Raw genomic sequence first — 144,179 nt, 5'->3', positions numbered from 1 at the left:
GGCGAGACTGCGGCTAGAGGCATAACAGGAATCGCTTCTCTGAAAGAACATCTCTATCCCTAAGTACTATCCACAGAACTGTTCAGTGCCATCAATTTTCGGAAATGTAACTGTACACGATTAAGAAACATACTTGCGCAAACTATTTATTAAATGAGGCATGAGAAAAGATTTTGCCTGCTGGAGATAAAAAGGGAACAGTTAAGGAACTTGATAGTCAAACAGACCGGATTTCTTGCTTCTAGTAAAAAAAATAGTTTTACACGACAAATGTAAAACTGGAGATTTCAATTAGGATGGGTGGTACCAAAAACTTCATTTCATAAACTCGCCTGTCCAAATCAGATCGGATATTTGAAATCACAAGTTTTCCTGCTTCACCAAAGTGCTCAGACAGAGCGCTCTCAGAGAAGCTCGTAAGTAAATTATAGAAAATGAGGTCTGAATTGAACACTGAAGTCAAACTCGTGAGTCACTCACCGCTGTGCTGGTCTCTGGGTCCAGCTGCACCGAGGGGGACCCCAAAGTCAGAGAAGTGGGGTGGGCACAAACACATAGGAGCAGCCTTGAAGAGTACAGCAGCCCTTACACTTACACAATATGAGTCATTCCCCATCAAGTCCACCCAGCTGCTACCCAGGACCCCTTGATAGTGCACACACTTGAAACCAGTTCCTGTCCAAAAAGAATTCCCTCCATGGTCCTGAAATACTGCAATTTACTAATGTGGTCACAATATTGAAACGCACCACAAATTCTCCTCGGCATTCTAGTTGGTTAGAATAGCCACGTTAGAGCGATCAGGGAGGCATCCAGTCGCGGCTTGCTGACCTCTAAAGTGGCTGGTGCGGCACGCATGGGGTGAACATTTAATAATAAAAAAAATAAAACATTCCTCCTCCGTTGCCGCCGTGCTGCTCCTCTGCCCCTCGACCTCCAGGCAAAGGCTCCCAGCCTGCCCTGCGGCCAATCCTAACGCTGTTCAAAGCAGCGTAGGGATTGGCTGGGAGCCCCTAGTCAGGGCATTCCCAGGTAGGCTGGGAGCCTGTACATGCTCTCTCCAGCCCGCCAACTGTGTTGCTGAGCTGAGAGAGCCCTGTGCGCATGTGTGTTTGGCTGCCCAAGACCGTCAGCCAAACACTCATGCGCTCTGAGGAGAGTGCTCGTCACCCCCAACGCCACGCCCCTTTTCAAGAAAACGAAAATAAACAAAGTTTACTATCATTTTCTTGAAAAGGTTTTGTGCTGCTGGTGGGGGGTTGGGGGGCGACACTCCTCCACCCTAATGGAGGAGCCGCCGCTGAAGACATCACAGACCATAGTAGACATGGGCATCCGCAGAATTTTTTTCAGGGACGGGCACCCTGGACTGTATTTGGCAGGGGCCGCGGCCATACTAGTGGAGGCAGTGTAACACTACGGCGGCCATAGTGTTACACAGCACTGCGAGCATGTACACCAGGCTGTACTTAAATAAAAGGAAGGGCAAGCACCTCCCCCTTGCAGTCCCACCACGGATGCCCATGGTAGCAGACCTCATTCATGCCACAAGCAGGGTCCAAAGGGCAAGCGGTTCTGCTGATATCTAACCAAATAGTCTTGAGGAGAACAGCAGGGGGAACAAGCTTTACAACACGGCCGTCCCACGCAACACCTTCTCCACACACATTTTTTACCAGGGATATGCCTTTACCACACATGCCATTACAACAAAAATGTCAGTATATCACTGATAAGTAAAACTGCTTTATAAGGGTGGGTAAGGGTATTTGGGGGGCAAGGGTATTTTCAGGGTTTAGGATGGGTGAGTGTATTTGGACTGCAAAGGTGTTTTAGGGCTACTAGGGTGAGTGAGGGTGTTTGGATGGTAAGGGTATATGTGTATACATATATATATATATCTATATTTATATATATATATCTATATATATATATATATATATATATATAATTTGGCTGACACGTTTCAACCCTTTCGATCTTACTCATAGCCTAGAATTCTATAACAAAGCCCCACCGCCTTTAGAACATATATCCTGCAATTTAATAGACATGAAAAAAATACCATCCGCATTTCCTCCTGTCAACTAATCAAATATATTGTTTTGCCATGCTAAAACTGTATATATTTGATTTGATTTATTTGTGGCCCATAACCGTAACTTGCCAAAGGAAAACTGAAAACTTGGCAACACTTTACACTACAAAATTAAGACAACTTTTGCCCTATGACAGGCAAGGGGGCCCCCTACCCAAGGCTTTGATTTCTGCCGGTCGGCTTCAAGCTGCTGCTTAAAGCTGCCCCTGAGGGGCTACACCAACACCAGCTCTGCTTCCAGGCCTCCCTCCTTTCACTGTCCTCAGCAGCCCGGGAGCCGGGGGCAGAGGTAGGCAGAGCCAGGCCGTTGGCAACGGGGACCCTGGGCCCAGACAGCATTCAGACCCTTGTCTCAGTGTCTCTGTTATGTGCTCACGGGGGGGCACTGGGCCTGGACATTATTTGCTTATGAGGGGGATGTGTGCGTGGAGAAAAGGAAACTTGCAGTCAGAGCTCCACGGAAAAGAACCCGTCTCCCCAGAGCCCCTGGGAAAGGAAGTGGTGATATAGGGATTGGTGCTGATGCCCATAGGGCAGCACCTGTGCCTTGCAGTAGTACAGCCAGCCAGTTGAGTAGTGGGAAACTGTACTCTAATCAGCTGGTAGCAAGGAGAGTGTGTTACCTACGTTTAGTGTACAGAGCTCCGGGGACGTGGGGCATTGTGTGACATGCATGTTTACATATGATTTGATCGCAACCAGAGAAAGTCACGTTGGGGGTGATTGTGGAATTATTGTGCAACGGTCCAGGCGATCCTTGTGGCGCACGAGAACACGTGATTTACACTAGGACCTGGTGGCATTCTGCCGCACGCGGAACCCTGTAGAGTTTCACTGACTTTTTAGATAACTGAGAGGAATTCCACGGAGTAGAACTCCGCGAGCTTTGCCCATCCTTAGGCGTAGCTTGCTATCCACACGGGTCAGCACTTCAGTACCCCTTATCAGGATAGTAAGTGCTATACAAATGCTACAATAACATGCAATACAGTTTGATCCAAAATCATTTAACATCATAACCAAAAAGATGCTTCTCATCTTTCATTACTTCCTGCCGCCAGCAGGCCTTTTGTTCTCATTTGTTGAGAGCACTTCACACCTCCTTGCACGAGGGCAGCAGATTGTCTCAAGTAACAGGGGACAATTGCTGTAGTTGATCTGAAATGGCTTCTAGAGTTTTGGGGTTAAAAAGTAGTGAGTTTCTAAAGTTAGCTTGATATTATAAGTTACCTTAAATATGACTTCAGTAATAAGCCGGGTTTGATGTAACAATTAGTTGGAACCTTGAAGTACAATATTTGGTGGACCCACATGGAAGGTAGGACTTAGCGGCCGGTCTAATGTGACCCGTGTTAGCCTATAGCACCACCAGCCTTGCTACAGTGAACGACAATGGTGAGTGTTCACTGCTAGGACATGCACAACATAAAAGGAACATCTCCTTCTTTTTAATGTCCTGCACCCTGCCTTATGGGCTTCCAAGGCCTTCCGTGTGGGTGATGTACAAATATTAAAAAGGAAGCTTTGGACTTTGCAGAAAGGTTTACTTTGCCGTGTCGGGTTGGTAGTTTAAAAGCTGGCAGACTAGGCTGCAGTGACAGACCCAAAGCACTGACTCTGCTATAGTGCACTAATGACCTTCATTACCACGCATGACCAGCCTTGGGTATCCTCTGCACCTCATCCCAGGGTCTTGCAGGTAAGTTAAATATGCCAACCGGGTATTAGCCTATTACACATACATTTCGAGGGGTCCGAGCAGGTGCGCTGGGGTTCAGTCAGCAGGGCCCAGTGCACTTAAAAGTTGAAAAATCAACAGCATCAGTCCAAAAAGTTGGGGGTGATCATACAAAAAGAGGCGTGTCCATACGTTCTATCTGTGTATGTTTATTTCCTCTTTCCTTCAAACATGGATATTTTTCGTGTTATTTTATACGCTGAAATATTCTTCCACCTGGCCAAGAATTCAAAATGGACTTAATTCAGTTCCGTTTGTTATTTTTTTTCTTATTCTTTTTTTTGTTGCTGTAGTCAGGTAGGCCAAGTGCTATTAATGACTGACATACTGTTTCCAAACATTCTTTAATTATTTTAAATATGACCCTTGGCAGAAACACTTTTAATGTTGGCCTTTAATTCACTAGAGTTCAATTGAGTTCATACAGTAAGGTTTATCTCATTACAGCTTACAACCTTATTTCTTATTCTCTAAAATCAGTGTTATATAAGCTTGAGGAACTCACACTTTATTCAGTGATGCTGTGTTTGCATATAAATGAACTTACTACCGATACCAATGGGGTCACCTCAAACATTTTGAAGTGATTTCCTTTCTGTTGCTTTTACTTGCATTGCTGGCAGAGTTGGCTCAATGTCAGTGCCAGTGAATTTACTGTAACTAGCAAAAGATGATGGAGCATCATTGCTAATTAATGTTGTTCCCAACCTATTAGGATGTTAGCAGGGCTGGAACTGGAAACAATTACTGCAGGCACTCTTTAATTGGGGGTCAAGGTATGGCAGAGGAAAGTGGGTGGATTCACGAGGGGCGGAGCTTTGAAAGCAGAGCCTGACAATCAATATTTGTTGCAAAGAAATTGGCAAAAAGGACAAATGTGAGAGTAAATCTTCTCTAGCTTACTCAAATGGTCAAAAGAAACTGTTTTTAAACTATCTTGCAGGGTTAAGACACTCGCTGCCGAGGTGTTTGTGTGTCGAGCAATACTCAGAGGATTACAGTAATGGTGAGATAACTCTGGTGCTCAATGCAGTTTTGGGAGTGTTCTGTGTTTTGTTCAGTCACAGTTTTGACTTGTAAAGTAGCACAGAGGGTTAAAATGCCTGCTGCAAAATGCCTCTAGTGTAATTATGCATAATTAACACAAAATTAATTGTAATTACTCTTAATTATGTGAGGGGCCTATTCCAACATTTAGTATTATCTTCTTAATATAAAATGCACCCTTGAGTTCAAAATGGACCCAGAATGTATTTTGCGCTGAGACAACAGCTCTTAATGCAAAATGACGCAAAGATGAACAGCCAGCAGCTGCTTGTGTGCTCTAAGTTTGTTGTTTCTTGTCCTCCTGTAGTAGAATTGTTGCCCCAAATTACTCTTAATTACTCCAGCAGGTGTAATAGCATAGTTTTGGTAATTCTGCATCAAAAGAGTTATCAAAATTACTCAAATTATTCAAGTGTAATTACAATTTCTCCCAGGCCTACTTGTAAGATGCAGATCACAGAGTTATATTTTATGCAGACAGGTAGGTGGGCTACTGTATTTGACACTGGTACCATTTTGTGACTTCCGGTTCATACATTGCAGTCCTCCTAATATAGCCCAGTGATGTATTTAGCGGCATCAAAGCGCTGCTTGTAAATAGAAAGACATTGGGTTAGACCTTTCTTTTTATTTTTCTCAATCTGTGGTTATTCTAAGATTGCAAAGAAGAGTTCCTTTGAGAAATAATAAAGTCTTGTTAGTACAGACAACCAAAGTCACTATGTTACGTTTTATATCCCGATTTTGTGTTTTTCCTGACTATTAATCTTAACATGTATGTTCTATGAGTATTATCTGTGATTCCTACATATTATGAACATCACTGTGCCCACTATCAAATAAAGTCTGGACATACTGCTGCTCCCAAACAAAACTTATATCTATTAATCATTTAACATAAAGAGCTCCATTTAAAATTTCTACACCGGGCCTACACCACCCCCAACTCTTGGCTCGCCTCGACCCTCCATGCTCGTCCCAGTATCCCAGATGCCATAGTCCGGAGGCCAACTTTATACACTTAACATGGATCTGCCCATACATAGGACAATATTGGACCGCATTTCTCCCTCCTCACCACGATAAACGGAGACATGATTGTACCCATCCCCCTTGTTGCACGACTGGGATATGCCTGTGACTTTCCCCAATCCGTACACAGGACCGCCATTGCATTAGTGCTTGCAAAGCGAGAACTGGCACTACACGGGGGCAACAGCCAACGCACCACAAAAGAGGCCTGGTTGAAAAGCATGATACATTGTGAAAAAATCCCTGATGATTACACGCAGCTACGGCCACTTACATCTAAACCCAGGGATATCTGGCTACCACCAAGAGACTACTTACTTACCTTAGAAGCGGACACATCGGACTGATGTTATCTCCCTACCCCCTCTTACATCATAACCTCCCCACCACTCTCCATCTGAATATTGATCTGTGGGGATAGCCCATGATAATGCTGTAACCACACTTGGACTACCCCACAACTCTATCAATCATTGCTTGAAGAGCCTTTTTACTGCTCTGATGAAGCTGCTCTTGTTTCCTTCTTTGAGCGCAATGTATTATGTGATGTCAATTCCTCTGATTAAAATGGGCAATATGTATTATTTTTTGTTGCTACTTCCTGAAAGCTCAATAAATACAGTCTTTAAAACACATCATTGTCTTATGTAGCATTTCTTTTCCATTGATTTAGACATTTGTATGGTTAGTTGTTTTGATGTGTGTGATTTAAAGCATTCTGACACCCTACACTTGCATTAGTAGCGAGTAAAAAAAGAATGACTAGAAAATAAATTAGTGAGGGTCATTTAAATAATGATTTATGTAATGACTCCTACCCACAGATAACTCTTGCATTCTTACAGTGCATGCACATCCCTTACAGAGGGAAGTTGAGCAAAGTCAAAAAGTCTACCTCCTATTCATATTTTCTCTGAAGATCTTGTGAAATGATAAGAGGCTAGGTGCCTTTTTTGACTCCCACTTTATTGGTCTCTAGGTGTTAGGCTCCAGATGGTGATCAGCTAGGTGATACTTGAACAATGCAAGGGCTGAGGGGCCTATAAATCAGGCTTTTGTGTTGGGCCAAGCTGGAATTGAAAATAAGAAAGCCCCTTTAATGCCTTGCAGGTTACTTCTCCGAATGGAATGCAGACAATGCCTGGGCACTGCTGAATTGTGTCCCAGTGTCGGAAAATGACACTAGGACAAATTTAGCATGTTTCCCATGGTCAGCCGAATCCCAGATCCAGCCCTGAAATAACTGCGGGAATCGGAATCCAGCGGGATCCCCTACCTTCCACCACTGGATTTTCAACATCTTGTCCCTATTGCTTCTGATTTCATAATTGCAGGGAAGTTGGCATCAAAAGGTAAACCTCTGCCATCCTGACTTCTCTTTTGCTCAGTTTAGATCACCAGCGCATCATGTTTTGGGAGTTGAGTGCCAAAGCTGAACACGCGCTTCAACCAGAAAACAACAGATCTTTATGGTCTCAACTGGAAAAGTTGTTTTATTTAGATTAACCACTTTCATTAGGCCTTTATAATAGTCCTTGTGTTCATCTTAAAGTCACTTTGCTGAATTCCAAAAAATAATAATGCAATTAAATTTAATTTGCATCACCCTGATTTCCAGACATAAGCTGCTTTAGTGTCTTCAGTTTAGGGTTCGATCCCCGGTCCCTCCATGTCCAGACCATGTCACTTTTTCCTTTTGTCTAGTCTCACTGATGAGTTCAAGGCATGTCAAGATTTTGTGTGTCCTCCATCTTGGGTCCTTAGTTATAATTAGAGCTCTCGGTTTTATGATATTTACTTTTTTAACATTTCCGTCTGTATTTATCCATATTTATTTTTGGGCCATTTATTCGTATTTATCTATATTTATTTTATGTTTTGAGAATAAATGGAGTCTTAAAATGGTATATTTCCACATTTATTTAACTGATAAACATGCACTCATACTTTACCTGTCTCATTTTAGAAAATTAAGAAGCAAATAACTGGAAACTAGAATTACTGGAATTCATGAAGGACAACAAGGAGAGTCACTGAAAACTGGAAGCCCTAGTTATAATGCAAGTACCCTTGTTTCCAAAAGTCCACTCAGTCCAAAATGCCCATTATTAGGGATATCTTCGTTCAATATTAATAATACCAGTTGTATAGAATCACTTAGGTATTGCTTTCATTATAAAGCCTCTCCATCTGTATATGGTGTAAACTACTGCAATGCCTCATTGGATTTTTAGATCATAGATATATGTGAAATACCCGACCCAAGATTAATCCTATTGTCACAGTCTTCAGAAAATCCATCAAATAGTTCCTTTTTCCTTAATATTTCTAAGCGGGCATAGTCAGTCTTGGCAATTCTGTTCCATTAACATCTCATAATGGCAGTCATATAAAGGAGGACTGTAGCTCAGTCTGTCCACGCAGAACATTGATTCCACCACCCATCTCTCTATATGCCACTTACCTCTTGCGGATCCATAAACTGAGAGAGTGGACAACCTCCTGCCACAGCCAGCGAGATCAGACTGAGAACATGAAAGACGTCTTATTGAAAGAAGAAACTGGACTGAACAGCTAATCAGACCTGCCAGCATAAAACAAATTACACCAAGCATTGGGCGAGCCAACCGGTCTCACCTTTGGGACTTATTGGCTGTGCCAATGCCTTTTGGTAATGATGTATAGCATTGGCTAAAATATTTTTTGCCAATGCTGTGGTGCATCGGTAAAAAGGAAAAAAGGCATGTTGGTGCAGTTGATACTGGCAGCTGCATCATCTCTTGGCACGTGCATGTATGATGACGCATGCTCTTGCATGCATCATCATGAAAGCACCCACATTTGCGTCCCTTGAAAAAAGACATGGATGACATTTTTTTTAATTTGCCAATCTGGATGGATCTGTAAATATAAATAAAAAATTAGAGTGGAGCAAATGCACTTTTTTAAGATGGAGGGTCCAGCAACAATTTGCTGCCTGACATTAAAAAACATACATATATAAAGAAAGGACTTCAAGGGCAATGTGCAGTGGAGGAGCAGTTAAGAGAGCAATATATTTAAATAAAGCTGGGTAGGGGGCAGCACACTAGTGAAAGAGCAACACAGGGTAGAGAAGCATAGAGGGAAAGAGCACATCGAAAGTAGGGGCGGAGGCTCACAAGGGAGAGAGCACCACAGGGTACAGCAGCACATAGGAAAAGAGCACATGGGGAGGAAGGGCAGAGGCGCACAAGGGAGAGAGCACCACAGGGTACAGAAGCACATAGGAAAAGAGCACATGGGGAGGAAGGTCAGAGGCGCACAAGGGAGAGAGCACCACAGGGTAAAGAAGCACATAGGAAAAGAGCACATGGGGAAGAAGGGCAGAGGCGCACAAGGGAGAGAGCACCACAGGGCAGAGAAGCACATAGGAAAAGAGCACATGGGGAGGAAGGTCAGAGGCGCACAAGGGAGAGAGCACCACAGGGCAAAGAAGCACATAGGAAAAGAGCACATGGGGAGGAAGGTCAGAGGCGCACAAGGGAGAGAGCACCACAGGGCAAAGAAGCACATAGGAAAATAGCACATGGGGAAGAAGGGCAGAGGTGCACAAGGGAGAGAGCACCACAGGACAGAGAAGCACATAGGAAAAGGGCACATGGGGTGGAAGGGCAGAGGAGCACAAGGGAGAGAGTACCACAGGGTTAAGAAGCACATAGGAAAAGAGCACATGGGGAAGAAGGACAGAGGTGCACATGGGAGAGAGCACCACAAACGAGACAGTGGGTGGCTTTTGCGAGGGAAGTGTGTATGATAGAGAGAGTGAGCAGTGAAGGAGAGATGGAGCAAATGTAGCACATGGGTGGCGAGGCACAGGAGGGAGGGAGCTGGAAAACACATGCACTCTCTTAGAGTGCTTGACTAAAATGAAAACTGTACACAAGATTAGGAGATAACCAAATGAGAGCGACAGTAAAGCCAACCAGTGGAAGGCGATGGGTGGATAGTAGACACACTGTAACTTCTGGGTTGCCCACAATAGGTCTTTCATAACCAGACAGATTGAGCTGTCTGATAGGTGTGGCCCAAAAAAATGCACCCTGCCTCTCACGCGCAGTCATGGCACCGCTAAGTGCTGCATCCCCTAACATGATCTCGGTTCTCATCAGACGTCCATCTGAAGACAAGCAGTCTTCGAACCACAGACGCAAATGTTGTTGCGTGCTACAAGCGTAGGCAAGTGCCTCAGCAATAGTAAGCGCTAGACAAATACCATAATACAACATTATACATTTGTTCCATGTTTAGAAACTGCAATACAATTTAAACACATTGGAAAAATATCTGGCCAATCACATGACGAAATATGGAACTTTATCCAGGATAATATAAAAAATTAATTAAATGCATGGTAATTATGATAACTGTGATACATGATACTCCTTGGTTTGAAAATGCAATACAATTTAACAGATGCAAACAAAATTATTATAATTTTATTATACAATTATCCTGGTGAATACCACACGATATAATGGAAAAATAAAATTCATTGAATGAGGATTACCATACCAAGAGACACAGGTTTACTTGTTTTGAAATGCAGTGGAATTTAACTATGTGAAAAAAATAAACTAATATTGTGCATTTAAACCAGAGGACCAGGCTATTGGTCCAGACCGGCCAGCCAACCGCGTCCACGCCCACCAGGGTGACATGGGATTGCCTGGCATGCTGGAGGTTTGGGTGGCTGCTCTCGGTTCTGGGGTGCCCACCTGAGATCCGCCATGCATTACTGGGTCTTGTGGGCCTTCCCCAGGTTACCACTACTACACCGTGGATGAAGGGCCTAAACTGGCCAGGACTGGATTGATAATAATACATTGGCACGACAATGTAAAGGGTAAATTCATGACTAGGACGAAGAGGTAAAAAAAACAGTCTTTCAATCTATTTTTCAAATATTTTCAACTTAGTATTTTTTACTCTAATGTATCATAAATGTTAAAAGTTTTTAGTTAACTGTTTCTCACTAAAGTTTTCCGAAGAAGTGCATTTATAATTCTATTCAAGGTGTATATATCTCTGTAAAAGAACCACCGGGAGAAGCAAACAGCTTCTTGACAACTATCACTGCAACCACAACAAAAATACCATGGTACTACACAACCAATAAATCGGGCTCTGAAAGAAGGAGCGACTTAAGCACCCATAAAATACGCCTGTTATCAAGCCTTTTAGTACCTTCAGTAAATTAAAGAATCCTGAGTAATCCAGAAGGTATCACAGAGTTGTATTACATTTCCTTATTGTCTGGTTTATTATTTTATGTTCACCAGACGCCTACTTCCTTCATTGGGGTTATTGATCTGACTTCCCATAAAGCTCTTGACCCTGAAAGTTGTGAAAGATGTAAAACGTGGCTGATGATAGGTGTAAGTGCAGGTCTAGGCTTCTGGTCAAGGCCCCCTCTGTGCTGTCTCTGCTGAAGGACACCTGCAAACCAGAAGTGACCTGAGGACACATTTGATATTATTTCACCCATCGTGGTCCAGGAAAGAACTGGCTGTGCTGCACTGCGTGAAAGGGAGAGAGCAGAAAATCTCCACATTTACAAACATTTGGAGCACTTCTGCTGGCTCCTTGCCCGGTTACACTGTGCCCAGTGCCAACGCAGGTACCCTTGGAAGGGTGTCTGCGTTATGGGCATAATTGCTTTTTTGCAGAAAAGGGAATCTTCCTGCAGAAAAACAGTCAAAGTACATCCCAGCTAGAATTGTAATGTAACGCGACACAAGCAGCAGGTGCTTCGAAGAACTTCTTGGAGGCAACAGGTGATCATTCATCCAGGCGGTGCAAGGAACCTTTACAACAGTGTGTATCCAGACATCTCCTTTGGATCGTAAGGTTCAAAGCAATCAGAGTTTGTAAGATATAAGCCAACTTTAGTTACTTACAGGTGTTTGTCTCACTGGACAGATCTGCAATACCTAGTGCTTAATTTGTGCTGGTGTTTGCAGGTGCTCAGAACCCGCAGTGGAGGATGAGTATCTTCTGATCAGGAGCGTCTTCATGGTCAGTAGTCTGGGCTAATCTAGGCTTACTAATAAGAATCCCGGCTACACGAGTGGACATCCCAAATCAATAAATACAAATACCGTGAGCCTTCAGCCTAGATTATTGCATGGCTGCCTTGCGACAGACTTACCCAGACATCATTCCATAGAATACTACACAACTTGGATTGACATCCTTGGACCAAGCTTCATCAATTCGTTGTTTTAGAGTGAATTACTGACCATGAAGACGCCCCTGATCAGAAGATAGTAATCCTCCACTGTATTCCCTCGGTGCTACCGACCAGACATCATCCCCAGTCCTGATGATGACTCACTATTGATTTATGTCTACATATGGGGTCGAAACGTCAACATGATTTCGAATGTGGATTAAAATTGTAAAGAAATTATATGTGACTACAGGGCTTCCTGGGTTGATGGCGCCGCTAGAAGTCCATATTATTCTTAAACCACTTTCTGTATATATTGTATATATCACCTTCACATCCTTTCACAATATTCACTTTCACTGTGTGTTTTGAATTAGGAGCACCTACCAACATAAGTACAATCTTCTCTTATGCTAAAAATGTAAAAAGAAGCAGAAAGCAATAACACACTACTTATGCTACATAGATTGTATATTTGTAATTGCTCAATCAATAGATTACCGTGGAAGTCTAGGAGTACTTCCCGCTTGCTTTGACCATGTATTTACTTCCATTCATTACCTTGGTCAAAAGGGTTAGAGGGTATCGCCTCATTGTCGTAGCTCTCTCTCTAGGGCAGTCGCAAACTTGGAGGTTTCAGACCTGTGGCAGTGAGAGCCCCTCACTGCCCAATCTGAACCGGCATCGCCTGCGACGGTGCTCACTGCACAGACGGGCACAAAATGCCTTATTGCTGTAAAACACCACTTCAGGCATATTACAGGGAGTTCGGAGCAGAGTACAAGCCAAAAGGCTGCCTCTCTTGAAGCACTTGGAGAAGATATTTCTGCTCAGTAAATAATAAAACACTGTAGTGACATGCTGTTCTGGAAGAACTCAGAGGAAACTTTCCTTACCTATGTCACTGCTCCGGGTCTCTCTCTGTGCCTCTGTACGCCTATTCATTCATAAGGTTGCCATTGTTATGTGTGTAACTACATCTGGGCGGTCACATTAGAGCTCTAGAGATTATTATTTTATTCAGTTTGCTAGAGTTGCATACTGCTGTATTCTGATTGGTTGAGCCCTGCAACACTCAGTTCATTTTATGTTGACTATGTGGCTTTTGTTGTGTATTTTATTATAAAAGGAGAGCAATTCGGGTGTGAGCCGTGAGTTGCTTCCTGATTCTTTAGGGAACAGACAGGGGGGATCCTCCTAAAGAGCGGAAGAGCGTTGCCCCACCTGCTCCAAGCGCAGCAGGCAAACACAAATAAATAAAATGGGCTAAAAATTAAATTCTATTTTGCCACCACAGCATGCGCGTGAGGGCAGGGGGCGGGGCTGAATCCTGCAATTGCAGTATGGCTGCCGCCCCTTTCAGTGCACGTCGGATTGGTCGGCAGTCTTGCTACGGCGAGCCTGACATGCTCAGTGTACACTCTGCAACCCCAGGGCTGTCAAACAGTGGGTGGCGGGGGGGGGTTGCTGTCACAAGCCCCCAGCCTCAAAATGAGCCCTATGTTATCCTGCTCTCACCAATCCTGGAGCTGCTCTCATGCTGAGAGTAGCATGAGAGCGAATGGTTGGATTCGCATTCCACTGAGCATGGAGGAAGTCCTTCCATTCCTGCTCGTGGACGCAGGGGGAAAGTGCTGTGCTGGGGGAGCCACATATATGGTGAGATTGGCGCTATCGCGCCCCACCATATTTTAGTCTCGCTAGCCGGCCCTGGAGCAGACCCTTGTCAGCCTGCCTCTGGGTTAGAACTTGTCAAGCCTTCGAAAGAATATTCTTTTATTTCACACCCCCTGATGCATTTGACTCATGGTAATTTCCTATGTTTTATTTATTAAGCATTTTGACTAAACATCATGTTTGCCTCCTGTACTGAACTTTAATTATTAATACACTTTTATGTTCCACATTTTACTCGTCTCAAGAAGGCTTACTTAGTTGACTGCTGATTAATTTGCTGTCAATATAATCTCTTTAGGGACACATTGCCTCATAGGACTCGGAGGCCGCCATAGGGGCCTCACCCCAACACCGGTCATACACCAACCGACAAGACAGTTTTGTTTGTTGGAAGAAGAATTTATTTTCAAATATACTTTTATAAACATTCATAAACACAATTTATGGAAGTCATCATATGCACTTTACTCAACTAAAAACATTTCACTGCAAACTTTAATATATATAAACTGTTATAGACGCTACTTTGTAACCATAGATTTTGACAGGATCCCTTCCTGTCCTGAACCTCCTTTGGACCACACAGGGACTGATCGTCACCTGTATCCTTAGGGGGGGCGGTATCCCTGCTTCCTCTGTTCCTTGACCCCTTGTTCAGGGTTCCGCCCCCTCTCCAACCACCACTCAACCAAGGGGTGTACCAGGGCGGCCCAGGGCATGAGCCCCGTGACCACCCCAGTGATCTGGGCTCCCTACCCCCAAACAGGTGTGTCCATCCGCAGGTTGGTCCAGGACTTCAGGATCCTATCTCTGTTGTTATACCGGGGCCCCACCCTTGGGGTCCCCTCTGTTGCTTCCGGTTACTTTATTCTCTCTTTCTGCGCCACGAGGGCGACCAGGGCCCCAGGGTCCTACGCCCTCCCCACCAGAAAACAAACACTTAGCGAAAAACCACATGTCTGCCATGAATTGGTCAGTACCTGCATCAGATAAATGAACCAAATCCCTATGAAACATTTCAGGTCCTTTCAATTGTCTATGTGGGATGTTCCACAAACGGCCTGGACCAGGGCAAAGCTTTGACATCTCCGCGTTAAGCCGCCTAACTGACACATTGATTGTTCTTGGTTTGATTCCTGGGCCCCATCTTTTCCATGGCACCATGTGAGACCAGGCGATGGCTGCATTAGGAAATTGTTTAGCAAGCTTTGTTATTTCTAGGAATATTGCCTCTCTGAGGGCTTTTCGCCCCAGATGTACCAGGTCATTGCCCCCAAGGTGAATGATGATGAGGTCCGGGGATTGGAGCCCTGCACATCCGCGAGCCAAATCAACCAGCTGCTGTAGCTGTTTAATTCCTTTGCCGCCAACCCCGCACCACCTGAAGGCCACGTCTAAGTTTGTCGCCGGATTCGGTTTACGGAGCTGCTGCAACCGGTACGCCGCCCGACGAACGAATGAATGCCCCAGTACCCAAACCACACGCGGAGCCATCTACTGCAATAAAGGGAAAATTGTGTGAGGAATGATACCGCATGTTAAGATACACAAACACTCCAAATTAGACCAGCTCTGACCTAACGTAACGCTTATAACAGTTAGATGACCATCTGCCAATGGCCTTGACTTCAGAGATGGGCAAGCCTGCCCCCGCAGCTAACGTAGCCGCGCCAATCCTGAACGAGTGAGGAGAGTAACCTAAAGGCTCTATGCCTGCTGCCTTTAATGATATTTTCATTACCTCTGTAAATTGGTAGCGCGACAAACAATCCCCATTTGCGTGTATGAATAGCGCCGTTGATTTTTCTAAAGGGCGCACCTTTAGGTAAGCATCCAGGTTGGCAACCGGACAGATAAGAGACCCCTGCGCTGCCCGAAGAGCAATCCTCGCCCCTTTTCCTAATTGATCAGTCTTTGATTTGCGCAGTAGTATGGTGGCGGAGTTATTATTGATTATTACATCTGGCCATTGGAGACCCCCTGCATGGTCGTTCTTGGAAGTACCTAACATTTCCCCAATACGGAAGGCCCCATAGAAGGCCACTGAAAAAGCTGATGTGAATAAGGCAGTCTCAAAAGGGGAGGAAGAAACTACAGCAACTTCACCCAGCAATTTCTCTAATACCTGGGGGGTTATAGGTCGCCTGGAGTCTACTTTGGGGCCCTCCGCTCTTGACCACCCCACCAGAGCCTGCTTAATAATAAAGGCATTGAGTTTCGCATCTTGCCCTCCTAGTTTGGCGAAAAAACGGATGGCTGCCAAGTTGGCCTTGGCGCACGAGACCGGCTTTCTCTTGTTTTTTAAATGTTGCAAAAAGGCACAGATTGCTTCGGATGAAAACCAATCTGAGGAGTTCACTGATTTCAAAAACAGTCTATAATTCAAGAAGGCCCTTTCATATGCCCCCTTTGTTCGTGTCGCCAAAGAAGCCCCTACTAGGGCTGACAGCGCGGGACACCAATCTTCCACAGTGATGTTGGAAACTCTGTCATCCTCTCCGACGCCTGTGGGTGGAACCTCTGAAAACCCTGCATTAATGATCGAGACAAGGCATCAGCTGCATTGTTATTTACCCCAGGAACATGTTTCGCCCGGAAGGTGATGTTGAGTTTCAAACATTGCAGCACCAGATACTTAAGTAGTCTCAGCACCCATCTGCAGCTAGCTTTTTGTCTATTGATTGACTCCACGACTGCCATGTTATCTGACCAAAATACTACTGTCTTGTTTCTCAAAGTGTCCTCCCAAACAGAAACCGCTACAATGATGGGAAATAATTCCAAGAATGCAATATTTTTGGTGAGCCCCAACTCTACCCAACCAGTTGGCCAATCTGCCCGGCACCATGCAGGACCAAGTATAGCCCCAAAGCCCACACTGCCTGCCGCGTCTGTAAATAGGCCAAGAGAAGGGCTGTCGGCAGGGGGAAGAGGCCAGATCACCGCCCCGTTAAAGTCTTGAAGGAATGCTTCCCACACTCTCAAATCATCCCTTACTTCCGCAGACAGTCTGGTGTGATGGTGTTTCTCGGTCAACCCTGCCATAGACCTAGCTATGGATCTGGAAAAGGGGCGGGCCATGGGAATGATCCTCAGGGCGAAATTTAATTGACCCACCAGGACTTGCAATTGGTGCAGGGTGACCTTGGAATGGGATAAGACAGTTCTGATGGACCCCTTAAAAACTTGAAGCTTGTCCAGAGGAAGGCGACACTCCCCCGCTACGGTGTCAATTTCTATGCCCAGGAAAGTGATGCAAGTGGAGGGGCCTTCTGTTTTTTCTTGGGCTATTGGGACCCCGAATTCCCTGAACATGGTTGTCAGAGACTGCAGGGCCCAAAGGCATTTGTTTGACTCAGGAGGGCCCAACACTAGGAAATCATCTAAATAATGTATAACATTTGCATGACTTGTACGCCTGGTGAAAATCCATTGCAAAGCAGAACTGAACTGTTCGAAATAACTGCAGGACACACTGCATCCCATGGGCATACATTTGTCATAAAAATACTCCCCATCAAATTGGAATCCCAAAAAATGGTAATCTGCAGGGTGAACTGGCAAAAGCCGGAAAGCTGCTTCGATATCTGTTTTTGCTAGGAGCGCACCCCGCCCCAGACCCCTCAGCAACACTAGTGCCTGGTCTACGGTAGCGTAACGCACTGAACATAAAGTCGGGTCTATTGCCTCATTCACTGAGGCGCCGCGTGGGGCTGATAGATTATGGATCAGTCTGAACTGTTCCGGCTCTTTTTTGGGTACTACTCCTAATGGGGAACAGACAAAATTAGCTGTGGGTGGGGAAGTGAAGGGGCCAGCCAGTCTCCCTAGAGCGCATTCTTTTGCAATTTTTCTAGCCACCACGCCGGGGTTTTTTATGGCAGACATAAGATTTCTGCAGTGACCTAAGGGGGGGACCTGGGATGCTGGAATTCTAAAACCCTGTGAAAAACCTTTAATCAGTAGTTCAGCTGAAGCCTTGACTGGGTAAACCTTCAGCCAAGGCAACAAAAACTCTAAGTGAATGGGAGAAGGCAAGGAAGAACTAGGTACTGGATTTACTCCCTTCCTTAGCTCTGTCCTTTGCTTTTTTAAGGCATTTAAATTCGGGGTGAGAGGGGTGCCCACAAAATGCACAGGAGTGCCTGAATTTGCACGTCCCAGGGGGGCGTGAACATACTTTCTTGTTAAACGCCCAGCAGGACCCTTTTTTGTCGCTTGTATACTGTGCTCGAAAGGGCTGCTTGTTGGGTAATTTGTTGTTCACGCACTCCAGCCAAACATTTACTTCAGTCTGGTCCCAACCAATTGCTGGATCCTCTAACTTTGCCCACCTGAAATCACGGTCATACTCCAGCCAAGCGTTCCCACCGTACATATGGTGAGCTTTTAAAATTTTGTTTGCATAAAATATCATTGACAGACCAATGTCAGGCTTCTTTTCCAGCATGACTGACATAAACACATTAAAACCGAATAACCAATTTGTAATATTCTCTTCTATCTTTGGTTTTTTATCTGTATATGATGAAGCTTTAGTATCTTTATCCTTTGATTCTACTTCCCTTCTCTTAGCCCTTACCAGGCTAAAAATGTCCACAAAATCCCCTTTCCAAATTTTTTCCTTGATTTCAGAAGCCACATGTGCAGCTAACTTCCCCGGCCTAGATAGCAATGTGTCTGCACCCGTGACTTCAGCTGGTGTTACTATGGTGTTACCACCCTGTTCTATGACCTTACCATGTTCTTTTCCACCTGGAGGAGTCTGTGACAGCGGGCCCGGTGCCTGGCTGACACTGGGGCCTGAGGTCGCCACCTGCAATGAAGGAACATTACGCGCTGCTACCAATGCCTCCACCTGGCGCTTAAGTTCAAGTACCGAGTTCTGCAATGGGTCACTAGCCCATGGGGTCGTGGGGTGTGGTGTTGGCACTGGCACAGTGAGGTTGGCCAACATCTGTGATACTGACACCAATGTTTGGGTTGTCAGGTCCTGGGATGCCCCTGGATGGGCCCTAGCCGCCTGCCCCTGTTCTGTGACTGCGCTAGCTCCTGGTGCCACTCCCTGCGCAATGGGTAATGCTTGTGTGGGTACATCACTGGCTGGTGCTGCTAATGCTGCTACAGAACGCCGTATATCCGCCAGCATAGCTTCCACACCTCCCGCCACACCCGTGCTAGATGACCTTACCCCTGCGTGATGCCCAGCAATTTCTTCAGAAGGCGCAGCCGCTTCAATACTGGGGGCCACCACTGTGACTAACTTAATCACAGGGGGTGGGGGAGGGGTCAGAACTGCCTGAGGCGTAGGCTGTTGAACTACCGTCTCCCCAGTCTGTTTTTTATTCCTACGCTTAACTGGGGGAAAAGCTGCAGGTGGTGCTACGTTCGCGCGGCGCGGGCGGGAAGCCCCTACCTCACCGTCATCTCCATCTGAAGGAGCAGCCTCACCTTCTGAATCCCCGCCCCCTAACTTAGCTAAGACCAATTTTAATAGCTGGGCAAGATCAGGATCTGTGCCCTTCCTCTTACCTCCTCTCACCCTATTAGCTGCCATAATGCCAATATTAGGTAAACAAGTTGTAAGCAGTGGTAAGGCAACTATCTAAGTTATTAACCTAAAAGGAATAATCTGTTAGCCCAATGCCAACAACGCTTTTGCACAGTACAGTGGATATCAGTCCTAGGACACTGTCACGCAATGCGCAATCAAACACAATCAAATTAATGACAAAATTATATCACAATTATACCTGCAAATAAGCACCTTCAACAATTGAATATATGACCCCCTTTCGCTTTACCACACTGCTGAAGTGAAATGGGAGGAGAACAAATATCTGTTGGCACAAACACTTTTTTGCCACAGCCCTCTCCCACGTGCCACACAAAATGTTTCAACCATTAAAAGTAGGGAGAAACCCTTTAACTAACTGACCTGGGGTGAACACAAAATTTAAAAATATAGGGAGAAACCCTTTAACTAACTAACCTGGGGTGAAACCCCTAGCAGGTGAGAGCGCACACAGAACAACCTCCTAACAACGGAGTTAGCCTCCGTGCGCTCACTCACCTCGCTTTCCTTTACTTGCCCACACGAGACTGACGAGGTCGCTCCCCTGCGCCTGTAATTACGCGTCCGATTTGCTGCACCCGACACTACAAGGTCGCTCCCCTGCTATCCGATCCTCATGCACCCTCTGATTTCTTGACTACGCGAAGAACTCCGGTAATCCTGCTCCCCTTCTCGCAGGTCCGTCCTCAGGCGCCTCCCGGCGTGTGCTGGATTCGAACTCGCGATCAAGGATAGCCTGCTGCCTCCCAGGCACTCGCCCTCGCCGCCGTGCTGCAACTCTTTACAATCCTTCGAATCGCCGATGGGTCTGCCTGTCCCTGGGCCGCCGCGCACGAAGTAAGAAGGCCAAGCCTTCTGGGGGGGGCGCTTTTATGCCCCCCCCACCAGTGCGCGGCGGCCCAAACCGGTCCAGCGCTGCCCCGACCACCGACGCTCTCCCAGCGTCGAACTTCCGCCCGCGCGTCTCGCGAGACGCGCGAGCGGAAGCCCATGGCCGGCCTGCGCACAACTAGTGCGAGGCTTGGCCCCAGCGCCCCCGATCCCTAAGGGGCCGCGCTCCCCCCATGTTGGGGGGGCGCTCTTCCATACTCCTTGAGGACAACATCTATCCGCCTAGGCGCTTTATCGATGATTATCTGATAAAACAGCCTCAACACTTCCTCAATAATGAACCGAGTAAGTAAATGTTTCTCAAGTGACTATTACTGAAAGTTTTTAGGACCAGCTCAAAAATGTGAAATGGATTATTGAATGCTAACATACATACATATGTGTCTGCTTATCAGTATGTTTATGTGTCTCACAGAAATTTTAACTAAGAAACGCTCGTCTATGCACAACCTTTTTTTTCAGTAAAGCAAAGAACGCTTGAACTGTTTCTTCTCTTCAAATAATAGAAAAATGCACACATTGGGTTTGCATCGACCATCGTCCCATATTTCACCTTTAAAAAGTTGAAAATATGATTTTTTACGCCTTCCCAAAATGTAAACACAATATTAAAAACGTGAATAGGAGTGGACAAAGCTGGCCCTGGTGCATACACGATGTGCTCAGTTGTCCATCTCACAGGTTGCAATAATTGTGCAAAAGGGATTGCCCTTTTATTTTGCACCACTGCGAAGTCCTGGAAATAATGCAACCAAGGTTGCTCAATAATATGTTTTTGGCACCTCCACCCCACGACCATCTCCTCGTATTGACTCGCTGTCACCCGGCAAATGTGGCCCCTCATCTCTCCAGAGCTCCTCTTTCACAAACATTAATTTGTTTTAAAGCGCTTGTAAAGGGTGGCTTTGCTAATCCACTCAGCTACCCACATAAAATGCAGATCTGTTCTTTGCAGCAGGTGTGTTAACCCTCTGTGCTACTTTATATTTAGTCAAAGCTGCCACTAGGCATAACTCCCATCTCTCTTTGTAGCAGGAACATTAATCACAAGAGTACGCTTGATATTTTCATTGCTTCCCGGAGGCTGGACACACAAGGAACTTTTCAACAGATGCTTTTAAATCCGAAGTTTCGTACATAATTGCTAAACACAGCCCCCCCCCCTGACGTCAGCACCCCCAATCCAGGTCCGCACCCGGTGCGGCCGCACCGCTCGCACCGCCCTAAAGCCGGGAATGACTGGAGGAAAAGGAAAGGGTAAGATTAATTTGCACTGGGACCAATCCGTTTGCACAAGGACGCACGTGTCACAAGCCTTCTTCACATGATCTGTGCTGTGTGTAGGTGTTGAAAAGCCTTTCTTGCACCGGAGTGAGGAGGGTGAGACCTCCCTGCAGAGGCGTGGGCGGGAGCTCGAGCCGCCCTCACTGCACGTGCGCATCCCAGGGGGCCACGCGACCTGCGCACTGTACACGTCACAGGGCCCTCCTGTGTGCTCGAGCCAGACTACATAGAGAAGCCTCCGATGGACCGGGCTAACTTTGGGCGCAAACAGTGACGTCACTCGGGGGGGGGGCGCTAGTGACTGGGACGTGAGGGCACACACGCAGCCTGCGCGCGGGCAGCATTTTTGACATCCTAAGCGAAATGACCTCTTGTGAGTCCCCTTCTTCTAGCAACAAGGCCCATATGTTGGGGTGAGCCGTAATCCCACGGGCGGAACTAGATAAAGGTCTTCTTTGTAAGTACACGATGTCGTAAAGGTTTGAACAATTAATTATACGTGTGGCGACGATTTGTCATGATAAAGAATATATGCGTAGTCAATTTCTCTGTCCAAATGTAATTTTGCAAATATTTTTTTCAACAAAATAAATAAATACATTAAAATATTGTGTTTAATTTTCTTTGTTGAAACACAAGCCTGTGGATAATAAATGGGGGGGATGGAGGTTAGAGAGAAACACGTTTATTACTTTTTCCCCCTGTTACGATTAGTTAAAAATGCATTTCAACGTTCGTTAAGTGTCATCTTTGGAAAGCTACCTCCCTGGGCGGTCGATCTGGCGCCCCCTGCAGATCGCGCCTTATAGGGTGTTTTCGAATTGACACGTCACAACCGGCATCAGCGCGCCTCTGTGATTAGTGAGGCAAAAAGTGTAGTGTGTGTGACTTCAGCCTGCGTGACCTGCTGCCTGGTGTGTGACGTCAGTGTGTGTGAGTGATGCATGGGGTGTGTGACGTCAGCCTGCGTGACCTGCTGCCTGGAGTGTGTGACGTCAGTGTGAGAGGAAACAAACCCTCCATCGGAGACTCTTGGGAGCTGCATAAAGTGTGTGACGTCAGTGTGATGACCTGCTGCCTGGATTGTGTAACGTCATTATCGTAACTTGCTGCCTGGCGTGTGTGACGTCAGTGAGCTTGACCTGTTGCCTGGAGTGTGTGACGTCAGTGCGAGAGGAAACAATCCCTCCAGCGGAGACTCTTGGGTGCTGCATGGAGTGTGTGTGTGACGTCAGTGCGCGCGGGGACAATCCCTCGGCTGCTGCACAGCGTGTGTTCCGTCAGTGTGTGTGGGCTGCTGCTTGGGGTGTGTGACGTCAGTGAGAGCGGGTACAATCCCTTCACCAGTGACTCTGGGCTGCTACACAGGCTGGGACATCAGTGAGCGTGGACTGCTGCTTGGAGTGTGTGACTTCAGTGAGTAGAATATTTTCTCCACCAGTGACTTTAGGGTGATACGTAGTGTGTGACGTCAGAGAGCATAGCTTGTTGCCTGGAGTGTGTGACGTCAGTGCGCGGGGGGACAATCCCTCGGCTGCTGCACAGCGTGTGTTCCGTCAGTGTGTGTGTGGGCTGCTGCTTGGAGTGTGTGACGTCAGTGAGCGTGACCTGCTGCCTGGAATGTGTGACGTCATTATGCGTGACCTGCTGCCTGGCGTGTGTGACGTGGACAATGCCTTCAGCGGTGACTCGGGGCTGCTGCACAGAGTGTGACGTCACTGTGCGTGGGCTGCTGAATAGAGTGAGTGACGTCAGTGCGAGCGAGGACAATCCCTTTAACTGTGGGTCGGGGCTGCTGCACAGAATGTGTGACGTCAGTGAGCGTGAGCTGCTGCCTAGAGTGTATGACGTCAGTGCGAGCGGGGACAATCCCTTGGCTGCTGCACAGTGTGTTACGTCAGTGTGTGTGTGGGCTGCTGCTTGGAGTGTGTGACGTATGTGAGCATGGGCTACTTGGAGTATGTGACGTCAGTGTGCGTGGGCTACTGCCTGGAGTATGTGACGTCAGTGCGAGCAGGGGCAATGCCTTCACCTGTGACTCTTGGTTGTTGCACAGAGTGTGTTACGTCAGTGTGTGTGGGCTGCTGCTTGAAATATGTGACGTCAGTGAGCATGGGCTACTGCCTGGAGTATGTGACGTCAGTGAGCGTGGGCTACTGCCTAGAGTGTATGACGTCAGTGCGAGCGGGGACAATCCCTTGGCTGCTGCACAGTGTGTTACGTCAGTGTGTGTGTGGGCTGCTGCTTGGAGTGTGTGACGTATGTGAGCATGGGCTACTTGGAGTATGTGACGTTAGTGTGCGTGGGCTACTGCCTGGAGTATGTGACGTCAGTGCGAGCAGGGGCAATGCCTTCACCTGTGACTCTTGGTTGTTGCACAGAGTGTGTTACGTCAGTGTGTGTGGGCTGCTGCTTGAAATATGTGACGTCAGTGAGCACGGGCTACTGCCTGGAGTATGTGATGTCAGTGAGAGCGGGTACAATCCCTTCACCAGTGACTCTGGGCTGCTCCACAGAGTCTGTGACATCAGTGAGCGTGGACTGCTGCTTGGAGTGTGTGACGTCAGTGAGTAGAATATTTCCTCCACCAGTGACTTTAGGGTGATACGTAGTGTCTGACGTCAGTGAGCATAGCCTGGTGCACGGAATGTGTGATATCAGTGAGTAGAATATTACCTCCACCAGTGACTTTAGGGTGATGCGTAGTGTGTGAAGTCAGTGAGCATAGCTTGCTGCATGGAATGTGTGACGCCAGTGAGTGGAATATTACCTCCAGCAGTGACTTTAGAGTGCTGCGTAGTGTGTGACGTCAGTGAGCATGGTCTCCTGCATGGAATGTGTGACGTCAGTGAATGGTTCCTCGCCTTTATCAGTGTCTCTTCCATAAGGCAGCGAAGACCTGGGGGCAGCGTAAGGCATGCACTTCAAAGAAATTTATAAAAGCACTTTTGCGTAAGGGTAATAGTACTTCAGAGTGAGGTTTTTATGGTCCAGCGTCCTTTCCCTTGAGGCCCCTTTTTGTGAGGTTGCATCCCATCTGCTACCAGGTGTTTTTGTCCTAGTTTGCTATGGACCAGTTCTCATTGACTTTTCCACCATTCCTCTATCATTGTGCGTAATACGGGGGGCAGAGTTCCCAGTCTATCAATGATTTCCCTGCAGAAACAAAGATCAATGGTCTTGGGAATTGTCTTACAAGGATATGATATAGTTAATTTTGCATCAGATTCTTTCAGCTGTGCTGTAATACTGAGTTAAGAGTTACTTCCAGTGGGTCTTTTAAGGGTGGCTCATCTGGGTGATCTTCAAAGACTCCTGTTGTATTTCCAGAAGTGTCGAGCTAAGAGTTTCTGAGAAGTTTAAATCAAGTTTCATAAACTTTTGTTGATTTACAGCCCTCCACCGGGATCAGGTCTGCTGAGTTAGCTAAGGTTTTGGAGTTTAGGTGTTGCTCTGAACTCCCATGAACCTCTCTATGGATGCACCGTGCTAGTTGTTTTTCCCTTGGATTGATCATTGGTGCTTCCCGTAGTCGTTTTAGGATGCCCCCTCGCTTGCCGTACTGATTCGGAATCAGTAAGATTGGATTCCTTTTCTCCGGCTGCTGGGACATGGTTGGGCACTTGATTTACATGTGTTCTGAATTCGGCCTGGGTGACATTGTAATAATGCAGGAAAAATAGGAGTAATTTCAGTAATTACGCATTACGCTTGTGAATCGAAATTATTAAAATTACACAATTACGCCAGCATGAGTAATAAAGAGTAAATTGGGGCAAAATTCCTACAGCAGCTGCACAGGAACAATGAATTAAGAGAGAGGGAGTGGCTGATGGATACTGCTATTTGTATCGTGCAGCATTTAGTGCTATTTTCGTAGTGCAAAATACAATCTTGCACCCATTTTGGATGAAAATAGTACTAGGTGCTGGATTATGCGTCTCACACGATAATGATAAATTATGCTGTAATTACGAGTAATTAGGTGAGAGAGAATTACGCCAATTATGCCCACCCCATTCTAAAAACCTATCAACCTATCATTGGTATTGAGGCACAATCTATGTATATGTTGTTTCTATAATGCAAAGCTAGCCAAACGGCAGAGAAATGCTGTACATGGCCAACGGCAAGCTTAAAGTCAGTGAGACATGAGAGAGGATGCTGGGCCGTGGACAGTTAATGCCTTGTGATGTAGGGTTCTTTAAAGAGGTGGGCCTTCAACTCTTTCCTACATTGCAGTAACTTTGGTCCGGTCCTGATGGATACAGGAACATTCTTCCAGATTCAGGATGCATAGATGGAAAAGGCCTGTTCTTGTTTTTGTTTTTTGTGCTTCTTGGTCTACGTCCTAATGGTGTCCTGTCTGTAGGTGTGCTCGGAACCATCAAGGATGGTGAGCCTGTCTGGGAGATAATTGGGGGTGCTCATTGTGATGGCTTTGTAATTGATGTAGCTGGTTTTGAAGATGGTGAGAGCAGGCAAGGGGACCCTATGAGGTGCCACCAGAATGGGGGTGAAGTGCTCATAATTCTTCAGACCCTGGATGAGAGATGCTCTGGGGTGTAGGATGCCCCTTAGGGGTGCCCATGTGGAGTCTGGAAGGCCATGGAATAGGGCATTACCGCTATCCAGATGTGAGAGAGCAAGGCTACCTCGAGGAGGCATCCCAGCGATAGCGGAAAATATAACCCACAACGTCATAAGAGAAAACCGATATCAGGAGATGTTTGTAAAGGAATCAAAAATACGTTTTTTATACCATTCCTAAACATAGTTTCAGAAGGTCTGCTTCACATTCTAGTACTTGGAGGTTTTTCAACATTATAAAGTTCCAGAATGCAGACTAAAAACATGCATTGGCAATGCCAATAGGTCTTGCTTTAAAGGAATGTTGTATAGAATTGTGAATCAGTACAAGTAGATAGCATGAGAATACATATGCATTTGTGTGGAAGCACACAAATGTAGAAGGATATTGTTGTAGGTCAAAAGGTCAGGAGACAGTTTCATTGTCAAGCTGGACCTAAATATCCATGTAGGTTCATGACTTTCCATCTCACTAGTTGCTGCCAAAGAAAATCACTGTAAATTATCTACTTAGTTAAGACAATGTAATGCGGGAGCCCGGAAAGTTGAAGGTCAGGCAGATGGATAAATAAACAAAATGATCACAGCTGTGCGAAGGGCAGACACTTTTTTTGTGAAAGCACACATCTGCTCTCCAATCAAAACATGTACTCCTGGCTCCCAACATGTGGGCATGACTAGCCCCCCTCCCCTGGTGATGATTCTCACAGAACTATCTGGCAATAGCTGTGCTGTCAAACCAGACCATAACTTGGGGGCATATTTTCAAAGAGTTCACGCATGCGGGGCAGCAAGTGAAGTTGCTGTGCTGCATTGAGTGAACGAGAGAGTAAACGAGAGAGGCCTCAGGTGTGCCATACTTTCAAAGAAATGGCACAGTTCTGCTCGTTCCCTGCACTGGAGTACTTGGAGTTGCCTGGCACCAACACAGGCCCCCTCGTCCCGAAGTGCAATGCGTCAGAGTTTCTGTGCAGACAGAGCTACCTTCCTGCACAAAAACTATCCTCTGAGGCTTTTCATTTTTTATGTGTTCTGCAGAAGGAAATAGCAACGAAAAATAAAGACAGTTCTCCTCATGACGCCAACTTCAGGCAGGCACACCATTTTGGTGCAAACCCATGTCTTCCAGTCTATGTATTGTAATAGTATTTATATATCGTTTACTTCCCATGACAAGGCGTCAAAGTGCTCTTCGGCGAGTAGCACGCTACTCTGGAACCCTAAAGGATTAGTGGTGGATTAGTATAGGGAAGTAGGAGTACAGTATTGGTATAGGGAGGTATGAGTTAATTTGGGCGGAGGACATGTGAGCCTGTTAGCTGTTTTGAATAGAATAATGGAGGGAGGGATGGAAGCGGTAAGAGTCCAGAGGTGTTAATTGGGAGATCGTAGTAGTAAGATGAGGTTTGGGATGAGTAAAGGAGAGGTGGCGGATGCAAGATTCTGTAGAAAGGTATTAGGGAGATCATAGTAGAGAGATAATTGAATGAGAATTTAGTAGAAATTGGGTGAAAATTCTTAGGAGGATGCATAGGAACGCCCATGCACCACCCATGGAACGCCCACCTGATACACAGTAACGCAAGGCAACACAATACCCTGCCTTCTGTTACTTTTTTAACAAAGCAACACAAATAACAGCTTGCATTGCTTTGTAAATACCACTGGGGGGGTTTACATTAGGTCGGCGTCGCAAAAGTGACACAAACCCCATGGAAAATATATGAAAATCTGCCCCTAGATCTGGATGTATGAGGAAACCTGCCATCTGAGTGGCTATGGAGGTGAGAGCAGATAGGGTCATGAACAATGTTCTTCTTCGCCCATCGCGCAGGCCTCTCTGAAGAGCGCGCACGTCACTGCCTCATGTGATAGAGTGAAACGATACATTAGCGCTACGTTTTTAAAAAGAAACAGCGCGAAAACACAGTCACTCTCTTCGCGGCAGAGCAGGACGCAGCAAAGCAGGACAAGAAACGGCTCCCGGAGGAGAACCCCCTGCACCAAATGCAAGCAGGGAAGTGTGCTTTCTTGTAGATATCTGGGCCGACAATGTTCTCAACCCTGCTCTTTATGGGCGCAACCTTACAGGGAACATTGGCCAGCATATGTGGTGACGTATCTACAGCGTTCTGATATCACGGGCACACGTCTGTGCCAGCACGCCGTGGACAATGGCACCTCTGACTCTCCCTGGTGAAAGAGACAGAGTGGTGAGAGCCAGAGAAAACTAGGGTTAGGGAAAGTGAAGTGATGGAACGATGAATGCCTGGAAAGGGTGAGAGTGATAGGAGAGAAAGGGAATGGAGCTGGTTTGAACATTTTTACAAGGGCTGCTTTTGTTACCCAGTTTGGCACTAGGTGAATGCATGTATGAACTGTGGGAATGTATGCTCTTCTAGAGGAGCTGTCTCATGAGCGAAGCTCTTATCGCCAGTTTTGACCGGTTATCTGAGTGTGTGGGTGAGTGAATGCACCCAGCCAGTGAGACCAGCTAAGGAGTCATGTTAAAGATGAGACCTGATCCAATCCTTGTTACGTTCTCATAGCGTGTCTTACAGAATGGCTCGGGCATCTAAACTCTGCACTGACAGATGATGTAATTAATAACGTCAGCGGTCCACCTTTGATCGACCTCGGAAAGATGGAAGCTGCATTGTTTACGTCTAAGACGAGCCTGCCACCTGCAGGGTTCGCACAGATTTCTGCAGAGTAAGCGGCTATAAGTACAGCTATTTCCCTGAGACTTGGTGTTTGGTCACAGGTTTTAGATGACACCATTACCCAAAGCGAACCTGCTGTGATTAACACCGTTTCAGCCCGATAGGCCTATCCAGACTGTAGAGGACCGGCCTGCCCTGACTAACTCTGCCCCTAGCCATGCCCACTTTTTAGAGGAACGGCTTGGACTGACGAGCCTCCAGCCTGATCCACCTATTCGAGGGGTCACACCTAGTGACCCTGGCCCAGCCCTACCCCTCATGCAGCGACTTAGGTGACATGAGATGGACTTTCCCCGAGCATACCTGGCTTTCGTGGGCAGAAACTTGACCCTGTTGTAGCCCGATAGGTAACAGACTCTACCCCAGACATTTCTGCCTTTCAGTGCCACTGCTCTACCCTGCGACAGAGCATGCTGTAGCTAGGGTGACCAGATGTCCCGGATTTCCCCGGATAGTCCCGGTTTTTAGAGGACTGACCTGGTGTCCCAACGCTTCTCTTAATTTTAAACAAATGCACCGGTTTTTGGGCCAAAGTCATATCATTACATAAATGTCCTTTGGGACAAAGGTCAGGTTATCTAGGGAAGCATAAATTCAAGGTATGCTGTCCTTTAACAGACGCCTATAAAGTATGCAATAATTAAAGTAATTTATCTGTTACTGTCAGGCAACACAATCCCCTGTCTGCTCCCAGCAGAGAGACGAGTGGGGGGCAGAGAGAGGTGGGTGGGGGTGGGTTGGTGGTGCAGGGTGGGAGGTCAAGCCATAGATAATTTTATATGTGTAGTCTTCATGTGAGTTTGTGTGTTTGTGTGTGTGTGTATATATATATATATATGTAACACACATCTGTATAGGCACCAATGTTCACTGTAAAGTGTGCATGTTTATCATTTACTCTGAAAAGCTATTATGGGCAAACTGTGTACTATCTATTATATAACCTTATGAGCATATGGTGCTGTATAATGTAATACATTAATGTTTATTGAATATTAATTTTTACTCTTTTATTTGATGGCTCTTGCAATCTGAAATGTGCACACATGTTTAGAAAATATCAGGTGTACAGGTGCGCAGTGCTTTATTTGTAAAATAATAGGTGGTGATGCCCAATGCGCTGCTCAGACACCCCTGGCCAGCACTATAAAAATGTCAGCATGCTGAATACCAAAGGTACGTTGTCATGAATCCATTTCAGGTCGCTTTAATTCTCTGCCAGACAGCCCCGTATTCTCACACTAAACAGGGGTCTGTTTTCTACCTTGGTGATAGACTTTCTGTCTTTCTCTTCTTCCATCTATTTATGTTGTGTGTTATTCACTCATGGGAAACGTCTAATGAGGGTAAAAAAGTGCTGGTCCCACAAAATAAGTGCCAGCAGACCCCAACTGATATCAACCTGCTCAAATTAAGCAGTGGAGGTGCTTTCCTACTACACATTTGCCCCAGAATGGATAATCTTAGGCATCCAGAAGTTTGTAGAAAGCAAACATATTAAGGGACCATTAAGTGGCAATTGTTGGACCTGGCATCCTTAAAGTGGTGTTACCCCAGACCTTTTGCCTTTCACCTCCTGTTTTTGCTGTGTTTTTTTTATGGCCTTAGCACTCTGAGCACTTTACCGCTGCTAACTGCTAACCAGTGCTAAAGTGCATATGGTTCTTCCCTAAACATGGTAACCTTGGTGTATACACAATTAGAATATTTAATTTACCTGTAAGTCCTTTGTAAAGTGGTATACCATTTACCCAGTGCCTCCTACTAGTGGGCCAGCAGGACTTATTGTGCCAGCCATTCAAGTAGCCCTGTAAACATACCTCAGGCTTTCAACTGCACCTTCACTTGGCATTTAAAACCTCTTGCCAAGCCTTAAACTCCCCTTTTATTACACATAGGTCACACCTAACGCCCTAGGTAGCCCATAGGGCAGGGTGCTAAGTAAGTAAAAGGCAGGACTTGAACTATTAAGTTTTAAATGTCCTGGTAATGAAAATCTCCCAAAGTCGTTTTTCATTATTGTGCGGCCTACTGCTCTCATAGGCAATGTTCCCTGTAAGTTATTTCTTAGCCCACCCTTAAAAAATCCGATTAGTCATAGCGAGTGGGCGAGCAGATAACTTGAGGCATGTAAAGGTTGCATCATCAAAGGTCTAACGCATGACGTAGGTTTCTAAACGGATGATAATATGGAACCAGAGTTCGTCTAAACTGAAACCCCAGGTAACTATTCAATTGCTCTGGAACTGTCATACATAATGTTTTTGTAATTCCTAAAACCTATGCTGAATATCTTCTTTCCAACTACAGACGGTCAACATTTGGATTTGAACGGGCAGGCGTGAGTACCAAGGAAGACCAAGTAATTCTGTAGACGTTCCAGGTGGGATTAAGGTCTCTAGATAAATCACGTTCATGATCCACACCTTGGCTTCTATTACAGGTTTGTCAGACCGAGCAAGTTATAGATTTGAATGGGCCGACATGCGTAGAAGCATAAGGACCAGGTAATTATTTGGTCGGTACCCCATCTGGGTCACCTGGCACATTATAATATGACAACATGATGTAACCAACTGTCAACAATCTTTTCTTTTGTTGCAGACATCTCAGACAGTACTGGTCATAGAGGAGGACGGGCAGACCGGAGGAGCAGCAGAAAGAGCAGGTCATTATTTGCTCGTTTTTCCTTCTGGTGAATATGAGGCATTGAAACGATCAGGTGGTTTAATAAATTTTTCCTCTTTTACAGGCATCTTAGACCCTGCTACACATCAATTTGAACAAGCACATGTGAGTAGAAGGAGAAAGACAAGGTAATCATTTTGCAGATGTTCACTGTGGTGCACCTAGTACAGTGGAATCTAACAACCTATTTTAATCACCTTTTCTTCTCTTGCAGGCATCTCCGACAGCACTACTCATAGGTCACAAAAGGCACATGTGAGTAGAAGCAGAAAGACAAGGTAATTATTTGGTAGATTTCACTTGTGATGCACCCAGTACATTATCATATAACAACATTCTTCAACCCCTTTTTTGTTCTTTTTTAGGCCTCTTAGACAGTGCAAATCATAGATTAGAAAAGGCAGGAGTGACTACAAGCAGAAAGGCCAGGTGATTATTCAGTAGTTGTTCCTTGTAGTACATCTGAAACATTGGAACATAAGCATGTGCTGTAACCATTTTTTTCTTCTACTGCAGACATCGCAGACAGTGTTACATCTACAGGCAGGTGTAAGATCAAACAGAAAGGCCCATGTAATTACTTGCTACATTTTCCAACAGATAGCACCGACTTGTCTGGTAGACTGCATTCAATAGCATAAGAACCAACTTTAAATAATGTTCCTCACTTTAAAAAAGTTCCTCTTTTTTTTTGGAGGCTTTGCGGCATAGTGGCTCAGACTGATTGCCACAAAATTTGTACCCACAAAGCTGTGACTTCTGCAGAGAGCAGTGCTTCACCACAAAGGAAGAAATGCTGTCTTGTTTTCAAAGAAGAATGGCTGAAAGAAATTGTGGAGACTGAGACACAGGCGTCACGAAGCAAGGTTCGCGTACAACTGGGAGAGCTATTTCTATACAATCCAGAAGTAGGCCTGATTTGCAAAGTATGTGCAGAAGCAAAGATCGCAGGGGACTTTTCTACTGGGAAGAAATGGAGTGATGGCTGGAAGCTGGACCACTTGAAAATGCCATCTATGTAGCAAAGTTCACGAATCTGCTTTGGTGGCCCTAAGAAATAAAAGTGCAGCTGCCAGGCTGGGTTTTGGAGTTTCCACCATGCTGACGGAAACGGCCAGTGGCAGAGCAAACAGACTAGAAGTGGTTGAACGCCAAAGATCCCTGCCTGAGGAGCTAAAGATTCTCATCAACAATGTGTTGCTAGCAGTCAAAATGAACACTTCAATGTTATCTGTTCAAGACATCCATGACCACGTTGCATTGTATGTGAAGATACCAGACAGCTGGAGGAGCAAGAACTATGCCTTTGAGTTTTTGGAGGCCATCAACAGCGTAATACGCTCTGACCTCATGGCAGAACTTCGCAGTGCTCGGTATCACACATTGATAATTGATGAGAGCACAGATATTTCAGTTACAAAATTGTTCATCCTCTACTTCAAAGTCCAATCTGTAACATCAACAGAGCACAAAACAGTGTTTGGGGGAATTGTAACTCTGAGTGCATGCAATGCGGAGGCTATCACTACAGCTGTAAAAGAGTTCTACACTGCCAATAAGCTGGACCTTATGAAAATGGTCATGTTTACATCAGATGGTGCATCAGTGATGCTGGGAAAGAACAATGGTGTTGCTACCCGCCTCAAACAATCCATTCCCCATCTAGTTAAGCAGCACTGTGTTACGCACAGAGAAGATTTGGGAGTTGATGATGCCTGGAAAAAAGTGCTGATGATCAGGGAAATAGAAACATTACTGAGGACTGTCTACACTGTGTTCTCCCGCTCACCTGTAAGGAAGTCCAAGCTGAACGGAATTGCTTTGGTCACTGAATGTGAAGCGGTCTCCTTTCGGCCAATGATTGAAGTGCGGCGGCTTTCAAGGCATTTTGCTGTTGGTGCACTCTTGCGTAATTATGAGGTTGCTCTCAAAAACTTTGATCATAAAAGAGTTGAGGAGAATGACCCTATTGCTACATATTGCTACAAAAAACTATCTGATGCCAACTCCCATATTTCCTTTGCAGCACTGAATGAACTTGCATTTTTGCGCAAGTTGTTTCAGAAAAGCTCTTTGACCACCGTTGAAGCTGTACAAATGCAAGAGCAAACATTTGCCAAATAAAGGAACAGTACTTGGGCGACACCGTCTTTTGGAGCAACACAGTAAGAGATCTGAAGGCTTTGTGCAGGGAGGACCGAGAGGATGATAGTGAGCCGATGTTATCTTTCATTAAACTTCTTTGTGAGCACATGGAAAGAAGGTTCCCAGAAGATGAATTGAAGGAGTGGACAAGCTTTGATTTCCATACAGTAACAACACAATCACAGTTTGATTTTGGGACTGAGAATGTGCAAAGACTTGTTGAAAAGTATAAAAAGGTCTTGGTCCTGGGTGATGGTGACACCCCTGATGATGTTGTTCAGCAATACAGAGATTATAAATTTGTGGTGGCAGAACATATAAAAAGCGGATTGTTAAGGACTTTTCACGACATGGTGAATTTCACTCTGCGGAATGCTGCACAGTATAGTGTTGTATCTCAGCTTGTTTATGTTTGTGCAACTTTCCAGGCTTCAAGTGCAGACTGCGAACGAGGATTCAGCCTCATGAACTCAATCAAGTCCAAATTAAGAAACAGACTTGAGGAGAGTCACCTAGATATGCTGATGAGGACAAAGGCTTACCTCTCAAATGGGAAGGTTGACTTAGACCGAGTTTATCAGCACTGGAAGAATGGCAAGGACCGGCGAGAGAAACAAACATGTCACACATCTAATGTTGGCACCTGACTTGTCTAAACTCTGATGTGGCTCCTCCTACAGTCCATGTGTGGCTTGGGTAAGAACATTTCTCAGCCTGTCTCTTGGCAGGAGCCTGATGGCATTTATCAGTAGTGTGTTCATCAAACTGTAAATGTTAACTAATTGTACAACATGCTCTATTTGATGTGCAGGGCCCTCTGCAGCACTCTGAGAGTATTCATTAAAGTTTCATAATGGTTCAACCTCCTGATTTCTGTTTTCTGTAACTGGGGTGTAGGTGGCACTCAACAGGTCAGGTCCTTGGGGTGTGCCACCTATTACATGGAGCAATGTTTATACGAATGTCCCTTTTTTGCTTTAGTGGTAAAACAAAGCTATGGCGAGGCAAATGCCAAAGATCTTGGTAGTTATGCGCTGCGCTCGTGTGAATGGTCAATTTCTTGGCGTACGTACCCTTGGTTGCAGCGCACAGAGACCTTACACTGCTGCACACAGTGAAAACAAATTAGAGGGAACATTGGTCATGAATACGAATATTTGACTAATTCTGCCCAGGGACCTCGCTGGTCTGTCAAGGCTAGTTAAAGGGAACCTAAAAATCCTCCTTATTACAGACCTACAAGTGAATCAGAGCTGAAACCATCCCTATTCTGACAGATGTGAGGTTTCAGCCAAGCCACACACCTATCATAGCTACATAGGGGCCCATCAAGCTCCCAGAATTATGTGTTTTTGGAAAATTGGTGCTTGAAAGGGTGAGTCATGACTTTGAGAAAGGCCAGTTAATGTTACAGTATGTTAGAGGGACTAGGGGTGGTTGATAAAAAAACATGGGGAAGCAGTGAACTTATGAGCCTGACATCCCCATGATGCCTCAGCCACGATATGCCGTCCAGTCTGCTGTTTCAATAGAGAATATTATGGTTTGTTGTGAGTGGCCCTACTCTGAGGTGGGGACCGGGTTAAAGAACTGGATATGGTTATGTATTTACCACTTTTTACAGTAAATTCCAAGCTAAATGTGATTTTAAGTATGCAGACAAAGACTGCGTCAAGTTTTGTATTGTTGCTGTTGTGTATTTGGTTTACCTTCTCTATTTGATTCGTAAATTACCTTGCTTGTTAAACAAATCTGTATGAATAAATAAATGTTATTCCTTGGCTCATCAGGGGCGCTAGGCAGGGTCATGACTGTGGCACTTGGAGCCTTCTGAGCACCACTGCTCCTCTATGGTGACAAACCACCTACCTCTAACCCGGGGTGTTGCTTAGTCAGTGAGCCTCGGGGTTTTGAATCTTAATTTCCTACTAAAAACGCAATGGCCACAGGGTGAAAGGGTGAGGTGACCAAGGTTTGGGAAGGACTGTCACCACAAGGAGCAGGGTCCATACTGCATTGCATGAGGTGGGCCTCCGGGGCTGAATTAGAGCTCGGCACACAGGTATCCCATTGAAACAGTGACATAGTACTCTGTCCCCAGGCCAGGCCCCTGTGTACTTGACATGTTGATTTTTTTACTCATGCAATGCGAGTTGCTGTTTGTCCTCTATCCTGGACATAGACCAAGGTGCCAAGTACACAAGCGGCCTGGCCTGATATTAAAAGGTTCCTTTGCGTGTAATTTAATGAGACCCCACACATATGTTGTATATTTCCTTATGATGAACTACAGGTTCTCAAGACACATATCATGATACATAGGAAGTACATAATAAGAACGCCTGTTGGCTGTGTTGTGTTGCTGTAATGCTTGGATCTATAGGTCTACTGAACACACACGTGTGGGCCCTGAAAGTTTAAGCTCAGGCAGATGGATAAATAAACAAAATGATCACAGCTATGTAATGGGCAGTCATTTTTTTGTGAAAGCACACAACTTCTGTCCAATCAAAACATGTACTCCTGGCTCCGAACATGTGGGCATAACTAAAGCCCCTCTCCTGGTGATGATTCTCCCAAAACTGTCTGGCTACAGCTGTGCTGTCAAACCAGACCACAACTAGGGGGCATATTTTTAAAGAGTTCACGCATTTCAAGGCAGGAAGTGAAGTTGCTGCTCTGAGTGAACGAGAGAGGCCACAGGTGTGCCATATTTTCAAAGAAATGGCACAGTTCTGCTCCCTCCCTTCTCTGGAGCACATGCGACTGCTTAGTGCCAGCGCAGGTCCCATTGTGCCGAAGTGCAATGCGTTAGAGTTAGGATAGGTTTTGTGCAGACAGGACTACCTTCACGCACAAACACTATCCTTTGAGGCTATTTCATTTTTCAATGTGTTCTGCAGAAGGAAAGAGCAAATAAAAAATAAAGATATTTCTCCACTAACAGGACCCCATGCATATGTGGTATATGTCCATATGATGAACTACAGCTTCACAAGACACATATCATGGTACATTGGGTGTACAGAATAAGAACGCCTGTTGGCTGTGTTGTGTTGCTGTAATGCTTGGATCTATAGGTCTACCGAACACACATGCATGGGCCCTGAAAGTTTAAGCTCAGGCAGATGGATAAATAAACAAAATGATCACAGCTGTGTGAAGGGCACCCACTTTACAATAAAGATGATATGGAATATTCCACAGCTTGATTCGGACTCTTTCACAATATTATTTACTGTTGCTGCACCACGATATGTATTTTTCAAAACCTATTAGGACCTTATAAGGAATAACATGCAGAGTTTGCTGTTTAACTATAAAAATCTGCATGATATGATAAATACCGTATGTTTTACCTTGTTAAATTACGGCTGGATTGACCTGCTGCAATTTTACGAATGTTGGGTTATTTCACACATTTAATAGTTATTGGGTGTATTAAATATAACCAAACTCCTAATTCCGTCTGGGGCGTAAACAGGGCTTTATGCACAAGACGTTATTAACCACCCAACTTGTAATCAGGGCCACAGACATTTTCAGTTATTTTCAACACTAAACAATAACACACACTTTAATGTCAGTTTTCAAGTTTCTGAGTTCCCTGTGAAAATATTTCACCCAGGCAAGGTTTGTCTCTGCATTCTAAGATTAGTAGTGCTATTGATCTGATTATAAAATCAGTACTACACGTCCCAGAATGCAAAGCAACATTCTAGAAGAGATATGCTACTTAAGAAGGGAACTTGGGAATCTGGTCAGCTTTGTCAGTTGTGCACTCTTTCTTGACACGTGGAATTCTGAGGGCATCCTGTAACCACTTACCAAACTCCCTTTACTGCAACATACCACATACAATTTATAAATCCATCTATTTATATACAGCACACAGTTTTAACGTAAAACAGGAGGCACTCAGTGATTTTCAATAATTTTATTCAGAAACTAAAATATTTAGGATTCTACCACATGTATTTGTACATTTCCTCACTTTTGGCAGAGACAAGATTTATCTGGACCGGCCACAATATATATATAAATATACATATAAATGTATCGATTTATGTACAGTATTTACAGGTGTGTAGCAGATACTATAAATATATTGACAGCGACTGCGTTTGTATATGTTTATTTATATATAATCCCTGGGTTATGACGATGCCCCTTAGGCCCTGCCCTGGCGTGAAGGACATCAGACAAGGTCACCTCCCGATGCCTGTCCTTTATGGTTTGATTACGTACTGGTACCTTCAGTACTCCTGGGAACATCTCCCTCGGCCCATCCCTTACATCATGAGGTCGAGAAACGGGCAAGGTGCCTAGAAACCAGAAGGCACCTTTACATTGACGTGTGGTGCTCACACCATGATGGCGGGAGCACGCTACAACGCAAACCACAAGAATCCTGGCACTAATGTAGTAATTGCAACCAATCACGGTTAACATGAGTAAATACACCCATCTGTTCACCAGTGGGCAAGAGTAAAAAACTTCAGAGCTCACCACTGACTGACGAGGCCTCGTCATTGATTATTTGTAAAGAGCTATTGACCCGCCACCCACCCAACACTCACAGAAGAGGCACAATTCACCTGAAAATTCCAGTTGGCTGGTTGCAAATGGTTCCTACTGGTCCAGTTGCTGGCATGCGGGTTGCTGGCAATTCAATGACCTGCTATGAAATGAATTACAGTTGATTCTTGCAGTTGGTGCCATTGTCTATTATTTTGTTTCAGATGATATATTTTTGCAGTCTGCAGAATTTCTCTTTTTCCTGGTGGACACGAATAGCCTTGTGCCCCAAAAGACCTATGTACCAGAACAGCAACAATTAGAAACCATTTGCAAAGAGTCAACGGGAATATCCACCAGGGATATTTCAGAATTCACATCAAACTTATGCCTTTCACATGTGAGGATGTCGAACATTTTACAGTACATAGAAATTGGCACCTATAGAATAAATACCCCCCTTGTAGGTTTTGTTATTAGAGTTAAGTCGCTGCAAACTATGAAAGCTGCGAGCCGGGTTGCTTAAGATCACACTGAGATTCTGGAGCTGAGCTGGGACACTTTTAACGCCAGGCCATTTTCAGAATCCCTAGAAACAAATCTCGGGGCTCTCAAGGTCCAAGTGCCACTCAGTGCGACATCTGCTGGTTTGGTACAAAATAAATATTTGTATTGTGAGGCACTTTGAGGTTCTGTTGAAGTCTGTTGGGCTTGAAGGTGCATGTGTAAGGCTTTACAACCCCACACACCAAATTGCACATTGATCAGTGATCTGAAATCTAGCACTTTATGACATGACCGGTCTGTGGAGATTTTGTCTGTTTCCCATCATGCACTAGTGTTAAACTGGACGGACTGCACGTCCACTTCCTATCCAAGGAGCCATGTGATGACTAATCTTGTTTACAATCTCAGCAGAGAGTCCAAGAAACGTATGCCAAGTTGCCTCCCGGATTTCTCCCTGAAATATGAGTGCCTATGCCTCAACCTTCCCAGCCTCTCAGTGGCCTTCACCTATCACCGATTATCTCAGATCCCCTTAATTTCATCACACTTTTCACATAGTTGGGCAACTCTGGGCATTGGACAACTCTGTTTAGGAGAAACAGCCCCACCTACTGGCCATGGCATGAAATACAGTCAATTGTAGTCCCGGAAGTGGCCAAGAGCCTCATGGGTTGGAGGCTGCTGGTCGATTCATTAGAGTCTACATTATTAACTTAAAAAATAAAATATTACAGTTGGGGCTGTAGTGTTCAGCAGAGAGGTCACATTCTGCATGTGCAGGGAGCGCCAACACGAAAGTTTTACCCGAAGAGAGGGATTGACTGACGCCCATATCTTCATATCCACCACTCAGAATGAGTGTGGGCTTCCCAAGAGAGATCTCTGTTTCTGCCCCTGTATTCATGACCCCTGTGAGCAGGGGATAGCAAGGGCTGGCCAGATGTAGCTGTTCGCAGATTCCCATCCCCTCACATATATATGTCATAATAAATAACATTTCACAGTAACTTAGAACAAAAAACATATTACATACCAGCAAATGCTAAATACATTTAAAAAAAAGAACATTCAACAGAAGAAGTATTGGTCCTTGTTTTTGTTTTAAAAGTCACACAAGAATTATTTTAATCACATTTAGCTAAACGACTTTTGGGGCCCAACCATTTGCGAACAGGCCCAGAGTCCAGACTTCATTTCCGGTTCCCATTTCTCCTGGTGAATGAACAGAAGAGGTGCCCACTCTAAACAACAGGGGGCGCGCTGGGCCATGTTTTTGTAAGAGGCTCACCCACTGCCTGTGCATCCTCTCATGCAGAAGAATCTATTACGTCATCGCACGATCTTATTAAGTATGGCATGTGCATAACTGTTTTTAGCCCACTTTATTGGGCTTTGAAGACAGTAAACAGAGAGTAGAGACCACGCACACACACGCATCTCAGGTACCCATGCAACACACGTGCAGTTGTCCTGCATTGCACACAAGCTTCACAAATTCCACTTTACAAGCAGCACAGGAAAGGTATACAATATTGACCAATCAGGTGTCACTCTCTACCCTTCTTCCGACCTCCAGTAGAATGGAGGATTTTGGGAAGGCAAGGTCCTTCCCTATTCGTTATGGGATACAGGTTGATGATGTCGGTAAAAACACGGATGCTTACCCAGCTGAAATGCTTTCAAGTTTCTGTGTGTTTTTCATGCGTTAATGGGTTTGTAGTTTCACCCATCTTTCTCTATTGAAATGTAAGGTCTTGCAGGTGATAAAGGCTTTTCACGTTCAGAAAAGAAGTCTTGTTGCATATATTAAAATCCCCAAACTAGATGCCAACGCTAGTGAGATATAAAATAACACCTGTGAAAAATATACAAGAAAAATAAAACGCCACAATATTTTTAAATCTCAGCTTCATAATAGTTGATTATTACATGTAAACCTTAATTTTAAAATGGTAAAAAGAAAAAAAATCGTCATGAGGCATCTCTCCCTCAAGCTCCATTCAAAAAGTGTACCTGTTGATTTTTACAGTTTTAGCTATTAACCTAAATTTAGTTCCATTTATATTTGTTGTGGATTTAAACTGAAAACTGGAAAGTTTAAAAATGTCTGAATAAGGTTCTGTGCTGTGTAGGAATGTGCTGGTGCAGTTTGGTCAGACCCTTTCCGCGAGGTGCGCAACCCTGAAGGTGTCACATCTATGGAAGCTTTATGCAAAATGTATACTTGCCTCACACCTGTGTGGCCACAGAATAATATTAAAGACTTTCAGTATTGTTTCCTGATACTTAATTTTAATTTGCCTTTGCTTGTTCCATATCTGGCGCCCAATTCAGGGCAGCCATCTTTAATGGAACCATAGAAAACGCAAAAGCTACATCCCTGGATTAGCCAATCAGAGATCAGGGCTACCTGTCTTCATCTTGTGGTAAAGCTAGCCCACCAAACCAAACTGCTCTACCTTGTGCAGGAAGATGTGCTTCTGAGAGGGATTCCCATCAAATAAATGGCACTACAATGTGTTAAGGCCCTCTAGATCAGTGGTTCCCAACCGTTTGACTTCTGTGGACCCCCACTTTATCAGTACTGAAACCCAGGGACCCCCACTGAATCATTATTGGAATCCAGGGACCCTCAACTGAGTCATTACTGAAAGTTGGGGACCTAATCTGTTAATATTATTGATTTTTCTAAGTAGTCACGGACCCCCTGAGGAGGCTTTGTGGACCCCAGGGGTCCCTGGACCACAGGTTGGGAACTACTGCTTTAGATAATAGCATAGTCAAAGAGAAGTGACAGTCTTTTTGAGTGCTACAGATATTTCAGTATTAAAAGCATCAAAGCGTTTGGTGAACTATCTCATTTACGTAAATGGTACGTCAAAGAGTTTGATGAACATCTCATTTACGTAAATGGTACGTCAAAGAGTTTGATGAACATGTCATTTACGTAAATGGTACGTCAAAGAGTTTTGTGAGCAATCTAATTTATGTAAATGATCACCCATTGAACTTTCAAAAAGGAAACAGCTTCCTTGAGGGATAGGAGCTGGGGGCAGATGTATCATGGGCCAGGAGGCATCGTCCCACCACAAATGCATACAGCACTTGTACAAAGATCTCATTGGCTGCTCAACTGAATGGTTACTGGTCGATGGGGTAGTCAGTAACATTTCATTGTTAAGAAGCTGTTTCAATGGTTGCAAAGCACAAGATATGTTTCCATCTGAATTGCAAGTACTTGCAATGCGTTGATTGCGTGTCGCTATTAACGATGCCACATGTTAGACTGAATTGTGTGCAGCCTTTGCGCACAAAGTATATTGCATAGTGGTAATATTGCACATACAACATCCACCTACCGCGTGTTGACTCCACTCGAAGGTAAGTGTGGGAGGGAGTAAGAACTTTAACACATGACATTGTCACATCTTGTCATGTCTTGCAGACTGAACACTGTTGTGCTGCTAGGGACGATGCACACGTTTGCTGGCACACAAAGGTCTGGAGCACACACACACACAAACACACTCTTTCACCTCTGGTGACCAAACCAGCCATGCCATGGAAAAAAGCAAAAGGAAAAGCTGAGAAAGGAAGGAAAAGAGAGGTCAGAGGTCATTTCCTCCAATGTGTGTGTTCTGTCATTCTTGGCTTGCTGCTTTCAGCACTTGGCAATGGCCCTCCCTTTCCAGACCCTGTTGTTCGTGTTAACATGTGCCTCTTACAGGGAGAAGAGCAGCCAAAACAAGGGGAAAGTGCATAATGATCTGGAACACAGATTTGCAGCAATTTGGTCCTCCCACAAATCCCACAAACTATGGGATCCATTGAGCAGGATTTGAGGGGGGTTTGAAGATGTGGGATGGAAAGTCCTGGTCCGTACACAGGAAAGGATTAAATTCTGGTCTTGTGTCACATTCCGCCAAAATTTGAGTGACCATCTTTCTCTCTAAGGAAAATGTAATCGCTCATTTGCAATACATTGACTTTGCCAGGTTGTGGACTGCAATAGCAGTTCTAGTAGGGGGGCCCTTTCTCAGCCACCACTAGGGTAACCCCTATGTCACCCAGGTCCTTCATATCTGCCCGGTGCAAGGCAGCAGAGTCCTTTCACATCTCGGTTAGGTCAAATACAAGTTCAATTAACATCTAGAGCGCTTCAGTACCTAGCTTTCAAGATAAAACAAACAAGCGCTATCTTAACCACACCAGCCGGCAATCACCCGTGTATATACAATTCAACAGAGTTCGGTGGCAATCCGTGGGCACACCAGTCCATGTAAACAAGCCGCGTCATAAAAAAGTAGGTCTTCAGTGCCGGCTGGTGTGTTTTAGACCCTCACCTTCTATTGTTTTTTCCCTTAAATAAATTAAATACATGTAAAATAAAGCAAATCTTTTTACAAAAATAATTATTTTTTTTAAAAAGAAGCAAAAATTCGATTTTGTTTTGCTTAAAAGTGACAGATGTGCTGATAGCCACAGTCAAATTGGTAATTAATTTGAAGTTAAAGCTATTTCCACCTCTTATTTATAAAAAAAAAAGAGAAAAAAAAAAGTTGGCCCCCAAACCAGTCCGGGAACCATACTGCAGTACAAAAAATATTTTCGAAATCTCCAATTCATCAGTCATCTGTCTGTATTTTGGAAGCTGAGTTACTTCAGTAAACTTCACTTTTCACTGAGGTGAATTTTTTCCATTTTTCCATCTGTGCTGTATGCTGATCAGACTTTTTGTTGGCAATCACTGTATACTAGCCTGGAATCAACAACAATTAAGGGAAATTAGGGATTTAAGTGAAGTATCCGGGAACAAAATCCTTAGTTGATATCAGCAAAATCTCTGAAAACACATGGACAGTACAGTCTTCCTCCACTGAGCAGCTACTGAATTGAGAGCTTCCTAGAACAGGTTAAGTTACTATGAGCCAAATCCCACATTTCCAGAAGCTCATCTGGGAGAAGTTTATGAACCACCATCATGGCCCGGAAGAAACACGGTTCCTTGTTCATCTTGCTGTTCTTGTTTCGTACGATGCCAAATGTCTTAAAGCCATCATGGAAAATGGGATTCACCTTTAGAACCTCAAGGCACATCCCCAAAAACACATCATCAATCGGGTAAAGCTCAAGGCCCTCGGAAGCCTTATATAACCGTTTGGCCAAGGGCCCGTCCATCAAAAACCCGCCACCGCCTGCATACGGCGGATATAGGTTATTCTTGTAGAGGGCACTAGGGATGTAGTATTTGTTGTCCTTATTCCGAATGGGCCGGGCTTTATAGAGGACGTCACCAACAAAGAGGTCCCGGACCAAATTGCCATCCAAGTATTCCATGACGTTGGTGGGGCTGACATATACATCGTCATCTCCCTTGAAGATGTAGCGTACATCTTGGCAATAAATGGAGAGCCACTTCAGAAAGTGGACTTCCTTCAAGGTCAAGTTGAAGAAGGTGTCAAGGAAATCCCACTGAAGGATATCTCCGTAGATTAAATTTTCATAATGTAGGAGCTTTTGGTAATTGGCTTGCTCCTCCTCTTTTGAGGCCTTGCCCAAAAGGAAGAGCGTCCTCACTGTTTTCCCATTTATAACCCCATTCTTTCCCCAGGTCTTCCGGATGGCTTCCCTGCGGTCATGCTGCGTGATGATGGACTTCACCACAATCAGCAGATCGATTTTCCCGCTGCATTTCTCTGGATGGTTAATAATTATCGGGAAATACCTGCAGTGCCGATAAAGGATAAATTGCTGGAAATTCGGCTCTAGCGTTTTGAACCAGTCCAACTTTGTGAGGTTGGAGTTGGCAGTGCAGTTGTTTGTTGTCACATCCCAAGCCAGGACTTGCCGCTCTGTCACTGGTGCCAATGCAGTGCCTGTTGTATCCGTGTTGGGCTCCCAGAAGCTGTCCGCTGGTATGTTCCTCTTCTGGGCTTCCACGGCATCTTCGGGGAAGGTGGTCTTCTGTTCACTGGGCGAGGAACCCATCTGCAGGACTGTAATGGTAACCACCAGTACCAAGGAGGCAGCCACGGCCCTGTACATGGTCTTCTTCCTGTGAGTAAAGAAAGAAAATTTGGTGAGATTCCAAATATCCTAATGTTTGCGTGCCTTCAAGGAATCTGTAGCAGAGGCCAGTGACAGGAAAGAGCATAGCGTTATCCATTGTAAGATGGTTTTAAAAAGGATGGCCCAAAAAGTGATATAATCAAGCACAAACAGGTCTGCAATCCTGGAGTTTGACCTGAATGTTAGACTCTGACCTGTGACCAACCTTATCTGACTTTTGGTTACATTTGTTCACTTACCAGGGGTCTGACATTTCCGACTGCAGCCCAACACCCATACCGGTCTTTGTCGTAGGACTCTGGCTTAGTATGTGCTGCATATACTCTTTGTTATTACTCCTACCGCTCTGTGTATATAGTATGTCACCCAGGCCAACATCATATACGTTACAGTTGTCTAAAGTGGTCCTTTGGTGGCAAATCCAATTTAGAGTTTCTTGATATCTGCAGAATATACTTCACCTTCACTGCATCTCAAAGGGGCGAATTAACACAGTCAGTGGTTTGCTGGAAAATAGACTGTGGGTCATCATGGAGCAATCTTGGTGACCCCTGATCTAGAGTGTGGGGTTCAGCTCTGAATAGGGTACAATAGCGCAAATGTTTCAAATCGTACACACGATACCTGTAGCCGCTGTCCATGGACCAACATCTTATTCATGATTTTATGATGTAATAAGGCCCTTGTCGGGGGAGCCACCCGACAAGGGAGTCTGACAATAGCCTTGAGTCACAGCCAATCCATACAGCACATTGGTGATTCCCTTACGCCCAATCAATCAATGCAGTTTGTCCTTGAGATGCCCTATACCTCGGATGCTTGTGGTCTCATTGGCTTAATGGGCTGACACTCTTGTGAAAAGGGGAGTGCCGTCTTTAGAAACCAGGGACATATCTGAACTTCCCTTGTTTTCCCATCATACGTGCCTAGCCAGTGCTGGTCTCATGACCCATGCATGTTCAATAGATCAGAACTGCTGCTTGACTGTGAATTATCTTTCACGAGTGGAGAACTTTGTTTCGTGAATATATAAATGACAAATTATTCTGATTTTGAGTTTGGATCTTGGACAACTCAAAATATAACATGCAATTGGAAAAAATTGGTTCAGAGGTTAGCATTTAAACTGAAGAAAGATTTAATTAACATAGATTACTTCTTTATAGCTGGGATTACCTCATTAGCAAATTTTTATTTATTTCTGTAAATTTTCGATTGATTTTGGTTATCCCAGCCACCAACATATTTGTTGTATGTTAGATATAAACATATTTACCACTAAATTTGTATATTAGCTATATTTTACTAACTTACGGAGGATTGTTTCAATTTTCTATTTAATGCAGAAGTTATTCTTTTATTTATTTGCTTGTTTATGTCCTTAGGTCTTGTTTTCAAGGATGCATTTTGCCTTGAATCCTTGTCACATCTGCCAGGCGGCCACCTGACCAGGGAGTTCACATCTGTGGCTGATCAGCTATGGCAGTGACTCCCAACCTGTGGTCCGGGGACTGTTGGGGTGCACAAAGCCTCCTCAGGGGGTCCGCGACTGCTTAGAAAATTAAATAATATTAACAGCTTAGGTCCCCGGCTTTCAGTAATGACTCAGTGGTGGGGTCCCCGGTTTCCAATAGTAACTCTGTGGGGGTCCCCAGGTTCCAGTAATGATAAAATGGGGGTCCACAGAGGTCAAAAGGTTGGGAACCACTGAGCTATGGTAAATAATTCATCTGTCCATGCTTCTAACGTCATAGGTTAGAAGTACTTTCATGGTGAAGTGATGACTTTTATGGGCAATATAGTCATTAACGCTGCATACACATACAATTATCACTAAAGGCCATACGTACGAAGACTTTTTCCCATAGACACAGAATGGGTAAAAACCTTTGCTACATCTGGCCCTAAATAACTGGTGGCATATATATTTATACATCTTGCAGCTAGGTGTAGCTGTAATCAGGACTGCTCAGTCATTGTTAGTATGTTGCTAGTGTTATATTTTACATGTTAAATGCAGTTCGTACTGCTTAACCCATGCAGACATGCAGAGAAGAGCTGAAGCCACACCTATTTAAAGAACTCGACATCACAGTGCAGTAACAGTCCACATCCAACTGCGAACCTCAGCCACCCCTCAAGTCACTTGTATAGTTGCCTTTGACTGTGCTGCAATTTGCTGCTTTTCAGCTAGGTCCACATTCAGGAGTGTAACAAAGGCCCCTGCAGTGCAGGACTGAGGCCACCCAACCCTCCAAGGGGCCCCCACTGAGCCCAAGGCCAATGAATATCTGTGAGATCTGAGATACTTACAGGAAGGAAAGCCAGCACTTGTGTGGCCGGCGGTGGCCTACATACCATGCTGGTGCTAGCTCAAGAGGGCTTTCCTTCATATGCCCGGGGTCAATGACCCATGCAAATGAGGGAACCCCTTTACCTCTGCGGTGTATTATGGATGTGGGAGCTGAGGCAAGGAGGCTGTCAGAGGGTGCACTGACTGTGTCTGCAGGGAGATCGCTGTCCCACCTTAAAGTGCAGGTCCAGTGCGCCATCTGTCGTTCACCAATGTGCTGCCCCCAGGACAGAGCAAACTCGCATCACCCCTTGGGGAGCACATCTTGAGTAATAGGGTGCACTGTCCCTGTGTGCATCTGTGCACACATTTGAAGGTTCACCGTGGTGCAAACAAGAACAGGGCATCTATTTGTAATAGGTTTCTCAGCATCTTAACAGCGTCCTGAAATCGTTGTATAAGGTTCAATTATTAGAACAACACTTGTCATCATCAAGCGACCATCGCAATAACTGTGTCTTACCTGGCGATGCAGGCAGTTCTGTTTTTCCTTTCACAAGAGGGACATGCAGAATTGTACATACAAATTTAAACCACACACCCAGGCTAATGACACATTTGGCTTTGTAATGTCAGAATGATACTAAATAAATATGCTGAAGGACATTCCAAGAAGAACTGTTGTTTACTTGTCACACTTACAAATTCAACTTGTCAATTGGTGATTTTGTATTCTGAACTCAATTTAAAGGTCTCTGCAAGGGCTAGGCTGTTCCCTTATTACATGCCATGTCCATATTCTTCTAATACTGTATATAGCATTGTTTCAGCTAATTACTCAGTCACCGGCAGATCAAGAGGAATGCCTGCTGGGAATATTGGGCCAAATTTACAAGTCCCTAGTACCTCCTTGTGCCACATAAGCGCTTTCTTTTGCTTTTACGCTAATGTGGCGCTAGGTAGGCATTTCTGAAGTGGCATATTTACAAAGTAGCGCAATGCAAGCATTGTGACACTTTGTAACCCCTTGAGCCACATTATTACTGTGCTAGGCATAATGAATGCAAGGGGGGCCTTCTGGCACAGGGAGGCCACAAGAAATGGCGCTGTGAAATCTACAAGATTATTTTCTGTCATTTCTAATGGCGCTAATCCAGGAAGGCACCACAATAGCATCATAAATTATGATGCTAGTGTGCTAACGTGTACCATGGTGCGCTGTATTGTAAATATAGCACTACCATAGTGGCATAAGGGGGACTAAGGGTGGCGCAAGAAAAGTGGCAGATCAGGACTGATGCACCACTTTCCGGTAGATCTGTCCCATAGTCTGAAATTCGCAACTGCTACATTTACAACTTTTTAGTAATTCTCACAAAACCCCATGAATACTCCTGGATCTCTGCCCAATTGTAAACCATACTTATTCAAATCTATAAGTATTTGTGTATTCAGAAACACAACAGCTGCACAATTCAAAAAGTGCAAATATATAACAAAAGAGTGCATTTGCTCTTACTTTTCCCTTTTTCTCTCAACCTGTTTTCCATCCTGAAGAGCAGGACACTCCTTGGTGAATAATCCAGCAACTTTGCAGGCATTAACCAACTTTTACTGGTGGACCCACCCAGGATTTACCAGAAGTCCGCCCAAGCAACTAGACTTGCCCACATGTAAATTTGACAGAATTTGAGTTTGAGCAAATCCTACGCATGAGGGTACAAATGCACCATCCCCGATTATGGGCATCAAGGAAATTATGCAATTTGCCCTACAAGAAATTTGGTGCACAAAAAAAAGAAGGCGGTAACAAAACTGCCCCAAGGAGGGATAAACGTAAAGCATTTACCAATAATAACAAAGGATTTTTGAAAGGCAAGCCTATGAGCGATTGATAGTAATGGGTGTGCGGCGGGCGTGGTTAAAAGCTCACAGATAGATTACAACAGGCCAGGGCGCTTGAGCGCTCGCCCTAAAAATCGTGGCCCTTTGCCAGTGGATGGTCAGGCACGACTATCCTCCAGTGCTTTGACCGGGGCGTAGGTGCAGGGTGGGGGGTGTTTGGGGTGTTAAACCCCGCACCCCAATAAATATATTTTCTAGTAAATAGTTGGGTACAGGGACTATCAATTGGGTATGGTGAAGTGTCTGTCAGATTTCACCAGGAATCTTTACATACACACGGACAAAAATGCACACACTCTCTCCCTCTCTCTGTTTTAAAAGTCTTCAAAAAAGCTGGTAAGCTACAAAATACCGTGTTTTCCCTCATTTCGCACACCTACCAATCTGCCTTTCTCTCCCTTTCCACTGCCCCTAAGCCCGTCTCATGCGCTCTGCCTATGTATGATGTATTTTTACATTATATGTCTGCAAGATTGTTGGGAGATCTGAAGCTCACACCTCCTCCCACCCCCCCCCCCAATCCGACAGACCAAGCTACACCCCTGGTGACCACCATCATCCCCCCAAAACTACCCTCGCCACAGACTCCTCCGTCCTCCCCCACTGATTCAAATGACTGAATATCATTTCCACAAACAGCTATGATTCTGAGATCGTAACTTACCTTTCCGCCACTTGCTCTGGTATGTCTACCTCCAGTTCATTTTAGTTCTAAAAATGCTACACAACTAGTGTAACTTTATTGCGGAGCCAAAAGGGGCAAACATCTATTGCAGGGCAAGTGGGTGTTTGTAACCCATTTGTAACTCATTTTATTCTTGCAGTTGTTTGATGTTATCAACCCAGTGAGATGCACTATTCTGTCAGTGTGGCAACTACTGTACGTCACACAGGCAAGATCAAACAGGGCAAAGGTGCGACTGTCTTTAACAACAAATACCTCTCAATGTCCTTCCTATGTACCTCTTGCAAGCACACTTTAGCGCTGTTGCTCTGGCTGCCAGAGTCTGCAAGGACCCTTCTGGTGTGAGCCTGTATCCCAAAGACCCCTCAGTTGGCTCTCTGAATTCACAAGGCACTGCTCCTGGGTGTCTGTGCCCCCACGCTGCCCACCTGCCCCTCAGCTCAATTCCCTTATGGTGTTCAGGCAATGCAAGAGCTCATATTGCATTGTTCAGGTTATGGCTGTAACACAAATTGGCAACCCCATCTATCTATGGTCAGATGACTGCACTTGTCCCAAATCCAACACCTTTGGCGGGAAAGCAGGTTGCATGCCAGCAGCTGGTATTGTTCCTTACTCGCGGCATGGTACCCAATGGGCCCCGATTGTGCCACTGTGCTAATGGGAAGCTCCACTGAAACCTTTCTCACAATAGAGGTGTGAAGGGAATGATTTATTTCACCCATGCTGAAGGCCACGCTGGAAGGTGGCATGTGAAGCCTGGATACCCTGGGACAAAAGCTGGGCAAGGTATGCCAGGATACAGCAGGGAGCGCCATGACCGGCTTGGTGGTGAGAGAGCGTAGCTTACATAATCCATATTAACATGAAACGTATATATATATATTAATGTGTAATGATGCCGCCTAGAAACTATAATAATAGCGATTTTGCTTAAACGTGCACCTGAATTGTGACCACGATGAGTGGCCACCAATGTATACGCAAACTAATAATGATGAATAAAATGTTTATGTTATGTTCAATTAAGCTTATATTAACCTTTTTGCATTACTGAATCTGTATTGAAAATCTTTATAGGCCTTAAGTTAGCGTGAGCTGCGGGGTTTAGCTGCCCAGCTCTCATATTAAATGCATTCTTTTCTGTTTTTCCAGTGTGCTGACTCGCAAAGGGCCATGACCCTGCAAATGTTCTTTTTCTTCAACTTGGAAGACGAATGTAACCATACTGAATCCGTTCCCAAGCGCATATTCGGTGCCTTGGTCTAAAAGTTATGAATACATTGAAACAAATGTAGATTAATGAAATGTACAAGGTCACTTAGACCGATGGACAATAAATCTGCTGACCCGAAGGACGTACCAAAGAGTGACGTAACACCGGATGTGCCACCTCCGAAGACGTCAATTATGAAGACCAATCAAAGAACTATGAATTAATGTGGGGTGACAATTGGGATTACCAAATGCTAAATTTGATAGGTTAAAGATAGTGGGGTATAGTAAATGTCCAATAGAATTTGGGGGGAATGTACTATGAAAAAGGGCTAAAAACCCATGTCACAGAAGGGTCATTAGAATTAGGCAGGGAATGCTATTGATTTTATCCAGAAACTCTGTCACTCTCTTTGGTGACTTTGAGACTTATTAAAACCGTCCTCACCCATTGACTGCCCAATTGCATTTTTCCTCTTTACGAGGGAAGTGCCCCTATCCCTTTAGTTGAGCCTTGACTGATGGCATTCGACTGATGTCCTGAAGACGAAGACTGAACCTGTGCGCTGACCTAATCTTTGGAGGGTAATTATGACAATGCAATTTGTAATTTGTCTGTTTGCTTTTCCTTTCTAGGTACCAACCGCTTGCTTTTGACAGAGACTATAGTTAGATGTTTTCCAAATTGGTGTTCTAAATTGTTTTGCATGAAGCCCAACATGCCAATGCTAATTAGTGGTTAGGACAGGTGATCATCAAATTGACGCAAATAGACAAACGACTGGCATTACGCTATGTTGAACTGACGCGTATTTGACACTTTGTTATTTTTATCTATGTTTATGCGGTGCTATATTCTAATGTTTGTGATTCTCGCGTTAATGAAATCTTATCACAGCTGCCATATCGTGACTATACTCTTATGTTTCTTGGTTTTGAGATTAACTCATTTACTCGTAGAATGTAATCAATAGGAAATAAAACTCATAAAATTCTATTAACTGGTGTGGTTATTCATGGCTGGAAGGTCATGGTTGCGTCGTCAATTTGATTAACGACTTTGACTAAAGTGAAATGTATTGTTGTGGTAAATATTGATGACATTATTGATATATTGATTGACATATTGATTAGCTATCTCGTCCTACGGTGTCTCTCAACTGGGTCAAAAGATTCACTGGCCTAAAACGAGTCCTAATGTGTAATAAATTAACATAAAAGGACGCGTTAACAGTGGCGAGTGTGATATTTGTGTGGAGTGTGCATGCAGTGTGAGGAATGTGGTGGTGTGTCTTCATGCACGGTATCTGCACCGTGAAGGGGGGTTGCGTGTTTTACCTGGGTTCATGGTCGATTTGCGCATCGTGTGAGGATGCAGCGTCAGTGTGTGTGTGTGTGTGTGTATGTGTTTCTGTTCAGGATATGTATGTCTGCGGCTGTATGTGGGGGTAAGGAGGTGCTGGTGCTTCTTGGCGTAGGAAGTGTGTGCGTATCTGTTTGTGGTGTGTGTATATGTGTTGTGGTGCGTGTTTGTGAGAGAGAGACCGAGAAGAGATAAATTGGGATGAGGTGTGTTCATGGCAGGTGTCTACATGATGAGGTCTGCTTGTATCAGAGCTGTGCACGTTTGGAGTAGTGCTTTGAGATTTTGTGTGTGTATGCGTGTGTGTGTGTGGTTTGGAGATGATAAAGTGTTGATGTACATGTTCAAAGCAGGAGAGTGGCTGTTGCAGTGTGGATGAGTTAATGTGCTTTTATAGTGGCTCTTGTGTGCAAAGCAGCTTAGATAGTAGAGTCTTTGTGTTAATTGAAGGTGTGTTTGACCTTCAGGGAGGTGGGTGCGGCGGGTCACAGAGGGGTACATGAGTAGTAACGTAAACCCAAAGAGCGAAGTAGATAAATCCCCACCCTGGGGACACTCACAGACCCATCTCTCAGACACTAAAATACTAGGGCATGTGAGGGGAAATAAATTAAACTGAAAGTCATTTTTCCATCACAAGTAATAGCCCTAAACATTTGACTCTACATAGTGAGTAGAACTGTGCACACAAATGGTTCAGAAAACAGATGTATACTTTTTTTTTGTGAATACCATAAACCAATGCCTCCTTCCCAAACATGTGTAACATACACATTTTTATTGTTACCTGTGATAGATGGCAATCTTTGCAAGGTGGAATTTAAAAGATCTGTGCACAGCTTATATTTAACTGGGGTAACTTACACTGATACATAGGTGTAATTTACAGAGTATGTATTTTTTATGCGAATCGGGTGCTATGAAGCTAGATAAACAAATAAAACAATCTTTGCGTCCATATAGCGCACACATTGTCCTTTGGTGATCAAATAATAGATATTGGTGTTACCTAGGTCATGGCACTCATTCTAGTGTCTCGAAAGCCTAATATCTCAGCTATCTCAACCTGCAGCGGGCGCTCAGCCAACCGAGCTACCTTTCTTATCCCGCAATTAATAATTCCATGAAATAGAAGCCTTTACACTATTATTTCCTTTGAAGAGTTAGCCCATTCTAAGTTTCTGTGGAATCTGAAGAAAAACTGTCAAAAACTCAACAATTTAGAAAGTAACATAAAACAAACTGTAAAACACAACGAATGAGCAAAAAGCAAGAGCTCAGAATCTCAAAATCACCAAAGGTGACAGTTTCGACACAGAATTGATCTAGGTTGGCATTTCAAAGACTGACGACTCTGTCAAATGACACTTTTGCCACAGAAATCGGTGTGCAACCTGCAGGTCGCATGCATTGTGTAGGAGTAGGGATGACTCAGCCTTTCATGTTAGCGAGGTCAATATTATGAGCCTTGTAGAGTAAGGTTGCAGGTTGCAGTAATGGCTCAACATGTGTCACTTTCTAATTGTCTAATTCAGCATTAGATCCCACCCTGGCTAGGGATGTGTCTTTCCAGTCTGCCCTGGGGGTCACTGTCCCAATGTACGTTCCTTTCCAAGCTTCATCTCTTTGTTTCTATCAACATTGGTCTTTCCATCAGTTTTATACATTCAATGAGTAAGTGAAATACTGAAATAGGAAACACTGATGAAGGGTGTCATTACTTTGTGAAATTCTAGGAGTAACGTTATTGGAGCTTCCCGCACAGTGAGAAATTCCTCAGCCTAGTCCCTAAACATCTTGCAGTTGTTTGAAATACTTAACGCAGGTGTGAGAGTGAGACATCCTCAGTGTGAGCAAGAGATCTTTGCCCTCGTGGCATCCTGCTCGCCCCACTTTGTTTCTCTCTGTTTGTGCCTCGCCTTCATCTTGAGATGTGCCGCACGTGACTTCCTCCCTTTCCTTCTGTGTACATATGTCTCTCTCTCTCTCTCTACGTCGCTCTCTTTCTACTGTAGCCTTCAGGCGTTCGATCGGACCATTATCTTTAGGTAAAGTGTAGGATTTGCACAGATGCACATACTCACTATTTCATTCAACTGTATATGCATATTATTTCCCTCCAGCAACACCGAGTTGCATATATATCATTATATAAATATATAATGTTGACATAAGAGAACTTTAAAACTCAGCTGCCAGCTCAAAAGCAAGCTGTGACCAACACTGGCAAAAAGTGTCCATTAAGAATTTCCTCCTACAGTGCAACCTTTGTCTAAACACCGAAAGATGTGCACAATGTGTGAATTCAAATGGTTGCCAAGTAATGACTAGGCCCGGTGCCTAGGGCTGAGACATGCCAAATGATTCTGGAACGCAGAACTTGGCAGCAGTGTCATGGCTATTGGTGTGTCTCAGCCAGCATTAAGGTACACCTCATTTTAGACAGATTGTACCCCATATGCCCCAAGGGAGTCAAGAAGAAGCACAGATATTAGTCAAACTCTTCAGAGGGAGCCAGAGGAGGAACTCTCTAGAGCGTGGGATAAAACCATTCATATGCATGATAGGAATTTAAATACCATATTGAAGGTTTTAATAAATAAAGTACCTAATCTGAAAGTTAAAATGTTTAATACTGGGGACTACGACTATTTTAGAAAACTGAGTAGTCCAGGGTAGGGGTGTGCAAAATGCACACAGTTTGCTTTTGCATAACTGAGTGAAACTTTGGTAAATTATGCAAATTTATGTGTAATTACGTGAAATGCAAATTCATCAATTAGCACTATAACTTAGAGTAAAATGTGCCCTTGCATCAAATTTTGATACAAGGGACGCATCTCTAGATAAAATAAATTGCACAAAAAACACAAGTGCCATGAGTAACAGCCGCTCATACACCTGCTGTTTGTGTGATTCCTGCGTGCTTGTGGTAACATTTTGCTGCGAGCTGCATCTAAGTAAGCGATGTGGTGTATTCACGAAATTTCAGAAGTTTTACTTAGTAAGCATAACACTAAATTCTTGAACTTATGCAAATTATGAAGGCATCATTTACATTTCTAGTTACAATGAAAGCTGTCAAGAAGCAAGGTTCAGTTGGGAGGAGCATGAAACTATCTCAAGGCCTAATAACCTACAGATAGTGGGGTCCCCTGAGTGGTGAGAAAAAGGAAACCGTACAAATATCCTCATCTAAGGGAGTGAAGACAATAATACGTAACATATTAGAAACAGATTGAGGAATCCACACTTACAGCAGTTTCAAGCGAAAGCTCTGACTATTGCCGTGACGCAGAAGCAATGCCGTTTCAAACACAACTTTGATAGCCAAACACAGGCGACAAGGAAACACGTTCTCTTGCCAGAGGAAAGATCCTTGCCGGATACTGGCAGTCAGTATACGGGTAGAGCATGGAAAGGTCCTTGCAGATGCAGTCATACACTGAAAGTGTCATAGCAGATACTGGCAGTCAATGGAAGACTCCTTAGGTATCTGAGCAGCACCTGGAAAAGTCCCTACTTCTATGGGTAGAAAGTGGACACATGCTGGAGGCCGCTGGTGGAAGGAAAGTACTTTCAGATACAGGCAGCCAGTAGGAGGGTCTTTGGGGGCATGGACAGGCTGGAGATGGACAGGTTCAGAGACAGATAGTCCTTGCAGATATAGGCTGCTAGTGCAAGGGGACAAAGGCAGAGCTTGGGGTGGGATTGGTTGTTAGACTAATGTCCAGGAGTGTAGGTGCCATTTTTGGAACAGTGAGGTACTACTTCGAGAAGTTCACTCGCAAGGATGGTCAGGCTCATTTCCATAACCATGGTGTGAAGGATTTGTGGGTTCTACCGTCACTGCTCTGTGGTCATCAGTGTATAAAATTGTCCTACTTGGAAGTTATGTTAAGTTATCTAATGTTAGCAGAGATCTGCAAAGTGCCGTATTGTTGCTTATATGGGTCTTTGTACACTCTAGGGATTCAACTCACTCAGTAATGGCCTTTCACGTCAAATAATGTAAGAATTCAGTGATAACATAGAATGAATGAAAAAGAAAAACATGTCACAAAGCATAACCAATTTAAAGGACCTGAAGATATATTCAGTACTTAAACGATTGTAAGCAATGAATTGAATTTATTTCGGTACCAACGGAAACCAATGTTGTTCCAAATGATATGCACCTAGGTTTAATTCTGAAATACCCTGCAAGCTTCCAGGTATTCAAGCAGAATGTAGTTTACAATCTCTTCTCCAGCTTGACAATTACTACAATATTGGCGATCGGGTATATAACGAAGGAGAGGGCCTTTAACAACCGTAATAGCCCAAGGCGGAAGTGGTATAAGCACATTACAACATTCCCCTCACAAAGGGTAGATGTTCTAAATTCCAAAGGGAGAAACATGAAACAAATATTGGAATGTTGGCGCTCCGGGCTTCTACCCGCCATTATAGGCCCTGAGCTATTCCATTGCCTTCAATGGAGCCCCCCACAGTCCAATGCTCTGATATAGCATGCTTGAATTTGTGGTGCTGGAAACGGCTTTTCTACATCAACTTCAAAAAAAAAAAAAAAAAAAATCACCTCAGCTGTCCCTCCCCACCCCCATCAAAGCAGGTACAGGTATTTTAGTTTGACGAGCTGCGCTGTGTATTCATTCGTCATTCATTCATGACAGCTGTACAAGCGGTGTCTGTACACGTGAACACCGTGCAAGCCCTCCAAAAACTTTTATTTTTATTTTTTTTAAAGCGGCACACTCACTGGCCACTTCCCTTCTGTAGTTTCCTCATTGCAGGGCCTTTATCTCTCACGCATAATTTAATCGGTTGTCTGTAGGCCCCGTTGTGCCTCTGCTGGCCTATTAAAACGCACGTTACTGGTTAATAATTAGACACGTAATTTCCCTGTTTGTGTCCCACCGTATCCTCCGCTTGCCAATAATGCGATTAGTAAACCAATGAGAAACGTGCTTGGTTCCGTTGTGTACTTTCAACTTGGAAAGTGTATATTTTGAATAACTATGTATGTTTTTAGTCATTAATGGCAGCTGGAGTCCTGAAAAGTATAGTTTTACTTTTTACCCAAGGTGTGCGTAATAAAAAGCACTGCCTTGGTTTGCAGAGTACGCACAGTTACTTGCTTTAGGGCGTTAAATGTCACCATGCAGAAGTAGGAAACACGTGGCTCCCTGCCACGACCTGTTGGTGCGGATTACGGGAGATGTGTGGCATGTATGATGATGCATGGGGAAGGCTTGAGGCGTGAGAAGCGGGCTGTGATTGTGTGGCAGGTAGGCCCCTACCTCTTGCACCAGCCCCATCTGTGGTGCCAGGCTACTGCAGTGCTTAATTTGTGCTTGCTGTTTCTGGTGCGGCGCACCTGCACTTTTTTTTGTGGGCCGGCGCTTAGTTTTCTGTCTCCAGCATTTACTGTGAGCAAAAGACTCATGGTAAAGACCGAAGAAGAACAAAATGAAAAAGCGTCAGAAAGGGGAAAAGCAAGAATCTGCAAGAGTGAGCTGAAGGGGAGGGAGTGGCTGTAAATGGATTGAAGAGGCCAGAGGTGGCTTCAGGATTACGCTGCTTCAGTATTATGTGCTGGCACTTTTAATTGCAGCAGCCGCGTGTGGAGAGCTTTGAGCACCGGCACCTTTCTATTTACAAATTAAGCACTGGGCTACAGTCACGTGCATTCCAGAATCACTGGGCCTTATTTGAAAGTCAGGATAAATCATTCCCCGCCAGACCTGTTTCCTCCATTAAGGGTCTTGAGAGGCCAGTGCCTTCTGATGATGGAACCATGACTTTTCCAATGAAAGACCCAGGAGATCTGTATCATTCAATGAGGAGCCTGACAGAGTTGTATCGTCCAATAAGGGTTTCACAGGCCAGTGCCTTCTGATAATGGAACAATAAATTCTCCAATGAGAGACCCAGCAGATCTGTATCACTCAATAAAGAGCCTGACAAGATTGAATCATCCAATTAGGGTCTCACAGGCCAGTACTTTAGTATAATGGAATGGTGAATTCTCCAATGAGAGACCGAGCAGACTTGTATCCTTCAATAAAGAACCTGACAGGATTGTATCCTCCAATAAGGGACTTGACCGGTCGGTGCTTTCTAATAACGGAACCACGAATCCTCCAATGAGAGACCGAGCAGATCTGTATCCTCAATAAAGAACCTGACTGGCTTGTATTCCCCAATAAGGGATGCAAAAGCTCTGTGCACCTAATAATGCAACCCAGAAAAGTTATGGTTTAGTGGCCACCATGGGCCACGGCCACCATATTGGCCAATTGTCTCCTACCCCCATAACTCTACACTTGTTTTCGCTGATTGGCAGACAAGAGGTTTCCAGAGGGACATGCAGGGGCTCGAAGCCTATAGGGTTAGGGGGTGTGGCCTGAATTCAAGTATTTAAAACTGCTTACCCACGAGGTCAGTCTTTAAGGCCAAAAGGATCAAACTGTATCTCACTGATGTGGCCATCGCGGGCATTGGCGAGGAACACTACATTACTCAACCAAGACCAGCCCTACAGCCATCTCCTTAAGAGAGGACCACACAGACCTCACTGTGCCATAAGGACTCAAGCTGCACCTCACTGATGTATCCTTCTCGAGCACGAGGAACAGGTCATTTCTCAACCTAGATCAGCCTGCATCCTCTCCTTAAGAAGAGGTCCACACAGAACTCATTGTGCCATTCTCCCACATTTATCTCACCTGCTACTATGATCTCCCTAACCCTTCCACATACTTTTCCCTCCTCCATCCCCCTTTACTCATCCCAAGCCTTTGGGTTGAGTAAACAAAGGATATAATCCCAATTAACACTGCTGGACTTCTTTCTTCCTCCACCCCTCCATTACTCCAGTCAATCTAACTAACAAACTCTCATACCCGCAGCTCAAATTAAGTCATAATAATACTAAAACTGTATTCATTATTTCCCAATACTAATCCATAACTAATTCTTGTTGGGTTCCAGAGTAGCATGCTACTCACCGAAAAGCGCTTCGACGCCTCGTCAGGGGTAGTAAGCGCTACCCTTAATACATTGTCATATGTTATTCAGGCCTCCTGCCTGGTTGTGACGATCTGCCAATACCACCGTTTTTTGCAGTATTTTTCTATGCAGCGCGAACTCGACCGGAAAGTATTGGAGCACTTTACATTAGAACCAGTTACATTACACAAGGACACATTCATTTTTGGTAGTCCGAAGGAGAGCAAGTGATTTGCCTAGAATCACAGGATGTTGAGCCAATGCCGAGACTCCAACGTGGTTCCCTTGCTCCAAAGTCCGCAGCTCTGGCCATAACGCCATATCCATTGTCTACCAGAACAGCAGAGAACAAACGTCCCCATGCCCAGACCTGCAGTGAGCGGCCTGTGGCATCCCGCCAGTGATGGTCACATACATGCCACCATTTCAGTAGAGGAAATAAGGAGATAAAAAAGAAAATAAGCAGGAAAATGTATTATCCCCATTTACTTCTATTGATAGCCGAAATTAGACCATTTTTAGCTTCACATATCGGGAGTTTCCCGCCTGAATCGGGTCTGTCGGCCTGTGTGGAGGTGTGGGTAACCATGGGAGCTGGCGGACAGGCCTGGGGGGGGGGGCAGGCAAACACCACCTTTTATTTGTGCTGCTCACACACAATGGCATTTTATGGCATTTTACTATCAGTGCTATAGATCAGAGGTGGGGAGCCACTTGCACCGGGTCATTCTGTGCGCAAAGAGGCGCATTGTTTTCGTTGCGCAATATCGCAAAGTCTCACAAAATCACGTATATTAGGAATTTACATGGCATTACGCTTTGTAAGTAAAAATAGGACCACCCCTTGTCACATAGGATATTATTAGCTGGAATGAGCCTAGCAGTCTTTCTGTCCCAGCCAGACCAGGCACAGACAGAATGAGGGACGTGGTTGTTGTGTGCACAGTGCACCCTAAGGGGGTCCCCTCTGCTCAAAAGTAACTGGGTAAAAGTGATGTGGTCTCCAGGGGCTGTGCTGCCCAAACAAAGGGCTCTGGTTTATTTAACTGCAGAAAACATCTTTTTAGGGTCGAGACTGTGTCGCATGCGTTTCGCTTGCGAGACGCTTTAGCAGTTAGAAAAGGGCTCAGAGCCCCGTCCACATCACGTCCGTGCCTTTCATTGGTCCGTGGGCTTGCCTGTTAAAATCTGCTTGCTTTCATTAGTGGAAGGCACACATACGTCATGCCTTTTCCGGTCGTTAGTCCTCCTCGAGCGCAGCGACCAAGTACTGAAAACATGCAAGGCTCGCTTTGGACTACTTTTCTTCTTTTGTTCGCAGCGTGATCTTGCTTGGCAGAAGTCAAGTGCTTTGCATAGAATCGACCCTGTCACATAATTAATTGCACTTTTGCCAGTTACGTAGATAATTGCACTTTTGCTGATAGGTTTCACTACGAGTGAACTGTAGCAGCGCTGCTTTTTTCTATTCAATGTGGCAAGAAAAATCCGGTTGGGAGTTTACAACTGCTAATAGCTGTAACTCGGGGAAATGTGAGACCCTATTGCATTGCAAATGCTTGTTTGGTACTGTGGGTGTGTCTGTTTTGAATTGCAAATGAGCCTGTTAGGTCAAAGCTGGGCTGTGGAGGGGGCCTGTCTCGTCCATACAGAGCTGTGAACAGGCATGTTTTGGACAAGAGTAAAAAGGGAGCCTTCTGTTTGGGGCAAACGGAACGATGGAGGGATCTGTTTTGGCCAAGCAGAACTATGGAGGGGTCTGTTAATCAATGCAGGACTGTGAAGGGGTCAGTTTGGGCCCAGTGTAAATGTGGTGGCATCTGTTTGGGCCATACAGAACTGTGGAGTGGTCTGCTTTGGCCAAGAAGAACTGTGGAGGGGTCTGTTTGGCCAATGTGGAACTGTGAAGGGGTCTGCTTGGGTGATGCAGATCTGTGAGGTGGTCTGTTTGGGTCACGCAGATCTGTGGAGTGGTCTGGTTGGGTCATGCAGGGCTGTGAAGGAGTCTGTTTGGGCCATGCAGATCTGTGGGGTGGTCTGTTTGGGTCATGTAGAGCTGTGGAGGCACCTGTTTGGGTCATGCAGATATGTGGAGTGGTCTGTTTGGGTCATGCAGAGATGTGGAGGCGTCTGTTTGGCTCATGCAGAGCTATGGAGGCGTCTGTTTGGGTCATGCAGTTATGTGAAGTGGTCTGTTTGGGTCATGTACATCTGTGGAGTGGTCTGTTTGGGTCATGCAGAGCTGTGGAGGCATCTGTTTGAGTCATGCAGATATGTGGAGTGGTCTGTTTGGGCCATGCATATCTGTGGACTGGTCAGTCTGGGTCATGCACATCTGTGGAGTGGTCTGTTTGGGTGATGCACATCTGTGGAGTGGTCAGTTTGGGCCATGCAGAGCTGTGGAGGCATCTGTTTGAGTCATGCAGTTATGTGGAGTGGTCTGTTTGGGTCATGCACATCTGTGAAGGTGTCTGTTTGGGCCATGCATATCTGTGGAGTGGTCTGTTTGGGTCATGCACATCTGTGGAGTGGTCTGTTTGGGCCATGCAGATCTGTGGGTGACCTGTTTGGGCCATGCAGATCTGTGGAGTGGTCTGTTTGGGTCATGCAGGGCTGTGGAGGTGTCTGTTTGGGTCATGCAGATCTGTGAGGTGGTCTGTTTGGGTCACGCAGAGATGTGGAGTGGTCTGTCTGGGTCATGCAGAACTGTTTGGGGATCTGTTTGGGTCGTGCAGAATTATGAACGGATCGGTCTGGACTACGGAGAGGTCGGTCTGCGCTACAGCTAAATTAAAGAAGTGTCTACGTTGTGGGACTTGGAAGTATGTGATTGCTTAAAGCAGGAACACTGGGAGGAAACCCCTGATAACTTCCAATCTCCCACTGAGATCCAGGAAGGACTTGAGGATGTGGTCATTTCCAGTCTCCCATTGGATGCACGAGAAGTTTACAACATGAATAATTCCACTCTCCTGTTAAGGTGGGTGAGGGACTTGCAGCTACCACAGTGGAGCATTGTGACACATGAGGCCTAGCAGTAACATCATGGATAATGTCCAATTATTTAGGATGTACACGAGGACGTGTCCCCTCCAGTGCTTTAAATGGAAAAATAGAAGTGCAGGTACTCTGTACCAGAGTACCTGCTTGTTTCTGAGAAGTGCCGGCACTCTCCAATTAAAAGTATTACGTTTTTCTTGAGATGTAAAATAAAAAAGTGCCGGTACTCAGTACCGGAGAGTACCGGCCCATTTAAAGCACTGGTCCCCTCCCACCAAATGGCTGTTTAGTGTATCGTTCCACCTTCCAGGCGTCCAGTGGAATGCCAGAGGGACTATTTTACATCCGAAAAGTCTACTCGGGCACTGTATTTATCACATTCATTCTTTATCTTGTGCGTGCATCTGGAAAGAAAGGGAACCTATTTGCTGCTTTTAGCCCCAGCTCTGGCAAACTAATAGGGTCGTCAGCAGTGGGGGCTGGAGGTATTTATACCGTCACTAGTGGGGCTAGAGGTGTTACCATCAGCAGTGGGGGGCGGGGGTGTTTATACTGTCAGCAGTGGGGGCTGGAGGTATTTATACCGTCACTAGTGGGGCTGGAGGTATTTATACCGTCACTAGTGGGGCTGGAGGTATTTATACCGTCACTAGTGGGGCTGGAGGTATTTATACCGTCACTAGTGGGGCTGGAGGTGTTACCATCAGCAGTGGGGGGCGGGGGTGTTTATACTGTCAGCAGTGGGGGCTGGAGGTATTTATACCGTCACTAGTGGGGCTGGAGGTATTTATACCGTCACTAGTGGGGCTAGAGGTGTGTATACCATCACTAGTGGGGCTAGAGGTATTTATACCGTCATTAGTGGGGCTGGAGGTATTTATACCGTCACTAGTGGGGCTGGAGGTATTTATACCGTCACTAGTAGGGCTGGAGGTATTTATACCGTCACTAGTGGGGCTGGAGGTGTGTATACCATCACTAGTGGGGCTAGAGGTATTTATACCGTCATTAGTGGGGCTGGAGGTATTTATACCGTCACTAGTGGGGCTGGAGGTATTTATACCGTCACTAGTGGGGCTGGAGGTATTTATACCGTCACTAGTGGGGCTGGAGGTATTTATACCGTCACTAGTGGGGCTGGAGGTGTGTATACCATCACTAGTGGGGCTAGAGGTATTTATACCGTCACTAGTGGGGGCCGGAGGTGTTTATACCGTCACCAGTGGGGGCTGGAGGTGTTTATAGCGTCACCAGTGGGGGCTGGAGGTGTTTATACCGTCACCAGTGGGGGCTGGAGGTGTTTATAGCGTCCCTAGTGGGGCTAGAGGTGTTTGTAGCATCAGCAGTGGGGGAAGGAGGTCTCTGTTCCATTAGCAGTGGGGGCTGGGGGTGTTTTTAACTCCGGCAGTGGGGGCTATAGTTATTAATACTGTCAGCAGTGGGGACTGGAGGTATTTATACTGTCAGCAGTGGGGGCTGGAGGTATTTATACTGTCAGCAGTGGGGACTGGAGGTATTTATACTGTCAGCAGTGGGGGCTGGAGGTATTTGTACCGTCACTGGTGAGGGCTGGAGGTGTTTGTACCATCAGCAGTGGGGGCAGGAGGTCTCTGTTCCATTAGCAGTGGGGGCTGGAAGAGTTTATACATCATCAGTGGTGCTGGAGGTGTTTGTTCCATCGGCAGAGGGGGCTGGGGGTGTTTTTACCTCTGGCAGTGGGGGCTAGAGTTGCTAATACTGTCAGCAGTGGGGGCTAGAGTTGCTTATACTGTCAGCAGTAGGGGCTGGAGGTATTTGTACCGTTACTGCTGGAGACTGGAGGTGTTTGTACCATCAGCAGTGGGGGCTGGAGGGGTTTATACCTCATCAGTGGGGCTGGGGGTGTTTGTACCCCATCAGTGGGGCTGGAGGTGTTTGTACGTCATCAGTGGGGCTGGAGGTGTTTGTACCATCAGCAGTGGGGGCTGGGGGTGTTTATACCTCATCAGTGGGGCTGGAGGGGTTTATACCCCATCAGTGGGGCTGGAGGTGTTTGTACCATCAGCAGTGGGGCCTGGAGGTGTTTATACCTCATCAGTGGGGCTGGAGGGGTTTATACCCCATCAGTGGGGCTGGAGGTGTTTGTACCAGCAGCAGTGGGGCTGGAGGTGTTTGTACGTCATCAGTGGGGCTGGAGGTGTTTATACCTCATCAGTGGGGCTGGAGGTGTTTATACCTCATCAGTGGGGCTAGGGGTGTTTGTACCAGCAGCAGTGGGGCTGGAGGTGTTTGTACGTCATCAGTGGGGCTGGAGGTGTTTGTACCATCAGCAGTGGGGGCTGGGGGTGTTTATACCTCATCAGTGGGTCTGGAGGTGTTTATACCTCATCAGTGGGGCTGGAGGGGTTTATACCCCATCAGTGGGGCTGGAGGTATTTGTACCATCAGCAGTGGGGCCTGGAGGTGTTTGTACCTCATCAGTGGGGCTGGAGGGGTTTGTACCATCAGCAGTGGGGGCTGGAGGTGTTTGTACCTCATCAGTGGGGCTAAGGTGTTTATAGGATGACTGATGCAGGAGCTGCCGGTACCTGGAGGTGGACCAGCCAGCAGCAGCCGGCTCAGTGATGGATGTCCAAGCACTCCAAGCCAGTGTTCTCCTTTCTGTGCCTTAACAATAAGAAGGCGCTGCCAACATTTATTGTTGACTCTGCATCTGATCATTAAGGGGGGGGTGATCTGGCGCCAAGCCAGTAGTGATGTAGAAGAGCAGCAGCAACACCAGGAGGAGCAGCCCAAGCAGCAGCAGCAACAACAGCACCAGGAGCAGCAGCAGCAACACCAGCAGCAGTAGAATCAGCAGCAGCAGGAGCAGAAGCAGCAGCAGCAACACCAGCAGCAGGAGTAGAAGCAGCAGCAGCAACACCAGCAGCAGTAGAATCAGCAGCAGCAGAAGAAGAAGCAGCAGCAGCAGCAACACCAGCAGCAGAAGAATCAGCAGCAACCACAAAAACAGCAGCAGAAGCAGCAGCAACACCAGCAGCAGAAACCTCGAAGGCAGCAGCAGCACCAGGAGGAGTAGCACAAGTAGCAGCAACAATAGCAGTTACAGGAGCAGAAGCAACAACAGCAGCAGAAGCAACAGTAGCAGCAGAAGTAGAAGCAACAGCAGCAACCGCAGCAGCAGTAGAAGAATCAGAAACCATAGCAGCAGTTGAAGCAGCAGCAACAACAACAACAGCTACAGGAGCAGAAGCAGCAACAGCAGCAGACACAGCAACACCAGCAGCAGCAACAACAGCAGCAGCAGGAACTGCAAAGGCAGAGCAGCAACAACGGCAGCAGGAGCAACAGCAGCAGTAACAAAAAATAGCACAAAGCACAAGATGCAACAAGAAGCAGCAACAACATTAACAGAAGCAGCAGCAACATCCTAAGCAGCAACAGCAGAAAGAGCAGGAGCAGTAAGAGAAGAAGCCACAGTAAGAGAAGCAGCAAGGTCAGCAGCAACAGCAGCAGGAAGAGCAGCATCAGCAAGAGAGAAGCCACAGTAGGAGAAGCAGCAACAACCGCAGCAGCAACAAACGCAGCAGCAACAACCGCAGCAGCAGCAGGAACAGCAGTAGGAAGAGCAGCAGGCGGAGGAGCAGCAAGCGTAGAAGCCTCAGCAGTAGACGCAGCAGTAGTGGAGGGGCATCGCCCCCCTGGCTGTGCCAGCAGAAGAAAATAAATAGATAGATTGCTATTGTTTTACTTTTCATCATTTTTCACCTGCCGGCTCAACCAGCAGAGTGTACAGGGAGGTGAGGGGCTGGGCCGCGGGAGGCGGGAGGGGGAAGGAGGGGAGAGTGGACCAAGTGCGCATGTGTGTTTGGCCGGCCAAACACACAGGCTCACTTATGTTTCTCCAACCCGGCTGTATACACATCTAGGCTGGGGACACAGCACAGACCTCAGGCCTATGTCTGAGCGACACTCCGAGCCGCTCAGACCAATCCTGACGCTGCTTACATGCTATGTTTAATATGTAGGCTGCGCCAGGATTGCTGGAGAGCCTGTGCTGGTGTCCCAGTGAATGCTGAGATACCACAAAAGGAACGAGGTGGCTGTAGGCAGTGGGAAGCGGTGGCGCGAGGGAAACTGAGTGTTCTTTTTTTTTTTTTTATAATGTTGTTTCCACTGTCGTCCCTTGTCATTCCCCTGCACCCTTTTGACATATGCGGTGGCCGCAGCTGAGTTGCATGAGCGACAGCAGCAACAGCCTACAAAGTGCCACACATCACGGGTCACAGCAAAGCAAATCATTAGTGTTTCCGGCATTAAACAATCTTGGCGCACAGTTCTGAGCTCCTCAAACATAGCCGGAGTATCAGGGGTCTAGGAGAGGTCAGTGATTCTCTTTTAGGCTCGGGGTGACACGGGCAACAGTAACAGTAATTAATAATTGAATAGTAATTAATAGAGATACTCATTGATAAAGTGCTTAGGAACTACACTTGTTTCGAATTAGGTGCTATATAAACAGTTTTTATTGTTGCTCTCCCGAAGATTGATTCACTCGCACCCAAACATAGACCTTGCCCAAATGTAAAAGGTCAGTGTCAAAACCCAGAAACGTGGTAACCAGAGGGGCATATTTATGGGTGCTGGGGCAGAGGGCAGCATAGCAAGTCACCTTGGCGCACTGCCCTGCGCCAAAGTGAAAGGGCAGGAATGCAGCGTATCTATGGCATACAGCACATTCCCGTCCTTTCCACTGCACTTGTGCAGTTTTGGCAGCCTAGGGCCAATGCAGGCACCCTTGCACCATGGTTCAAGGGTGCCTGTGTTGTAAGACAGATTGTGTAGGGGCACCTTTTCTCCTCTTTCAATGTGTGCTACAGAATGTGGCAGACATAGAAAAAGGAACAAGAATTTTCAATGCAAACGGTCTTTCATTTGCTCGAGTTGGAACTATTAGCATTGTAAAGAAAAAAAAACGCGGCGCGGTCGCACTGCGTGGAAAATAAACAGATAAAGTAGGCCGGACACCAAGTTGAAAATATCGAGCCTTGTATGTTTTCAGTAGTTTGCCGGTGCTGTGTAGGTGCTAAACACGGAAAAGGCATGACGTATGCATGCATTTCGTAAATGAAAGCAAGCTGATTTTAAAAGGCAAGCCCACGAACCAAGGAAAGTGACTGACGTGACATGGGCCTGGTTGGAAGCCCAAAGAGAGATTACAGAATGGGACGGAGCGCTTTGCGCTCGCCCATAAAAAACTAGGAGAAATAAAGATATTTCTCCTCGTTGGCCTTCACCTCGGGAGACGTAAGGTTTTGGCACATCTCCAGGTTTACAAGGTCTCTTAAATCTGGGACATCATCAAAATCTATGGGTGTTGCGTGAGGAAACCCGCTGCAATGCTCATGGCACGCCTCCCTGGTGCAGAGAACGACAACGCAGCGATTTCCGCTGCCTTGCCTTACTCCATATCTACGAGGCCATGAAAACCCTCGCAAAGTGGATTGTGCGTGGCCTGACCCATATGATTCGGAGGTTGGCATCGCAGTGGCTTCAGAAGCAAGGGACTCATAAATGTGCCCCCCAGTCTTTAGTTCACACACATTTTGGGCAATCTCACAAGCACCCCAAGGCTTTCCAGTTGCCCCATGTTGATCTGACCCTGTCAGTGGTGCTTAGCAGAGAACATTGTCACGTGAGCAGACATTGCACCATCCAGGGGTGGCAGAGATGCCCAAAAAACATTTATCTACAGTCAGCCAATTTGACTACACAAACTTAGGGTTCTGGTACCTAGAAAAGGCAGGTCTTAAAGTACTAAGTATCCATGCCGGGAGAAGAAGCAGGAGCAGCGGGAGATGAAACAGGAGCAGCGGGAGGTGAAACAGGAGCAGCGGGAGGTGAAACAGGAGCAGCGGGAGGTGAAACAGGAGCAGCAGGAGGTGAAACTGGAGCAGCGGAAGGAGAAGCAGGAGCAGCAGGAGGTGAAACAGGAGCAGCAGGGGGAGCAGCAGGAGCAGCTGGAGGTGAAGCAGGAGCAGCGGGAGGTGAAGCAGGAGCAGCAAGAGGAGAAGCAGGAGAAAAAGGAGCAGCAGGAGGAGAAGCAGGAGCAGCAGGGGGAGCACCAGGATGTGAAGCAGGAGCAGCGGGAGGTGAAGCATGAGCAGCAGGAGGTGAAGCATGAGCAGCGGGAGGTGAAGCAGGAGCAGCGGGGGAGAAGCTGGAGCAGCAGGGGGAGAAGGAGGAGCAGCAGGAGGTGAAGCAGGAACAGCAGGGGAGAAGCAGGAGCAGCAGGAGGTGAAACAGGAGCAGCAGGAGGTGAAACAGGAGAGGAGCAGTGGGAGGAGAAGCAGGAGCAGCAGGGGGAGAAGCATGAGCAGCGGGAGGTGAAGCATGAGCAGCGGGAGGTGAAGCAAGAGCAGCAGTGGGAAAACAGGAGCAGCAGGGGGAGAAGTAGGAGCAGCAGGAGATGAAACAGGAGCAGCGGGATGAGAAGCTGGAGCAGCAGGAGGTGAGGCAGGAGCAGCAGGGGGAAAATGAGGAGCAGCAGGAGGTGAAGCAGGAACAGCAGGGGGAGAAGCAGGAGCAGCAGGAGATGAAACAGGAGCAGCGGGAGGTGAAACAGGAGCAGCGGGAGGGGAAGCAGGAGCAGCGGGGGAGAAGCAGGAGCAGTGGGAGGTGAAGCAGGAGCAGCAGGGGGAAAAGCAGAGCAAGAGGGGCGCATCAGTTATATGCACCTTCTATGATTTACCATTAGTCAACTACATTTGAGGTGTCTGGTTCTAAGAATAATAATTCACAACATTTCAACACTGTTATTAAGTTTTTTTTAGAAATGTTTAACTTTCCCCAAATATTCTAGGACTGGAGCCAGAATAGTAATTAAGCCTTCTGAGCGCCCACAAGTGCTTCAGTGCTCTGAGAGTGCAGGCAGAGCCACAGCCAGGGGTTGTTCTTGTCTCTTACACACACACACACTGACATTCAGACACACATGCACACACACAGACACACACAAACACATGCACACAGACGCACACACACAGACACACACACACAAACAACGCACACAGACACGCACACACACACAAACACACACACACACACACACACACAGACACACACACACACACGCACACACACAAACACACACACACAACGCACACAGACACGCACACACAGACACACACATGCACACAGACGCGCACTGATATTCAGACACACATTCACACACACAGACACACACACAAACACACGCACACAGACACGCACACACATGCACACAGACACGCACACACACAAACACATGCACACAGACACATACACGCACACTAGTAGTCACAGACATACATGCACACACAGAGGAAACATGCACAGACACATACACGAGCACACACAAAGACAGTCACAAACACTCACACACAGACACACACATGCAGGAGTAGTAGCATGCACCCACAGGCACATACACACGCACACACACAGACATACACACAGACACCAACACAGACACACACACGTACACACATGCAGATCAATTAATCCTCGCCTTTCCTGCAACATCAAACATACAAATACCCAAAATCACGCACACAGCAAGTCTATTACACACACACAAACACAGTTACACACACATGGCAAGCCATCCTGTGCTCTCCTGCACATCTCACGCCCACAAATGCACACAAACGATGTGCTCTCCTGTGACATCCCTCTCTCTTTCAGTTATACAAACACACACAGACCCAGCCCCCCTTTACTGTCACAGAGGCACCACGCCTTTCACTGCACCCCTTTACTATCACAGAGCCCCCCCCCCCCTTTAGTATCACATAGGCACCAGGAGCTCAGTTCCTGTGCTGAATTTAGCCTGTAATAACTTCTATCATAATACTTGTGAGGTCAGAGGTAGTCAAGGGGATAACCTGAGGCTCCTCCTGTGGTCAAGTCCTGGTTCACTAGTTTATACAGGGCAAGTTTTGACATGAAAACCGACCTCTAAATATAGTGTGCCAGCTCTGACGTCACACATAGTCTGCATAGATGAATTCAGTTTAGCCTGTAATTCTCTTTCACAGGCTCCTCTGATGCAACCACCCACAGGCAGCCTGTGATAATGACGAGGCATTGCCTCCTCTTTAGGGCAGAAACTATAGAGCCTATAGACGACCCTTCCACGCCTGCTGATGGTGCAGGCTGCTTATACAGACGCCCCCTCCGCAATCAGCCTGTATATTCATGAATATTGTCCCTTTTGAGCATCCGTAATGTGTTTTTGGTACGAGCTCCACGAATCTGTGTAGTTGGTTTTCTCCTTCCAAGAATACACTGCTCGCCCTGTTTTCGCACCGGCGCTGGGAGCAGCCCAGGACCCTTCACGAGGCCGGCTGTGGGGACTGGGCTTGAGAACACAGCCTGGCTTGTGCCCCGAGCACGCTCCGCCCCCCCCTCCCCCCCGACTCTTAAATTAGGGACCCGAAACCCACCGCAGCTCAAGGAAAAGAAAGATCTCCACCGTCGGCTGCCAGGCCTGAGGAAAAATGTCTTAAACCTCAACCTTTCAGCTTCCTGCAAAATGTGCAGGGCAGGGACACCCAGATAGCTCAGTGGGTTGAGCACACTTTGTGGAGATCAAACTTTGGGCCTCATTTACGAGGAAAAGACGCAGCGTAGCGCAGCATTTTGAAAGTGCAGGGATGCGTCGTATTTACAGTAATAGAACGCATCCCTGCACCCTCCTCTGCAGCGGAGCATAAACTGCTGTCTAGCGCTAATGCAGACCCTCTTGCACCGTGGTTCAAAGGTGCTTGCGTTGCACGGATGATCGTATATATGTACGAAGGGACACCTTTCTGCACATAAACAATCACTAATTGTGTTTTCCTCTTTGTATATACGCTGCAGAATGCAGCACACCTAGAAAGAGGATAAAACAGGGAGACATTTTTTTTCTCCCCGCTGCGCACCCTTAGGTGGAAGAAGAATCTGTCACATTCCCAGCCTTGTAAATCCAGGAATGCGTCAGATTCTGTCAGATTCCATAGGTGGTGCATGCGTGTCCACAGACACACCCATGGAACGCCCTTTTCACGCAGCTATTCATGAAAGGGGTCCGTCTTTACAAGGCCTTTTAAAGTCATGCAAAGTGGCTTTCCGTGGCCTTGTAAATATGTGTGGACACACGGCATCACAGGCGGTGGCGCTGTGCGCCGCTAGGGGCTTGTAAATGATGCCCTTTGTTCTCTGTTTATCATACAGAACGATCACAGGAGGGTCAGCTCAGCCTTTCATTCTTCAAAGACGGATAAAAGGTGAACCGCTGAGCGGTGCGTTCAGAGTGTCGTGGTAACATCATATGGTAGCTTTATCTACGCAGCATAGTGCATGAACGGGCTTTTATACACGTATCATTATTATAATTCTTACTACTATTATTGTTATTATTATTATTACTACTACTGCTATTATTATTGGTACTACTAGTATTATTACTGTTATTGTTATTACTACTACTATTATTGTTATTATTATTATTAATATTGTTATCATTATTATTATTATTACTACTACTATTATTACTACTTTTATTATTACTTTTATAATTACTACTATTATTGTTATTATTATCATTAATATGATTGTTGCTATCATTATTATTAGTATTATTAACACTACTATTATTACTACCATTATTATTATTACTGTTATTATTACTACTACTACTATTATTATCATTAATATTACCTTTATTATTATCATCGTCATCAGTATCAATATTATTATTATTAATACTATTATTATTATCCTTAGTATAATCATTGTTATTATTATTGATATTATTATTAGTAGTAGTAATAGTAGGAGTATCATCACCATTGCTATTATTTTTATCGTTAGTATTATTATTATTATTATTGTTACTATCATCATTATTATTATTATCATAATTAACATTGTTATTTTTAATATTATTAAAATCATTATTATGATTGTTATTATTATTAATATCCCCATTGTTATTATTCGTATTATTATTAATGTTGCCATTATTGTTGCTGTTATTGTTGTTATCATTATTATTAATGTTTTTATTATTATTATTATTATTATTATTATTATTACTATAATATTATTTGCAAGTCCTACTTGCTGCTGCCAATGAATTTCAACACTGATTTTTGCTGTGGTCTTAAGATTTCCTGCTGCCGCTTTCGCAGTGTCTCATGCCACCCCCCGCTCCACCCCCCACGAATGGCTCATCGATCACAGGGGTTAGTGACTGACTAAGCTGCCCCGTGGCATGCGCTGCCCTGTGGTGATGTCGCAGTGACGCCCAGGGGGAATGAGGAGCACCTTGTGAATGTCTGAAAACTCTTCCCAAGGCCACAGAGTGCACAAAAGTGAAGAGCGCACGGCCTGGAGGCAGGCTCCACCCTGAGCGTTAGAATGGGGTCGGGCCGTTGCACCACCCTTTATAGATGCACGTGACATGCAGCACGTTAAGAAGGCCCTGGTTTTTAGGTCGAGCGCGCAAGCACTCTGGCCTATTGTAATCTCTCTGTGGGCTTTTAACCACACCCACCTCACGCCCATCACTGTCACTGGTTCGTGGGCTTGCCTTTCAAAATTACTTTGTTGTCGTTGGTAAACGCTTCACGTTTGTCCCTTCTTGGGGCAGTTTTGTTACCGCCTTGGCCATCGACCCTGTTACATGGATCAGTGGTTCCCAACCTGTGGTCCAGGGACCCCCGCTAAGAATATTAAATAATATTAACAGATTAGGTCCACAGCTTTTAGAAATGTCTCAGTGGGGGTCCCCGGATTCCAATAATTATTCAGTGGGGGTCCCTGGGTTCCAGTAATTATAAAGTGGGGGTCCCCAGAAGTCAAAAATTGGGAACCACTGACATGGATAATTGCATTTTTGCTGATAACTTTGACTGCAAGCGAACTTCTTTTTGTGTCTCTCCTTCGCGCTCATGCTCATGGCAGCCGTGGTGCTTTGAATCAGGTCACTTATGTCACTTGTTTTACTTTTCATTTTCAATTTATGTGGCAAGGAAAGTCCAGTTAGAAATGTACAACCCTAATAAGTCTAACACGAGCAAACGCGAGACCCATTGCATTGCAAATGCTTGTTTAGTTAACCCTGCACTGTGGGATTTGCTGTCCACTTCTCACATTACAATTTACAAGTATGACTTAAGTATGCCAGCTTGCAAAGTGTTGTCAGTCAAAAAAGAAGTCAGAACTATCAAACAAGAAAACTCAAAGTTGTTACGAACAGGGGCCCCAAAATATGTTATGTCCTAAAAAACATTAATATGACAAAGAAACTTCCTCAACTTGCCACAAGTGGCATGGGGCCGCTGTACCAACATTGTGCCCGCCTGGTGGACAGGCGCTCAATAGTGTGGGTGTTAAGAGCTGAACCACACACTGAGGTGTGAATCCAGCTTTTGTTTGTGTGTTTGCCCAGAAAGCAGCTCCAGAGAAGGAACAAACCCGGGGTGTGTTAGAGTCCCCTTCTAGCAGTCTGCGTGCAGCGTCCAAGGTCCACGTGTGCCTTGCTAATAACAGGTCTCGCACGCTGAGGGAAAGTGGGCGTCTCGGCCTTTCATCCTTCCAAGGTCACCACCTGCTACCACAATGGTGCCATTGTGTAGCGTGGCACAGGGCACACCTTTACTGTGCAGGGCGCACACAGCTCTCCAGAGCAAGTGTTTAACCCACTCAGCTCCCACATCCACTAGCATCACGACGGCAAAATTTCGTACAATGTTTGCCTTCCTTTGTCCCTACAGGCCTACCCAGGCTGCACCCTCTCTTTTCCCCCAGGGCCCCTCCTCTGCCCCCCCACCCCCAGCTTGGTTTCCACCTTCTCACGTCCTCCCCCTCTCTCTTTCGGAATGTTGAACCCCGCCAGGACCCCTCACTCACCAGCTTCCAATCACTTCTCAAAGCCTCATCTCTTCAGCAAACCTTTCATCCTCAGCCGGTTAAAATCTGAGCGTTATGGCGAGAGAACTAACTGGAGGAACTTGAGATTGGCTGTAACATGAACCAGTGAGGACACATTCCTCTCTAGACACAGTGGAACAGCCCTGACTAAGGGGCTTCCCACCAGACCCAGGCCGTGATTATGCAAATTCAGTTTTTACCCAAGTTGCACCGCCTGTCCCCGTTTTCCAGATTTCTCTTTCGTTGCAGCAGTGACATGTGCAATTCGACTTTCCAATTGCTTAGTGCTAGAGAGCAATTCAACCTTAAGGATTTAGGAGTCCTGGGCAGGACATATTTATAGAGGTTAATTTCTGCTGAATACCTGGACTTTGACACAAAAGCTGTTTAAGTATGATGTGTCCATGAGCCTAAAAGTCCTGAAACTAACACTAGGAAGAGTCTCAGGGTCAGAGGTAGAGACTGGCTGAGAGAAGGAAGAGGCTGACAAATTGAAAAGCTTGTGGCAGAGTGAAAGAAAGATCACTTTACTAGGGGGGCCTTGTAAGGTGGGGGCCCTGGACCACTGCTCGCTTTCTAGATGTTTATTCCAGCTACTACCTTGCAAGCACCCACTCGAGGAATCTGGGTGTAACTTACATGTCACTCATGCCTTAAGTGCAATCAATCAACCAATCACGTAAATTATAGAGCGCGCTACTCACCCGTCAGGGTCTCAAGGCGCTTGGTGGGGGGGGGGGAAGCTACTGGTCAAATAGCCATGTCTTGAGTGCACATGTGTTGTAAGCGATGAAAGCCTGTCCCAGTGGCGAAACAAAACTGGAATGAGCCCCCCCTGCAGAGAGCATGGAGGGGGGCCCCCGCCTGACAACTCACTCAAGCCAGATGCTGTGCAGAAAAGGGGTCCCCTGGAGCTCGGGGCCCCTCCGCACCGTGGCAGCTGCGGGGGCCTTTGTTACCCCACCGGCTTGTGCCAGGCTACCCAGCTGCATCTGTTATGTGGAGAATGGATGATACCACTTGCTGTCCTCAGAGGGGCGCTTACGTTGCTTTTGCCATGCTGTACCTGGTCTGGCAAGAAGCAAAGCTTGCACCGTTGGTGCCCAATTTGTACCTCCTTTTGATCAGAAAAGCTTGTGCTGCTGCCCCACGTCTGCCTGTCCTCTGAAGGTTGGAACCTTGCACTGTTTCTACCCAACGTGTACCTGTTCTGTGAACAAGGGGTGTTTCCACTGCCCCGTCTTATAAAAAATCAAGATGATGGTGAATACACTTGCAGGTGATGCCCAGAACAGTCAGATGCTTCAGGGCACAAACGAGTTCCTTTTCTAGTTTGACATAAGGGTGTGTCCCCAGGCAATTGCTTATCTCCTCTGTGCTCACACGTGAGAGCACACTTCAATGATTCAGTTCAGGGTGCACATTGTGCAAAATCTCTTTTGTATACGATTCAATAGACCATAATGTTGCTCCATCTATAAGAATAAAGGCTTATGTAGGAGGAAAAAAGACAAATGATTTGCCTTTGGGTCATTAATAAACTTGTCAGGCCCGAAGGGGTGTGGTTCCTTAATTCTAATAAAACCCACTCCGTGCAATGATATAATATAATGTGCTAAAGTGAAACAAACCAAAATTCACTTTTTTAAATTACAAGTTGCTTCTTCGGCTGTAAATAAAGAGGTAGGCAGGGACACTTGCAGGAGGCGGGAGGTCTAGAGCTGTTCACCTAAACTTCTATTGTACTGTTTTTCCATACAAGATGCAACACAGATGGGGCCACGGAGAATTATGGGATCCTGCCATCACCGCCTCACTACCACTGCCAAATTGTAGGCGGGAGATGCTTGGTTGCTGAGAGCATAACTCGCGGTCTCTAAGCCCATGGGAATCTTCCACCCATGCCCAGTGGGCTCCAAGTGTTGCTTTGCAGCAACAACACGGCCTGTTTCATAGTGAGTGCTTTGATTACAGTGACCGGCCCTGTGAAACATGCCCACTTGCTGACAGTCTCACCAACAGTTAATCACTGGACCTCTTCAAGGAGTGGTGCCCAAGGAAATTTGGTCACCTCTCACCCCATCTGATGCTCGTGAACATGCCCTATTAAGCAGGGAATGTTTCACAATAATTTATATGCAATGTCTATAGTCCTGAAGAAGATGCTTGCCCCAATGGGGCGCCGAAACATATCAATGAAAAAGAAACAGAATTTGTTTCCTGACCCTCCTGTTTTGTAACTTGAGGTAGGGAAACACAAGCAACATACTTTTTAGCTGACCTACATACAAATGTAATATAGTTCAGAGAGTTTAATAATAGGAGAATGTTCATGTGTGCGCAAGGGACATAACCTCACCCAAACTGGGAAACACATAACTAGGAGAAAGTCCAACTATAGAAGACTAGTTCTCTTGGGGGCTTAACAGTGTTAGGTGTGGCGCCAACTGAGGGAGCATACCCAACTGCGGTAGGTGAGGGTTCACCACCCTATATGTGTACATGAATGTATGGTAACTCCATGAGAGGTTCGGGTGTTTCTTCTAGAGTTTTGAACTCCCTGGACCTTTATGTCTGTTTACAGAAAACCGACAACAGTCCTTTAATTCCCATCACTGCCTCTTAAGTGCGCTAGCTACCACTGTTGTAGCGACCCTGCATGTGTAAGACAGTCGTGTCATGTTGTTTTTGCTGCCGCCACTTGTCCTTTACTTATTCATTGTGTTAGGGAAGACTGGTGTTGTCCATGATGTACCTTTATTGAGCTGTGAACCTCGTTATAAGCCATTCCACTACATAAAGGAAAAATTAATTTGCATTGTCAATGCTTGTTTAAACGTATGAAGCAGAATATAGGTGAGCAGAGCTTACCTCTGTTTGAAGTGTGCAATAAGCAATGTTTTAAATGGAGTAGACGACTTTGTAAGACTGTTAAACGTATCCGACAAGTGGGTCCATATCCTGAATATGGTCCCTCTGCTAAATGCTTTTCAACCAAACTTGAAATAAAACAGAAAGGGTTGTGATGGGTCGACTGGGGCTATGAATGCTAATTTGATACTGAGGTTTAAGAAAATTTGAATCATGTATTTAATAGGAATATTATGGGGTCTTTCAAACCACGCCCATTTAAATACATCAGCAGCCCTGATAAGTTTTCCAGGTGAGTGCTTGATGTACTGTGCCAGTCCAGATTTTTTCTTTAAAACCCGGCGCTTGTAGACTTGTTTATTTATTTATAAAACAGGACTACAAGTACCAGAAATCAAAGGAAAACAAACATTTGTAATGCAAGGGGTCTCGCATTTGCTCTACTTAGAGCTAATAGCGTTGTAAAGACTTAACCGGACTTTTATTGCCACAAAAAATGAAAATGAAAAGTAATACTGTTTTACATAAGCGAGCTGATTTAAAGCGCCACGGCAAGAGCATGAAGGAGCACACAAAATGAAATAGAAGTTCGCTTGCAGTCAAGTGTATTGGCAAATATGTAGCAAGATCGAGCTGCATAAGAAATAAAAAGAAAAAGTAGTCCAGAAACCATGCTGAAAACATGGAGTCTCGTATGTTTTCAGTAGTTGGCCGGTGCTGTCGAGGAGGGCTAAACACCAGAAAAGGCATGACGTATGCATGCTTTTCACAAATAAAATTAAGTGATTTTTGAAAGGCAGTCCAACGAACCAACGAAACTGATGGGCGTGCAGTGGACATGTTTAAAAGCCCACAGAGAGATTACAGCATGCTGGAGCGCTTCACTGGAGCAGCACCTTACACACAGACCTGGGAAATGTGGCAACTATCTCTAAGTATTCCACCGATATCCACATATAGCAAAGCACTGAAAACATAAAACATCGAAAAGTGATTTAGATGTGGGTTTAAATTAAAAATTTAGAGTTAGGATTAAAAGGTAATCAGGATTAATGTTAGAATATAATGTTAGGGTTAGGTTGTAGAGAAAGGATTAGGGTTAAACTAGTCGGGCGAGGTTAAGATTTAATGTGGGGGGGTTACTTTGTAGTTTTCAAGGTTATGAATAGGATTTGTTTTAGGGCCTATTGTTAGGTGTGGGGTTTAAGATTAGGGCAAAGGTTAAAGTGTGGTTTGTAGGGTCAGGATTTCTAGATTTTAAATTTGCTGAAACGCTAAACACCACAATGTTATAATGATAATTAAGGGTCTATTCACAAAGAAAAAGTGCAGATTCTCTGACTCCACCTGATTGCACCTTTACACTTTTTTGATGTTGACACAACAGGTGTAATAGTCTGTCTGACAGCCATATGGTGCTGGTTTGCCTCCATCTAACTGCACCAGTCATTTGATGCTTTGAAGACTGCCTAATCCCCTGTGTGAGCTGTAAGCTGCAGACACCTCCACCTGTGGCAACAGCAGACGAATGCACCTGGTTTTGATTTCCCCGTGGAGAAACATAGGAGTCTGTGTGTGTTCACACAAACACAAGGCTTGCTAGGACTTGTTCCACCTGTTTCCCACCTCCTGTGTGGGATTTACTCCTGCATATTACTCTACGCTCATGGTGTAGAAATCTGCATCAGCTGACCCATTCCTGCTGGACAGCATCTTTTTGTGAGTTCTTGACAGGTGTAAACGAAGACATTTTTGGCCATAAAGGTAACCTCACGACCACAAGGAGCTGTGTGAATCGTGCCCAAAGAATTTGGGTGCCACACAGTTAGGCCCACATATATACTTTTTGTGTGCAGCATTTGCGTCATTTTTTATGCAAAAGCGGTGCAAATGTACAAAATACATTAATATTTTGTACGTTTGCGCCGCTTTTACGCAAAAAAATGATGCAAAAATGACGCAAAAATAGTATAAATATGGGGCGATGAAGTGAATGCACCAATCAGAAGATAGCAGAGCATCCTTCTCCATCGAATAGTCCATCAGGTGGAAAGGGTAAATCGCTTTTTCTACTTCCAAAGTGTGCGCTGAGGGAGGCTAGGGTTAGACCGTATTGCTTTTTGCTTGGGGTTTCCCTATGGTGAAAAGTTACGCTTTAGGGTTAGAATTTAGGACTTGAGGTTATGACGTAATCGTTAGAATTTTAAATTAGGGTAAGATGAACGCTTATGAAAAGGTGAAATGTTACATTTAGGGTTAGGTTTAGGGTTTAAAGTATGGCTAAAGATTAGGATTAAGGTTAGAGTGAGGGGAAGGTTATCAATGGGGCTAATTTCGCTGCATCCCTACACATCAGATAGTCCATTGTGAAAATAAAGCGTGAATCTTTTTGAATTTGCGTCCAGGAAAGGACTTGGGGGGACTCAATAAAGTTTAGTTTAAGGGGTGTGCGAAGTTTCAAAAGTCCCCTCCCCTAATGCACTCAAATGTTGTTTAAAAAATTGCAGGTTTCGTGAAGTTCACAAAGGTTGTAACATTTCAAGATAAAAAAATAAGTTTTACCGAAAAAAACACATTCAGCACAACAGTTATCACCCAAAATAATTTGCTAGAAAATTTCTCCACAAACCCTATCAGAGCCATTGTGTAAGTTTATATTTTGCAAAACTGTGAAAGCAAAATTGATTTTTTCGCATCTCTCTTGAGCTCAGCGAGCAAAAGGACCCCTTCTGATTTAACCACTCTGAGATCTGAACTTTTAAAAACAGGTTCCTATTGCTTCTTCTCATTTTACTAGCTGATTGGTTTATGATTGTTAAGGTTTTACTGTTTATGAAGCTATTGCAGCCTGCATCTGCAAGAAAGGTTATTATCAAAGAGTTCTCAAGCCCGTCCTCAGGGTTTAAAGGTTGGGTTATGGCACTTCAACCTCAGTTGCGACAACAGACCTGCCATTTTATGGACCCACCGGAAGTAACTACCTACTCTCGCCCCCCCCCCCGGCCCCTCCCCATCCGCCCACTCTCATCACACCCTGGACCTGTGCTTGCTACATACAACTGAGTAGCACTGACGGCTTGTAAACAGGACATCACTCGATTTCAAAACAGCTTTTCCATCCAAACCTCTTTAAACATGGATCTTCCAGGAAACAAACTCATTTGTAGTAACCGAAACCGGCCTAAGGGATTAAACAAACCCAGGCATTGATCCACCACCACTCAACACGTGGACCATGTGAGCTGCTAAGATACCTCGGTGAGTCATAAGCTTGTGGCTGACACCTGCAGGTCACAAGTACCAATATCAGGAAGGCTACTCAGCCATCCCTCTTTCTTAGGTAGAGTTCAGGATTACCACCATTGGTTACATATTATTAACAGTGCTTAGAGATAGCAGAAATATGATATAAACTGCTATATTAAAAGTTGTTGTGACCTACAGAGTGAAGGTTTTCACCTTCGACACTCAAATATGTCATCAAGTATAGCCGGACAAAGCAATCTTGTACCTTGAAATAAATCCTGCAATATAGCCAAAATTAGGACAATGCTTATGACCCCTAGTCATCACCGTCCCCCTGGACAAATGATTGTGTTTCCCCTGTGGTCACCACCCTCCAACAGTGCTGCACAAGCTTTCCGGGAGCCACTATACACATTGCAAGGAGGATAAAATGGTTGGATGGTGGTAACGCTGTGCTCCATGGCCTCTCGTAATCTATACTGGCGCCCCTCAGGGCATCCTACATGCAGCAAGTCTCATCCTGGAACCAAACCAAGATGATCACATCACCACATCCTGAAGGCACTCCATTGGCTTTCCCTGCCTTCCTCAACATCTTCAAAACCAGAGGCATCATGTACAAAGCCATCACGAACGGCATATCTAGCAGACGAACTGACCACCTCTGGTGGTTCTTGACACACCCACAGCCGAGATACCATCAGACTGAAGTGTAAAATAGAAAAAACAAGACAGCAGACCTTTCCCGTCTGTGCAGCTAGAATCAGGAACAGCATCCCTGTATCCATCAGGACCAGCCCAATGATGCTCGAGTATAAAACCACCTCTTTAAAGAACACTACATTGCAATGTGGTAACAACCTCGGTCACCTGTCCTTGCACATTATGATTTTATTCATGTCTTTGATCGAGTGAAGCACTTCCCTGCCTTTTGGCGAGGTTTGCGCTATAGATATACATTACACATACAACCACTGACAGACCTTTTCACAGACACTCAACAGCTTAATACCATTCTGAAATAAATGATAATCAAAACCAAACGAAAGAGCATTGGGCAAACCCTCACCAACAGAAGCAGAGAAATCACTGCCCATAAATCACAGCAAAAACTAGCATCCCACCAGGCACCTAAATACAGGGTTATTTCACCCCTTAGCCTCCAGAGTGCTGTAATTGATTTAAATACCCAACGCACTCTGTTGTTATTGGCAAAATGGGTCTGACATACAGACATTTCAAAGAATGAAGAGGCATTCCTGTATTATCAATGGCCAAATGAAAGAAAGAACTGTTGGGGGTCTTTTTCCAGGACATTAAGAATATGAATGTGACCCTCGTGAACTGTAGCTTCAAAAATGTACAAAAACATGAGGAAATCTTCAAACAAAGGTTTACAGCCTTACACATTTAGATTGTCTCATTTTAGGAATACCCAAAAGTTTCTCAGGTTATTCCTGAAAATCTCCAGAATTACTGTGCATTCCAGTTCCATGTGAGTAAATATACCTGTTTATGTTTGCTGACACGATAACCTGCTGAGCAAGTGCAAATGAACTTACCAATTTTGGGGGGGTTGAAAGGGTGGGATAGGTTGGAGGTTGGGGTGGTGAATACTCACACATGTACGTTTGTGGGTGTTTCAATCCAGAAACAACATGTCCTGACACACAGGAGTGATTCACTCACACACAAATCTTCATCTCTGTAAATCCTTTTGTGAGTGCAGAAACAAGTATTATCAATCCCAAAAGAGGTATTGCACTGATTAGAAAGCCATTTCCACGAATAAGAATGAGGGGAGCAAAGATCTTGTGACCTACAGGCCTAGAAGTAAGAAGGCCAAATTAGTTTAGCATGATGCAAACATTTAAGGCTCTCTAAAATGGGATAGAGGGAAAGACAGTTTCTGTCATCCTACTAAGATATAGGGGTAGGTGGAATATTACGATCCTCCTGTGGAACTGGCAGTATTTTCGTGACTCAGCATCACTCTTTGTAATGTGGAGTTCTAGCCAAATTCCACCAATCAGCACCTGGTTGAATGTTTTTCTCTCACGCAGCTCTAGACCGGTAAGTCGGCGAGCGAGATTTAGCATCCCCCAGCAGGATCTCTGTTTGCTAGGAGGATGTCCAATTACATTTTTCTAACACGTGCGGTAGCGACCTTTCGCAGTCAGAAGGCTACCCTTTGAGTAGAAAATCTACTCAAGCAGCAGAAAAATCAACTCGAGCAGCTGAGTCCCCTGGTGCACCATGTGGTGCCATTCGTGCTGATTTTTCAGCATGAAACACTCTACCCCCAACCCCTCCCCCGGGTAAATTATAGGGTGGACAGTGTGATGTGCCTATTTCTGTCCATTGGCGGATCTATGCAGAATCTTACAGAGTTTTCATGTATCTCCTTGGAATTATGCTCAGTCAAATATCAGCCCCCGAAACCTCCGATCCCTTCCCAGCCTCCATTTAGCAACAAACACAAACAGAAACGGGCTTCCTTGCTCCTTGTGCTTAGATTAAAACCATTATCTGCAAGCCTTTAGGCACTTTCACGCTTTCACGTTCCTTTCCCGCCAAGTGCAACAGATTATTTTGAACGTAGTTAAGAGTTTTCATAATGGAGTCATTGATACATCACTGCTTTCACCTGTAGGCATTGTCATAGGTAAACTAAAGTCAGGGCGCATACCGAGCGTGTTTGTCTTTGTGTTGAAAAATGCAGTGTTCTTCCCTTTGGGTATTCAGTCTACTTCATTGGCGCAGCAAGTGCCTGAAAAGGCGCATGCTGTCTTCAGGAATCTCGCAAGAAATCTGGGGCAGCTGAGCACACCTATCTTATCTTCAGGGATGCATGTTATACACTCTTTGCTGTTGTAAAACTTGCTCCGTTGCCTTTTGGGGGTCAAAGGGCACTCAGTGTAGTTTCTGCTTCCCAGATTAATTTGGTGGAATATAACAGCACTTACAGAGCCTAAAGGCGAACTGGTTTGCAGGCCGCCCAAAAGAACAGCAAACAATGCAAGATAGTGAACAGATACTGGGGCATATTTACAAGTGCCTAGTACCATATTTACAAGGCGGCGCTAAGCCACTTTTTGTGGCTTGACAGCTCTTTCTAAATATGGGCCCCTCCGATGCAGTTTTTGTCGGCAGAGGGTTGTGCACTGGATGTTGCTGTGGGCGTTCCATCACAACACCTACTGCTTTTGACGCTGCCCCAGATTTACGAGCATTTGTAAAACTGTGGCAGACCCCATGGGTGGCGTTGTCATGGCACAATGAGGAGAAACACTGTTGTTTCTCCTTTTTTGCTTTTCGCGCACACACAGAAAGAGCAAAACGCCATTAATGATTGCAGTCATTCAATAATGACGATTTTCTACTTCTATGTGTGCTGCATTCTGCAGAACACTTAGAAGTGCCAAATCGTCATTGTTGATTGTTTAAGTGCAGGTACGGACACCTTCCTGCACATAAACAATCATTCCCTTCAACGCTGACCCCCTTGCACTATGGCTAAGCTAAATTTTGCGCCGGCGCAGGGGAAACACAGGGGTGCACCGTATTTTTGTAAATATGGCGCATCCCTGCGTTTCAGAACTGATGCGGCATGGCGCTGCCGGCGCTACGATAGTTCCTTATAAATTTGGCCCATTGCTTTGCACAAGATAACACCGCCTGTCTATTTTTTGTGCAAGGATGGTGTTACCGCAATATTTTCCACAGAGAGTGAGCTACTTCTGCGGAATGTTTGTATTTTGTACATTTTCCAAAATATGGTTGAAGTCCAGTGGGTGAGGAGATCCGGAGAGACTGTGCACGTGTCAGGATCAGTCAGGATCAGCGCTCTCTCAGCCGTTTGCATCAAGCAAAGTACTCAGGGGGCTTCTTTACAAGCCCCTTGCGCCGAGCGGCGCCACTTTTTATGTGGTAAACAGTGCCACACCGGCGGCACAACGGGCTTGCAAATAAGACCCCCAATGTCTCGGCAAAAAAAAACTGAATTTGAGATGTCACATGTCTAGTAGAAAGACCTGATTGCGCTGTCCGCGGGTCATTGGAAAAATCGGATCCCGGCTCTTCTTGCCTCTGCAAGGTGTGATCTTGGGCAAGGCTGCTGGACTCCCCAGCCTATCTGTTGCCCAACGCTAGAATTAAACGACAAAAGCCTGAGGGCAGAAACCGCATCCATGGGAAGAAGGGAGGAACTGTTCTTGCGAAATGGTCTTTTGTGACACTGCCGTCTCTTCTCCAGGCATGTGGTGTCCTGTCAGGCCAGACTGGTTCCCCAAACTGCCCGCTGCAGACTGGCATGTCTCGGAGGCAGCCCCTCTCAGCAGTTTGAGTTGGGAAAGGAACCCAAAATCTGGGCAAAACGAACTGATTTAGGGGTGTCATATGTCTAGTGGGAAGTCCTGGTTATGCTGCAGGTCAGAGAAAGAATTCGGGTCCTGGCTCTACCTGCCACTGCAAGGTGTGATCTTGGGCGAGGCCGCTCAACTTCCAAAGCAAGCATTAAACGACAAAAGCCTGAGGACAGAAACCGCAGCCCTGGAAAGCAGGAAGTAATTCTACTTGCGAAATGGCCTTTTGTAATATAGCAGTCTCTTCTCCTGGCATGTGGTTTCCTGTCAGGCCAGACTGGTTCCCCAACCTGTCCGCCCAGTGTCCAGTCTTTAGGTATGGGTGATGCTGACGGGCAGTCCCTTTCTAACCAGCCCCCTACTGCGTAGGTAAAAGGATCAGAGGCAAATGAGATAACGTGCACAGGATCACACCGTTCTGGTCACGAGAGAGCCGGGAGTCTGCAACTTTCCCTCGTTCGAGAATCATGGCCAAGTCACCTTTTCCAATATAACAATAGCTGTTTTATTTATAGATTGTCGTATATAGCGCAGCACCCAAATGAGCAGGTTATATATATATTGTAAAAAGGTTAGTTAAGTCTATTCAAAAATATTTGACATAGTATGCAACTGAACTAGTATAGCTAATATAAAACGTCATCTGGCTAGAACAAGGCGAGTAAGAACAGCAAATATAACAAGCATTTGCAATGCAACGGGTCTCGCGTTTGCTCATGTTAGAGCTGATAGCGTTGTAAACTCAAAACCCGACTTTTCTCCTATCGGCAAAAGTGCATTTATGCAGGTAACCCGAAAAAGTGCAATTTACTATGTAAAGCGCTCGACTTCTGCCAAGCGAAATCGCGCTAGGAAAATAGAGAAAAAATAGTCCACGAGCCGAACAGAAAACAGCGCGCCTCGCATGTTTTCTGTACTTGGTCGATGCGCTCGAGGAGGGCTAGCCACCGGAAAAGGCATGACGTGTGCATGACTTCGACTAATGAAAGCAAGCAGATTTTATTAGGCAAGCCCATGAACCAATGAAAAACACTGACGTGACGTTGACAGGGCTCTGAGCCCTTTTCTAAACCTTAAAGCGTCTCGCTGCGATACGCATGCGTGAGCGCATGCAACCCAAGCTCGACCCTAAAAAGGGGGCAGGGGTGATTTGGTCTCAGGAACCACATATTCTCTTATTTTTATTTTATTTTTCAGTAGTGGTTCGACAGAAACACGGCCATGAAACAATACAGCACCTAAATCATGTGCACTATAACTATTTTAACTTCAAGGCTCTTGCTAAAAATATTTTTAAAAATGCGATTTCAAGAAAAACATTACAATAAGCCGGAAACTGATTCATCAAACACTAACAAACTCACACTGTAGTTGAATTTAACCATAAAAACTACATCTCTCCATTAATTTCTGTATAAGAATTATATTTGAGTTCAACTTTTAAAAATATGCAAAGGAAAATTCATATTTAATCGTTATTTTAAATTAAGAAACGAGCCAAACAATTTCATCAGACAGTAACACATATTTACATTTGGCTGTTTGACAGAATGTAAAACGGTTCATTACTTTCACCTGGTTATTTAAACAAGATGCAATTGATTTTCCAAAGCTGTCAGACTAGGACAGAAAAACAAAAGTGAATAATTTCCCTATCTTGGCTCTGCAAAATTGACAAACAGATTGAAAACGAATTCTCTCTCTTTTAATCCATATATTCCCTTCCATTGTGATTTGGCCAGAAAAGGACAGATTAATTGCTTGAAGATAAAAGTATATTACACCTCATCTTACATAAAAACATTTTCATTCCAATCTTTTGATCCGGAAACAGTGTTGTATATCCCTCTGACAGCTTTTTATCTATGACAATTTCTTTCAGCTTTTATGGAACTCTCAGAGTGTTATTGTTTCGGTGAGATAACACATTACCGCAGGCAAGGCCCATCTGCTTCAAGCAATAAAAATAGGTTTTACTAACCAGTGTAAACCATGTTCATGTCAAGAGAGAACTCTCTTCATAAAACCTTTTTCATTACATTTTCGAAGCTAGTAAACAGTCAGAAAGCTTATTGTATAATCTGACAATAGGCCCCAAAAATTGCACTTTTAATCTGAGATGAAGACATTTAATTTCTAGGCCCTATCACTGAAGGGAACTATTTTGTGTGTCGAAGAGCCGCTTACAAAATGGCAGAATTATGTCATAATAGCCAAAGACTGCGGTGGGCTGACCCGGAATGATTCAGAATCAATTTCCTCAACGGGGGATGATAATAGCGCCCAGAGTGTTCAGCTAAATGTAAAACATCAATATTCCCACGACAGTGCGTGAACGCGCTAGCGAGCACATGAATGTTGAATGTGTTTGTCTCGTTAGCTGCGCCAACAAACAGGTGACTTTTGGCTATTATCACCCCCCACTGAGGAAATTGATTCTCAATCACTCCTACTTCTGTTTAGATCTTCTATTTGCCCACATACTGTTTTGGGGCATATCAAGTCGATAAGTGGCGGTTTCCCTGAAGAAGGTCGTTGGCCGCGTTTGGTTTCACACCGAAACACGTGTCGGCATTAACAAAGTCGGGACTGGAAGATTATGTGATCCAAGAAAAATAAAATAGATGTCAAGAGAATTTTTGTGATTTAGAAATTACACTTTCATCCCTACGGAAAGCTCGTAAAAATGTAAGTCTTATGTAGACTTCATTGAGTGTCTATGAAAAAATAGTGCATGATTTCATGTATAATAAAAAAAAGTCTGTAATTGTTCTTGATGTTAATAATTGTTAGAGATTAGAGTATTGTGAAGCATTTACTTTTTCTTTATTTTCTTCTTGGGGTGCCCCACAATATGTTTTAATATTGTGGGACATGTGGGTACAAACTGAGGTATATTTGGGAATGACCGTGATATGTGTGAAGGTACGATGAACTTGTAATAATGCTTTGTGGAGAAAGGCTGGTATAGCCCTGTCAAAATAAAGGTGATTATACTGTGTTGGACTAATATTTGTTAGGCTGTACATCTATTTTCCAAAAGATAATGAGAGAATATGTGGACAATAGGAGATAAGTTCTGTAAAGAAAAAAATAATGAATAACCCGTATTATGAGAATATATATCCATGGTTTTAGTGTCCATGAGCGGGCCTGATAGGTCAGTGTGTGGGACAGTTTCTTGGTAGTTTGGTGGACTGTTCTGAGGTCTGGTGAGTGGCTTTTTACAGTTGATTTTGCTGATATTACCACAAACGTTGCCTGCAGCAACCACAAATCTGTGCAGTCTCCAGCACCTGGCAAAACAACTATACAACATGTCTTTACAAGTTCAAAACTGTCCTGTTTGGAAATGTGGGGCACTTTTTCAGCTATCTGATTCATTAACGAGGGGCAATTTTATTTTGGTGCCCAGGCCTACTTTGTGTCCTAGTCCAACCATGTTACAAACTGTCTCAAACAATCCTAACAGACACTGAATACTGAACAAACTTTCTGCTAACACCACACACCAACGTACAACGTAAGGTGATGGTTCCTTCAGTGCCAAGAGGAGGTGGGCCCAGATTAAGAAAGTGCTACAGTGCGTAACTATGGCTGAAAGCACTGTGCAGGTACCAGCCAATCACATGATTTAAGGTAACATGACGTCACATAACATGACGTAACGTAACATAGCATAGTATGGCATGAGGTCACATAGCATGACGTAACGTAACATAACTTAAAGTCACATAACATAGCATAGTATGGCATGACATTACATAACATAGCATTACATAACATAACTTATCGTGACAAAGTCACGCTGCATAGTATGGCACGACATGACATGACGTAACACAGTGTACATGTACATTCGTGTTTTGATAGAACCATATAACAAAAGTAGACTTTCAGTTCGAAGAGTGGAGGTGGTATCAGCCTTTGCACCTTTTGGAAACCCCTTCCAGCAATCATTTCAGCTAATAAGCACCTTTTCTTTTCTCTCCCCGCACAGTCCCCTCCGGTTTAGTTCCTAGCTCAGCCCCCTTCACTGTTCCTACAGTAATTCCACAGGACTCAGGTCCACGTGGCCACAACCGAGCTACCCAAGCCCCCTTCCTCTCAGGACCTGCTGCCCACGTGCCTGAGCCCAAGCCTGGCAAAACCCATCAGTGACTGTCATGTTGCTTGCGTTTGTACTGAATTTCCACCATTGCTATGAGTCTGACGCACTTTTGGACTCTAGGCGCCTTTCAGGTTCTGGCTTCTCATTGATTTCAGTTGAAGGGGTCGGTGGACATTGGATGTCGGAGGGTCTTGTAGAGCTCAGAGGTAAACTGGAATTGCGAGTTGTTGACTCAACCTTTGTTAAATGTCGGAAGACAAACTTGCTGAAATCTAACAGGGGAAAACCGTACCCGTATCATCGAGATTTTGGTGCGTTATACACTGACATCCAGCAACTTGTTATAATCAGCATTTATCACACCCGATAAATAATGTCCCCTATAGTACTATTATGTAGCATGTGCAATAAATACCACGTATACTCTTAACCAAAGCCTAATTGGTATATTCATCTGCCGCAAAGTTAATAATTTCATCACCTTTAGAAGAACAAAGGCCCAGATTTAAGAGCCCCTAGCGCCTCCTTGCGTCACATTAGCGTACTTTTTTCACGCTTATGTGGTCCAACAAGGCCAAAATAACAGCGCCAGATTTACAAAGTGGTGCAATGCATGCGTTGTGCCACATTATGCCTGCGCCAGACAATATGTATGCAAGGGGGGTGTTCCCCATTATATATAAACATTTTCTTTGCTCCATTTTTTGCTGGATTTTTAACACCTGCACAGAGCACGTGTTAAAAGGACGCACACCATTATTTATAATGGGCCTCAATCTGCTTTGCAGGATTAGCGTCAACATTTTTTACGCTAATCCTGCAAAGCGCCAAACTAGCGTCAAAAATGTTAACGCTAATTCCCTAAATACTTCCATCGTACGCCATATCTTAAATATTGGACACACATGGTGGCGTGGGGGGGGGGGGGGGTGCCGCTAAGGGGCGCAAGAAAATCTGCCCCAAAATGTGCCCCCGCTAGAATTCTAGAGTTAACTGCTGGGCTGGTCATACAAGGATATCCTCACTGGATGCTCACCTCACTGAGCTATCAGCGTCAGTTTCCAAGAAAGTAAATATTTGAGCTGAAGGGAGCGCTTGTCTTACGCAAATCAGACACAACCTGATCCAAACTCTGCATGATGACCTAAAATGCTGCAAAACACACCAAGTCTCCCCAAATAGTGCTTAGATGCTCAACAGGAGGCTAGAAGGTCCCACAGTATACAGAAGTCAGTGGGGAGGTTTGCACACTGACTGTCAAGTATGTCTCAGTCCTTACTAATACATTCTGGTAAAAGTAGTGAAAAGCAGCTGATTTCCTCAAAGTATCCAGGGTGTTCGGGTGAAAGTTCAAGCACAGCCAGTTTTCTGTATCCCGTGACGTAGGTGTGTTTATAACTCCTGGTACAGGCCCGAAGGGAGCATTCTGGCTCAGATCCACCCCCCTGAAAACATACTGAATCAATGAATGGGTGTTCTTTAAAATCAAACTATTTCATGGGGAACAGAGAAATAAAGTAATTTGTCCATTATCCAGTGCATTTTTCAGGGATTTGAGGCCCTTTATTCATGTTCTTAATGGTAACAGACAAAAAAGCTGGTCGGTTTCTCAACCATGACTGTAAAAGCCTTTAAGGTAACCCATGTCAGGGGCGTGTCCTGGTTTCATTTCACATGTTCTGCTATTTTCAGAACTGAAATATATTCAATCCTACTTTTCACAAAAAAATTAATGTTGCTGTTTTTCATTTTATACTGCTAGCAAGCATTGGCAAAGCCAATAGGTCTGGCTTGTTTTAGGCATATGTCTGTTGTGTTATATGTCTAGATGAACCAATATAAAACTCAGTCACCCAAATATTGGTCACATGACGCACCGTAGGCACATCACTTTATCTTACAAGTGTTAACGCATGCCCTGAACCGCAAATAATCTGTGCTCACTGCAGGGAGTCGGGGAAAGGGGCGCGCCCCTAATATTGTGACCTTAAACCATAATGTATTAAACTACAAAGGCCATGCCTCTTTGAAGAGATTCTTAGTTGTGGATCTTTGGCCACGCCCCCTGAACATCCTCCAACCCCTCATCGACCCCCCCCCCCACAACTCCTTCATGGAACCACTGAAAGCGCTGATATTATCACATATTTCCTCATAGGGGAATATCTATATTATATCCCAGGTTTCCTGACTCCATAAAGTACAGTGTGTCCCCTCACAACTTCTCTCTAAACCTTGGGTGTGCAAGAAAGATGGCTGCCTGGGACCCCAGAATCCCTGGACTGAAACAAAGCCGCCCCACACCCCCAGGGGCGCAAAAAACAAAGGGCCCGAGTTCACTATCACCAACAACATGGGGCCTGGCACAAAGCATTATGAAGCACCAATGAGAAAGTGCTTGCCAGATGATGCGCTTGATTTTTCATTTGCAGGTTGTGATAGGAGGGGGCTTTGCAATCAAGCTGTGGGCCACTGATTTCCAACAATCAAGCAGTGGGCTACTGACTTACAACAGTCAAGCCGTGGGCTACTGACTTACAACAGTCGGGCCGTGGGCTACTGACTTACAACAGTCAGGCCGTGGGCTACTGACTTACAACAGTCAACCTGGGAGTTACTGACTTACAACAGTGAAGCCGTGGGCTTCTAACAGTTAACAAGCCACGGCTACTGACTTATCAATCAATCAATCAGAGTATTTGTAAAGCTCACTATTCACCTGTGAGGGTCTCAAGGCGCTGAGGGGGAGGGGTAAGGGGAGCTGCTACTGCTTGAACAGCCATGTCTTGATGTGTCTCCTGAAGGTAAGTAGGTCCTGTGTTTGAGGCAGGTGGGTGGGAAGAGTGTTCCACGTCTTGGTGGCCAGGCGGGAGAATGATCTGCCGCCGCCGGTCATTCTGTGGATGCTTGGGACGGTGGCGAGAGCAAGGTCGGCGGAGTGAAGCTGTCGGGTGGGGTGTAGACGGAGTGACGTCTGTTGAGGTATTCTGGTCCGGTGTTGTTCAGTGCCTTGTGAGCGTGGGTGAGGAGTTTGAAGGTGATTCTCTTGTTGGCGGGGAGCCAGTGGAGGTCTCTCAGGTGGGCTGTGATGCGGCAGTGGCGGGGGATGTCCACGACGAGGCGTGCGGAGGCGTTCTGGATGCGTAGCAGTCTTTTCTGGAGCCAATCAAGCTGTGCTCTACTGACTTACAGCAATCAAGCCACGGGCTACTGACGTACAACAGTCAGGCCGTGGGCTACTGACGTACAACAGTCAGGCCGTGGGCTACTGACTTACACCAACCAAGTCACCTTAGAAGGCATGAAAGAGCACTGAACGCCTTTAAAAGGATATGGTGCAAAATATCAAAGCGTCACAATAACAACGTTTTTTGAAGAGCTCAATTTACATTCTAAGCGCTATAACCAGCAGGTGTGCTATTACCCAGTTTAATGGTACTAAAGCGGCCCTGGAAGGGTGGAGCCCAAGCCTGCGGTGCCAGGATTGAAGCAAGTGCCTTTTATTCACTGATATGGGCGGTGCATTGTGTGATCCCGGTTTCACAGACGATCAAACCGTGTGATCTTGGTGAATCGCGTGCTCCGGTTTCTGTAGGTTCAGGAGCGCCGGTAGTGTATTTGGCAGTGCCCGGGAGTCCCTGTGCAGCCGTCAGGGACGCACCCCTTGTGCAGATCACCTAATTCCTTTATACACATTTTCCCCAGACCTGCTCAGCAGTTTAGCAGATAAAGCAGGTTACAGTGGCTCCGAGCTGGGGCAGGGCTCTCCAGCCCCGGGCTCGGGGTAACCTCGGGGGAGGTGCTGTCCATGGAGCTGTGGGGTGTCCAGCTCAGACCAGGATACAGAAACACCGACCGCACGCCTCCTTTTGGTGTACAGTGCGGGAGATGTGCTCAGAATCAAACAGTTTTGCTCAAGTATTGAAGCCGGGATTAGCACTCATGTTTGTAAGTCCCGGGGGCACCACTAGAGCCTATGGACGTCAATTCATGGAAATGCCAGGGGTATCGGAAGTGACATCACAAGCCCTTTGACCTCCACTTTCATTCACACACACATACACAAAATTCACACTTACACACACACTCGCTCACAAAAACACACTCACAGGCATGCACACAACATACATTTAAAAGCATGTTTTACTCACCTCGCCTGCCATGGAAGGGCATAGTCCAGCTAACTGTACTCCATTTTATTACACTACTAGTGAACAATATATCATTATTCACTATTAATGTAAAAATTGACAGAAAACAAAGTCAGCGGAGCCCCATCCGACCTCCATAAGGACGCGCTGCCTCTGGGTTCCTTGCACTGAATTTGCTACCTCTGAGGCCAGGGGTCGCAGCTGTGACCCTTAAATGACGTCCATGCTAGAGCCCTTTCCTGGCACTAGGATTCTTGTGCTAAAGTGCAGAGGAAGAGCCGACCCTTCACCTAACATGCATAAAATCAGATATTTCGGTTCACGGCGGAGTCCCGTGCAGAGGATAACACTGTTTGACCAGGGTGACGCCGGGATTAGTGCTCTCTTTCCAGCAGTGCCACGGGTGGACACCTTGAGGGGCGCCACCTTTCTCATCCTAACGTCGACCACGAGACATCTCTAAACCTTTCATTTCATCCACAATTCTGCAGCCTGATCTCAGCGACACCCCATCCTGGCTTGCCCCCTACCCCCACCTTGCACTGTCACAAGTGGGGTGTCCTTTCACTGCACACGTGAACGGTGTGAAATACACCCCCGCGGGGGATGTAGCCCAACCCCGCAATAGAGCTCCCAGAGGCGGACTCTTCAACCAGGCACTGATCTAGGCGCTACCCAAGTGGAACCCACTTACACGCTGGAAAGCGCCGTGAGGCCTGAGAAGAGGTGGAAAAGGGTTCTAGGAATGGCCCTTACTGAAACTCGGTAAGTTTCCTTATTCATTATGATGCGTTTAATTTCCTTTTACGAGGCGGCTTGCCATCCTTTTGGGTTTTCCCCGCACTATTTAAATGTAAATTGAATCGGTTCCTCCTGGCAGGGGAGGACGCCCCCTGCTCCTTACTGCCTAGCAGATGGAGGTCTCTCCTCTTCTCGTATCCGGGCTCTCGGGGAGGACATGGCTATCCCACAAGCCAGGAAGTGCTCCTCTGTGTACCCCAAGCCCGGGTTGGCTTCCAGGCACTATGTTGGACGCTGTGCTGGCTGCACCGGACGCCGGGAGTGGCCTCGGTGGGCCCTGGTCAGGCCGGTCCGCCTGGAGGGGCAGTGGGTGGGACCGAGAGAAGCGGAGGTGTAGGGCAGGGTCAGTCAGCGAAATGACCCATTGAGGATCCGTCCCTCAGCCTGAGAAGGGAAGAGGCCGCCCCGGCCCCGCCAGCTTGCCCTGGACTGCCGTTAAGGTCCGAAGTCTTTGCAGGCTGAAACTGGTATGGTGCAGCGCTGACCCCACGATTAGGCGCTACTTGACTCTCGGCGCTACACGAGCCTCTAGGCGCTCCAACTGAAACTGGTCAAGAGGCGCCGAACGCTGCCCTTGCAAGAGAGTAACGGATGCAAAGCGCTCCAAATGTTATCGCTGTTTGAATAAATACATATTTATTTCTATGGGGCTACTGTGCAGAAGTCCCCCCCCCCCCCCCCCCCCCCCCCCCCCTCCCCACGTCCAAACAGTGGCGGCCGCTGCCAGCTCCTGCTGAGACCTATGGACCATGGAACCGCTGCGCACGATCACAGCTTGAGGTGCGTGTCACGCACAGCGATGCACAACAGGCGTGACTCAAGGCGTCTTGTTACTGCTACATGGGACTCTGCACCTGCCCTGACCCAAGATGCTGATCTTTCACTAACGCTGGGAAGTGAAATAAAGATGCCGGAGACAAGGAAGGCAGATCAAAGGGAAACGCAGAAAGAGAAACGAACCACAGAGAAGAGGGAGGAGAGAGAAACATGAAAGTACAATAACATACGATCCAGTTGTAAAGCGCACAGCTGCCTCCGGAGAGGCGTCCAGGCGCTAGAGAGTAGGCACAAGAAGAGAAAGAGCAAGAGGTGGACTCTTCTCAGACCCTCCACCCCCCCGAAGTAAACCCCCAGCAGGAGAAGGGCCCCCATCACTCACCACTGCATGCTGCCGGCGGGCTGCGGAGGGAGCGCGGACCTGTCACCTGCACTCTGCCACTGGAGCGACTGAGCCGGACAGCACCGGGCCGGGGCAGGGAGGGACACTGGGGAGGGGGGAGGGACACTGAAGGAGGGGCGACGGGACAGGAGGACGGCCGCCGGGGCAGGGAGGGACACTGGGGAGGGGACAGGAGGAGGGCCGGCGGGGTTAGGGAGGGGCGAGGGCACGGATGAGAGGGACACACGAGGCGGCAGGGAGGGCAGGAAGATATAGTGGGACAGTGGGGGTGGCGAGGGCACAGGAGGAGGGCCGGCGGGGTTGGGAAGGGGCGAGGGCACGGATGAGAGGGACACACGAGGCGGCAGGGAGGGGGGGCAGGAAGATATAGTGGGACAGTGGGGAGTGGCGAGGGCACGGGAGGAGGGCAGGCGGGGCTGAGGAGGGGCGAGGGCACGGATGAGAGGGACACACGAGGCGGCAGGGGGGGCAGGAAGATATAGTGGGACAGTGGGGAGTGGCGAGGGCACGGGAGGAGGGCTGGCGGGGCTGGGGAGGGGCGAGGGGACAGAGAGGGACACATGGGGCGGGGGGGGGGGAAGGCAGAGATTATGGGAGTGGGACAGTGGCGTGGGACGAGGGGGCAGGAGGGAGGGCCGGCGGGCTCAGGGGCAAGAGGGGACAGAGAGGTAGACACAAGAGGGAGACACCGGGGGACGGATGTAGAGGGGCAGGAGGTCAGCGGATGGGAAATTACAGCGCACGTAGGTAGGAGGGATGGAGGGGGAGAAGGGAGGAGGGAGGAAAGCAAGGGGACGCGAGACCTTCACAGGTAGAAGGGAGGGCGCACAGAGGGGTGCACACTCTTAGTGGTGGGATCTCTAGAGGTAAAAGAGAGAGCACGAAGGGGGGGGGGGCGCACTCTGTGATCACGGGGCGAGACATCAACACGGAGAGGAAAAGCGCAAAGAGGGGCGCACACTCAGAGGGGTGGGGGGCGAGACCCCCTCGTGTTCCACACCAGGGCACCCCAGGCCTTTGAAAGGCCGGAGCAGTCCGCCTCTGCCATTTCTCAGGGGAGCGTGAGACACATCTCCCTCAACCTGACTGCAAGAAAGCCCCCTTTGGCACACAGCCTCTCTTCCATGGCACACAGCCTCTCTCCCATGGCACACAGACTCTCCTCCTTGGCACACAGACTCTCTCCCATGGCACACATACTCTCTCCCATGGCACACAGACTCTCTCCCATGGCACACAGACTCTCTTCCATGGCAACAGACTCTCTTCCATGGCACACAGACTCTATCCCATGCCACACAGCCTCTCTCCCATGGCACACAGCCTCTCCCCCATGGCACACAGACTCTCTCCCATGGCACACAGACTCTCTCCCATGGCAACAGACTCTCTTCCATGGCACACAGACTCTCTTCCATGGCACACAGCCTCTCTCCCATGGCACACAGCCTCTCTTCCATGGCACACAGACTCTATCCCATGCCACACAGCCTCTCTCCCATGGCACACAGACTCTCTCCCATGGCACGCATACTCTCTTCCTTGGCACGCAGACTCTCTTCCCTGGCACACAGACTCTCTCCCTTGGCACACAGACTCTCTCCCTTGGCACACAGCCTCTCTCCCATGGCACACAGACTCTCTTCCATGGCACACAGACTCTCTTCCATGGCACACAGACTCTCTCCCATGGCACACAGCCTCTCTTCCTTGGCACACAGACTCTCTTCCATGGCACACAGACTCTCTTCCATGGCACACAGACTCTCTCCCATGGCACGCATACTCTCTTCCTTGGCACGCAGACTCTCTTCCCTGGCACGCAGACTCTCTTCCATGGCACACAGACTCTCTCCCTTGGCACACAGACTCTATCCCATGCCACACAGACTCTCTCCCATGGCACGCAGACTCTCTCCCATGGTACACAGACTCTCTCCCATGGCACACAGCCTCTCTTCCTTGGCACACAGACTCTCTTCCATGGCACACAGACTCTCTCCCATGGCACGCATACTCTCTTCCTTGGCACGCAGACTCTCTTCCCTGGCACACAGACTCTCTTCCATGGCACACAGACTCTCTCCCTTGGCACGCAGACTCTATCCCATGCCACACAGACTCTCTCCCATGGCACGCAGACTCTATCCCATACCACACAGCCTCTCTCCCATGGTACACAGACTCTCTCCCATGGCACGCAGACTCTCTCCCCCCCCCCCCTGTCTCCCACAAGTAGGCACTGGCATGCAGTGCAAGAACAGCCGTGGGTGAGCGCTGGACACCAGCAGGAAACGCAGGGAGGAGAATCATGCAGTGAAGATGAACCTGGGCTCTGTCGCCGCTGGTCAGACATGCAGGGTACATATAACTACACGCTTCGCATGAAGCTCCCAGCCGCGTCACCCCAGAGCTAAAGGAACTGCCCTAGTAATCTGCCCACTGAGCTTCCTAACTGAGGCCAACACACACAGAACACAGCATCAGCATTCACCCCCACGTTTGTTGGGGGTGTCACTGAGGCCACGTTTAACACATTGGACGGAAATGCCTCAATTCCGTAACAGTGGCATGCTTCATCATTGGCCAGTCTGCCCCGCCCTGTTAGGATAATACCATCAAGGTGGTCTCGACTAGGGGTGGGTCAAAAATTCCGCTCCGTCCGCGAAGTTCCTGGAGTTTTGCACGGAGCTTCGCCGTGGCGGAGTTTTTTCTCATGTGTGGCTCGCCAAAGTTAAGTTGTGGAGCGTGAGCGAGAATTAGCAATCCTAGCTCAATTTTCAGGTGCTAGAACACCTCCCGCGGAGATTTCTCAATACGGGCGGTCGGGGCAGGTCTCGACCAATGGTGTTGAGAAAGCTGCGGCTCGAGTAGAAAATCTTCTCTAGAGGCAGAAAGAAGCAGCTCGCTCTGTCGCGCCGCGCGGCGGCGTTTGCAGTGATTGAACAGCGCAAACGATGTTCCCGGTGCTAAAAATCAGTACGAGCAGCGCAACGAGCCTGAATTCTGCCCCTAATCTCACAGAGTTTTTATTTAACCCCGCAAAATTCTGCGGAGTAAAACTCTGCGTGTTCCACCCAGGTCTAGTCTCTACCCTACGATGAGGAAACTCAGAAATGATAATACTGGAGAGATAACAGTTAAAGCTGCCGCAGTGTAAACCCTAGGGGATTTCCCTTACTCGAGGGTACACTCTGCGGGGTTTAAATGATTTAGAATGGATGAAGTTGAGAAATGATGTCTCATTCATCCTTGTAGCAACACGTTTCGGCCCATGAATGCGCCCTAACAGGTTCACAGGCCTTCATTAAGGCAAAAAAGGATTCCTACTATCTCTGCTCCGTCCTCTGTCCGTGGTGTAGAAAAAAGGCAAGAATAAGGCTCACCTTTAACCAGTCATTTGTTAACACCATATACTTTAGGGATCATCGGCTCAAAGGACTCACTAGCGGGGACTCGTCCTGTAGTCAAACTTTTGCGCATGTCAAATGACTGATTGGAGGGAGACCTATTCTTGTATGTTTCTGTGTTGGATGCAGGGTATGGGGGACGTCCTATAGGGTGATAGCCTCCTACTCTCCCGTGGTGTGATGGAGAGAATTCCTTATAGGCTTGTAAACAAATCTCTGCAGCAGGGGGCTTAACCTACCTGGCTACCTTAGGTATATCGGAGCCTTATTGCAGGAACATGAGGTGCATCTCAACAATAGGGATCCTAAATACACAGAGGTATTGGATCAGGATTTGAACCTAAGACGTGTCAATTAAGATCTCAGACTTGGGGCCTTCGGTGCACCCTGAGCTGGGTAACAAGCGCCTAGCTAAGCCAGCTTATTGGTTTCAGAGATACAGACGTGTATCTCACACACAGATCTTTGCAGCAGGTGCATTAACAACATGCCTACACCGACCATTCGGTGTTATACAACGTCCTTCCGTTGTACCCCAGTTAGTACTGAGACTAAGTCGTGGGGTGCACAGATTTGTGCAGTCGGCGCACAAACCCACTCAGATGCATCACCAGTTTATGACTTATTCACATTACCTGATGTGTAACTGCTCCCTAGCAAACAAGGAGCAACAGATGTTCAAGCATTTTTTGCAAATGTTTTGTGACCAAATTCCAGTTGCAAAACATTATCATTTTACCACATCCTCAAAGGAGCTGATAAGCCAGTCGCAGATGGGAAGCTTTGATGGCTCTCATTACTAACGTGTCTCAAAGTGCCCTTTACCTCGTTAATATTCATGAGGCAGGTCCATTTGTGACCCTCTAGGAACCAGTTATTTTTAAAATAAACGTTTAATACATGAGGACAAGCGGTAGAAAATTGCAATTTGGATATCTGTACTCCCAATTTTAGTACATCTGGCCCCACTCGTAGTATTTATTATTCATCACCGTTACTCATGTGGTGCGCGAGATTATCCCGGGAAACCTTTCCCTGCACAACTTTCCTAAAAGTGTCAGCTAAAACGAGAGTATCTTCACATTATTAACTTAAAACATTGTTATAGCTCAACGCGTCCTGAAGCCGCACTAGAGTTGTTTCTAGGCGCTCCTTTGTTTCCAAAGAGTTGTTTTCGGTTTCTAATCTCTGCGCAGCGCACTGTGTGATCTTGGTGCAGAGGCGGTCGTGACATAATTGCAGCCTCATTTGCTCTGGGAATGTGGCCAACCCGGTTGGTTCTCAGCAGCTAGGATCACTCTACCCTGGTGCCGGGGAGGAGGGGGCCGTAATACAGGACAAAATGAGTGTTTTGGACGCACGCGGAGACGAGCCCTTCCCCCAAAACCCAAACAAAGCCGAACCTCTTCAAAGTATGTCTGAAATACTCAGAGGGACCTTTAGCGCCGCCCGCCTCCATGACACTAGACCGCGAAGCCAACTCTTACCTCTGAGCTCCCTGCAGTGCTTGATTTGGGACGGTGGTTTTCGATACAGGGCACCGGCTTTGAATTTTTACGCCGGAACTTATTTTTTCTGGCTCTAGCATTTACTGTGAGCCAAAAACACATATGGGAAAGACGGAGGAAGAGGAAAACGAAAAAGCGCCACACAGGGAGAAAGCAGAAAGCTGCAAGAGTGAGCTGAAGGGGCAGGGAGTGGCTGTAAATGGATTGAAGAGGCCCGAGATGGCTTCAGGATTACTCTTCCTCAGTATAGGGTGACCAGACGTACCGGATTTCCCCAGACTGTCCCAGTGTCCCCTCTCTTAAATTTAAACAAATGTCCCGGTTTTTGGGACAGAGGTCAAATTATTACATAAATGTCCCGGTTTTTGGGACAAAGGTCAGATTATCTAGGGAAGCATAAATTAAAGGTATGCCCTCCTTTAACAGACGCCTACAAATTATTCAATAATTAAGTTATTTATCTGTTAGTGTCAGGCAACACAGTCCCCTGTCTCTTCCTAGCAGCGAGATGGGGTTGGGGGCAGAGAGAGGTGGGTGGGGGTGGGTTGGGGGTGCAGGGTGGGAGGTCAAGCCATGGCTAATTTTAAATGTGTAGTCTTGTAAATGAATGTGTGTGTGTATATCTATCTATATATATATGTCTGTGTGTGTGTGTAAACACACACATGTATATGCACACATTCACAAAGCTACGCAAAAAAACGGGACAGGCCAGATATAAAAGTGAGAGTAAAGTCTTTAGTCCTTCTTTTATGTCTGATCTGTCCCGGTTTTTGCACCTCAAGATCTGGTCACCCTACCTCAGTATTCTGTGCTCGCGCATTTAATTGCAGCAGCCGCGAATTTCAGAGGAGAGCTTTGGGCACCAGCACGTTTTTATTTACAAATTAAGCACTGCGTCCCTGCTCCCACCACCTACACACCCTCCCCTCCACTGACCCCTCAATCCAGAGTTTACTAAGGGAAGAGAGACAATCGGCGCAGCCTTGATAGTGAACCCCTGTTCACACGGTCAGACCCACCCAATCGTGCCCATTTAACCATGAGTATTCAAAGTTTCATTTCTCCACTACCTACGTCATGTTACGCGACCTCATTGTATTGTATTTTATTGTAATCGTATCTATATAGCGCTTACTACCTCTGACGAGGCGTCAAAGCGCTTTTTGGCGAGTAGCACGCTACTCTGGAACCCAACAAGAATTAGTGATCGATTAGTATCTGAGTACAGTTTTAGTAATATTATGAGTTAATTTGAGCCGCGGATATGAGAGTTTGTTAGTTAGATTGACTGGAGTAATGAAGGGGTGGAGGAGGAAAGAAATCCAGAAGTGTTAATTGGCAGTATAGCCTTCATTTACTCAACCCAAAGGCTTGGGATGAGTAAAGGGGGATGGAGGAGGGAAGAGTATGTGGAAGGGTTAGGGAGAGGATAGTAGCAGGGTGAGATAAATGCGGGAGAATTTAGTAGGGTTGTGTGGGAGGTCACAGTAGTAGAGTGAGGTTTGGTGAGTTAGATGTGGAAGCGGAGGGAAGAGCTTAGGCAGAGTTATTTAGGAGATGAAAGTAGTAGAAAGGATTTGGGATGAGTCAGAGTGGGAATGAAGGATAGTTTAATAGAGACATGACATATGATGATGATAGATAAGTGTGATAAAATGAGAGCAGGAATTCATAGATATCTAGTATAACAACCCACCCAGGAGCCATGCAATGACCCACGAACATGCCAAGCACAGAAACAACATATACACATACATACATACATATATATACATACACACACACATACAAAAACACACAAATACACACACATATGCACATACAATACATAATTAGAACCATGGGTAAAATATACTTAGTCAAGCAGGTTTAAAGAGTGTGTGTATTTTATTGTTATGACATAGTAGCGATACATATTTTCTAAAGAACTATACATAACTAGAAATATACACATAATCAGAAAAAAATATTTATCAACATAGGCATATGCAGTCCATAGTTGTTTGAATATGGTGGTTATGAAGGAAAGAGCCAACTCTTGAGTAGATTTCTGAAGACAAGAAAGTTATCTGTGGCTCTTATAGTTGGGGGTAATGAATTCCATAGTTTGGCTGCTTGGACGGAGAAGGATGTACCACCTATAGTCTTTTTCTTGTATGGTGGTGTTCTGAGGCGGGGTGTCAATCTTGAGCGGAGGTTTCTTTGTTGGATGTATTTGGTTATTTTGTTTCTGATAAAAAGCGGTCCTGTTCCATGTATAGCTTTGTGGGTGATACAAAGCAGCTTGAAAGTGCATCTTCTGGCAACGGGTAACCAGTGTAGTGCTCTCAAGGCAGGGGAGATGTGGGCTTGCGGCTTTACATGTACAAGTAGCCTGGCTGCGGAATTCTGGATACGTTGTAGTTTTTTCATAACCGATAGAGATGATCCATGGTAGGGGCCATTGGCATAATCCAGTTTAGATAGTACAAGCGAGATAGTAGCTTGCACCTTGTGTGGAAATCCGAGGTGGGGGAAGATGCGTCGTAAAGTCTTCAAGGTGATGAAGCTTGTTCGTGCTAATTTGTCCACTTGGGCATTCATAGTTAACTTGGAATCCATGGTGATTCCTAGGTTTTTAACTTCCTTGGATAATTGAGGAGGTGGTCTGAGATCGTCAGGCCAGACGCACAGAGGGTCATAATTTTTCCAGTCACCACATATGAGTATTTCTGTTTTGGAGGTATTTAGTTTGAGATGGCTCCAGGTCATCCACTGATCAACGGCTCTGAGGCAACTGAAGATTTGTGAGTTTTCAATGTTTTTGGGGCATTCTAATTAAAGTAGTATTTGTGTGTCATCTGCATAGTTGTAGCATGTGAGATGGAAATCATTGATCAGTTCTGGTAAAGATATCATGTAGATGTTGAAAAGCAAAGGTGAGATGATTGATCCTTGGGGGACCCCTGCTTTTGTGAGGTAGGGTTCGAACGAGAAGGGGGGCGAGTGGATGATATTAGATCTTTTTTGAAGATAGGAAGTAATCCAGTCGAGAGCAATCCCTTGTATGCCGGCTTCGTGGAGTCTTTGAGTTAGGGTGTCATGGTCAACCGTATCAAAGGCAGCCGAGAGGTCCAAGAGAAGTAGTGCAGCAACTCCATTGCGTTCGACTGTGTTTTTAAGATCATCCCAGATTGCTATGAGTGCCGATTCAGTGCCTCTTCCTGGGCGGAATCCAGTTTGGAAGTCTGAAAGTATAGAATTGTCTTCAATGAATTGTGACATCTGGACGAATGCTGTTCTTTCTATCATTTTGCCCAGGAAAGGTCCATTTGTGATTGGTCTGTAGTTGTTGGGGTCTTGCGGGTCTAGGTTTGTTTTCTTTAATAATGGTCGTATGTATGCCTTTTTCAGGTCTACAGGAAAAGTTCCTGAAGTTAAAGAGTTGTTGATGATTCTTCTTACAGGTGTGGCAGCAGAAGTAGATAGAAGAATGTTTTTGAAGATGTGTGGTGGGCAAGGGTCAGAAGGGCAACCAGAAGGCCTGCTTGCTTTGACCAAATCCATAAATTCACCCTGGGATATTTGTTTGAAGGACTGTATAGGTTGGGTTGGTTTATTCTTAGAGGGTATTTTAGGAAAGGGGTTGGTGCTGATGTTTTTCTTCTGTTTTAAATAGGAGTCCAATGTGTCTGCCTTGGTTGTGTAGTGAATTGCCAATTTGTTTGTGAAATCTTGAGTAGTGGGATGACTTCCTTCCATACATGTAGGTTTTCGAAATTAATTAAGAATTTTATAAAATTCCTTGGTTGTAGATTGAGCATTTTGAATTCTGTCTGAGTAGTACCTTTTTTTAGCTTTTTTGACTGATGATTTGTATATCCTGTTAAGTTTGTGTAGCTGCATTTTGTCTTGACTGTTGTTTGTTTTGAGCCAGGTCCGCTGCAACTTTCTGATTTGTTGCTTTATCTTTTTAAGTTCTGTGTTTCTCCAAGGTGTTGGTTTTCTTTTGTCGTGTTTAGTTTTTCTGAGTGGTATCAGGATATCAAAAGCTTCCTGTAGCCACTCAAAGTTTTGGTACAGAATTAATTCTATCTAGATCTGTGTTGGCTGTTAGTTGTGTTTCTAAGTCATCCAAATTGAGTTTGCTCCATGGTCGATAGGTGTATGTATGTAAGTGGTTGTGGGGTGTGTTGATTTGTGGAGTTGTCTGTTGGAAAGTTATCATATGGTGGTCTGACCAAGTGATTGACATGATGCTATGAATAGTAACTAGTTCAGGCTTAGCAAAAATGACATCTAGGATGTGTCCAGCGATGTGTGTGGGATTGTGTACAATCTGATGTAGGTTCAATGCGAGTAGGCCAGTGGTGATAGCTTTTGGATGGGGCATTTTGGGTTTGTCAAACCAAATGTTTAGATCCCCAAGAATGCATAGGTTGGAGTAAAGTGTAATAAGGTTTGAGACTGTGTCTAGAAAAGCATCTGGGAATGTGGAGGTCTGTAAAGGAGGAGAAAGTTACGGGAGGAAGTTGGAGTAGGGTGGCATCTGGTAAGGAGGGCTTCACAACGTAGTATGGAGATGTTGTCTGTTTTACTGAGGTTCATTGCCTGTTTGAACATAATAGCTAGTCCACCTCCTCTCTTGCCTATACGGTTTTGTGCGATGGTTTGATAGCATGGAGGAACGGCTTCGTGCAACACTGGTGCCATGTCATCTCCCAACCAGGATTCCGTTATGAATAGTAAGTCAGGTTGTGTGTCTGTGAGCAGGTCGTAGATGTGGTGCTTGTTTTTTGAGAGTGATCGAGCATTTATGAGCTGGCAGGTTAGATAAGGTGTGTTAGTGGTAGTGTTGTTTTGTTTAGTAGAAGGGTAAGTAGTGTAATGTGAGCTTGAAGCAGGAGTGTTGCTAGTTGTGATAACTGTTTGAGGGTCTCAATAGTCTTGCTTTTCAATATAGTGTTCCTCTTCCAGCAGGTTAAGGAGGCATTTTGTTGGGTCTGTGTGTGTGGGTGGTGGACTTGAGGAGTGTACTGTTTTTTGTAGGGTAGTCTTATTATGTAATAGACAACGGGATGCGAGGTTGCTATAAGTGGTATGTTTTTTATTTTGTTTGCATTTGTTTAGTGTGGATGGAGTATGGGTTAGGGGTGGTGGAGGAGCATGTGGATCATGATGTAAGGCTCTAAGTTGTGCAGTGGAGGAGAGGCGAGTGAATGAAAGTTGCTGGGTTGGGGTGCTTGTGGTAGGTGTTTGTGAAGAGTGGGGGGGTAGGGGTGGAGATAGGGTGGAATTTGTATTCTTTGTGTAGTCCTGAGGGTGGGAATGGGTATGACGATGAGTGTAATGTAAGCTTGTGTTGATTTGATGTGCTGATGTTTGTGGTCTGTATTGTTTTTGTGGAATAGTGAGAGGGTGTGATAAGAACAAGATTTACAGGCCCATTTACAGAAAGGGAGCACTTGGAAGGTTACTGTAAATAAGGATTGGGCAAGGAAAGATACGAACTCAAGCTGGGCAGTCTAAAACAAACAAAGCAAGCAAATGGAAAGCAAGAAAAAGTGGTTTACAAACCATAAAGCAATGGGCAGATTGCATTCCTTGGTCAGCTTTCTGAATGTTCCCAAGATGTTTCTTTTTAGCAAACCGGATTGCTGCGCTGTCTGGTAGGCTGCAACCTAAAAAGGACTGAGTAATCATTTGCAGCCGTTATCAAGATATCAGTAAAAGGAACAAGGAAATGAACAACTTAGAAACATAATATCCACTGACCCCCAGGCATCGTGGGGTGCCAAGGTTTAATGCAGTCTGAAAATATAGTTCCAGAGGTCGCTGAGTAGACAGACTGAAGCCCAAAGGAAGTCTGGGGAGAACTGTGGGCATGAAGTCCAAAAAGGCTGCAACCGAAAGGAAGTACTGTCGGCATGGAGCAAAGAGCAGCGTTTAAAATGTATCCCAATGATTAATGGGGGCATGGAATGAAGCTGGGTAGACGCCTCAACGATAAATGAGGGAGTGTTGAGTGGATAAAGTGAAAAGGTGGTGGACTTCAAAGGAGTATTGAGGAGTGACGAAATATCACAGCTCCAGGGATACTGACAAATATTGAGGGGTTGTATGAAGAGTAGCTGCAACTCAAAAGCAATTCTAAAGAGTGAGGAGAGGATACAACTTAAGGGAGAATATGTATTGAGGCATGAAGTGAACGAAGAGAGGCTGGAGCTTGCAGGGATAGCGAGGAGTATTAAGGGCTTGGAGCGTAGAGAGACCGCTGCTCGAAGGAACGATAAGGAGTACTGAAGGCACGGAGTGATGGAAAGGCTAGAGCCCAAAGAAAGACTGAGAAAAACTGAAGGACTGGGGAGGGACTGGAGAGGCGAAACATGAAAGGGAGAATTACAAATATTGAGGCATGGAGCAAATAGAGAAATCTAAAGTGATTCTGAGGACAACCAAGAGCTAGGAGTAAAAAGAGGGTTATGAGCTACCAAGAGCAATAATGATAAATAAAATAACTATATTAAAAAATAGCAAGCAAAGATAGCAAAGGAAGGCGAGGTGGCCCACAGTGATACCGAGGAAAATGAAAAGCAGGGAGTGAAGAGAGGAATGCAGCTTAAGGAATACATATAGGTATGGCGAGTGAAGGATCAATCAATCAGTGAATTTATAAAGAGCGCTATGTACCCGACAGGGTTTCGACGCGCTGGGGGGGGGGGGGGGGATGTGCTGCTAGCGTTCGAAGAGCCATGTCTTGAGGAGTCTCCTGAAGGTGAGGAGGTCCTGGGTCTGGCGTAGTGAGGTGGGGAGAGAGTTCCAGGTCTTGGCGGCGAGGAAGGAGAAGGATCTGCCGCCAGAGGTCTTGCGCTGGATTCGGGGGACGATGGCGAGGGCGAGGTTGGCAGAGCAGAGTTGACGTGTGGGGACGTAGAAGTTGAGTCTGGTGTTCAGGTAGGTGGGTCCGGTGTTGTGTAGTGCCTTGTGTGCGTGGGTGAGGAATTTGAAGGTGATCCTTTTATCCACAGGGAGCCATTGGAGGTACTTCAGGTGGGGGGAGATGTGACATCGGCGGGGTATGTCGAGGATCAGGCGGGCGGATGCGTTCTGGATGCGTTGGAGTCGTTTGATGTCTTTCGCTGGGATGCCTGTGTAGAGTGCGTTGCCGTAGTCAAGTCTGCTACTGACGAGGGCTTGAGTCACCGTCTTCCTGGTTTCTGTTGGAATCCACTTGAAGATCCTGCGGAGCATGCGGAGGGTGTTGAAACAAGAAGAGGAGACGGCGTTGATCTGTTTGGACATGGTGAGAGCAGAGTCGAGGACGAAGCCGAGGTTTCGTGCGTGGCTGGCTGGGGTGGGTGAGGGTCCGAGGGCGGTGGGCCACCAGGAGTCGTTCCAGGCCGAGGGGGTGCGTCCGAGGATGAGGACTTCCGTCTTGTCGGAGTTGAGCTTCAGGCGGCTGTTGCTCATCCACTCGGCGATGGATTTTAGTCCCTCGTGGAGGTTGGTTTTAGCGGTGAGTGGATCTTTGGTCAGGGAGAGGACGAGCTGGGTGTCGTCGGCGTAGGAGATGATGCTGAGGTTGTGATGACGGGCCAGTTGTGCGAGGGGGGCCATGTAGACGTTGAACAACGTTGGGCTAAGAGAGGAGCCTTGGGGGACGCCGCAGATGAGGTTGGTGGCTTTGGAGCGGAAGGGTGAGAGTCGGACTCTCTGGGTTCTGTCGGAGAGGAAGGATGAGATCCAGTTGAGGGCTTTGTCTTGGATGCCGGCTTCGTGGAGACGGGTTAGCAGGGTGCGGTGGCAGACTGTGTTGAAAGCGGCTGATAGGTCGAGGAGGATGAGGGCTGAGGTTTCGCAGAAAAGCTAGTGCTCAAATTAAGGTGTGCAGAGAGAAAAGAGTTAAAAGGAACTTAACCCCAGGGGAACACTGAGTAGTATCAAGAGCAAGCAGGATAGAGAAGCTAGAACTCAAATACATTCTAGGGATCAGAAAGGAGTCAAAAGTAACTACAATCCAAAGGAACACTGGAACACAGTTAAAGGAACCACACAGGAATCCAAGAAAGAAAGGCTGAGACCCAAATCACAAACTGGGTCCAAAGAATAAGACTACAGTGGCAATACCAAATAGGGAACACAACAAAAACCTGGAGTAAGAAATCCAGGATGAGGGCCACTATGTGCACAACTGGAACAGATTTTAAAGGCGGTACCCACAGCGAACAGCCCAGGGGCCAATAATAAAAACTGACATACGACTCAGAAGGAACACTGGACAACAGAATAATGGTTAGCAGTGTGAACCTCAAAGAGCAGGCAAAATAGACTGAGAATGAAAACACAGGCGAGTGCCACAAGGAACACAATGGTCATGATGGCTTAGGTGTGATCAAAAACGAGCACACCTAAGAACCAGAGCAGGAATACTGACATATAACCCACAAGGAACAACTTAGAGATAGAGGGCCTGATTATAACTTTGGAGGAGGTGTTAATCCATCCCCAAAAGTGACGATAAAGTGACGGATATACCACCAGCCGTATTATGAGTTCCATAGGATATAATGGACTCGTAATACGGCCGGTGGTATATCCGTCACTTTACCGTCACTTTTGGGACGGATTAACACCTCTTCCAAAGTTGTAATCAGGCCCTAAATGTAGAGGGGTCCCAAAGCAATCGCCCACAATAAACAAAGGCGATCAAGCAGTATGAAACACAAAGAAGCTAGTAAACAGCGAGGAGCAAGAGAAAACCGCTTGAGCCACAGAGCAGGACTGCACAGTTGCCACCAACAGCAAACACTGCACTAGAAACACAATGGGGACGCAAGAGAAAACCCACTCAGGTATCACCCACAAAGAAACCTGAGGGGACCCCAAGCAAATTCTAGATGGCAGGAGTGAGAAACACAAGAAGCACACCAAAAACCCAGAGCAAAACTGCAGAGTTGAGCTCAAAAGAAAACATCAGGAATTCAGTGGCAGACTCTCAGCAGAACATGAGTAAACATATCAAAAATGTTGCAGCTATTAAAAAGCACAATTTCCACGTCAGTTTACTATCTCTGGAGGCTATGGATTTAGAAGTCAATTCAGTATTCGAACTTACTGAATACGAGCTAATACATCGGTCGGAAATGAGAGGCTTTTCATTTTTAAATTAATAGCATTCCATTTCAGAATCCATGTATGTACTAATTGCAGAGAGTTGAGTTAGGCACTCAAGGGGAGCACCAGAGGTTTTTTGGGTAAGGCAATAAAACTAATACAAACAAGCAAAAGGCAAGCAATCTTGTTTATTTTTTTTAATCAAATGCCAAAATATAGCTAGCCACCCTTTCCCTAACCACTAGAGGATGATTCCCTAGCCCCTTGGATAGGATGCTAATAATAGTTAATGGCATCGGGAATCAAATATCAAATGCCATCACTGGAAGACAGAGATCGAGAAAATTGCCATTTAACTGACAAAGGGCATCTTTTTACAAAGGAACTAAGAACCAAGCCATCGTTAAAGGAACTCTAAGCTCTTGGTTCATGTTTGATTCATTGACTGATCCAGCATGAATAACTGTAGACAAGTTGGTGATATGGATTTGGACCTACTGAGACTGAGAAGGACATCCTTGTACAAACATTCCAACACGATTCTAGCCGAGGATCTAAAAGATGCAGAACACACTCTGGCAATTTTACATCTCTTTCTGAAGCCAGCTATAAAATACGTTTACCTTACCTGTGTAGTATTTCTCGAATCTTGAGTGATGGAGGTGGAATTCTACATAAAGATCTAAACAGAGGCCACCCGTTGGTTCATCCTGCCTGTTTGCGTTTAACACTGGAGATAGGTTGGTATACATCGCTCATTGCACAGTGACCTTAAGAGCAAACACTTTGGTTTAGAATACCAGGTTTTTGCACTAGGACACTGGTGTGGAGTGCTCGGCTTTCTGACATCATCAGTAAATAATTTACTTGTTGTCAAGTGTAACCCCAGTGTTGTACTTTGAAAAATCCATGGATAAAGGCATCTCTGAATACTAACGGTGCAATGATACAAGATCCTGAGGGTGGAATAGCTGTACCACCAAACAATGCATTCAAAACACTGTTGAGAGATGACAGCCAGAATAGGTGACGGAACTTCTCTTCGTCCCAGTGTTGGTCAAGATTAAGCAACATTGCCCACATAATTAGTAAGCCTGAGTATTAGAACAATCCTCTGGTATCATCACCGTGTGGTAGACAAACAGGGCTGCACACAAGAGACCACTCCTTTAACATCAACCATCCTTACTGAAGAATTAAGCACCTTACTCATGGTCACATGTGTTAAGGCACCAACAAATTAGGAACAGACTGTATGCACAAGGCATGGCGGCTTCAACTCATTATGGGCAGAAGTAAAATGTATGTCTCTCAACTTCTATGGCTTCCTGTGCCAATGGTATGGGAAGTTTTTACTAACCCAAAGAGTGTGTGTAAACCTCCTCCCATCGCAATTGAGATGCCACTGCAACAAGAATATTGCTGAAGATTGGACGGTGTAGTTCATGAGGGGAAAAGCTCAACTTTTACTGATAATATACTCTCCTACCACCGCTGTCTAAAAAACTGAAGTACTGCTAATGGAGGAACCATATCAGAACGCGGCAGGAGGTACTCGGTAGAACTTTAGCAAAGAGACAATCGTTACAACTATAGGTAACAGATGAACTCCACCAATGTCATCATCGACCACAGTTAAATGAAATGTAGATCATCTATCATGTGTTCACCGTCAAGAACACTGAAAATAACCTTGGGCTCAGTTCAGAATTTGGCACCCAAGGGTAGACATTTCTCTCTCGTGCTCAACAGATGGAGGAAACCATAATACTACTGCACAGAGGGACTGGAAATTGAGACAGGATGGAGTCGGAGTCTAAACTTTTCTCTTACCGCCAACAAAACTCAAGGCTTCTTTGCGACTCTCCATCAGGTCTATGGGTGGAATCAAACCACCTGAGCAAACTCCTCCAGACCCAACATCAGGACATTGGTTTAGTTTCTTGGACTCTCGTATGAAGTTGCCACTAAATAAACTTTGGTTAAAACGTAGAGTAGAGTAAACAGGGACCATATTTGCAGAAGCCATGAAAATCATGATACTCTCCTGCCCAGACCATAAGAAGTGAGGACCCGGAAGACTTTGGTGCAGATTAGTTGAGATGAACTATATGAATGTAGTCATGATGCCCTCATTTTAAACTTGAAGAGCACATTGCAAAGGCTTCAGCTGAAAATAGCATTTAATGTGATGTGATCCTTTTGGCAACACACATTGTAAATGTACGGTTAACAAGGAACACACAGAGGCCCTTAACTAAAAAGGCTAAACGTCACATCCCATGAACAGTGGAAGCTTAGCAACAATATAAGAGTGTGAAGAACAAAAAACACTCCGGAGATCTAAAGAAAGAACAGGAATGTGTCCCACCACAAATCACAGGAAGCCTGAAGTAAGATATTAAAAGACAACACTGTCTCCCCAAGCTAAGGCTGCTCACTTCTCCTCCGCCGGTGCCTATGCCATATTAAGGCTACAAACGTATTCACTGCTGACTGTCATCCCGTATACTCTTTCCTTGTGGGCTGATGGGCCCTACTAAGTCTGCACATTCTATCCACACTGATAGTTCAGTTATAGAGGGGTGACTCGCTGACTACTAAACCACATCCATCATGCGCATGGTTCCTTGAGCATCGCTACTCCACAATAACTCAATACACCCCGTTACTCTCCGACTGCTGTGTCATATTACGTTGCACACTCGGTCCAGGGTTACTGCTAAACCACTTTCTGGATACAGACTGCATTTTATACTACTATGCACTACAAGGTAACACACTCAGTTTCACAGACTGCTATTCTTATTAGGGACCACACTTCTTCCTCATTTTCCGCAATCGTATATTGAAGCCAAATACTACTTTCTCCTGGACTTCTGTGTCATATAAAAGCAAGATGCTATGCCATGTGAAGGCTGCACCGGCCTCTGGCAGACTGCTGTGCCTTGTGAAGGCTGCACCGGCCTCTGGCAGACTGCTATGCCATGTGAAGGCTGCACCGTCCTCTCTGGCAGACTGCTATGCCTTGTGAAGGCTGCACCGGCCTCTGGCAGACTGCTATGCCATGTGAAGGCTGCACCGTCCTCTGGCAGACTGCTATGCCATATGAAGGCTGCATCGTCCTCTGGCAGACTGCTACGCCATGTGAAGGCTGCATCGGCCTCTCTGTTAGAACACTATGGCCTATGAAGGCTGCACCGTCCTCTCTGGCAGACTGCTATGCCATATGAAGGCTGCATCGGCCTCTCTGGCAGACTGCTATGCAATCTGAAAGCTGCTCTGGTCTCTCGGGCAGAATGCTATGCCATATGAAGGCTGCATCGGCCGCTCTGGCAGACTGCTATACCATATGAAGGCTGCACCGGCGATCTCTGGCAGACTGCTATGCCATATGAAGGCTGCACCGGTGATCTCTGGCAGACTGCTATGCCATATGAAGGCTGCACCGGCCTCTCTGTTAGAACGCTATGGCATATGAAGGCTGCACCGTCCTCTCTGGCAGACTGCTATGCCATATGAAGGCTGAATCGGCCTCTCTGGCAGACTGCCATGCAATGTGAAGGCTGTTCTGGTCTCTCTGGCAGACTGCTATGCCATATGAAGGCTGAATCGGCCTCTCTGGCAGACTGCTATGCAATGTGAAGGCTGCTCTGGTCTCTCTGGCAGAATGCTATGCCTTACGAAGGCTGCATCAGCCTCTCTGGCAGACTGCTTTACCATATGCAGGCTGCACCGGCTATCTCTGGCAGACTGCTATGCCATATGAAGGCTGCATCGTCCTCTGGCAGACTGCTACGCCATGTGAAGGCTGTATCGGCCTCTCTGTTAGAACACTATGGCCTATGAAGGCTGCACCGTCCTCTCTGGCAGACTGCTATGCCATGTGAAGGCTGCACTGTCTCTCTGGCAGAATGCTATGCCATATGAAGACTGCACCTGCGATCTCTGGCAGACTGCTATGCCATATGAAGACTGCACCTGCGATCTCTGGCAGACTGCTATGCCATATGAAGACTGCACCTGCGATCTCTGGCAGACTGCTATGCCATATGAAGACTGCACCTGCGATCTCTGGCAGACTGCTATGCCATATGAAGGCTGCACCGTCCTCTCTGGCAGACTGCTATGCCATATGAAGGCTGCACCGTCCTCTCTGGCAGAACGCTATGCTCTATGAAGACTGCATCAACCTCTCCATCAGAACGCTATGCCATGTGAAGGCTGCACTGTCTCTCTGGCAGAATACTATGCTATACGATGGCTGAACCAGCCTCTCTTGCACAATGCTATGTCACATGGATGCTTAATACTTGTATGTTATATTGAGGTGCTGCGTTCCCTACTTGGTAACTGTTGTCCAGGCCTTAAAAAGTATGCAATTGTTTGTAGTCTTTCATTCTCAATATGGCACCTAGACTTGCTTCCCTATTATAAAATATCATTTTAAATCAGAAACTTGTTCCTACTTAACTATGTTGTCGATTATAAGTAGTCTTTAACGAGAAACAGCACACAAGACAATTGACAATCATTGAGGGACTGCATGCACAGAGTGTTTAAAATACGATGTGCGAGGTTTCTTAACTGTCCGCTGGTCTGCCTATTTTCTTTGTATAGCAGTGATCCGCGTTACGACTACACCCCCCTTGACCTCCACTGGGTTATGTGAAGTCCGAGCTTCTATTCGCCATATTCAACCTTTAACCTCGGCCGATGCTTGGTTACAGCAGAGCTAGTGTGCTTAAGGCAGGATGTTGTCACACCAATGGAGAAGCTAGACATTGATCGGTAACATTCTGTTTACAATCATGAATGAGTTCACATCCATCCACCAAGTGCAAGTAACAAGCCAACCCACCAACAGCGCCCGCCTTTATCATCCAATAGGTGGACTCGCGTCAGATGGGAAAACAAAAGGGGCGGGCGATGAATGAATGCACAGATGAATCATTCTGAATACATCTGCCTCCGATCAGCATTTACCGATTCAAAAATACTACAATTAAACACCTGCTTTCCGTCAAAGCCCGATTTAGGTGGAATGAATCGTGCCCTGTGGAGCTCCAGAAGTCAGCATAGCCTCAAAAGCCCTTCGGCACCACTCAGATCGGGGATCCACTTCAGGGCTCAGGAGGTAGATCCAGTGGAGCTAGAATGAAGGGATCCAATACGATGGCAAATCCATCAAGCTGACAAAGGCGGGCCACTTATTCGGCCAGTGAACAGTGGGCTTCGAGGCACTCTGGAAAAACGGAAGTTAACCCAGTCCTTCACGAGCTCTCGCACAGAGAATGGAAGCGTGTGTTCCAGTTTGGGGGGGGGGGGGTCGCAGGATTGCAGGGAACCGCTGGAACACACAGCAGCAACAAAATAAATAAATTAAAAAAAGCCACCCAAGGGAGTGCGAATGGACCAGTTTAGATTAACTTTCGTAAACGTGAGATATGGGTTCATGGCTCCATCAGGTAAAGAACTAATTACCGATGGCGTGTGAGGCACGGCAGCTTTGACACCCAGGTAGAAGCTGAGAAACGATTACTAGTATTGTCATGTCACTGATTACTCATTGTGAGCCGTGGAGAGTCCCAGTGTGGGGTCCTGCCTAATGCATTCTTATCTGCGGGGGGGGGGGGGGGGGGGGGGGGGGAGGAAGCCCCCATGCAGAAAGATCTCCAGCCCAGATGGGCTCACAGAGTAATGCATGCATCGCAGGAGAGGGGCGGGATTCCAGCTCAGATTCACCCCCCCCCCCCCCCCAACATCTGGGCCTAGAATGAATATGCATACAGCACACCTGGCTCTGCAATCACCACATGCTCTGTCCGTGCGAGGCCCGAATTAGCCTGCGCCGGGGCCCTGGTAGCCGTGGTGGGCTGGGCGACAGGGGTCGGATGAAGCACAAAGGGAGGGATTCACCATAAACGCACACGATGTGAAAGAAATTAAAAAATAAACATGCAAGCTCCCTGGCACCAGTCACCAACGCAGAGCGATGGGCAGACAGACGGAGGAGATTAGAGTGGGATAAAAAAATTTCTAGCTATTGCGTCAAGAATTTTAGATTCTATTAAGGACACGGAGGCGAGGATTATGCTTTCTCTTTACTTTACTGACAAAAACAACAGCCAATAAAAAACGATAAAACTTAAAACTATCATTCCCATGATGCCAAGTCCACCAATCACGGCCACACGATGACCCCATAAATAGCCTGTGTGCCAAAGTCCGTCCTCTCTCTTTGCGAATCCAACCTGACACTGAATTAGTTTGCCGCATTAGAAACAAAACTCCTCGAAACGTGAGGGACCAACACTCCACTCCAACTTAGAACAGAACTGGAATCCAACTCTTGATCCGAAAAGATGACCTCTATGAATTTGTGTTAGTTGATCCTGTGAATGTAAAAGAATAAACTAATATCCATGTACATTGAAGGGAGGGTCAACAATTTAACATGATTGAAACATGTACAGTAAATTGATTACAAACACTTACAATATTCATCATATAATGATTAATGGGTGGGATGCCTCCGTGTCCTTAATAGAATCTAAAATTCTTGACGCGATAGCTAGAAAATTTGTAATTCTATGTCATGACCGGAGGCTTCGGATTCTGCTAGTTTAAAGTCTATTTACCACCTCTGACACTACGTCGACAATAGGTTTGTGATAGAATACGTTGAAGGTGGAATCATTTGACCAATTCGCTACAGCCATAATATCCTCCAATCTGGCTCCAGTAGCAAAGGCTTTTGAAGCCATTGCTCCTCTAACAGAGTGAGCTCCAAATACACTTATATCAATACCTGCTTCAGCTAATAACCATTTGACCCAACGAGCCAAAGTTGCTGCAGTGACTGGATGAAAAGGTTTTTGTAAAGAAATCAATAACTGACCAAAAACATTCTGCCTGAATTCCCGTGTGCAATCTTCATACACTTTCAAACAACACAGAGTTTCCTATTATGTGGAAAAGATGGATAAGAAATACATTTCAACGAGGTTTTAGTACGTCTAGTAATGGAAAAAGATACTCCTTCCGGAGTAAATACTCTACCTGATAAATCCAGAGCTTTAACATGCGACACTCTTCTGCACGACAGCAGGCAAAGTAGCATTGTCAACTTTGCCGATAATTGTTTACGAGATAATCCTTCATTATCTGGCCAATTTCTGAGGAAACGTAAGACAATATTGACATCCCATAAGGAAGTATATTTTGGTTGAGGAGGTTTAACCATGCGGATACGTCTAAGTAATTTACAAATCAAAGGATGCTCACCTACTGGTTTCCCCTGGATGCGAGGGTGTCCAGCAGAAAGGGCGGAGCGACAATTATCAATTGTCCTATATGCCAAACCCTGGGAGGCCAATTCAGAAAGAAAATTGGCTATGACATGAATTTCTGACCCCACGGGATCCACACTCCTTGTACTGCACCAACATACCCACTTTCTCCAGGCCTGCTCGTATCTTTTCTGAGTGGAAGGGGCCCAAGATTGGAATAAGAAAAACATCGCAGATTCCGAAACTCCAGACACTTGCCATCGTCACCTGAAAGTCTCCACGCCATCAGGGGCAACAAGCCCTGCAGAATTAGTGGGTGAAAATTATTCAACAGGTCCGTGAGAAGGTCCACAAACAATGGAATCCTCACCGGAAAGTCGCAAGATAGAATCATCGCAGAAGGGAACCAAGGCTGAGCACTCCAAAACGGAGTCACCAGAATGACCTCCGAGCGTTGGTGACGAACTTGTGCCAGGACGTGAGGAATCATCACGAAAGGAGGGAAAGCATGAAGAAGTTCCCTCGGCCATAGCTGCAGAAAAGAATCTGTCCCCTTCGACTGAGGATCCGGTTTCCAACTGAAAAAACAAGGAACCTGACTGTTCAATCGGGAGGCAAATAAATCCATCTGACACGTCCCCCAGCGTAGCTGAAGCGCTTGAAAAATCAGTGGATTGAGCCTCCAGTCGCTGCCATCTCGAAGGAAGTCAGAATTCCAGTCCGCTGTCGTGTTGACCTGGCCTGGAATGTATTCCGCTATTACCGAAATTTGCTGATTGAGGCAATAATGCCAGAATTCCTTCGCTATCTCCGCTAGGAGACGTGATCTGGCCCCCCCCCACGCGATTGATGTATCTGACCGCGGAGACATTGTCCATCCGTAGGAGAATACAACAATGAGCCCGGCGAGGGGCAAGAGATCTGATGGCAAAAGCCCCTGCTAGGAGTTCTAGGCAATTGATATGATATGTCAGTCCTCCCAGGGACCACCGTCCCCCTGTCTCCACAGGGCCGCAACGTGCTCCCCAGCCCCATCGGCTGGCATCCGACTCTATTACAATATCTGGACTGGAGGGAAAAATCACTCTGCTGTTCCATGCATCCATGTGAGAGACAATGATATCTCTGTCTTGGCTTCCTCTGACAGGGGAACCAACTCTGAGTACTGGAGACCCTTCTGAAGATGGAGAATCTTCAATCTCTGAAGGGCCCTGTAATGTAAAGGGCCTGGAAAAATCGCTTGAATGGACGATGCCAAGAGCCCGACTAGGCGAGCTTACGTCCTCAATGATATAGTCGGAGAGGCAAGCACTCTCTTCAACTCTTTCTTGATCAAACTCCGTTTGTTGATCGGAAGAATTAGCAAGGCCTTCATTGAATCTACTTGAAAACCTAAGAATTCTATATTCTGAGTTGGTATTAAACAAGACTTCTCAGAATTGATTATAAACCCGAGATCCTGTAACAATTGTATTGTTCAATTTAGATGAAGCAGTACTAGCGGTTTGTCCTGAGCCATAATAAGAATGTCGTCTAGATAAATAATCAGACGCACCCCTCGTTCTCTTAAGACCTGGACCACTGGACGCCGAAGTTTGGTGAAACACCAAGGAGCTGAGGATAGACCGAAGGGAAGGACTTTGAACTCGAACCAGTGGGAACCCCATTGGAATTGTAGGAAACGTCTGTGAGGGGCAAAAATCGGAACTGAGAGGTAAGCGTCCTTGAGATCCAGACGCACCATCCAGTCCTTGTCTCTTAAGAGATCTCTGAGAAGATGAATACCTTCCATCTTGAAATGGTGGTATACCATCCAAGAATTGAAAAGTTTGAGATTTAGAACCAACCTGGAACCACCGCCCTTCTTTTGGACTAAAAAGATTGTGCTGGCGAACCCCCGAGGGTGAGGAGAAGTTTGCACTATTGCCCCTTTTTTATGAGAGAAAAAATCTCTTCTTCTATGAATTCACGATCTGCGAGGGAAAAAAGGAGAGGCATAGGAGGAGCCTTTTGTATCGGGGAGGCGTAAAACTCCAGCTGGAAACCCTGAACAGTCTGAAGAACCCAAGGGTCTTGAGTAATTACCTGCCAGGCTGGGAGAAAAAACTGTATCCTGCCCCCCAAAACAACCTCCAAAGGAAGGATAATTCTCACCTAAATTTGAGGTGTCTTGGTTGGAACCACCTCTGCGATAACCTCTGGAGGAGCAACCACAACCTCTGTAGCAGTTGGGATAGAAATTCTGTTGGTCTGAAGAACCACTTCGGTTACCTTGAGAGGCGTATCTGGAAGCCTGATATCTGCGGCCTGACGCTCGGTCTCTGAAGCTCCCGGCCCGGGCAAAAAGAGCATTATTGAACACTTTCTTTATATTGGATTGGGCTTTGTCTAGCGCTGTAAATGTGGCAACATATTTGCTCAAGTTGGAAATAAATTTATCCCCAAAGAGCATACCATTGGCTGAAGAGCCTGCTTCATTAGTAGTCAATTCTACCAGCTTTGGATCCAAACGAATGAGGAAGGATCGTCTACGCTCTGTTGACATGGCGCAATTGGCGTTGCCAAGGAGACAGATTGCCCTCTGAGCCCATTGCAACACAGCTTCGTATCTAATGGAATATCAGATTCTTTAGATTGGATGGCCAGATCCAAGATTTTTGTCAAAGGGCCGGAGACGTCCAGTAGTTTGTCCTGGCAGCCTCTCCAGGCCCGATCTAGACCCTTCTTAGGATCTTTGGCAAATTTGGGAGAAAGGTCGTGGCAACTTCCGGAATAGGAACCCATTCAGTGGAACGTGGGTGAATAATATCCTCGGGCGTGAATAAGAGATTCTTACCAGCCGGAGGATTAACCTCAGACATAGCATGTCGTGTCTTACGTTGCTTTTTGCGTGGAAGGGGGTCTGATTGCGAATCATCTGAATCCGATTTGGACGAAGAGGGGTCTTGATAACTGGATTGAGAAAAAGATGATTGCTGAAAGTTTGAGGATGCATCTTGAGGAGGAGGAAAACCTCCATAAGCATGGTCGTGCAACACAGAGGTTGCCATTTGTGCCAAAATCTCCGCTGAGGAAGAGCCTCCCGAGCGTTGCAGAGGGAGACCCAAATTCTCCTTGGGATCTCCAGATTGTAAGCGAGAGGTTGTTGACTGCTCTCGCCCAAAAACTCTCTTTTGGCAAAATTTGTCAAAGGTTGAGGTCTTGCACACGATGCCCTAGTGCCTCCACAAGTTTTTCCTCCATCTGATGCTCCAAAGGCATCTCTTGCAGCTCCTGATACTGCTCGTCGTCATTGGCGTAGTACGCCATGTTAGAGATATAGGATATTGGAGGAGTTAACGGGGGGGGCAAAAACCCTGGGCAGGTGAATAATGTAGTCTTTTGAAACAGCTAACAAGCTGTATAGCCGGTATAAATTTGGAGTGGCGGGAGCCACCTGCCTGCAAAATATCAATATTGAATGCAAAAGCAAAAATGCCCCCTGAGCAAAGCTCTAAAAGTATTATTACAGCCCCGTTGGGCGAAATGCGGCCATGTAACTTGCTGATTCTAACAGTGTGTGCCGTCCGAGACACACGCGCTGAAAGCCGGTCGGTAAACTTCAGATTGGCTCACAGCGTGTGCGCGTCAATCGGCACAGTAAGAGGACTGCGTCCTCTTTACAGTGAGCGCACGCTCACTTATTGACCTACTCCCGCTCCACACCGGCAAAAGGGGGAAAGGAAAAGGAACTAACGGAGCCAAAGCTCCTACGAATACACAATTATTATCAGAGAAAAACGGAAGCGCTAACAATAATCGCGCTCGCTTTTTAACTACACGATAATACAACAACAAATCAAGCACATTGCGCACGTCACTTAACTGGCTGCTGGAGCAGCAAAGAAAGAGGACGGACTTTGGCACACAGGCTGTTTATGGGGTCATCATGTGGCCGTGATTGGTGGACTTGGCATCATGGGAATGATAGTTTTAAGTTTTATCGTTTTTTATTGGCTGCTGTTTTTGTCAGTAAAGTAAAGAGAAAGCATAATCCGAAGCCCCAGGTCCTCACATTGAATTTCTGACATGCCGCCCCCCCTCGTGCGCAGATCGCACTGTGCCTCTGCACGGATACAGATGTCTAACAGTCCAGGCCCAGATTGTGCTGCAGTTTCCTTTAATCTCCCTCTCCCTGCACAATATTCTCCACCCCTTTCGGGTCCCTCTGCACCCTTTAGCCAACAGCAGATCACATTTGAAGATTTTTTTTTTGTGTGCATTTGTTTAGACCTTGGATCTCGTTTTCATTTTTGCATGGATCGCGCAGCAAAGCTGCGGAGCCCTGCCTGGCCTTGGCTGATCTCTCGTAGCTCCATCCTGCACCAGCGCCCAAGGGATCCCCAAAGCCGGCGGACGGATAGTTTCTATCCATTAATTTTCTCATTCAATGGTGGTTGCTGGTCTCTCCTCCGTCCTGCGCTTTCCTGCTCTCGATAATAGATCCCGGATGCCACCAGTAGGCCTCCGCCCCAACACCCGTCAAACATAAACTGACAAAGTCTTATTGTTTTTGGCATAATTTTATTTAAAAGTCAATTCGTTAAAATCATGACACATAAAAACATATCTTGTAAGTCAAAATTCAATCTCGTCATAAATCATAATAACGACACAACCAAGGATTCTCCCGCGTCCCGATCACCGTTGGACCACAAAGGTGAACCGTACTTCACCTGTATCCTTGGGGGGCAGTTCCCAACACCTCACTGTCCCTTGTCCACATGCTCAGGGTTCCACCCCCACCCCAACACCAAGCTGCCATGGGGGTGCAACAGGGTGGCCAGGAGCGGGAGCCCCGTGCCTACCCCAGCGATCTGGGCCCCTAACGCCCAAGCTGGTGTGTACATCCGCCGGTTGATTCAGGACTGCAGGATCCTACCTTCTCACGAGAGCGGCGGCAGGGGCGTTTTGGGGGCCCCGGGCAGACGGAAGACGCACCCGATGCTCTCCCGATCCGCCCAACCAAGGGCCGCTGTTATTCTTCAGGATCGCGCTTGTATTTTGTATTTTTTTTCATGGTGCAGCCATATTTGCAGCCTCTTGTGTGTGTCTATTTCAGCTTCCCAGAATACATTTCAGTCCTTATGTTATGTTATTTCGTTGACTGCGCCTTCGCCGTTGTTTCTTGGCACTATGCAACACGATTAGACAAAAAATAAACCAAACCAACCTCATTGAAATTAGGAATAAAGAATTTTTACGTTTAGGAGTGAAAAGCGCGTAGATATCGTTGGTGCAGCAGGTGCAGTGGCACCGGCGCCCAGAGTCCTGAGGCGGCCATCGCACCCCGATAATTGCTGTTTTTGACCACCCCAAGGGCAGCAAAGCAGACATTTCCTTCACTGCACCAGGGCCCCTGACATCCTTCTGGCGAAAAGGATACGGTTTTCAGGCTTTTCTAACGTGCACCCAAGAGGCCGCGTTTCCAAGTCAATCTGCAATCAAATCCCAAATTCTTGTTGTCAATACCAAAGCAGCCGTCTCCGAAAGCAACCGGAGAAGCTGTTTATTTTCAGATTCAGGCCTCTCGGTGGCTTGAAAACACAGACTTTTGATGACTTAAACCATGGTGCCTTTGCAGGAATGGCTTTTTGTCGCATGGTAATAGCTTTAAATATAATTTGTTAGAAAACTGGGAGCCTAAGAAGTTCTTTCAAGCACTTCGAGATTAGGTCAAATTTATTGAGGACAAAAAAATAAACCTGGCCTCGGCATTTTCTGCCAGTTAGATTTGGGCAATGAGGTACCTAAGCCAGGGCCACTGGAGTTATGTGATTCTGGGGATGAACCCCTTTCTACACAATTAAGGATTTGTCGTATTTGATACACAATCCGTTGTCTGCTGCGTGATATGCAAGTTTTAACAGAAAAATGGTTTCAAGCTAAACACCGTCAAAAGTTTCTAAAACTGTGGCATCAGATCTTGCACAGTGGAAGGCCTTTCTGAATGATTGACGGGCCACATTTGTGTTCCTTATTGCTTCAACTGGGAGGCAAACTGGCACAAACAAGGTAAAACCTTCCCCAGATCGTGTCAATGTGTAAAAATGATAAAATAATTAGGCATTATTCTGACAAAAGGTGCTGGTTTATGCCACACAAATTGCCCTTTCTTGACGCATAATTTTGTCAACTTTGCCATATATTTTGGTTCACCTTGCATATATTTTGGTTGACCTCGCATAATTCCACTGGCCTCGACGTGGGTGCAGCTAATGGAACTGCATTACATTTTTGATAGATTGAGTTTTGCATCAAAAACCATGGGTGGTTGCATAGGAAAGCCCATGGAACGACTCCTTACGCCAAGTATTGGAAAGCACTGCGCTGTACTGCGTTGTCTTACTTTTAGACAACTGTGCAGCGCAAAACAAGTTACGAGCTGAAAAGCAAATAACAAAAAACTAATTTTGTGCTGGTTTTCATCACTTTTTGTGGCACAAACACAGGACAAATGTTTGTATATCTGGTCGTAGTTTTTGATACCCGTTTGGGGAAGCAAGTTGGCCAAGGTGACCAAATGTATCACTGGGGAATTGCACACATAATAGGTTTGCTGCCAAAAGATGGAATCAATTCAATTTTTGACAATCAGCAAGAACGTTTATAATCCGTGCCAGGGTAGTTCCATTAATGTCAATTTCTGTAAACCTCGAAATCACAAATCTAATTCTCAATGGTGTAAAAGGCTACAGAGAGGTTAACGGGGACCAGATGCCGTAAGCCCCAGCATCCATCAGTCTACAGGTCCTCCAAAACGGAGACCAACACTCACTCAGAATGTGTAAAGCACACTTTCTTACATGGGTGTTTGCGACTACCAAATAGCGAATCACAAAAAATTGCTATTTGGCAATCGCAAACCTGTCCCTATGTACATCTGGCCCCAAACCTCTTGAATTAGCCGGCAAATTTGTCGGGCCAGGCTGCAATAACATAGCTGAGCTCATGAAAACAGAAGCCCTAGGTCCACAGTCCTGCTCAGCCATAGAAGACACACGCATTGTGATTTTAGGTACCTTCAACCGTCCATTGCAGCATTATATGTCTGTACTTGGACCCTTTGCCTGGCCTCATGATGTAAACATAGGCACAACCAAAGGGAGTTATGAAAGGGGAGGGCTCTGGGCTATGTTGTGTTATTTTCTTTTGGTTCCATCAGGCGTTTGATTACTACTGGGTAGTGACAGGGCAGCAAGCCGACCCTGTTGTGTGTTAGAAACATCAAGCCTTCTGATCTCCTCTCTCTCTGTCCTTCCCTCTCTCCCTCCCTTGCTCAATCTCTCTCTTGCTCTCTCTCACCCCCCCTCTTTTTGAGAAGGGGATGATTAGTGCGTTTGGTGTTTGTGACGGTGTGGACGCACCCCTCGGATGCCCCGGGGGTACTTCCGGGGTCTCGGATCCCAACCCAGAAGTTTTTTTTGAACTGGCGCCAAGGACCGCCGAGAGGTTAGACGCTGCGCGGCCTCATGAAGCCCTGGCAGAACGAGAACAGGCCGCCGAAGACGGAGCAGCAGAAGACAGACGAGTCGACCACGACGAGACAAAAAGAACACCTAGCCCAGCAGCCAAGCCTCGGACCTGGTGACCAGGAGGCAGCGGGACGCTGAAGCCAGCTATGCTCTAGGAAGAGCGTGGCCTAACCAGGTCTGGGAGGGGGGAGGTGAGAAAAGGGATGTGCTTTTTTTTTTTCTTACACTTAATTATTTTGGATTTGGATTTCTTCCCTTCAATATTTAAACGGGTGCTCAAAACAAAACTAGAAGCCTGGATATAAGGTGAACTTTATTTTCATGCTCAAAGATTGTTGTTCCGTCTTACTTTAATCATTTTTTAAAAATATATAGAAACAGATAAAAGCAAAAACAGAACCAAAGAGACAAGGGGGCAGCAGGTTATGTTCTTTCTGACATCTTTAATTTCTTTTTAAAAGTCATTGTTTTGTTTCAGTATGACTTATTGAGAAATTTAGAATATAGAACAGGACAGAAAGAAGTGCAACAAAAGATAGGAAAGTGAAATTAAGTCAGAAAGAAAAGTGAGAAAAAAGAAGTTAAAAGAAGAGAAAGGAGTAAAACAGGAAATTAAGGAAGCTCCAAGATAGAATTATAACAAGAGATGAAGGCAAGACAATAACAACGTGAGAAAAGAAAGAGGCAGAAAGAAAGAATGAGAAACAGTGAGCAGAAGTAAGGAAAGCAACACAAAGGAGAACATAAATACCAACCTTCTGTGTTCTTCTTGTCTTTACATGCTCCTCCTGAGTCGACCCCTGAGAAAAAGAACAAAAGAGACGAAAACGTGAATAAAAAAGGGACGGCAAAGACGAAGAGCCAAGACAGACCAAGGATTACAAGATTTAGAGACTGTTAAACTCATAATTACCTTAATAAACTACTATAACTAAGACGCAAGTGTCGCTCCATTGCTGACACTCTCTTACAGCGTTCCTTCCAAACACTGAATCATAGTGGTGTCTATTAATGTTTTGCAACTGAAATGTGGTCACTAAACATTAATTTTTTACCAACACCTTAACGGAAGTGGTAACCTGTTCTGAAATGAGAAGAGGTCCCTGTGGCATCCATTTCCCTTTTTACATGTTAATACATTTATATATTATTATTTTTTTTAAGGAAAATGGGCTGCATTGAAAAAAAGAAAATATTATTTTATTTAAAACCCATCACGGACATGGTGGTCTGCTGCAGTCCCTACGATAGGTATGATTCCTAATGGGTTGTAAAGTGTGACTTACTTCATTAATATTCACGAGGTAGGTCGATTTGTGCCCTACCAGGAATAGCTAATTAAAAATTAAAAGTTTCATACAATAAGGATAGTGCTTCTGAAAAAAGCGATATTTGTACGCCGCTATTCTTAATGTTCATAAATGTGGCCCCCCCCGCTGTCCCTGTGACGAAACCCACAAAACCCTTTTTACAGATTAACACCGCTGCTTTCAAAGCCGACATCAAAGCATGCCAAAGCCCTTTCCACCTGTTGATGTGGCACCTAAAAAATAAAGGTGTTGTAAAACCAGTTTTACAGCTGAATGGGTCCCAGCACAAGCTGGTTCTGCGAGTTTAACATGTACAAATTGCAGGCCTTAAACCACTCATTTCTGTTACACAAACACCGACTTGCGACATGCCCTTCACCCAGCCCAGGTGGCTACCGACAGGTCACGTCAGCAAAGTGCACCCTCGCAGGAGGCCGCGAACCCTCGCGCCTCAGTGGTGTGGTTGGATGTGCACCATGCAGGATGACGTGTGTGAGCCGCCTACGGGTGCCTAGGTGGGACCGCAGCCCTCTCTGCATTCCAGCATGCCAACTTTTATTTATTTTAATTATTATTGGTTTTTTTTAAGTCAGCATGCATGGCAGAGAGTATATGTGCTCGGAGCCTGGCCTGAAGAATAACTGCATCGTAAAAGGGGCCTCAGGAGGGACTTGGATTTTGTTGCATCACAGTATCTTTGCAACAAAGGCACAGCAGTGACGTTTTAAAGGATGCAACACATTTGGCTGTGCTCTTTAAAGTATTCTACCTCAACACCTACGGCCAGATCTACAAGAAGGTGATGCATCGCCGCCCCTGCCCCACCCAACAACACCGTGGTCGGAAAAAATGTTGAGTAAAATGTTTTAGATTTCGCTGCACCATTATTTACGGCCTCCCTGCGTAGGATACCCCCCTTGTGTACATTATGCCTGGCGCAGGTATAACGTGGCTAGCATTGCACCACTTTGTAAATATGGCGTAGTAAAATGGCCTCCTTGAGCCACATTTGCGTAAAAGAAATTATGTTAGTGTGGCGCAAGGAGGCGCTAGGGTCTTGTAAATCTGGTCCCTAATTTTAATAAGTATTAAATAGTGCCATCAAAAGCACGATGAGGAGGGAACACTGGACAATTTTCAGGAAATGTGTCCAATGGTGTCTTAGAGGCCCTCCTGGACACGAAAAAGGAATAAATGGAATAGGATATGGGGAAATGAATGGCCAATGCTACATTTCTAGGCACATTTTAATTCCTAGCACTGATGATAAATCTGGTGTTAGCTAGCTGGGTGAGAAGTTGTATCTATTTACCACCTCATTTTCTTTACCTATGAACATGGCAGTAACATTAGAGGCCACGTGGTACATCCCAGAAGCAGAGAAACATTGACAAAGACCGCCAGAGATATGGCTGTAGAGTTCCCAGCAATGCTTGTGCATCATAAGTGTGGCAGTTGTGTTACATGAAGCTCTACACTAACACCATTAACTTTCCTCACAGCAGTGTAGGAAAGGACCCTAATGACGGACACCCCAAGTCTGGCTTTAGCAATAAAGCCTCATCAGTGAGGTGCCCCTCCCAAGCTCTGCCTATATCAAGGCATGAACTATGCCTTAACCCCATTGGATTGAATCAGGACAATATAGACTTTTTTTTGCAAATCTGAACCCTAAAATAAATGCTCCTGTTGTCAAATATGTAATATACTGTAGGTGTAGGAATTTGGATACCATCACATCAAAGTTATTTGATATGAAAATACTGAAGTATCGAAAGTGTTGCTTAAACTTTGGGAAGTCAATGGCAAAGAATTGCAATCTTTTGTCTACTGGTCAGAATATGTTTACGCTAACTAGAAAAAGACTTAATTGATTGGAACACAAAATCAAAAAATGGGGCCTCACCCACATTCTTGTAGCACGCTTAATCATTGACGACCTGCCCATCCCACTGTGCTAAGGCTCTACCAATATGGGTGTCTCAACCTCTGAAGGGGGCGAACAGAATAAATGCTTCTGGTCAGGGGTCCAGATACATTTAAAAAACTACCTCTGTGTAAACCCAAGCTATTCCCTTTATTCAGTAGATACACAGGGTAGGATTAAAATGTAAAACTGGATGTCACAGTGAGTTAATGTCTCGAACATCCATAACCACCGTCTGCCAACATGTTTCGGCCACAAAAATACCTCTGAAAGGGGTCTACAGCCTTCTTACCCTGTGTTACCCACTGAATAAAGGGAATACTTTGGGTTTACACAAAGGTAATAAAAAAAAAAAAATGAACCTCTTCTATGACCAGCTGCATTTATTCTGTTCTCCTTCTTGAGAGGTTGAGACCACGATGTTGGTACTATTTTAGCATGGTAGGGTAGACTGGCCAATGATAAAGCATGATAGGAGAATGTGAGTGAAAGCTTTGTTTTGTGTTTTGAGTTTCTATTGGTAAGGGCTTCTTCCTGGTTAGCTGCTGTACCTTTTTAGGATCGGGCGTGCAAGCGCTCTGGCCTGTTGTAATCTCTCTGTGGGCTTCTAACCACGTCCACTGTTGCTATTCGTTCTTTGCTGTGCTTGTTTTAAATGCTTCATTTTATTGGTGCATTTTGTGAAATGTCCTTCCTTTGTGTGCTGAGTTCCAGTGGCGGCCGGTAAATTTAGGAAGGGGGGGGGGGACACAGAGGCGTACTCATTCATTCATTCATTCATTCATTCACACACACACGTGTGCGCACACACACACAGACACATCCATTCACAACACTCATTATCAAATATTGCAAACATACATGCACACACGCACCAAACATTCATTTTAAAAACACACACACTTACCGTCAGCTCTTCCTCGGAGGTCCCAGGAGGGATGGGACTGCTGCCTTCCCTCACTGGCTAACCTTTCGTCAGCCAATGAGGGAAGGCAGCAGTACCAACTTTGTCTCAGAGTTGGATGGGGTCAGTGAGACTTCTGACCCCACCCCACTCTGTGACCAGGTGTCACTGATTGACACTCGCCCTGGGGGCTTCAGGGCTTAAACCTGAAGCGCCCAGGTCGGAGTCAATGGGTGACGCTTCCCCTCGTCACTGAGGGGTAGGGCCTCGAGGCACCTTTGCTGAGCTGAGACCATAGGAGCTGTGACCTCTTCAGCCCAGCAAAGTTCAGCTCAGGCAGCCAGGAAACTGTGCAAATCATGCATGTCTAGCTCCTGGCTGCCTAATCTGAAAACGAAGAGCGTCTGTCAGGCTGACCAGCCTGACAGACACCCTTCTTGCAGACACCCTTCTTGAGGGGCAAAACGTGGGGGGGGTGGCCCCTCAGCCCCAATGGCCGAGCGGCGGCTGCTGAGTTCCTTCCCAGACGAAGTGAACATTTTTGTTGGCCATCACACTATGTCACGCTTTCTCCTGTTACACTGTGTGATGGCCCCTCCTCCGGTTTCGGTTTGCCTTTCATCCTAGCCGCGATCCTTTCTAGACATTCATGCGGGGAGACAATAATTCCCGCGCTCACACTGGCTTTGTTGCTTTGAATCGTCTTGCTTATGTCAACTGTTTTACTTTTTATTTTCAATTTATGTGACAAGAAACGTCCAGTTAGGAATTTACAATGCTAATAGCTCTAACTCGAGCAAACGAGAGACCCATTGCATTGCAAATGCTTGTTGAGGTGGTGCGTTAGTTGTGGAGGTCAGAGGGCAGTATAAACACCTCTACCTCTCTTTTTTGTGTGATTTAATCTTTTTCTAGTGCCATTCTGTGAGCTTCACCCCTGGTGAATTATTGTGATTGTGGCAAAAGACATATTCCTATCTGCTTTGTTTTTTTTTATAATTCATTTAATGTTACTGCTTTGAAAATTCAAATAAAAAAAGAAAATCCTTCTTGAATTTTGAAGCCTGCAATTTGTCTGTCTATGTAGGACAGGAACTTACTCAGTCTGTAAGTCTCCCCACGTGGTTTACTGTATGAGTTCTATGCGGTTTGATCTGTGTGGGTCAGACCACATGCGCCTTAAGCCAACCCAGGAAGCATCACCTCTGCACCGCTCTTAGCATACTGTCGCGAGAAAGGCCACCCTGAGAAGACATCTGTTGGTAGGTAATGGAGGTTGCCAAAAACACAACTCCAGAGCATTCTACAAAGGATGTGATGCAAGTGGACATTCCTGAACGAGTCATCGAGACCGGATTCAACTCCACTGAGGAATGGTGAGCGTTGTTAAAGACTCATGTAATGCTCTGCTGTATTTACACAAAATGACGTCATATTAGGAGTAGATGCCCCACGAAGAGACATTGAATATATGAAACTTGAATACGAATGACTAAACAATGCTACATTCTACATACATATTCTAGCATTGCTTTAGCTGAGTTTCCATGTTCAATGATAACATTCAGATGAGTAATTACTTTGTTTCCTAGCAGTTAACCCTTTTAAAGGAAGCTGCTCCCACAATACTGTATAATTAAGTGTGTCGTGTTTTGGTAGTATGTTGAATTCTTTGTTTAACAACTGATGTTCGTAATTGATGTAGGTACCTGCAAAGTTAAGAGGTAATTCCATGAATGTCAATTAACCAAAATGCCGGGGAAGCGGAAGTGACGTCACACGCCCTTTGACCTTCAGTTTCACTCACACACACACACACACACACACACACACATACTCCCTCTTTCACATAAACACACTTTCACCCGTAAGCACGCACACACAGTCACTGCTCGCATCGTTAATGAGGAGGGGGTGGGGACATCGTGCGCAAGGGGGGGCACGCGGGAGCGGGTCAAAAATGTATTAAAAAATAAAATAATAACTTACCTCGCTCCGCGCCGCTCGTCTCCTCCGTCTCGCTGCAGGCAGGCACAGGCTCCCAGCCTGCCCTGCGGCCAATCCTGACGCTGGCCAGAGCAGCGTGAGGATTGGCTGAGAACGCCCAGTCAGGGTGCCTCCGGGCACACTGGGAGCCTGTGCAGGCTCTCACCAGCCCGGCAACTGTGTTGCTGGGCTGGAGAGAGCCTACTGCGCATGTGTGTTTGCCCGGCCCGAGATGGCAGGACAAACACACACGCGCTCTGAGGTGGGTGCACAGTGCACTCCCCTCGGTACTAGTCATCCTCGTGGCCCCACCCCTTCCACCACGAAGGAATAATAAACCTAGTTTATTAGCCCTTCGTGGCGAAAGATTTGCAGCTTCAGCCGCTGGTGGGTGGGTGATGCTCCTCCGCTCTACTGGAGGAGCCGCCCCAGCGCACATATCATACATTTGAAAGTACTTTTGTTACTTACCTCAGTGTCTAGGAAAGGTCATACTCCTGCTAATTATGTTCCACTTTTTATTACACTGATATTGAGTAATGAACCATCGTTCAATATTAGTGTAATCAAAAAACTGAGAGAAAACAGAGACTGGAGAACCAAACCAGCTGCTACTTTGTTCCTGGCACAGACTTTGCCACCTCTGAGGCCAGGAGTCATAAAAGCAGTGCCAGGGTTCACAAGTGATAAGCCAAGGGTCGCAGCTGCGACCCCTGGCGACCCCTAAATGATGTCCATGGGTAATTTATACCCAGGCAACGTTAGTCTACTCTGTATTTATGTCAGGCCGCTTAGGTTGCTGGTTCAGTACATGGCAATAGACCGATTCATAGCTGCCAAGTTTCCCAGCTCCATGTGTGATGTGCTGCTCCAGTACATGTTTTTTTCTTTAAATGCTAGGACTTGTAGTCCTGTTTTATAATGGAATAAATAAAACCATAAGTCCCAGAATTCAAACGAAAAACCTGGACTGGAGAAGCACATCACGCATGGACCTGGGAACCTTGGCAGGGCTGCTGATTCACGGCAAGCGGCTCCCAATTCCCCAAGCCAAAAATGGCGTTATTTTGGCTGGCTTCATCCTGAAACTGCCTCTGCTTCAATATAAGCCAATGGGAGAATGGCATTCTCCTGATTACTTTTTTAATTCTCCCTCTTACCTCTTCTAAAATGTTGGCATGTATATGCGTGTCATATTTTTTAAACATTATGTACAGTACTCTATTAACCGGTATTTGTAATTTTGTAAGTGCTAAAGAAGTTATGAGGACGTAATTTATGCCCAGGTAAGCGTATTCAATCACCATCCTTTAGAAACATGCTGACTTAGGGTGTCCGCCATCTTGTAAAATGCATCTGATGCCGACACGTCTTCACCTCTTCTGCACCAGGCAGTGGCCTTGCGTTTCCACCCCCATGTCTGGCCGCTTCACTTGGCTGTGCATCCAAGAACGTATTGTCTGGATTACTTAGAGATTAGGTACAGCGTTCAACCACCTCTTGCATGGCCACCAGGGGCGGCTGGTAACCTTAAAAAGTGGTGGGGTGAGCGAAGTGCTCAATCGCTCCCCAAAAAACAAAATAAAACCCCCCTTGCTCCAAAATCCCTTAATAAAACACCTCCTTCCTCCAAAAGCCCAAAATAAAATACCCCTTCCCTCCAAAAGCTAGTAATAAAACAACCCCTCCCTCCAAAACCCCAAATTAAAACTTCTATTTTAAATAAAATTAAAATAAAAAGGTACTTACCCACTGCAGCACATCCTCCTCGGTGTTTTGCAAACCACAGGCTTGCTGTGGAGCTACCCTAACCAATCCAGACGCTGCTCTAATTTTATTAACCACTTGAGAGAAGAGCCTGGATTGGATGGAGCAGGCTGGCTGGGCGCTCCTTAAGGCCCTGAACGCCTGTGCTTTCTCTCCACCCAGCTGTCTAAGACAGCTCGGGATGGAGAGCTTCAAAGTGTCCATGCCAGGGTGCCCATCGCAAGACAGCTGGCCAAACTGACATGCGCACTTTGGAGCATCTAGCCAGCCCCTGTTCTTGTCCTGCATGCTGCCGGGCGGCAGCAGAGGACATGCCCTGCATGTCTTTTGATTGGGGGGCACTGCGGCGTGCACATCAGGAAAAAATAATATGGCAAACAAATGATTTAATTCCCATTTTATGTTTTTTATCACTGGCTCGCAGCGAGGGGGGGAGCAGTCGCTGATGGCCACACTCTCACTCAGGACATCAATCCAATTAGGATTTGAATTGTTCGTTTGACGTACTCTCGGCCAGTATTTTTTGACCATGCTAAAGGGATGGTGTGCTTTTTAATTCACCCCTACTTTACTGGGCTTCATGAGTAGTGTTTGTGTCCTAAATTAAGTCCATACCTTATACAGTCCTCGAACTGTTCAACTGCAGTCTATGATTTATTGGGGTCACAGTTTTGTTTAGTACACCTTAACCATAAGGACTTTAAACGTGAGAGTTTTATTCATTTAGGGACCCATGTACAAAGGCTCGTTTGGTCTTATCAAATAGTGAATTTTTGCGGTTTGGTTTGTGACCCATTGGGAATCGCTAAAATCACAGGGATGGTGGATTGCTGGGGTCAGCAGACGACCATGTCTGTGATTGCTTTTAAATAAAGCAATTAAAAAAAATACAACATTTTGCCCGTTTTCCTTAAAGGAAAACAGGATGAGTTTAAAAAAAAAAAAAAAAAGTTTTCCTTACATTTTTTTTTTTTAAGAGTATGTAGTGGTCTTTGGAACCACTGCCTGTCCTTACAAATGTTTTTACAAACATTCAGAAAGGGGATGGGGTCCTTGGGGGCCCCTGCCCATTTGTGAATCGGTTACCACCTACTTAAAGTAGGTGGTAAAATGCAAAAGTTTGCGACTACATTTCGGTTGCAAAACATTCACACATACCACTGCGATTTGGTTTTAGGAAGGGACGCCCTAAATATATCCCTTTCTAATTCTGAATCGCAAACCCAATTTGTGATTCAGTAATAGGTTACCGAATGCGAAAAAAACTTTGTCCAATTCAAAAGCCTTTTCGCATTTGCAAACGGGACGATTCTGCGCATGGGCCCACTTGCAAACCCCAAAACACTTTGTAAATGTGGCCAGAGATGAGGAATATTAATGCACCCTTTCACTCAGAGTTTTAGTTAAGTCTGATCCCGTTTGTCCTAAGTATACCATTTGGCTTGTGTACTAACTGGGGTCTGACTTACCACCTTAACGGGCCGCTAATGATTGCATGCTTCCTTTAACACAAGATTGCTACTGCCGGAAGATCATGCGAGCATACTGTTAAGGAGCACCAGTGTGTGGCACCTTCTGCTTTAAGGAAAGGGACATTCTCCTGTCCTGCCACGTAACACTGCACGAGGACAGCACATAAATGTAATAGACTCTTCCCCCGAAATACATTACCTATGCATGGCCTTATTATCTGGCTTGTTACAGGTGTTCTGCTAATTTTATTTACATGTCCTGATGATGACCTTCATTATAGCCCACAAGGTTGAAACATCATGGACCTTGCAGCAGACAGACCAGGTTCCATTACTCTTTATCAGTTGCCCAGCTATTTCCTTCTATTCCTGGTTGTTTGCTATTGAGCTCTTAGTGTCCACGCACTGCTATGGTTCATATGCATAGCAGCGCATGGACACACCTCTCCTCACCTTGGACACACCCCTCTGGCACCACACGAACGGGTGACAAACACATCACAGGCATACACAAACAAACCCTACTGTGCACTCATAGCTGGTGATCTGTCCACATGCAGTGCACACTGCAGGTTAGGATAGAAGTGCACAGTGACAGCCCTGCAGGGGCCTTAATACTTACCAAGGAAACACTGCAAGTTAGGATAGAAGTGCACAGTGAGAGCGCTGCAGGGGCCGTAATACTTACCGAGGACACACTGCAGGTTAGGATAGAAGTGCACAGTGACAGCCCTGCAGGGGCCTTAATACTTACCAAGGAAACACTGCAAGTTAGGATAGAAGTGCACAGTGAGAGCGCTGCAGGGGCCGTAATACTTACCGAGGACACACTGCAGGTTAACATAGATGTGCACAGTGTGAGCACTGCAGATGCCTAAGTACTTACCAACGGCACGCACTGCAAGTTAGGCTAGAAGTGCACAGTGACAGCCCTGCAGAGGCCTTAATACTTACCAAGGAAACACTGCAAGTTAGGATAGAAGTGCACATTGAGAGCACTGCAGGGGCCGTAATACTTACCGAGGACACACTGCAGGTTAGGATAGAAGTACACAGTGACAGCACTGCAGGGGCCTTAATACCTACCAAGGAAACACTGCAAGTTAGGATAAAAGTGCACAGTGAGAGCTCTACAGATGCCTCAGTACTCACCAAGGACACACTGCAACTTAGGATAGAAGTGCACAGTGAGAGCACTGCAGACACCTCAGGACTCACCAAGGATACACTGCAAGTTGGTATAGAAGTGCACAGCGAGAGATCCGCAGGCGCCTCGGTACTTACCAAGGGAGCACACTGCAAGTAAGGATAGAAGTGCACACTGAGAGCACTGCAGGCGCCTCAGGACTCACCAAGGATACACTGCAAGTTAGGATAGAAGTCCACAGCGAGAGCTCTGCAGGCGCCTCAGGACTCACCAGGGATACACTGCAAGTTAGTATAAAAGTGCACAGCGAGAGCACTGCAGACACCTCAGGACTCACCAAGGACACACTGCAAGTTAGGATAGAGGTCCACAGCGAGAGCTCTGCAGGCGCCTCAGGACTCACCAAGGATACACTGCAAGTTAGGATAAACGTGCACAGTGAGAGCACTGCAGACGCCTCAGGACTCACCAGGGATACACTGCACGTTAGGATAGAAGTGCACAGCGAGAGCACTGCAGACGCCTCAGGACTCACCAAGGATACAATGCAAGTTAGGATAGAGGTCCACAGCGAGAGCTCTGCAGGCGCCTCAGGACTCACCAAGGATACACTGCAAGTTAGGATAAACGTGCACAGTGAGAGCACTGCAGACGCCTCAGGACTCACCAAGGATACACTGCAAGTTAGTATAGAAGTGCACAGTGAGAGATCCGCAGGCCCCTCGGTACTTACTAAGGGAGCACACTGCAAGTAAGGATAGAAGTGCACACTGAGAGCACTGCAGGCGCCTCAGTACTTACCATGGGCGCACACTGCAAGTTAGGATAGAAGTGCACAGCGAGAGCACTGCAGGCGCCCCAGTACTCACCAAGGACACACTGCAAGTTAGGATAAAAGTGCACAGCGAGAGCACTGCAGACGCCTCAGGACTCACCAAGGATACAATGCAAGTTAGGATAGAGGTCCACAGCGAGAGCTCTGCAGGCGCCTCAGGACTCACCAAGGATACACTGCAAGTTAGGATAAACGTGCACAGTGAGAGCACTGCAGACGCCTCAGGACTCACCAAGGATACACTGCAAGTTAGTATAGAAGTGCACAGTGAGAGATCCGCAGGCCCCTCGGTACTTACCAAGGGAGCACACTGCAAGTAAGGATAGAAGTGCACACTGAGAGCACTGCAGGCGCCTCAGTACTTACCATGGGCGCACACTGCAAGTTAGGATAGAAGTGCACAGCGAGAGCACTGCAGGCGCCCCAGTACTCACCAAGGACACACTGCAAGTTAGGATAAAAGTGCACTGTGAGAGCACTGCAGACGCCTCAGGACTCACCAAGGATACACTGCAAGTTAAGATAGAAGTCCACAGCGAGAGCTCTGCAGGCGCCCCAGTACTCACCAAGGACATACTGCAAGTTAGGCTAAAAGTGCACAGTGAGAGCACTGCAGACGCCTCAGGACTCACCAAGGATACACTGCAAGTTAGTATAGAAGTGCACAGTGAGAGATCCGCAGGCGCCTCGGTACTTGCCAAGGGAGCACACTGCAAGTAAGGATAGAAGTGCACACTAAGAGCACTGCAGGCGCCTCAGTACTTACCATGGGCGCACACTGCAAGTTAGGATAGAAGTGCACAGCGAGGGCACTGCAGACGCCTCAGGACTCACCAAGGATACACTGCAAGTTAGGATAGAAGTCCACAGCGAGAGCTCTGCAGGCGCCCCAGTACTCACCAAGGACACACTGCAAGTTAGAATAAAAGTGCACAGTGAGAGCACTGCAGACGCCTCAGGACTCACCAAGGACACACTGCAAGTTAGAATAAAAGTGCACAGCGAGCGCACTGCAGGCACCTCGGTACTTACCATGGGCGCACACTGCAAGTTATGATAGAAGTGCACAGTGAGAGCACTGCAGGGCCCTCAGTACTTACCAAGGGCGCACACTGCAAGTTAGGATAGAAGTCCACAGTGAGAGCTCTGCAGGCGCCTCAGTACTTACCAAGGGAGCACACTACAAGTTAGGATACAAGTGCACAGTGAGAGCCCCGCAGACGCCTCAGTACTTACCAAGCGAGCACTCTGCAAGTTAGGATAGAAGTGTACAGTGAGAGATCCGCAGGCGCCTCAGTACTTACCAAGGACACATTGCAACTTAGGATAGAAGTGTACAGTGAGCTCTGCAGGTGCCTCAGTACTTACCAAGGGCGCACTGCAAGTTAGGATAGAAGAGCACAGCAAGAGCACTGCAGGCGCCTCGGTACTTACCAAGAGCACGCACTGCAAGTTAGGATAGAAGTGCACAGCAAGAGCACTGCAGGCGCATCAGTAATTACCAAGGACACACTGCAAGTTAGGATAGAAGTCTACAGTGAGAGATCCGCAGGGGCCTCGATTCTTACCAAGGAAACACTGCAAGTTAGGATAGAAGTGCACAGTGAGAGCACTGCAGGCCCCTCAGTACTTACCAAGGGCGCGCACTGCAAGTTAGGATAGAAGTGCACAGTGAGAGCTCTGCAGGTGCCTCAGTACTTACCAAGGAAACACAGCAGGTAAGTATAGAAGTGCACAGTGAGAGATCCGCAGGCGCGTCAGTACTCACCAAGGGCGCACACTGCAAGTTAGGATAGAAGTGCACAGTGAGGGCACTGCAGGCGCCTCAGTTCTTACGAAGGGCGCACACTGCAAGTTAGTATAGAAGTGCACAGTGAGGGCACTGCAGGCGCCTCTGTACTTACCAAGGACACACTGCAAGTAAGGATAGAAGTGCACAGTGAGCCCTGCAGACTCCTCAGTACTTACCAAGGGTACGCACTGCAAGTTAGGATAGAAGTGCACAGTGAGGGCACTGCAGGCGCCTCTGTACTTACCAAGGGTACACACTGCAAGTAAGGATAGAAGTGCACAGCGAGAGCACTGCAGGCGCATCGGTACTTACCAAGAGAGCACACTGCAAGTTAGGATAGAAGTGCACAGTGAGCTCTGAGGTGAATAGGGAGAGCACTCCAGTTGGTGCATATATTAGAGCTCTGCAGTATTCTCAGTGCTCAGATAGCACACATTGCAAATTAGGACTGAGGTGCATAGTGAGAGCTCTGCAGTTGGTGCATAGAGAGAGGTCTGTAGTTGTATCAGTGCTCAGCTTCCACACATTGCAAATTAGGACTGAGGTGCATAGTGAGAGCTCTGCAGTTGGTGCATAGGGAGAGATCTGCGGTTGGTGCATAGAGAGAGGTCTGCGGTTGGTGCATAGTGAGAGCTCTGTAGTTGGTGCATAGTGAGTGTTCTGCAGTTGGTGCATAGTGAGAGCTCTGCAGTTGGTGCATAGAGAGAGCTCTGTAGTTGGTGCACAGTGAGTGTTCTGCAGGTGTATCAGTGCTCAGCTTCCACACATTGCAAGTATGGACTGAGGTGCATAGTCAGAGCTCTGCAGTTGGTGCATAGAGAGAGGTCTGTAGTTGGTGCATAGTGAGAGCTCTGCGGTTGGTGCATATAGAGTGTTCTGCAGGTGTATCAGTGCTCAGCTTCCACACATTGCAAGTATGGACTGAGGTGCATAGTCAGAGCTCTGCAGTTGGTGCATAGAGAGAGGTCTGTAGTTGGTGCATAGTGAGAGCTCTGCGGTTGGTGCATAGAGAGTGTTCTGCAGGTGTATCAGTGCTCAGCTTCCACACATTGCAAGTATGGACTGAGGTGCATAGTCAGAGCTCTGCAGTTGGTGCATAGAGAGAGGTCTGTAGTTGGTGCATAGTGAGAGCTCTGCGGTTGGTGCATAGAGAGTGTTCTGCAGGTGTATCAGTGCTCAGCTTCCACACATTGCAAGTATGGACTGAGGTGCATAGTCAGAGCTCTGCAGTTGGTGCATAGAGAGAGGTCTGTAGTTGGTGCATAGTGAGAGCTCTGCGGTTGATGCATAGAGAGTGTTCTGCAGGTGTATCAGTGCTCAGCTTCCACACATTGCAAGTATGGACTGAGGTGCATAGTCAGAGCTCTGCAGTTGGTGCATAGAGAGAGGTCTGTAGTTGGTGCATAGTGAGAGCTCTGCGGTTGGTGCATAGAGAGTGTTCTGCAGGTGTATCAGTGCTCAGCTTCCACACATTGCAAGTATGGACTGAGGTGCATAGTCAGAGCTCTGCAGTTGGTGCATAGAGAGAGGTCTGTAGTTGGTGCATAGTCAGAGCTCTGCGGTTGGTGCATAGAGAGTGTTCTGCAGGTGTATCAGTGCTCAGCTTCCACACATTGCAAGTATGGACTGAGGTGCATAGTCAGAGCTCTGCAGTTGGTGCATAGAGAGAGGTCTGTAGTTGGTGCATAGTGAGAGCTCTGCGGTTGGTGCATAGAGAGTGTTCTGCAGGTGTATCAGTGCTCAGCTTCCACACATTGCAAGTATGGACTGAGGTGCATAGTCAGAGCTCTGCAGTTGGTGCATAGAGAGAGGTCTGTAGTTGGTGCATAGTGAGAGCTCTGCGGTTGGTGCATAGAGAGTGTTCTGCAGGTGTATCAGTGCTCAGCTTCCACACATTGCAAGTATGGACTGAGGTGCATAGTCAGAGCTCTGCAGTTGGTGCATAGAGAGAGGTCTGTAGTTGGTGCATAGTGAGAGCTCTGCGGTTGGTGCATAGAGAGTGTTCTGCAGGTGTATCAGTGCTCAGCTTCCACACATTGCAAGTATGGACTGAGGTGCATAGTCAGAGCTCTGCAGTTGGTGCATAGAGAGAGGTCTGTAGTTGGTGCATAGTGAGAGCTCTGCGGTTGGTGCATAGAGAGTGTTCTGCAGGTGTATCAGTGCTCAGCTTCCACACATTGCAAGTATGGACTGAGGTGCATAGTCAGAGCTCTGCAGTTGGTGCATAGAGAGAGGTCTGTAGTTGGTGCATAGTGAGAGCTCTGCGGTTGGTGCATAGAGAGTGTTCTGCAGGTGTATCAGTGCTCAGCTTCCACACATTGCAAGTATGGACTGAGGTGCATAGTCAGAGCTCTGCAGTTGGTGCATAGAGAGAGGTCTGTAGTTGGTGCATAGTGAGAGCTCTGCGGTTGGTGCATAGAGAGTGTTCTGCAGGTGTATCAGTGCTCAGCTTCCACACATTGCAAGTATGGACTGAGGTGCATAGTCAGAGCTCTGCAGTTGGTGCATAGAGAGAGGTCTGTAGTTGGTGCATAGTGAGAGCTCTGCGGTTGGTGCATAGAGAGTGTTCAGTGCTCAGCTTCCACACATTGCAAGTATGGACTGAGGTGCAGAGTCAGAGCTCTGCAGTTGGTGCATAGAGAGAGGTCTGTAGTTGGTGCATAGTGAGAGCTCTGCGGTTGGTGCATAGAGAGTGTTCTGCAGGTGTATCAGTGCTCAGCTTCCACACATTGCAAGTATGGACTGAGGTGCAGAGTCAGAGCTCTGCAGTTGGTGCATAGAGAGAGGTCTGTAGTTGGTGCATAGTGAGAGCTCTGCGGTTGGTGCATAGAGAGTGTTCTGCAGGTGTATCAGTGCTCAGCTTCCACACATTGCAAGTATGGACTGAGGTGCAGAGTCAGAGCTCTGCAGTTGGTGCATAGAGAGAGGTCTGTAGTTGGTGCATAGTGAGAGCTCTGCGGTTGGTGCATAGAGAGTGTTCTGCAGGTGTATCAGTGCTCAGCTTCCACACATTGCAAGTATGGACTGAGGTGCAGAGTCAGAGCTCTGCAGTTGGTGCATAGAGAGAGGTCTGTAGTTGGTGCATAGTGAGAGCTCTGCGGTTGGTGCATAGAGAGTGTTCTGCAGGTGTATCAGTGCTCAGCTTCCACACATTGCAAGTATGGACTGAGGTGCATAGTCAGAGCTCTGCAGTTGGTGCATAGAGAGAGGTCTGTAGTTGGTGCATAGTGAGAGCTCTGCGGTTGGTGCATAGAGAGTGTTCTGCAGGTGTATCAGTGCTCAGCTTCCACACATTGCAAGTATGGACTGAGGTGCATAGTCAGAGCTCTGCAGTTGGTGCATAGAGAGAGGTCTGTAGTTGGTGCATAGTGAGAGCTCTGCGGTTGGTGCATAGAGAGTGTTCTGCAGGTGTATCAGTGCTCAGCTTCCACACATTGCAAGTATGGACTGAGGTGCATAGTCAGAGCTCTGCAGTTGGTGCATAGAGAGAGGTCTGTAGTTGGTGCATAGTGAGAGCTCTGCGGTTGGTGCATAGAGAGTGTTCTGCAGGTGTATCAGTGCTCAGCTTCCACACATTGCAAGTATGGACTGAGGTGCAGAGTCAGAGCTCTGCAGTTGGTGCATAGAGAGAGGTCTGTAGTTGGTGCATAGTGAGAGCTCTGCGGTTGGTGCATAGAGAGTGTTCTGCAGGTGTATCAGTGCTCAGCTTCCACACATTGCAAGTATGGACTGAGGTGCATAGTCAGAGCTCTGCAGTTGGTGCATAGAGAGAGGTCTGTAGTTGGTGCATAGTGAGAGCTCTGCGGTTGGTGCATAGAGAGTGTTCTGCAGGTGTATCAGTGCTCAGCTTCCACACATTGCAAGTATGGACTGAGGTGCATAGTCAGAGCTCTGCAGTTGGTGCATAGAGAGAGGTCTGTAGTTGGTGCATAGTGAGAGCTCTGCGGTTGGTGCATAGAGAGTGTTCTGCAGGTGTATCAGTGCTCAGCTTCCACACATTGCAAGTATGGACTGAGGTGCATAGTCAGAGCTCTGCAGTTGGTGCATAGAGAGAGGTCTGTAGTTGGTGCATAGTGAGAGCTCTGCGGTTGGTGCATAGAGAGTGTTCTGCAGGTGTATCAGTGCTCAGCTTCCACACATTGCAAGTATGGACTGAGGTGCATAGTCAGAGCTCTGCAGTTGGTGCATAGAGAGAGGTCTGTAGTTGGTGCATAGTGAGAGCTCTGCGGTTGGTGCATAGAGAGTGTTCTGCAGGTGTATCAGTGCTCAGCTTCCACACATTGCAAGTATGGACTGAGGTGCATAGTCAGAGCTCTGCAGTTGGTGCATAGAGAGAGGTCTGTAGTTGGTGCATAGTGAGAGCTCTGCGGTTGGTGCATAGAGAGTGTTCTGCAGGTGTATCAGTGCTCAGCTTCCACACATTGCAAGTATGGACTGAGGTGCATAGTCAGAGCTCTGCAGTTGGTGCATAGAGAGAGGTCTGTAGTTGGTGCATAGTGAGAGCTCTGCGGTTGGTGCATAGAGAGTGTTCTGCAGGTGTATCAGTGCTCAGCTTCCACACATTGCAAGTATGGACTGAGGTGCATAGTCAGAGCTCTGCAGTTGGTGCATAGAGAGAGGTCTGTAGTTGGTGCATAGTGAGAGCTCTGCGGTTGGTGCATAGAGAGTGTTCTGCAGGTGTATCAGTGCTCAGCTTCCACACATTGCAAGTACGGACTGAGGTGCATAGTCAGAGCTCTGCAGTTGGTGCATAGAGAGAGGTCTGTAGTTGGTGCATAGTGAGAGCTCTGCGGTTGGTGCATAGAGAGTGTTCTGCAGGTGTATCAGTGCTCAGCTTCCACACATTGCAAGTACGGACTGAGGTGCATAGTCAGAGCTCTGCAGTTGGTGCATAGAGAGAGGTCTGTAGTTGGTGCATAGTGAGAGCTCTGCGGTTGGTGCATAGAGAGTGTTCTGCAGGTGTATCAGTGCTCAGCTTCCACACATTGCAAGTACGGACTGAGGTGCATAGTCAGAGCTCTGCAGTTGGTGCATAGAGAGAGGTCTGTAGTTGGTGCATAGTGAGAGCTCTGCGGTTGGTGCATAGAGAGTGTTCTGCAGGTGTATCAGTGCTCAGCTTCCACACATTGCAAGTACGGACTGAGGTGCATAGTCAGAGCTCTGCAGTTGGTGCATAGAGAGTGGTCTGTAGTTGGTGCATAGTGAGAGCTCTGCGGTTGGTGCATAGAGAGTGTTCTGCAGGTGTATCAGTGCTCAGCTTCCACACATTGCAAGTATGGACTGAGGTGCATAGTCAGAGCTCTGCAGTTGGTGCATAGAGAGAGGTCTGTAGTTGGTGCATAGTGAGAGCTCTGCGGTTGGTGCATAGAGAGTGTTCTGCAGGTGTATCAGTGCTCAGCTTCCACACATTGCAAGTATGGACTGAGGTGCATAGTCAGAGCTCTGCAGTTGGTGCATAGAGAGAGGTCTGTAGTTGGTGCATAGTGAGAGCTCTGCGGTTGGTGCATAGAGAGTGTTCTGCAGGTGTATCAGTGCTCAGCTTCCACACATTGCAAGTATGGACTGAGGTGCATAGTCAGAGCTCTGCAGTTGGTGCATAGAGAGAGGTCTGTAGTTGGTGCATAGTGAGAGCTCTGCGGTTGGTGCATAGAGAGTGTTCAGTGCTCAGCTTCCACACATTGCAAGTATGGACTGAGGTGCATAGTCAGAGCTCTGCAGTTGGTGCATAGAGAGAGGTCTGTAGTTGGTGCATAGTGAGAGCTCTGCGGTTGGTGCATAGAGAGTGTTCTGCAGGTGTATCAGTGCTCAGCTTCCACACATTGCAAGTATGGACTGAGGTGCAGAGTCAGAGCTCTGCAGTTGGTGCATAGAGAGAGGTCTGTAGTTGGTGCATAGTGAGAGCTCTGCGGTTGGTGCATAGAGAGTGTTCTGCAGGTGTATCAGTGCTCAGCTTCCACACATTGCAAGTATGGACTGAGGTGCAGAGTCAGAGCTCTGCAGTTGGTGCATAGAGAGAGGTCTGTAGTTGGTGCATAGTGAGAGCTCTGCGGTTGGTGCATAGAGAGTGTTCTGCAGGTGTATCAGTGCTCAGCTTCCACACATTGCAAGTATGGACTGAGGTGCAGAGTCAGAGCTCTGCAGTTGGTGCATAGAGAGAGGTCTGTAGTTGGTGCATAGTGAGAGCTCTGCGGTTGGTGCATAGAGAGTGTTCTGCAGGTGTATCAGTGCTCAGCTTCCACACATTGCAAGTATGGACTGAGGTGCATAGTCAGAGCTCTGCAGTTGGTGCATAGAGAGAGGTCTGTAGTTGGTGCATAGTGAGAGCTCTGCGGTTGGTGCATAGAGAGTGTTCTGCAGGTGTATCAGTGCTCAGCTTCCACACATTGCAAGTATGGACTGAGGTGCATAGTCAGAGCTCTGCAGTTGGTGCATAGAGAGAGGTCTGTAGTTGGTGCATAGTGAGAGCTCTGCGGTTGGTGCATAGAGAGTGTTCTGCAGGTGTATCAGTGCTCAGCTTCCACACATTGCAAGTATGGACTGAGGTGCATAGTCAGAGCTCTGCAGTTGGTGCATAGAGAGAGGTCTGTAGTTGGTGCATAGTGAGAGCTCTGCGGTTGGTGCATAGAGAGTGTTCTGCAGGTGTATCAGTGCTCAGCTTCCACACATTGCAAGTATGGACTGAGGTGCAGAGTCAGAGCTCTGCAGTTGGTGCATAGAGAGAGGTCTGTAGTTGGTGCATAGTGAGAGCTCTGCGGTTGGTGCATAGAGAGTGTTCTGCAGGTGTATCAGTGCTCAGCTTCCACACATTGCAAGTATGGACTGAGGTGCATAGTCAGAGCTCTGCAGTTGGTGCATAGAGAGAGGTCTGTAGTTGGTGCATAGTGAGAGCTCTGCGGTTGGTGCATAGAGAGTGTTCTGCAGGTGTATCAGTGCTCAGCTTCCACACATTGCAAGTATGGACTGAGGTGCATAGTCAGAGCTCTGCAGTTGGTGCATAGAGAGAGGTCTGTAGTTGGTGCATAGTGAGAGCTCTGCGGTTGGTGCATAGAGAGTGTTCTGCAGGTGTATCAGTGCTCAGCTTCCACACATTGCAAGTATGGACTGAGGTGCATAGTCAGAGCTCTGCAGTTGGTGCATAGAGAGAGGTCTGTAGTTGGTGCATAGTGAGAGCTCTGCGGTTGGTGCATAGAGAGTGTTCTGCAGGTGTATCAGTGCTCAGCTTCCACACATTGCAAGTATGGACTGAGGTGCATAGTCAGAGCTCTGCAGTTGGTGCATAGAGAGAGG

The 144,179-nt window shown here is 46.2% G+C and overlaps 1 protein-coding gene across 1 annotated transcript; it reads right to left on the bottom strand.

Moving 5' to 3' along the window:
- Window positions 1-37,621: 37,621 nt before the first annotated feature.
- Window positions 37,622-95,346, bottom strand: B3GNT7 (UDP-GlcNAc:betaGal beta-1,3-N-acetylglucosaminyltransferase 7). Its single transcript, XM_069212860.1, has 2 exons — window positions 94,912-95,346; window positions 37,622-44,779 (listed from the first exon to the last, which is right to left on the bottom strand). Exons 1-2 carry the CDS (start codon window positions 94,917-94,919, stop codon window positions 43,609-43,611), a joined length of 1,179 nt encoding a protein of 392 aa, XP_069068961.1. The 5' UTR covers window positions 94,920-95,346; the 3' UTR covers window positions 37,622-43,608.
- Between the last annotated feature and the right edge of the window lie 48,833 nt (window positions 95,347-144,179).

This window comes from Pleurodeles waltl, chromosome 11 (genome assembly GCF_031143425.1).
Source record: "Pleurodeles waltl isolate 20211129_DDA chromosome 11, aPleWal1.hap1.20221129, whole genome shotgun sequence".
Lineage (NCBI taxonomy): Eukaryota > Metazoa > Chordata > Amphibia > Caudata > Salamandridae > Pleurodeles > Pleurodeles waltl.
The sequence above is the reverse complement of the archived record's forward strand: the minus strand, read 5'-3'. Positions and strand labels throughout refer to the sequence as shown.